General features: G+C 39.7%; 5 protein-coding genes and 1 long non-coding RNA gene across 15 annotated transcripts; 3 read left to right on the plus strand and 3 right to left on the minus strand.

Annotated features, from left to right (window-relative positions):
• Window positions 1-8,302: 8,302 nt before the first annotated feature.
• igsf5b (immunoglobulin superfamily, member 5b) lies at window positions 8,303-42,735 on the minus strand. Its single transcript, XM_026263396.1, has 9 exons — window positions 42,497-42,735; window positions 41,595-41,660; window positions 40,675-40,995; window positions 16,141-16,434; window positions 14,182-14,298; window positions 13,657-13,681; window positions 12,700-12,800; window positions 10,393-10,457; window positions 8,303-9,822 (listed from the first exon to the last, which is right to left on the minus strand). The coding sequence occupies exons 2-9, from the start codon at window positions 41,629-41,631 to the stop codon at window positions 9,718-9,720; spliced, it is 1,065 nt and encodes a 354-aa protein (XP_026119181.1). The 5' UTR covers window positions 41,632-41,660; window positions 42,497-42,735; the 3' UTR covers window positions 8,303-9,717.
• A 615-nt stretch (window positions 42,736-43,350) lies between these two features.
• LOC113098366 (SH3 domain-binding glutamic acid-rich protein-like) lies at window positions 43,351-59,772 on the minus strand. 9 transcript variants are annotated; one of them, XM_026263397.1, is made up of 12 exons: window positions 59,594-59,772; window positions 54,345-54,530; window positions 53,614-53,694; window positions 53,183-53,260; window positions 51,212-51,352; window positions 50,883-50,909; window positions 50,739-50,759; window positions 49,077-49,100; window positions 48,842-48,871; window positions 48,283-48,306; window positions 45,057-45,108; window positions 43,351-43,590 (listed from the first exon to the last, which is right to left on the minus strand). In XM_026263397.1, exons 1-11 carry the CDS (start codon window positions 59,636-59,638, stop codon window positions 45,100-45,102), a joined length of 666 nt encoding a protein of 221 aa, XP_026119182.1. In that variant the 5' UTR covers window positions 59,639-59,772; the 3' UTR covers window positions 43,351-43,590; window positions 45,057-45,099. The 9 variants fall into 9 exon arrangements, with proteins under 9 accessions (XP_026119182.1, XP_026119183.1, XP_026119184.1 ...); XM_026263398.1 differs by lacking the exon at window positions 49,077-49,100 and having other exon boundaries at window positions 59,594-59,771; XM_026263399.1 differs by lacking the exon at window positions 48,842-48,871 and having other exon boundaries at window positions 59,594-59,771.
• A 2,192-nt stretch (window positions 59,773-61,964) lies between these two features.
• LOC113098368 (tail-anchored protein insertion receptor WRB-like) lies at window positions 61,965-68,763 on the minus strand. The gene is made up of 5 exons (XM_026263406.1): window positions 68,421-68,763; window positions 67,617-67,782; window positions 62,872-62,939; window positions 62,637-62,751; window positions 61,965-62,477 (listed from the first exon to the last, which is right to left on the minus strand). The coding sequence occupies exons 1-5, from the start codon at window positions 68,508-68,510 to the stop codon at window positions 62,404-62,406; spliced, it is 513 nt and encodes a 170-aa protein (XP_026119191.1). The 5' UTR covers window positions 68,511-68,763; the 3' UTR covers window positions 61,965-62,403.
• LOC113098370 (uncharacterized) lies at window positions 62,947-66,014 on the plus strand. Its single transcript, XR_003288999.1, has 3 exons — window positions 62,947-63,937; window positions 64,617-64,671; window positions 64,796-66,014. It is a non-coding gene; the product is annotated as an uncharacterized LOC113098370 (long non-coding RNA).
• Window positions 68,764-68,919: 156 nt separating the features above from the next.
• Window positions 68,920-72,056, plus strand: LOC113098369 (non-histone chromosomal protein HMG-14A-like). The gene is made up of 6 exons (XM_026263407.1): window positions 68,920-69,137; window positions 70,315-70,341; window positions 70,444-70,473; window positions 70,567-70,608; window positions 70,696-70,812; window positions 71,003-72,056. The coding sequence occupies exons 1-6, from the start codon at window positions 69,120-69,122 to the stop codon at window positions 71,057-71,059; spliced, it is 291 nt and encodes a 96-aa protein (XP_026119192.1). The 5' UTR covers window positions 68,920-69,119; the 3' UTR covers window positions 71,060-72,056.
• Window positions 72,057-78,828: 6,772 nt separating this feature from the next.
• LOC113098362 (bromodomain and WD repeat-containing protein 3-like) lies at window positions 78,829-105,663 on the plus strand. Of its 2 annotated transcripts, none has more exons than XM_026263391.1 (42): window positions 78,829-79,258; window positions 79,359-79,417; window positions 79,511-79,540; window positions 79,754-79,813; window positions 80,521-80,671; window positions 81,295-81,390; window positions 81,750-81,910; window positions 82,003-82,224; window positions 84,625-84,725; window positions 84,822-84,892; window positions 84,992-85,092; window positions 85,185-85,225; window positions 86,633-86,734; window positions 86,825-86,978; window positions 87,299-87,433; window positions 87,537-87,665; window positions 87,802-88,027; window positions 91,243-91,404; window positions 91,489-91,672; window positions 92,863-92,953; window positions 93,028-93,168; window positions 93,248-93,321; window positions 93,827-94,049; window positions 94,273-94,389; window positions 94,480-94,587; window positions 94,985-95,109; window positions 95,208-95,290; window positions 95,383-95,494; window positions 95,575-95,636; window positions 95,793-95,948; window positions 96,987-97,107; window positions 97,781-97,906; window positions 97,994-98,063; window positions 98,140-98,193; window positions 98,406-98,531; window positions 98,697-98,849; window positions 98,929-99,098; window positions 99,208-99,350; window positions 99,648-99,785; window positions 100,342-100,656; window positions 100,771-100,917; window positions 103,150-105,663. In XM_026263391.1, the coding sequence occupies exons 1-42, from the start codon at window positions 79,210-79,212 to the stop codon at window positions 104,571-104,573; spliced, it is 6,513 nt and encodes a 2,170-aa protein (XP_026119176.1). In that variant the 5' UTR covers window positions 78,829-79,209; the 3' UTR covers window positions 104,574-105,663. The 2 variants fall into 2 exon arrangements, with proteins under 2 accessions (XP_026119176.1, XP_026119177.1); XM_026263392.1 differs by having other exon boundaries at window positions 78,831-79,258; window positions 100,771-100,908.
• Window positions 105,664-119,031: the final 13,368 nt, after the last annotated feature.

Genomic DNA, 119,031 nt, shown 5'->3' on the forward strand with positions numbered 1-119,031 from the left:
TCCTCCCCCGTGTGCCCCCTTGTCAAGCTGGGCGGGAAGCCCAGTATTGTTTGCAGTTTCATCTGTAAGGCCCACCAGCCGTCAGTCATCGACTAAACCCGTATCTGCTTGGAATACAGACCTCTGGATATCTTCAGTGGTGAGTAGCACATTAACAAGCCCAGCCCTGTGAATACCCACCTGTGTATTGAACACTGTACTTACTTGAGAGCTAGAACCCCTGCACGCTAACAGCTTAGCCCTGTGAATACTCACCTGTGTATTGAACTCTGTACTTACTTGAGAGCTAGAACCCCTGCACGCTAACAGCTCAGCCCTGTGAATACCCACCTGTGTATGGAACACTGTACTTACATTGAGAGCTAGAACCCCTGCACGCTAACAGCTCAGCCCTGTGAATACTTACCTGTGTATCGAACACTGTACTTACCTGAGAGCTAGAACCCCTGCACGCTAACAGCCCAGCCCTGTGAATACCCACCTGTGTATCGAACACTGTATTTACCTGAGAGCTAGAACCCCTGTACGCTAACAGCCCAGCCCTGTGAATACTTACCTGTGTATTGAACGCTGTACATACCTGAGAGCTAGAATCTCTGCACATTAACAGCCCAGCCCTGTGAATACTTACCTGTGTATTGAACGCTGTACTTACCTGAGAGCTAGAACCTCTGCACATTAACAGCCCAGCCCTGTGAATATCCACCTGTGTATCGAACACTGTACTTCCCTGAGAGCTAGAACCTCTGCACGCCAACAGCCCAGCCCTGTGAATACTTACCTGTGTATTGAACGCTGTACTTACCTAAGAGCAAGAACCTCTTCACATTAACAAGCCCAGCCCTGTGAATACCCACCTGTGTATTGAACACTGTACTTACTTGAGAGCTAGAACCCCTGCACGCTAACAGCTTAGCCCTGTGAATACTCACCTGTGTATTGAACTCTGTATTTACCTGAGAGTTAGAACCCCTGCACGGTAACTGCCTAGCTCTTGCTTTAAACTTACCTGGAGTGGAGTCGGCGGGAAATTAAGGGCTGAAGTGGAGTGTGGTCGAGGAAGGGCTGAAGAGGAGTGTTCTTGAGACTGGAATCCGTATTTGTGGATAAAGAATAGTTCGAGTCATCATTAGTTTTAAAGTTTCCTTACCCCTTTCCCCAAACTTTTAAACAAATAAAATTGTTACATTTTAATCTTGGTTGTCCGTCCATTCATTGGGGTGTTGTGGGACCTCCTCGAGGTGGAAGTTAGAGGGTGGAGTGAGACCCGTTGAATTGGTGGTCCGCTCCGGCCTGTGACACAAACATACAGCGACAGATGTGTGTGCCATCCTTTGAATGGTCTCTTAATAATCTTAATAATCCACATTGCTTATCATAGTTAGCCCAGCGATAGGTTACATTAGACAATAAGCCTTGACAAAATTTCCCAAATCACCGGAAAAGTAATTCATATGTTGTCTAGGAAATATCCAAAACCTGGTTAAAATATTTTCAATAAGAACAATTTACAAAAGTAGCTGTCACGGTCCCGCAGAGTCAGTGACTGTACAGTACATATTCGGACAGTTCCAAACCTTCTTCTGCATCCATGTATAATGAATCCCTCCTAAAACGTCCACTGTCCTCATTTGTAAGTAGCTTTGGATAAAAGCGACTGCTAAATGAATAAATGTAAATGTAAATTTAAAACGTGTTAGCTTGCGCTTGTCAACATTGCGTCCACGCCTCTTTTTGCCTCCAGCTAAGCCCTGCCCACCCGGAGACGTTTCAATGTTTACAAACTTTTAAGGGGTCTATAGTCATAGACAGTAAAAGAAATGGACACAGCGACCCCATTGGAACTCAACTGAGACAAATGAAGCCCGTTTTTAACTATTTTTAGCACTTCCGTTTCTGACGCGCAGACTCAAACGAAGCTTGACGACGTCAGCAACCTGTCTGACAGATGTAAATCTTCTAAGTGGCTGTGCGTGCAAACTGCCATCGTTAATCTTGCAGAGACGGCGAGCTTGAGCGGGGAGTTCTTTGTGGTGAGTTAGCAGGAGTAAGTATTCTGATTAATTATTTTGTATAGTATTTTAAAATGTAACGCCAGTACGCCATATTAAGTTAATTGCCTGCGAGCTTCTCCTCCTATCTATACGGTAATGCGACAGAGAGTCGTGTGGTTATGACGCAATCGTTAGCCTATTTTTACAAAAACTGTTTCTACGGGGCCATAATGTAACATGGAAGGTAATGGAGCATTTTATACATTGTCGTGTATCTTTAGAAATAAATGATGGACAACTGGAGTCTTTAAACGCCTCATATGTATAGTTATTCACTGTCAAAGTGACGCCAAAATGAATGGGAGGTCAATGGGATGCTAACGCAAGTGAAGTTCTGCTACAAGATGGCGGCACCCGGCCGACTTCAACTTCCGGTCGACTTCCTTGCCGCCTGTCTATAGTGTGAGCGTCAAATAGCAACTCGACGATTGGACCGTACAGTGAGCACATAAAAATCGTGAGCTTTGGCTTTACATCGCATGCAATGTACTCATACAGTGTGAGTTGGTACCTTGCCAAAATCGCACAGAAATTGCACAGTGTATGACCGGCTTTAGAGAGTAACAGCGATGGAGAGAGATTTAGAGAGAAGCTGTTGATTGCTTTGTGTTCTAGAATGAGAGAAGGATCTTCTTCACTCACATCAGATCTCCACGGTGAGGACAGGGAGACCTTTCCTGATATGATGCTGATGAGAAGAAAGCATAAGCACCAGCATGGGGGGAAAAAAAAAGAAGAAAAAAAATAATTCACTCATGAATGCATCCACTAACGCAAAGATTCACAACAGTTGTGTGCCCACATTAATTTGTTCTTAAACCTGTTTTATTTAAACCTTGTCCTTATGTTCTTGTTCAAGCCCGCCGCAGACGCCATATGCCCCAGGAGCCTCTGAAACAGTTTCAGTGGAACCGCTCTTTTGCCCTCGAATTGTCTCAGGCACTTCAGCAGTGACTGCGCGCGCTCGTTTGTAAGCTGCGCGAACATCGCGACCGAGTCTATTTCCATACCGAGAAAAGAGATCCTCTGCACAGGGGAGAGTTTGCTCTTTTCCCAGTTGACCTGAAGACCCAGTCGGGCGAGGTGTTTGAGCACCACATCCCTGTGCTCGCACAACCGCTCTCGAGAGTGAGCTAAGATCAGCCAGTCTTCGAGGTACTTCAGGATACGGACACCTTGTTCCCTTAGAGGAGCCAGGGCTCCCTCCACAACCTTCGTAAAGATGCGGGGAGACAGGGCCAACCCTAATGGGAGAACCTTGTACTGATATCCCTGCCCCTGCAAACCAATCCATCGCAGGTCCTGGATTGGCCGTAACCCACCTGTCTTCTTGGGTACTATGAAGTAAGGGCTGTAAAAGCCGGACTTCATGTCGGCTGGAGGGACCGGCTCTATCGCGCCCTTTGCCAGCAGGGTCGCGACCTCCGCGCGCATGACAGGGGCATCTTTGCCCACCATCGTCGTGTGGAAACCCCGAAACCTGGGGGGACGCCGGGCAAACTGAATTGCGTAGCCGAGCCTGAGCGTCCGGATGAGCCAGCGGGAAGGCCTGGGGAGCTCTAGCCAGGCTCCCAGGGACCAAACCAGCGGGGTCAAGGGGACTACAGGCATACCCACAGTGGAGCAGCGTGGTGGAGCAGACAGCCCCTGCATGGGAGGCATAGCGTCCCTTAGTGGGGCAGAGTGCAGGCACTTGTCTGACTCCAAGTGGCAAAGAGGGCATGAGAAGGCGAAGCGCTGGCACTCCCGAGGGAGGCAACGCAGCCGAACCCTCATCTGCCGAGGACTCAAGCCTGCCTTGTGATGCGGCGATCGACATACGGTCCTCTTCGCGAGCCCCGAATGAGATGTCAGGAGCCTGAGAGGGTCCAGCAAACTCATCCGGGAACTCAACCGGCTGCGGCGTATGTGAGGGGGGTGTGGCCCAAGGAGGTTCGCTTGTTGGGGAAGCCCACACGGGAACCCTCAGATCACCCTGGCCACCAGCCGAAGTAGCCCTCTTATGAGAAGAGCTAGAACGGGGTGTGGCAGAGGGGACTCTATACCTTTTAAGGTAATCGAGTCTCGATCTCAACACCAAGATGGTCATGTCCCCGCAATGAGAACATGAGCCATCCACGAACGCAGTCTCAGCGTGCTGGAAGCCCAGACACGTGACACAGCGATTGTGACCGTCACGAGGAGCGATATATCGACCGCACCCAGAAAAAACTAAAAAAGTACACACACGCGGAGCAGTGGGCATCATTTATGCTGCGGCGCCCGGGGAGCAGATGGGGGTTCAGTGCCTTACTCAGGGGCACCTCAGTTGTGGTATTGCTGGCCTGAGACTCAAACCCATAACCTTAGGGTTAGGAATCAAACTCTCCAACCATTAGGCCATAACTTCCCCAATTTGTATTGTTCAAAGAGTTGTTTGAATTATTAAAAAAAAAAAATAATTATAATCATTATCAAGACTGAATATGCATGATAGAATAGTTTTCCTTTCAGTCACACATTGGACATTTAATTGCTGACACATGCAATATGTAGTGAAATTATACTCCATTATACAGACCTAAAATTGTGTCAGAGATGCAATCTGACAAAATTCACCACAGGAGCTGTCGCAGCTCAATTTTATGTTGCTGCAACTTCTGCCTCTCTGCCTGCCAAAAGCTAACATACTCCCATTTATCAGGACAGGGGATTTCAGGGGACGTCTAAAAGAGTTGAGAGCCTTATTTGCTGAAGTGACAGCATGCATTTGGCCTGCCGTCTGCCTTTGTGTTTGCTGTCTGAGGCCAGCTCTGACAGATGGGGTGCAGCGGCACATATGGAAATGCCCCTGCTAAACTTCTCTCAGACAAGCAGGAGTCTGGCAAAGCTTTTGGCTAAATGATCATTCATCAAAACGGACTTTGAATTAAATTAAGTGGTGATCTATCAACAGTTTTGATGACCTCACATATTTCAGTGGCAATTAAAAGGTGTGGGATTCGTGGAGAGATAAAAAAAAAAAGTACTGTCCTGGATGGTAATACCACGGTACTGAATGATTACCATATTCACACATCATGGAATTTACAGAGTACTGTAAGGTATTCTATATAAGATAGCATCACCTTTAAAGTATGTCTAAAAACTGTGGTATTAACAAAAACAGAGCAAGAAAATAAGTTTTTTTCCCCTGAAAAGTTGTATCTCTTGTTTTCAGGATTAGTTTAGTTTGGGTTTATGTTTGTCAGTTTTGCTGTTATACTATTCCGCTTTATATTTCTGTGAATGCTGTAACTGCTGTAACATACATATATGAAATGGCATGAAATCATTGCTGAGCAATTAAATCATTAATTTATTTTGCTTATTGCCCAAACCAATTGTATTTTAGCCATTGTTCCATGACACCTTTCTTTTCCTGCATTTGTCTTGGGGACTTCTCACCAGTTTAATTGTGTTTCAAAGCATTTCAAAGCCAAAGGTGAGACATTTCACTTTAAAGTGGATTCCAGTGGTTTTCTTGTACCGCATGTTCCGGTTGACTGCTACATAATTGCGAGTTATTTTGCTGTTATGAAGGTATATATTCTAGGAACATCCCAGTGGCAACCAAGAAATTAGCTGTGAACATTGTGATGAAAGATATTATAGTATCACAGATGTAACATGAAATAACGATTTTCAATTAAGAGACATTTGCAGCAACATTTGCTCTGCAGGGAAACAAAGATACACTTATGTTAACACAACCACAAATTAATAAACTCTTATGTCATAACTGTTTTTGTGTAGTTGAACATGCTGTTTATTTTTTTGCTATATAACAATCAAAACTACGGAAGTTCTAAGCGGCCATGCATTGTAATATTTTTTCTTCTTGTTTTCTCGTTATAACGACTTCATTTTCTCGTTTTCTCGACATAACGAAGTTCGTTTTCTCGTTATAACGACTTAATTTTCTCATTTTGTCGACATAATGAAGTTCGTTTTCTCGACATAACGAAGTTCGTTTTCTCGTTATAACGACTTAATTTTCTCTAAGAAGTTACAAAACTGCGCCAGCAGGTAGCACTATATACCTGAAAATAACTGATGGGGCGTTGTACACTATCCACTTTACTGTACGCGGACCTTCCTTATGATCGCTATAATTTGTGCAGTCTTCATTACTGACATTGAATTAATTCATAAATGTTAAATGCTTGAATCAATATGAATATTTTGTGTATTAAGTTCCTGCTAGATGCATGAGTTTCACCAACGTGTTCTGTGTCATAAAATAACTGCTTATCAAAACCAAGGTTGACATCACTGTATTCTGTTTATCTACAGTAGGACTGGATTTAACGATGCAGGCTGATGTGCTTCTTTTCCTTATTACTAATCTTTATTGTTAACCATATTGATGAGAAATGTGATGTATATGTAAAATCCATAGGCTAATTTAATTCAGTTTTGTTCTGTAATGTTGTAATGGTTTTTTTCTACACACACACACATACACTATACATACACATGAACGCTCTTTTCAAACAGAAGCTTGTAACACACATGATATCTGCCACATCATATAATGACTACTACAAATTACAAATTATATATAATTTTATTTCAAATAAAGGGAAAATGAAAAGTGAGTTTAATCCAAGCAGCTCTAATTTCACGGTGTTGCCATTTAAACATGTTAATTACAAAAACAAAACGTTCGTTGTACTGTCTCTGGAAAAATCAACAGTGATTGATCAGCGTTTATTTATATACAGTATTGTAGACCTTATTACCTAAGCGAAGCTAAATTTGCTGAAATATAGGCTAAAGTAAGAGCGCCTGCATGGTTGTCCATCAGATGCCTGTCAAAGTTGAGTTCATTACTATAGCAACAGTAAAACTGTCATGTCATTATAACGAGAAAACAAACTTTCGTTATGTCGAGATAACGAGAAAAATAAGTCGTTATAACGAGAAAACGAAATTTGTTATGTCAAGATAACGAGAAAAATAAGTCGTTATAACGAGAAAATGACTTTCGTTATGTCGAGATAACGAGAAAATTAAGTCGTTATAACGAGAAAACAAAAAGGAAAAAAAATTATAATGCATGGCCGCTTAGAACTTCGGTACAAAACACTTTTTTTTACAATAACAGGTGAATTAAGAAATAAATATTTATTGATTTGTTCATTTATTTAAAGTATTGACATACTGTATATAATGTTACAAAAGATTTCTATTTAAATAAACATTGTTTCTTTTGAACTTTCTATTCATCAAAGCATCCTGAAAAGCATGTATCAAACTTTTTTGTTTTTTATTGATGCCATGTCCAAAGTTGAGGTTACAGCAATTCAGTTCAGTAAATTTGTTTGAAAACACTTTTTATTTCTATTTAGTGCCACTAGGGTGCAAAAATTATACATTTTTAAACCATTTATGTTACAATTACTGAAAGTGGTGAATACATTTACTCCTGAAGGGACACAATTCTGGATAGTTTATGCTAAATTCACACCTTTCCATAATTACGGGATTATGATCTGTTCACAGACTTCAAAAACATTAAAAGAAACACTAGATCTCAAATGTAAAGCTTTTCTGCATTACCCACTCACTTCATCAGTTTTTAAGAGGCATTAATCGGCTAATTACTTGGGTCTTAATTATGCTAACAGCACCATGTCATGGGCTCCTGTCTCCAATTTCCTTTAATAGCCAGTCACTTAATACAGTGCCTCATAGCTGACTTTGAAAGCACTTAAATGCCCCGTTGTAAGGATGCATTAGAGAGGATTACATTTCAATCACAGAGAAGACATGCTAAGTTATTCATCAGTGTTGCAGAGAATCGCACTGTGTAAAGTAGGCTGCAATTGTTTCAAAGTGCCGTGACTGATTCCAAAAAGGTTCATTCAGCTGAGGTCAATTACATAAAGACTGAATCATTGTTTGGAGGCAGACCTTTATATGGTGGCTGGGTTCTAATATGCATGAGTAAATATTTATGATGATGATTAGATGTTTTCATTTACATGATTGCAGCCAGTGCCTGCATCTCATATGGGGCAGATATAACACAAATGTGTTACTGAGTTACACTCAAAGATTAGTATTTAGATTAATTGTATGCAGCTGTGATATAGAATGTTTAGAACAAAAAAAAAAAAAAGATTAAATGTCTCCAAATATATATATATATATATATATATATATATATATATATATATATATATATATATATATATATATTTATTTATTTCATAAGCATGATTACTGTTATTAGCTAAAACTACACATTGTAACATTTCAGCAAAGTAAAAAATCTAATTAAATTAAATTAAAATGACATTGAAAATAGAAAAATAAAAGCTAATTCAAACTATCAACAAAACTAGATTTTTTTCCAGGTATTAAGCTGGGACACAGCAATTGTACGCTTCATTATTAATTGCAAAAATAATAATTACAGATAAAAAGACAAATGTATATAAGAACGCCAAATGTATTATCTAACAGGTCTCAAGTACTGTTCTGCAATATTTGTGCTGAACATCGAGACATCCTGTGAGACGCAGAAGTGTTTGAAAGGCAGGCAGTGGCCTCTGTAAATCACCCCAGAGAAACAGTCTGCTTGACCCTGACATCAATCCAGCACTTGTGAATGGCAAATGAAAACCTCAGTAACACAAGCAGGTCTAGGAAATACAACACTGGTCTGGAAACCCAAACAAAAACAAAAGGCTTATGTTATCACCCTCTCATATCATGACAACTTTGTGTGATCTACGGAGGGTAACCCTAATTTATTCAGCAGTTGCCATCCATGACTGACGAGCAGCAGAGAGGGAAAACATGAAGGCAAATTTCCCTAACTTGAACCCTCTGAGGAAAAGGTTGTTTTTGTTTATTATTAAAAGTGCCAAGCAATACTTGACAGTGCAGTTGTCTATGCATAAGATGCACTATAACACAAATAAAAAAATAAAAAAAAAATTGCACAGTTAAAAATGTGCTGTAGAATTGACATATTTTTGTAGGCCAAAACCCATAAATCAGCTTTGGTTTCCATCAACTTAAAGACAATGGGCTTTTAATAAGTGGCTAAATGGAACTACAGAGGTTGTCAGGGTCACTTAATTTCATCACATTGAAAAGAGTAAACTCAGCCATTCACTAGGTCGTTTTCAGAGGATATTGTGTGCGTTTGTTGTATAAATCGCTCTCTTTTTCAGTTGTGGTGTTGTTGGAGTCATGTGAACATGGTGTAGTTTGTTTCTTTCCTATGTTTAGCTGCTTCTGCCGACTGTATTTAGGCTCAAGTTGTATTCATTTGTGAATATTATTATGATGAACAAGACATCAAACTTTTGCTGGTCACAGAGTTTATTTACTGCATTAATCCAAAAGCCAATGTAAAAACCCTAGGGAACCAGGTGATGCTGACTTCCAGGTTGGCCTACAAAAATATGTCACCACTGCAGCTCTCTTTACCGATACAGATACGAATACTGTAAATAACTTACAAATACACCAGTACAAAATAATGCAAAATAATTACATAACATTTTTTGAAGTGACAAAAAAACAAAAAAAAACAGGCATTGCATCTATTGCATCTTCATTTTCAGCATATATGACCTTTGTTTCTTTCTTGCAGTGGGAGGTTTATGTGAGGTCGACCCTGAGGTCAAACAGTGGTGACTCGGCGGACTGTCTTTGCTCCCTTAGAGTAGAGGTTAGAAAAATCTTCCAATTTCTGATTTTGAGTGCTGAAAATGACAATATCAGGAACCTGTTGACAAACATAGAATATACTTTTACAATGTACTTTTAAATATTTGGTTTTTCACTGGAAAATCAGTTTGTGCATTGCCTTGTTTTTATTTATTTATTCTCTACCTAATGTATGCATCTATTGAAATTTGATCACCCTGGGATGGGGATTTCCCCAGTGTCAATGAGGGTTATGGCCCTAGACATGAGGTGAGAAAATATGATTTCTTGAAAGTTTAACAGTTTCAAATGAAATTCTTAAAATGAAAAGGTTGTTTCATGACGATGACCCAGCATACAATTAGCATTAATGCAAAAAAATGTGCATTGTGAATTATTTTAACACAATATTTGATTGTTTGTAATCACAGCATGATTACAGAAAGTAATTTTATTTTCAAAAATAAAAAGGATTAAATCTAAGTGTAATTTTGCATCATTTACATAAAGTTTAATTGTTTGACTTAATATTGTTTCACACATTAATCAAGAGATCAGCATTTTCCCCAGGTGTGAGGCAGAAGACTTTAGACCGAAGTGTCAGATATCCCATGAATAATGCAGAGGCTGTAATTCACTCTCCCCTTACCCGTGGAGAGCTGATGATGTTTACCGTGCTGTCAGCTCTATTCCTGAGGTCATGGTGTCCTGAACCTGTGGGGTAAAGATCAGTTGTGTGTGACTTCACGTTTCCTAAAATTCTGCAAATATAACTAACACTGCACAATGTGTTCTTCCAGCTGTACTTAGATACAAAAATCATATGTGTATGTTTGTCTAGTTTCCCAGTAGAAATAAAGCAACATAAATTTACTTAAGACAAGAATCCTTGTATCATATTTTATGATCTCTTATAAGAAATATTTTAAGAAAACCTATTTCTCACAGGAGACACAAAACAGAATCAAAGAGCAATAATAAACCAGATTACTGGAGAATGTTTTACTAGAAAATATGATTTTAGTCTTTCTACTTCAAAACTTCACATTTACCTCTAATTTAATAGCTATTTGTATAAGAAAAATGTTATACCCATTATTAAAAGCCAGCCTTGTGGCAAAATCTTTTTTTAAAAATACTTAACTTTTTTTGTTGGTAGTGTATTTGATTTCCCAAAAACCTGTTCCCTTTAGAACATTCTCTCACATTGTATATGGGGAGTCTCCTGTTTAAACTGCTACTGAAGACTGATTTGTTCACATTTGTGTAGCTCCACAAGAATGGGCGGAGCCAACCTCTAAATTAGTCAGCTCGGAGCACCATTTCATCAAAATATTCTCCTCCAATGACAAAGATCATCTCTTCACTAACGCTGGACTACGAAGCCGAAGAACAAGGAAGAAGCTCAGCCTACAGCTCACTGCCGTTGAAGAGCCCAGCAGAGGAAAAAAACATATACCTTCCTAAATGTCCTAGTGATGTTGTTTTAAATGTGCACCACTGAGGCTACACTCACTGAGACAGGCTGCTTTCACTATGAAATCATGAGTCTGTCCCCGCTTCACTCACGGATTGCTTTCCTCAATGAAGACGACCCCACCCCTCCTGTTTCTTCCCTCTTAGCTGCCTTGGAGAAAGAAACAGCGAACTCACGGGTTGAGCAATCAGGTTAAAGTGATTCACACCAGCACAAGTCCCACATGCTTCACTCTGTTTTACTGTTCTACAAGTAAAGATCAGCACCCCTTATCTGCTTAGAGTGGTTCGATCTTTTAAGATGGATCAAGACAGAATGCTTTCACCAATGATTCAATATCGTTGACAGCTTCAGTTTTTGAGTGTGCTGCTTGCCTGGGCCATGCCCATGCTGAGGCTGTGTTTACTGAGACAGCTCGCTTCCACGATGAGAGCGTGTTTCTTTCACATTTTGCCTTTTTCAATGAAGGTGCTCCGAGACTGGACCAAGACCTTTTAGGACACTTGTGGCCAATGTTGCTTAAGACTGCCATCCTTATGATATAAGCGTCACTCAAGTGAGTCTGTGATTTGCAGGGACTGTCAATCAGTGCTCCCTGTCTTAAATTTGGGCTTAATGACTGTAAGGTAATCCTCAAGCCAAGACAAGTTTATGTACCTAGAGTAAAGTGCTCTCAACTCCGATTAGAGCCCAGATTTTTACTCTTCTAGTACTCCCTGCTGTAGACGGTGAGCAGGATCCCAACTCACTTCACCCAGTTAGGTCTCTTAGAGTGTATGTTGAGCGCTCTGGTCTTTTCCGACAAAAAGAGCAGCTCTTTTTCTGCTTCGGAGGCCGCAGTAAAGGGCTGCTGGTTATGGAGCAGAGACTTTCCTGCTGGTTAGTAGATGCTATAGCCTTGGTTTATGCCTCAGAAGGCTTGCAATGCCTTTTCAGTGTGTGGGTCCACTCCACCAGAGGAATGGCCTCCTCCTGGGTGTGGTCCAGCTGAATTTCTATAAGTGAGATGTGTGCTACCACTGGCTGGTCATTGCCTTCCTCTTTGATCAATTCTATATTTAGACGTCCCTGCCCTGCAGGCAAGGATTTCTGTTTTGTCTACCTATTTCTATAAGGAAATGAGCTTTGTGTCACTTACCGTGCTATAAGCTGAACGGAAATCGATTTACTGTCCCTTTAGTCCAATGATTCTGACTTATATAGAGGTCAACTCAGTCCATTCTGTTTGGCTAAAATGCCATTGGTTTGTACAGCTACATAATGTGAACAAATCAGGCTTCAGTACCTGTATAAACAAAAGGTTCCCCATACACAACGCTTGTTCTCTTATCTCAGGGAACCAAGGTTACCTTATTAACTGGAGTGTTTTCATTTCTGTTAAAATATTTTACCTAAAATAGTCATAATCCTCAATTTATTTTTGTTCAGCATATCATTATACTGGGTGTTCTGTTCTGCATTGTATTTTGATATTATTACTTGTTACGTCTTCGCCGTGGTATCCTGGGTTAACTTTTCCTCTGGTTTCATCAGCAACAGACCTCCGACGACTGCTTAAATTGACAGTCCATAAAGAGGAGCTGGAAAGGCAAATGCAATACATTAAACTTTTTCTCAAGCCAAGTTAACAAAATAAAAATAGTGATGTTAAATAATATTTTTACTAATATTATTTTAATGTAAGAATCAGTGGCTATGTTTAAAATGGAACACCGTACAGCATACATCACAATGATTACAACACAAAATAGTATACAAAATAATATTCAATATGCAACAATAAACAATATGGTTATTTTGTATTGTGTATTATTATTTTATATATTTGTATTGTATTTATATATATATATATATTTAAAAAGATGATGGAAAAAATGTAATGTGTATCTGTAAATATAATGTTTTGTTGCATACTTCACATTTTGGCAAATTAAGATATGGATACCTTTTACATAAATTAACTAGAAATAGCAACTGGGCAAAATGTCATACAGCATGAAATTTTGTAGCAGTGTTTGAAATTTGTGGAAAATGCTGTATTTCTCTCTAATATTTTCATGATTTTTTTCAAGGCTGCTGTTTCACTTTCTTGAAAATGTACAAATGTTCTTTGGTACAGATAATGTTGTAGTCATTAAGGTCATTCACTCTGTGTGTGCAATTTCTGTCAAAAACAAGCATTCAAACACAAAGTTATCTGTTCATAGTACAACAGTATTGTGATATGATTAGTGTCTTTGTATGCATGCCAGTGTTAGTGGTTTAGAACTGGAAAAACAGAAAATGTGCAATGTTCAGAGAGATTAAGACTTCTAAGACTTCTGTAAGACCACTAATAGATCATTTTCCTTCTGGCTGCTGTATGTTTAACAGAGGTCCCGTTAGTGCATTCAGAAAAGTCTTAAAGCAGGTATGGTATAAACAAAAATGCCTTACCTGACTTTATTTTCAGAGCTTGATTCTGTAAATGAAAAGAGAAAAACTAAAATTTCTGGTTCTAGCCTCAGGCTGTGGTAGTCATATGACGGCAAGCTTAACTAACAATTATATCTTAGTAGCTGGTGCAACAAGAGGATGACAGAAACAAATTCAAGAGCTGCACTGTGTGTGTGTGTGTGTGTGTTGTAAGGTGTCCCTTAGTGGACATGGTGATGGGAAAAAATAAAAGATGGCAGGAAGAATCATATTTCATCGTTTTTGTGTTTGCTCGCAAACAAAGACATTGTTAACATGTTTTCTCTCTGAAACGGATTATCAATTGGCCTAAATGCTGTGCAAGCACTTGTGATGCAGTAAAACCTTTAAACTGCCTCATTGCTGACAGCTCTACCTACAACGTGTCCTTGCTGTTGGTCCAATTTATGGCAAGCACTGCTTTAACTTCCCCCTTCATTGGTTTAATAACTTGCAGGAGAGTTTTAAAGGAAACTTTGAAGAGAAATGTAAAATGGATTGGCTTACTTGTCAGTTTTTTTCTATAGTACAAGATCAGGATGAGCACTGCCAGCAGAATGATTGTACACACAGACACTATGACAGCGATCACAACTGTGTAGTCCTGTGGAGCTTTCGGTGCCACTGCAAAACACATTCGTACATTAATGGCCACATTTATATGCACACAATTGACCAAATGCATGTAATCAGTATTTTTGTAGCTATGAAGAGGATAAATAATTTACAGCCTACTCTCAATACTGACATTTATATCATATAAACTGTATATAATCTAACAGTATCTCTAAATTAAAATTTAATTGGATCAAGTAAAAAATAAATAAATCTTTTTAGCTTTTTGTGAAATTGATATTGATATTTTATGCATACTTTTAATGTTTTAGAATTGAATATTATGTGAAAGTAAATAGCAGTAATTTTTTTATAATAATTGCTAGTACACATTTCTCCATACTAGTCATGCAATTTTCCTTACGGAGTGGCACAGCAGTAATTTCACATTCAAGATTCACCAAAATGAATCAAATCAAGTTATTCTTCCATAGCACTAGCAAAGGTTTCACCCAACAAGCACACTTTGTCATTCATAAAACAATCACCCAAAAAACACTAACAACAGGTAAAATTATATGCATTTCCTTTGGTCAAATAACTTTACAAAACAAGCGCTCACAAAATTCACTGCCGTATATGTTTTAAAGTTTCTCCAAATTCAGTTCTCGGTCCTGCAGAGTTTAGCTCCAACTTGTCTCAACACATCTGCATGGACATTTCTAGCAATTTGTGTCTAAGAGAGAAAAGATTTAATGTTTTTGAAAGATGTAGTCATTGAAAGTAAATGGAACAGTATCTACAGTTTAGCCCACATACAGTAGGCCCAATCCCAATTCTACCCCTTAGCCCTTCCCCTTTCCCCTAACCCTCCATTTCGTGCGTTCACATGAAGGGGTAGGGGTGTCTCGATTCTCCTTTGGTTGGAGGGGAAGGGGTAAGGGGAAGGGCCAGATAGCCCTTCAAACGAAGATTTTTTTCGGGACCACACTTCAAACGAAGGGGTATGAATTATCTCGGCAACGTGACAGATACAGCGAACAAAAAGACACATAAATGTAAGCTTTTTTGGCATAAATAAAGATTTTAATGAAAAGTAATAATTTGTTTTATGTTACATTAAATTGTGAGTTAATATTAATGGTCATGTTACTCAAAGAAATGTGTTCAAAAAAATCGCTAATATTTGCTAACATCATATCATTACAGACTGCATGATAGTGCCACAGCTTATGTCTGATCAGGGCCATAACTGCCGTAGACACTGATGGGGGCTAATCCCCCCAATAATTAGAAATCGCTAGAGAGAGAGAGAGAGAGAAATGGAAGTTGCGTGTATTCGCGTCTGTGCATTTATCTTTTTAGAGTGAGTTTACTTAAAAACACTGATTGTATCCTCTCGTCGCTGGAAAATATAATGTAGCGATTCAGTATTTAAACTGTATTTAATAAAAGTCGTGGGGCAGCGTTGACAAGTTTATTTTCTCTTGGATGTGTGAGCTGCTCGATTTCAGATATGTGTGTGTGTGTGTGTGTCAGTAAGCAGCTCATTAACACAGAACGATAATTAAAGGCTCTAATGCACACCAGTATATGTGTGTATTGTAAGAGCTAGACAATGAATGATGGCGTGTGACGTCATGGCAGTGGTGTCCCAATCCTTAGGGGAATATTTTCTCCCCTACCCCTTGACACTCTGTTTCAAGGGACAAGGGGAAGGGGTAGGCGGAGGGGAAGGGGAAGGGGAAGGGGTATTAAATAGAATTGGGATTGGGATTGGGATTGGGCCATAGAGTGTGGTTGTGCTCACTGTATGAAGAATTCTGAAAAAAGTGAGTGATTTAAAAAAAATAATAATAATAAATAAAAATCTGTAATGCTTATTAGTTTATTTGCATGAGGAGCTCTTACCTACAGTCAGCTTGACACTGCTGTTTTGGTGGGCTACAGCGGCAGACACAGATGCCCAACACTCCACTGTGCTGCTTGTCTCTGCTTTTATCTGAAGCACACTGGTGGAGTTGAAAAGGCCATTGGGGTCCTGGAGACTGCTGGTGTTGTAGTCATCTCTGTCCACAGTGGTGCCATTGACCACCCAGGACACTGAAGGGTCCGGATACCAGCCACTCGCTTCGCAATGGAAGGTGACAAGCATCCCCTCTTGAACTGACAGATCACTCTCCAAAATCCTGACATTTCCTTTTTCTACATTTTACATACAAGACATGAAGACTTTGTGTTAGATTTTCTCCAAAAACTGGCATATTTCAAATATTATTATCTTATTATACATTTTTATCTAATCATAAATGTTTGCGTGAAGAAGAATTACATTTAAATGTTTCATAAAACATTTACGTTGTCTTGCAAACTATTGCACAAAAGCAGATTTGGTATTATAGTAATATATTACTTCAATCAAAAAATTTTAGCAAGAAACAAAGTTTGCAACAACATTTTCCACAGTGATGCACAACTTTTGTGAGAACTTGTATATATTAATATTATTGCATAAAATAAAACATCAACACACACACACACACACACATAAAAAAAACCACAGAGCACAATGTACTGTGTTGATATGAAAGAATTTTCAATATCGATTTTTCCCTCTCTTTTTTTTTTCTTGCATTGAGTTGTTTATTTTAAGGTTAAAGGAAATGTCAGTTAACTTAACGGATAATGCCCTGGCAGAAAATTAGCAGTACTTTTTTTTTTTTTTTTGTCAGGGTTTGACCAAATAGATGACGAAAAAAAAGGGTCCAAATAGTGTTCAAATAACAAAAATATATTTAAACAAAACTAACTTCCACAAATGATAAGAAGGCCATGCAACAGCTTGTACCACACAACCTACAAACAATACTACAACCAGAACTGAACAAACTGAGGGGTCTAAATACACAGGGATAGTGATCTCAAAGACAAACATGTGAAATAATTAATCACTAACTAAGATAACTAAGGACTGGGGGGAAACAGAACAAAGGAAAGAGAGGTAACTGAGAAAAACAAACCAAATGTCCATGAAAATGAAACAAAACACACAGAAAATAAGAACAAGATGTTGCTTAAAGGTACCACATAGCAACATTGTGTCGGCCCAGATCCAGCCCACATCTGGCACCCGTGGAAAGATGATCTGGCCCACATGCAGCGAGGAATGATGGCACTTGGGTGGACCACTTCTGTTTGCCAGATTTGAGCCACAAGCAGGCCATAGCAATGCCACATGTCAGCCAAGAGTAAAGAAATTAACCAGAAATGGACCTTATCTGAGCCACAAAATCTGTGTATATTAAATATGAAGTATTTTCAGCCTTAATAAGCCTGTTAACAAGCAGAACCACTGAAGGAAAGAAGAGAACAGAAAAAGAGATGAGCAGAAACACAACTACAATTGACTTCAGCCACAACCTTAGATGAAATCAATTGAAGATAAAATAAGACATTAAATCTCTGGAGATCTCACCAGAGGAGGATTAAACAGCTCCACAAACAGCTTTACCAGCTTCACTTATTACTAACCAGACTGACTTTATTTCTGTTACACGTCTACAAAAGTTTTTATTGATAATTAACAGAGGTTTAACTCTAATGTGTTTCACCATAACAGTGATTAGTGTTATCATTAGTTGCGCTCTTAACTCTTATTATATATCTTGTCTTTTTTTGGCGGCTGTGGTGGTGTGTTTGTTAAACACATTTGCAGCTTCAAAGAAAGCTAGATTGACATGATATTAAGTGACGGCTGTTATCTGTTAATGGTTTTATAATCATCATGAAGTACACTGGTTCGCTGATGTTTTTTTGTTTTTTTTTTAAATCTAACAATTATGTTGTTCCAATGACACATTCTTATTACAAACCCTGTGTTTCTGCCGTATGAGAGCCAGCAGTAGAGTTGTGACGTTCGCGAACGAACCGATTCTTTTGAACGGCTCATAAACATGAACGATGGGAGCCGAGTCGCGACTGGAGAGGAGCCGTTCTTTCTATCGTTCTTTTTTCCTATGCGTGTTCATACAAATGAGCTCCTCCAGGAGACAGAACAGTTATAGGGGGAGGGGCGCACCCAGCGCAGGCCAACCCTTTATAGCGTGATGATATTAGTTATTAGTTGTGCATGCATTTACATTGCATTTTGTGTTCATTTAAAACTTATTTTAAAATCATTAAAAATGTTCTTTTGTGATACTGTACTTGTATAGAAATTTTTCACTAAAAGCTGTTTTCCACAGACATTCATTGCAGCCCACTTTGTTATTGTTCATTGACTTGAAGGGGTTGATGTCCTATTTGCAAAGTTTACAGTAGTAATAGTATGTAGTATGTAGACATTTCCATTTTATTTATTCTAATTTTATCTACTTTAAAAAAAAAATAGTTTTCTATCAAAATGTTCTTGTGTGATAACAATGTTCTTGTGTGGAAGTGTTTGTAGTAAAAGCTGTTTTGCACAGAAATTCATTGCAGCCGGCTTCGTTTTTTATGTTTATTTGTGAGTAGGTATTGTATGAATAACATAAGTCAACGTAGTTTTACACACACACACACACACACACACACTTTGTACTAAAGGTAAATCAAAATAATGATGTCACTGTCTAAGCAGAGGGATTTGTGCAACCCTATGGAATATAGTCCACACATGAGAAATGAGGTAACAATCAATATTTCAGAATAATTCAAACTCAGATATTGGTGTGTGATATCTGAGCTTTAATTATTTGACTAACAAATCTCACCTCATAATACCTCCCAGTGATTATTTCCAGGATAAACTGAGATGCTCCCAAGCTGGCTTCTTAAAACTGACTAAATATTTAAAAAGAGCCAAAAGAGCCATTCTTTTGAACGGCTCTTTGAAAGGAACGGATCGCGAAGATCCGGATCCCCTCAAAGAGCCATAAATCCCATCACTAGCCAGCAGTATTATAACAATCAGTTAAGATATTTTAACAAACATGAGCTAAAAAAAAAAAACTTACACTATGTTGCCACACACAGATATAAACAATCAGCACATGAATCTCAATGATGGTGACAATCAAAAATATTTAGATAAACTGATCAATTCAGAACTTCACTGAAAAGCTACTAAGTCACAACAAAAACAACAGCAAAAAATATAAGAAAATATTAAGAATTAAACAAAATAATAGGACAATTCAGCTGCATAATTTATTCATGTTGAAATGCATGCTGGGAGTTTTGTACTATGCTAGTACCCAGCATGCATTGCAGCAAGGTATATTTGATTGTCACCATTGTTGAGATTCATGTGCCGACTGTTGATGTATGTGTGTGTCATCATAGATTGAGTTTTTCATGGTCGTTAAAATCTTCTGACTGATTGTTGTAATATTGCTGGTTCTCATTTTTTGATGTGAATATATTAATTAAACAATTGTTAGATAAAAAAAAATGTATATAGAAACATAGAATGTTTCATGATTATTATAAAACCATCAACAGATAACCGCCATCACCTGTCCTCAAGTCACTTTAGCTTTCTTTGATGCTGCAAATGTATTTAACAAACACACCACCACAGCCGCCAAAAAAAGACAAAACATAAAATAAGAGTTAAGAGCGCAACTAATGGAAACACTAATCACTGTTATGGTGACTCACATTAGAGTTAAACCTCTGTTAATTATCAATAAAAACTTTTGTAGACGTGTAACAGAAATAAAGTCAGTCTGGTTAGTAATAAGTGAAGCTGGTAATGCAGTTTGTGGAGCTGTTTAATCCTCCTCTGGTGAGATCTCCAGAGATTTAATGTCTTCTTTTATCTTCAGTTGATTTCATCTAAGCTTGTGGCTGAAGTCAATTGTAGTTGTGTTTCTGCTCATCTCTTTTTCTGTTCTCTTCTTTCCTTCAGTGATTCTGCTTGTTAACAGGCTTATTAAGGCTGAAAATACTTCATATTCAATATATACACAGATTTTGTGGCTCAGATAAGGTCCATTTCTGGTTAATTTCTTTACTCTTGGCTGACATGTGGCATTGCTATGGCCTGCTTGTGGCTCAAATCTGGCAAACAGAAGTGGTCCACACAAGTGCCATCATTCCTCGCTCCATGTGGACCAGATCATCTTTCCACGGGTGCCAGATGTGGGCCGGATCTGGGCCGACACAATGTTGCTATGTGGGTATACTCCACTCTCAATTTTTTTGTCATTAATCACTTAGCCCATGTCATTCCTAACCCGTAAAATCAAAGTGTAAATATACGTAAAAAATGTAACCTCATGGCGCCGCTGATACAGAAGAGCGTGTTGAACGCTGCCTGCGTTCAGCTCATAATCTTCAAAATGGTGCTACAATGATGTGGAGAGAAACAGAGGAGGCAAATTGTTGAATAAAGTTATTCTTTTTTGTTGTCTTCGTGTACAAAAAGTATTCTTGTCGCTTCATAACGTTACGGTTGAATCACTGATGGCAGACAGACTATTCTGATGACGTCTTTCATATTTTTCTGGATCTTGACAGTGTAACTTACTTGGCAGTCAATGGGACAGTCTCAAGCCTCCAGGTTTTCATCCAAAATATCTTCAATTGTGTTCTGAAGATGAGCAAAGCTTTAATGAGTTTGGAACGACACGGGGGTAAGTGATTAATGACAAAATTTTGGGGTGGAGCATCTCTTTAAATCAAGTAATGTTAATCTTACTCCTAACAATTTAAAAGTTTACTTTATAAAAATTTATAAAGATTTCATAGTAAAAAGACATGTACCAAAACCTGGAGAATGTTTTGCTTTTTGTGTTCATACATTTTAAGTGCAGCTTAGGTGTTTGAATACTTTTTTGGAGCCACTGTATGTGTGCGTTTCTTTCCACTAAAAGCAGACATGATTGTGCTCTTTTTAAATGATTGATGGTTCATAATTGATTGGTTGATGTGTGACTGCTAAATGTGAGACAGCTAAATTGTCTCTTTTAAAAGCCCACATTATGGGCTTTTTATTCCCCATGAAAAAAGGGAAACAAAAGGTAAAGCGGTGGACTGTTATAGACAGCTGCATAATTAGTCAAAATTTTCTCTTTCTCTTTTTGCATGGCCACAGCAATTCATTCGTAAAGGCTTTACTGTGGGTTACTGATTGTCTTATATTGTATAGGCTACCTCATAAGTCATGTCACAGACCTTAGGGTCTTAGTTTAATTCAGACAATGCACAATGGGATAATGGTTAAGAAAAGAAAGCCTGAGTCATTGCTATTATAATGAAGAAAACGTTTGAAATTGTATTTAAACACTAGATTTTTACATATTTGAGGATGCACATTTAAAACTCACACTTACAATATTATGGATGGTTTCTAAAGCATTGTCAAGGTTATGAAGGGCATTTACCTCATTAGTAGGGTGTTTTGGGTAGTTATTATGTGGTTCAAATAATTTTTTTAAAAGCCCACCCACATAGTTAAAATCTTTATTTAAAAAATATTTAAAATAAACGTTCAATTTTTTTCCTTTCATTTATTTATTTATTTTATCCACCATGTAATAATAATAAATATTTAAAAAGTATAAAAAGAATAATGATAATTTATACTAATAGCATCTAGTGGTGGGCAGAACAAGGCTTCATGAAACACTGAAACAGTCGAAGCAAATGTGCCGAGGCTTCAAAACAATTCGACAAGCGTCTCTACGGGTACTCCTCTGAAACAGCATTAATGAATCAGTTAAGTGAACAGGCAAATGAGGAATTATAACATTTATTGTGTTCATCATTCAACTGTGTGGGTTGGGGGAGTGGTGTGTCACCTTAGGTTCGAGTCCAGGGTGAAGCATGTATATAAATATAATAAATATTTGAAAGTTGTGTTTTTATTGTTCTGTTCTTGTAATATGTTGTAGCATCTCTCTGAAAACCGAAAGAACTCTTTATGTGTATGTTATTTTGGTCATGAAAAAATGTACATTAATAAAAGAAATCAAGACACAACGCCTGGGATTTTTTACATATAAAGATTGTTACTTAAATATATTAATGGTTCTGCTGCATTAACTCCACTTTTATACTTTGCTGGAATTAAGTTAAGACCAATGTGCGACTGTGTGGTTTGTTCCCAACCCTGTCGATCAAAAGCAGATTTGGGTCTCGAAATATTTGTGAAATGCCCCAATGCTTTGAATCAGTTTAGTCATGTGACGGACGTGGGTGTTTCGTATCACACTTCGGAGCCAGGCGGCAAGGGAAGTTGAAGTCGGCTGCGTGCCGCCATCTTGTAGCAGAACTTCACTTGCGTTAGCATTCCCATTGACTCCCATTCATTATATAACTTTACATCTGAGGCGTTTAAAGACTCCATTTGTCCATTATTTATTTCTAAAGATACACGACAATGTATAAAGGGCTCCATTACCTTCTATGTTACATTATGGCCCCGTAGAAACAGTTTTTGTAAAAATAGGCAAATGATTGCGTCATAACCACTAGACTCTCTGTCGCATTACCGTACAGACAGGAGGGATATCTCAGGATTCTAGTGGTAAATAGTACTTTTGTTTTAGATGTTGCAGTACATAATATATGTTTCAAAATCTACCCAAATTTTCATAAAAGTATGTTTTTGTACCTTATATGTAAATTCATATCAACAATGACGCCAGATTGATCAGTCCACCTCCACAGAACAAACAGTATGTGAGTTTTGTGTCAAAATGAGTTTGACAAAAAAAACATCCTCAAGTTAAAAAAATTATACAAATTGAGTATCTTAATACGGTATTTTTGGTGATAACAATAAGAGTTACATAAATATCATCTATGAAGCCTGTGTCGGTTCCTGACAGTGTAATTTAAAAGCAGGGCCACTCTTCCCTTGAAACTGCTGGAGGGCCAGACAGGGAAAATGACTGTGTATGAGACAGCGTTTAATCTGGAAGAAGTATGGCTGCCTGTGACCCTAATGAAAAGCTTTGTGAGCAATCCTGTATCCGAAAGGCTGACACACGTTTAGCCCTTCCTGATTTACATCCTAGTTCTGACTCTATTGCCAAGCTAATCTTTTGAGGAAAGCCATACAGGATGTTAATATGGATAAGAGACCAGCTACATCTTAGTTCACATACTATCCATCCTAAACAGTATTCACAATTACTATTCAATTGTATGTACTAGTACTTGCCTGGTGGATGATAAAAACACCTAAAAATATCAAAATGTAGTTTTGCAGCTATGAATTAGGCATGAGTAAACACATTTTACATTTTCTTCAAAGTAAAGCAAAAATCCAAGAAAAACATGCCTGAGGTGACATGTCCAGTGAGTGTAAGTAAAAGTTTAATGCTCTCAGTTTGAAAAACAAAATCACATACTGGTGGTGCTAACAAAAATAAATAAATAAATATGTATTGTAAATACAGGTTAGTTTTTGGATTCTTGCGATGTAGAGGCAAAACTGATCTTGTGTAAAAAGCTAACTATTTATGGCAATTTTGTATGAAATCACATGATGTGTATGGAGTCAATTCAGTGTCACATATACTAGCAAAATAATTGAAGTATTGCAAAAAAAAAAAAATGAAACTACTAAGAAAAATAAATGTGCTTTTTGCAAACAAAAATACAGAACAATTAATTTGCATGCCTCCCGACATAAATTAAGAAATTACTGTCACTGTAATTGATTGAAAAAATTAAGTTTGAGTATTAGACTTTTTTTAATGATGTATTAGTTACAGTTAATTACAAGTTAATAACAGTGTTTTTAGGGCTGGTAATTTAACGCCCCAGATCATCGGCCATTTCATACAGTCGATTGATGACTAATATGAGGCAGGGCAACAACTTACTGCTTGATGAAGCATATAAAAAGTCCCTAAAATTCAAGATATCAAGGCAAAATGCTAAATTTTGCCAACCAAAATACAAAAGAACTGTTCATCCCCGAGCCACCACAGTGGCATTTTATTTCTTAATGCACATTTTGAACGAATTGGGTGAACCATTTGGCACGTTGAACCATTGGCATATGCGTTGGATTTGTAGTGGCGCTGCACAGACCGGTCGGTGTTAAATTATCTCCAAATTACATTAATTAATCACCACATCATGTAATTATTTAGATAAAAAATACCAGATTTTAAGCAAACATCGTTAATACACATGTGACACATGTTTGCAAATTGAGTCTAAATGTGCACTGGCTTATTTTAAGCTACTCTCAAAAAAAGTGCAAAAATTTGATTTTAGTCATATTTGAGGTCTTCTCAAAAATTTGTTCATTAAGCCCTTGTCTAGCAGTCACAATGCTCCAAATAGTAATTAAACCTCTAAAATCATCTTTATTTGTATAAGTAATGCATTTTCGGAGAGGAGTAGGCTACCTACCCTTTCTCCTCTAGTTTCTTGTGCTGACTGTCATCCGTAGTGCACGCATAAAGGTGCTTCCGAATGCGCGATCCCGATACATATGCATAGAATTAAAGTATTTAAGCATTCACGTATAATTAATGTAGGTCTTATGTAGGTACTAATTAGAGATCGACCGATATGGGTTTTTCTATAGCCGATGCCGATGTTTAGAGGTCAGGGTCAGCCGATGGCCGATATGTGCTGCCGATTTTTAGGGCCGATATCTTGGAGTTTTCCTCTTGATTTGCATGCTAAAATGTCACACTAATAATAAGTGGATGCACAACCTTTCTAAACTTATCATCATTTATTGAGCACTGACTTGAACCATCTCTCGATTCTTAAGTTAGTGCACTGCACGGTATTAAAATAAAAAAATGTATCCAAATTTAACCAAACAAATCAATAAACTGACCAAGTATTAAATATATAAAACAGGTAATATAAAAAACAGGTAATATATATATAAGTCAATCATTTACATAAAAGTTTTAGAGCATTTACATTTATCAAGTAGAATTTTGATGGAACATAAATGTAAACTTAAATATACATTTAAATAAATACAATTTTAGAAATAAAAATCAATTAAACTGAAAAATATAAAAAAATAAATGTATAAAAAATAAATAGGCTAACAGTAGTGCTGCAAACACACTAGCAGCTAGCAACATTTGTGTTTGGTATAAATGACACAGAACATCTAAAGTTCATTCTAATTTCAAACTTACATCTCAGTCTGTTCATTATTAAAATAAAGTCCAGTCAACCAAACATTTAATATATATATATATATATATATATATATATATATATATATATATATATATATATATATATATATATATATATATATATATATATATATATATATATATATTATAGTTTAACATTCAGATACATTGTGAATATGGAAACATTTGGATATGTGCAGAACGAGACGTGAGCAATAACCTCCAAATACGTCTCGTCAAACCCGCACTCGCTCGTCCTCGTATGGATCGGATCATTTTTCGGATCAGCAAAAAAAAAAAAAAAAGGCCAAGACAAATAAACATACGTTTTGTCTTTTTTTTTATTAACATTAAATTATTAAATTAAAATATATGAAATCAACTTAGTGCACATGGCATAGTATCTTCTTTTTAATATAATAAAAAGTCTCTCAGTCTGCTGTGATGAAGTGAGCAGTTATTGTCACATAGCTCTCAATCCCCTGAGCGCAACAGGGGATGCTCGGGATAGTTCATCCACAACTTTTTTCTTCTCCTGTTCATAAAGATCTGGCACAATCTTTTTACTCTAACCTCTTTCCTTCATCATTATATCTGAAAGGGAAGCCAAAATTCGCGGGGCGTTCAAGCTCCTCCACTCCGCATTACCACTGAGTGTGGACTGAACATGCGCAACTTTTTTTCCATAATTCAATCCGCGGGTCACATGTGTGCCGAACCGAAGATATTGATCTGAACGGATCATGGATCAATGATGATCCGTTGCACCACTAATATAGTGTAATTTGTAAACACTGCATTTTAAAATACAACAACGGGCACCACGAAACAGTTTAAAGAGGCACATTCAGCGGTCTCCTTGACGGGAAACAGTCAACAAAGTAACATGATCTCCAACGTATGGCGCGCTCTCTTCATTTTATCAAATGATCATAATCACATTTATTCATTTTACAGTCCTGCTAGTAGCATTTTATTCACGCTTAAACCCCTTTAATTCGTGTGAGAAGGCTTTTTTTCCAAGTGGCTTTTGCACATAATAATAATAGAACCGCTGCAGACTCATTTTGCAGAATTAAGGTTATCACTTTATCGTTAATTTAAACGACGATCGATCATGGAAATTAATAAATGTTGACATCCCTAAATACAAATGAGTTGGATGGAAAACTGGTTTTTGTCTGCATCAAACCATGCTTCCGAACAAATGTTATTCACCGTTCTGGGCAGCTCCAGGACAGCTGTCTCTCCGAGCACGGTGCTGTCTGTGAGCGGGGCGGAGTAACGGAGCACTCAATCACGCTGCAGTGTTTGTGAGAGCTGCCAACTTCTCCACTCCATTTACAGAGTGAAATTCTCGGACTACCTTTATCTCCCAGGTCTGTTGTTGAATCTTCCAAAAGTTTTGGCTTGAGGTGCTTTACATGCAGTGGCAGCAGCAGCACTTTCCACAGCGCCAATAACACGGGGCTGCCCGCCGACGTGCCTGACTTTAAATCGGCGCTACTAAACACGAATATCGGCCGATGCCGATATATTAAAAAATGACAAATATCGGCCCGATATATCGGCCGAGCGATATATCGGTCGACCTCTAGTACTAATATACAGCATTACAGTAGGTCTTAATATATAGATCGTTTGTCTCATTAATGTTAAAAGGAAAGAGTGAATCACTCGCTGGCTGCTCTCGATTGAACTGCTTTTGTAATTTAAATAATCAAGTTATTTGTGATGAATACACTAAAGAGTTTTTTACATCATTTTTTTGTTGTTGTTTTTCTTGAATGCTTCTGTTTTAATGTAAAATGAAATAAGTAATGCATCCTTTTTTTCTTATATTTATATATATTTTTTGTTTTGTTTTGTTTTTTGCATCTGTTCTAATTTGTAATAAAGATAAAATAAATAGCTTTATTGTGACTATTAATATAGTAATTATAAAGAAAAGAAGTGGATGAAAAGATGCAGGTGATTTTATTTTGGAACCTTCAGAAAACTTCAAAATTGACTTTGTGTACTCTATCGAATTCAAACAGGTGTAGTAATTTTTTGTCCGATTCCAACAAAAAATTATTTTGATTCTATTACTTTTTTTCTGAACAGTTATTTTTTATTGAGTAGTCAGTTCAAAATAGAGAACATACAGCACATTAGATTGTAGCATTCCTCCCCACCAAACCCAACAACCAGGTAGAATTGCATTGTGCTGAAGAATTACAAGACATTGCAGTGGAACTTTGAAGGTCCTTTAAATGGAGAATGTGAAAATGAAAATACAATTTTTTTGAAAAATTGCTCATTGTGACTCATTTTGCCAGCACAGGTCACATACAGTTAACAAAAAAAGACACATTTTAATGGTATAAAAGTGTGCACATTGAGAGAAATTAACAGAGGATGTTCATGTTAGTGTCCCACTAAACTGCCAGAAAGAACACAGAGCCGAGGATAAATCGAAATAGTCATTATTAATCCAACACAGGAGTAAATCCAACAGGGAGAACAGGAAAAAAAAAAATACACTTATTGAACTGTTAGACCCGACTGAACTGAAAGGACTGACATTTCTCCCCCCTCCCAAAAGGTGCGTCCTTGCATGGTAGGCAACAACAGGAGGCGTGAGTGGGAACTTGGGAGGAGGCTCCAATGGAGGATGGACCACCAGGAAGGGGCCAGCAGACAGAGACCACGGACGGAGGACCCAGGGAGGAGCCGACGGAGGGAGGAGCCAGGGAGGAGACATGAGGAGCTTGGAGCAGGAGGAGCCCAGCAAGACCCAGGCCTCAGCCATAACAGTGGCCCAAGGTGGAGCCGACGGTGGGAAGATGACCAACACAGTGGAGCAGGTGGAGGATGAGACCGAGGCAGAGACAGAGGGTTGACGGTGGAGACGAGGGAGCTAGGAGCCGAGGTGGAGCCGCTGGGACTACAGGCCAAAGTGTATTCTGGGCCTCTGAGGCTGGAGGTGAGGGAGACTCTGACCATGGTGACGCTGGAGGATGGCAGTCCCGCGTGGCTCGCATTGCATTGATGGTGGGCTGAGGGTGAGCAGAGAGGCTAGCAGATGAAAGCGGTGGAAGAGGCAGGAGCGGGTGGGAGGGCGGAAATTTTGGAGCAGTGGCCACTGGAGGGCACATTCTAGGAGTGGGCACTGGAGAACTGGAAAACGGAGATCCATTTCTCGCCAGTGTCCACTCCACGAAGGTGGCAAAATGTGCTCCGGGACCATCCTCGGACGACGGCGATGTACATGGTGTTCAAACTGGCATCATAGAACGCACAGAGCCCATCGTCTGGGTCGTTGGTGAGGTGTGTCATGATCCAGAACAGTCTGGTGTGTGCCCCAAGCTAATTCCCACCCTGCTCCAGCAGGAGGAGGAGGTATTCAGGCGAAGGAGGGGATCCATACAACACAAAGGAAAGAAAAAGGACTGAGGTAAAAACTGAAAACAAACGGAGGGTAGACACACAATTTACACTGTTTTTCGGTCGGGTTTTCTGTCACGCTACACTGCCATAAGGAACATGGAGCTGAGGATAATCTAAATAATCTTTATTAATCCAACACAGGATTAAATGCAACAGGGAGAACAGGAGGAAGACACACATATGGAACTGGTAGACCCGACCAAACTGAAAGAACTAGGGTTATAAAGGCAGGATAATGAGGGAACTAAGGAGAGACACCTGTCAACAATCAAGGAGACAGAAGCTGACCACAGGGAAAAACACACACATACACACACAGACAAGTCCAATGTTCTGAAAGTTAGCAAGTAAGCGTTCCAACTCCTCCTGAAGAAAGGAAAGCACTGACCCAATCGGGCATTCCCAGGGGTCCTCACGCCGTGAAGAACACCAAGTGACGAAGAGGTTCCACTTCAAAGCATAGGCATGTCTGGTGGACATGGCTCTAGCTGAATTGATGGTAGCTACCACCTGTGGTGGCAAGGTACCTAAACCTTCTGTGACCCGTCCAGAACCCACACATGTAGGTTCCACAGATCGGGACGTGGGTGCCAGAGGGTGCCCCGTCTCTGAGAAGGAAGGTCCTTCCTCAGAGGAATTGGCCAGGGAGGGGCTGTCGCGAGGAGTACAAGTTCGGGGAACCAGGTCCGGCCGGGCCAAAAAGGCGCAACCATGAGGACCTGCTCCTCGTCCTCCCTGATCTTGCACAACGTCTGTGCAAGAAGGCTCACTGGGGGAAACGCATACTTGCGCAGGCCCAGCGGCCAGCTGTGTGCCAGGGCATCCGTGCCGAGGGTGCCCTCAGTCAGGCAGTAAAACAAATGGCAGTGCGAATTTTCTGGAGAGGCAAACAGGTCTACCTGAGCGTCTCCGAAGTGTTCCCAAATCAGCTGAACCGACTGGGGGTGGAGTGTCCATTCCCCGGGGCGAGACTGCTGTCGTGAGAGCCATCGGCTGCACGATTGAGCCTGCCTGGAATGTGAATGGCACGAAGCGACCTCAGATGCTTGTGACTCCACAGGAGGAGATGGGGAGCGAGTTGCGACATGCGGCGGGAGCGTAGACCACCCTGACGGTTGATGTACGCTACGGTCGCAGTGTTGTCATTACGGACCAGAACTTGCTTGTCCTTCAGCAGGGCCCTGAAGCGGTGCAGAGCAAGACGTACTGCTAGCAACTCGATGCAATTGACATGCCACTGAAGTCGGGGTCCTGTCCAGGAGCCTGACGCAGCATGCCCGTTGCACATGGCACCCCAGCACATGGCAGAGGCATGTGTTGACACAACAACATGTCTGGACACTGGTTCTAGGGGCACACCAGCCCGTAGAAACGAGGGGTCCAACCACGGGGTGAAGTATCGGCGGCAGGCCGGAGTGATGGTCACTCAGAGTGTGCCCTGTTGCCATGCCCATCTCGGGACTCGGTCCTGAAGCCAGTGCTGAAGCGGTCTCATATGGAGTAGCCCGGGCGGTATGACTGCCGCCGAGGACGCCATATGCCCCAGGAGCCTCTGAAACAGTTTCAGAGGAATCGCTCTCTTGCCCTCGAATTGTCTCAGGCAATTCAGCAGTGACTGCGCGCGCTCGTTTGTAAGCTGCACGAACATGGCGATCGAGTCTATTTCCATACCGAGAAAAGAGATCCTCTGCACAGGGGAGAGTTTGCTCTTTTCCCAGTTGACCTTAAGACCCAGTCGAGCGAGGTGTCCGAGCACCAGATCCCTGTGCTCGCACAACCGCTCTCGAGAGTGAGCTAGGATCAGCCAGTCGTCGAGGTAGTTGAGGATACAGACACCTTGTTCCCTGAGAGGAGCCAGGGCTCCCTCCGCGACCTTCGTAAAGACGCGGGGAGAGAGGGCCAACCCGAATGGTAGAACCTTGTACTGATATGTCTGTGTCAAGGAAGATTGGAGACATGAAAGTACGCGTCCCTCAGGTCGATCGCTGCAAACCAATCCATCGGACGAATGCATTCGAAAATGCGCTTGGGCGTTAGCATCTTGAACGGGAGTCTGTGCAGAGCTCGGTTCAAGGCACGCAGGTCCAGGATTGGCCGTAACCCACCTGTCTTCTTGGGTACTATGAAGTAAGGGCTGTAAAAGCCGGACTTCATGTCGGCTGGAGGGACTATCGCGCCCTTTGCCAGCAGGGTCGTGACCTCCGCGCGCATGACAGGGGCATCTTTGCCCACCATCGTCGCGTGGACATCCCGAAACCTGGGGGGACGCTGGGCGAACTGAATCTTGTAGCCGAGCCTGAGCGTCCGGATGAGCCAGCGGGAAGGCCTGGGGAGCTCTAGCCAGGCTCCCAGGAACAGAACCAGCGGGGTCAAGGGGACTACAGGCGTACCCACAGTGGGGCAGCATGGTGGAGCAGACAGCCCCTGCATGGGAGGCATAGCGTCCCTTAGCGGGGCAGAGTGCAGGCACTCGTCTAACTCCAAGTGGCAAAGAGGGAATGAGAAGGCTCCTTATATACCTGCTCTACGGGGCGGAGCTCGCGATGCAAATTCCGCAGACCAAGGTACTTTGTGTACCATTGGCTCGTTTTGTACCACTCGAAGGTGATTGGGCTCTCGGGCGAGATCCCATTCGTAACGTCGAACGTGACCGACTGAAAGGGAACTTCAGATTTTTTTTGGGGGGGGGGAATAAATAAGCATAAAAGTTCATCCCTAAACATAACTATAAGTGGGATGTAGGCAGATTGTAGATAAATGTGCAAATGAGATCATACAAAATCATACAAGCTAGTCACTGATTCACTAAAACACAAAAGAGTTACCAATTGCCATGAGATTGTGTTGGTAGAGGCACGTTTTAATTCACACAAAAGTCATGGTCTAGTGTCCTAGTCGTCACATGATGCTCCAGGGTACTTAAAATACACACACACACGTTTGTTTTTGTGAAAAGTGAGGACATCCCATAGGCGTAATGGTTTTTATACTGTACAAACTGTATATTCTATGGCCCTTCACCAACCCTACACCTAAACCTAACTTTGTGCATTTTTACTTTCTCAAAAAAACTCATTCTGTATGATTTATAAGCATTTTGAAAAATGGGGACATGGGTTATGTTGAGTTGTGTCCTGATATGTCACAAAAACATGAACACACATACACACACACACAAAGTAAAAAAAAATAAAAAATATATATAAACTTTTTCTTAGTGTCCCCATCAAACAAAGGCCAATAGAGTAATAGAAGGCAAAAACAATAATAATGTGAAAATCTCCATACATGCCCACTGACTTGTGGGCCGGTCTGTTTGTCTAGATGAGAAACAGCTATCATGTTTAGTCCTGCACATGCAAATGAATTGGAGTCTTTTGCAATGAGGGGATAGAGGAGGATTTGTATTTCCCTGAAGATTTGTGGGCACCCTACAACTGTATGTCTGAGTCAGTGCGCCACAAATCACTGCTAGAGATGCTGACTGAAAATGCCAATTCATTCCAAAGCTCTGTAAGTCACAGACTTGCCCCACATCTATAGGGAGCTCTATCAAACATGCACGACTGTTAACTGGGACATATAGTAAGTCAAATTTGTGATCTTGGTGAAGTAGTAGGCACCATTATATATGGAGTTTCAAGTAATTTCTTTAGTTTTTAGCTTTAGTTTAGTTGAGCTTTTAGATTTTAATTGTGTTTTAGTTGCACACATAGAATAGCTAAGTTAATGAGCAATTCAGTTTGGGTCATAAAAACTGATTATTTTGGTGATTTATCTTTAGATTTACATGTTTTCTTTATGGAATACTGAGAAAGATGCAACATTTAACCGTTTTAAAAAAGAAAAAATATGCCAGATTATTATATATCGACTTATGAAAATGTAATTCTGAAATTCTGCAAGATTTTAATTTTTCCTACTGGATGTTTGCACGAACAGTCATGTGAAAAAATTAGCACACCCCAATAAAGCTTGTGTTTTTTTACATAATTAAACATATGGAGATATTTGTTGGGAGAATCAAGTGAAGTGAGAGGTATCACCATGATGAAATCCAGAAAGCTCTCCAAGGCCTTCACAAAGAAGACACAAAGTGCTTATGAGTCTGGAAAGGGATATAAAAAAGATATCAAAATAATTTGTAATCAGCCATTCCACTATTCGGAAAATCATTTACAAGTGGAGAATATTTAAAACAACTGCCAAAATGGCCAGGTCAGACCGTCCAAGCAAATTCACCCCAAGAGCAGACCACAAGATGATAAAAGAAGTCTCCAAAAACCCTGAAATGTAATCACGGGACCTACAACAAGCTCTTGTGACAGGTGAGTCCAAATTTAATTATTCAGACAATGTTATAGAGGGCATGTTTGGCACAGACCAAGTAAAGGAATTCAGCAGAAAAATTTTTTTAAAAATAAAAACTTCCGAACTATGAAGATTGGAGTAGGGTGTGTTGTGGTTTGATGATGCTTTGCTGCAGCAGGACCTGGTAAGCGCACCATCATAGAATCCACTATGAACTGGATAATGACATCACTGAATCATCAATGAACTTTATAGACTTTAAGGGTAATTCTAAAGGTAATTTGGGGGTACTGGTACATGTAATGCTATGATGGCTGGATGATGACATCACTGTATCATCAATTAACTGTATGGACTGTAAAGGTATCTGTAAAAGTAATTTGGGGGTACTGGTACTTGTAATGCTAGCAAACTTAAACTGCAAAATGTTTAGACATTTACAGGTCCAAGCAGCCAGACACAAGTCAATGGAATTTTGGGGCATCGTCCAGAAATAATATTATTTAAGCAAGGTGGGGCCATGAACCATGGAAACGGAGCGAGACACCTGCATGTCAAACTAGTCTCAAGATCCATGGAGGAGCTCCAGAAAGAGTGATGAAAGTGAGAGAGAGAGGACCAGGCCTGGGACATTTTATGTTTTGTTTGTGTGAGGTGGCCGTGATGTGGCTGATGCTTCGGTTATTGTTTTGTTTTGGTTTCTTGTTTGTTTTTTAATAATTAAAAAAAAGTCTGTTTACTTTGAGCTGGTTCCCACCAATGAACATTGCTGCAACAATATAATATAATATAATATAATATAATATATGAACAAATATTGGCTTATTTTATTAAAGAATGTAAGAGCTGAGAGTAGAAGTCAGTTCCAATAACAGTAAAGCACAATATGACTGTCATTTTTCGTTTCCATAAAATTGGCAAGGTTGAGTGAGAAATGAGTGGACCAGATGGGCTCTGTTGGCCACTGAATCCAAGATTAGAGTCGAGCTGTGCTTTCTCTCCGTTTACCACCCAGTAGAGTGGCTCTGCAGTGATAATTTTAATGGCTGCCAATCGATTCCCATCCCAAGAGCCCTTGCTCTGACATCGACAATGTCATATGCTCCATCAAAACTGCCAGAGCAGCAGTCTTCACTCCGGCCAGCAGCAAATCAATTCCCCTGCATGAAAAACACCTTAGTCGATGCTTACCTCTTAATCAGCTATCTCATATAAAAACTGACAGCTCCTCTGCATGCAGAAAGATCAGGGGCCTCATGTACAAAGACTTGCGTTGAATTCATACTAAAACATTGCGTACGGACAAAGCTGTAAATGTGCGTACGCACAAAAAAAAACAGATGTATGAATCTCTGCGTACGAAGGATTCCACGCATATTCTCTTTGTACATCCCAATTAACGTAAAATTGAGCGCACATGCACGAGCACAACGCCCCACCCAGTCTCCTCCCCTAATTAAATCAATTTAAATATGGTAATGAGTCCACTTTGGCAAAAGATAGAAAATGGCTAAGGCAAGCGGCAAGAAACGAAACTTTACTGAAAGTGAATTGGAGGTGCTACTATCGGAGGTAGAGACTAGAAAACATATTTTATTTGGAACGTTGTCCTCTGGAATTAATAACAAAAGGAAAAAATATGAGTGGGAGAGTTTGGCTGAAGCCGTCAATGCAGTGGGATCTGAAAGTCGCACTGTAAATGAGCTTAAAAAGAAATGGTCTGATATAAAGGTGGACGTTAAACGGAGAACTGCTGCGCACCGACAAAGTGTGGGCAGGACAGGCAGTGGTAAAGGGGTCGATGAACTTACACCCTTTGAGCAGAGAGTTGCCTCAATTATGGGTGACACTTTACTCTCTGGAGTAGTATCTTCTGCTGTGGGAGACTCCGATTTACAGGATTGCGACGAAGGTAACCAATTTCTCGTTTGTTTTTACTTTGGTACATATAGCGTACCTATATTTCATTGTCAAATGCATTCTGTGCAGCGAACCAAAAGTATACACCAGAGATTTTACGGATCCATTTCATTTATTGCAAATGTGTGTGCCCCTTAAAAATGGAACGTACTTAAATTACAGTTAACATTTGCCTTTTTATTTAGACCCATATGGCGCAACAGCCGAAACATCCACTTCCCAGGAGGGGCACTCGGAGTCCGCCCCTCCTGAGCAGCCAGCGCCCACTGTGCCCAGCGTTTCCAGTGCTCTCCCCAGTGCTGACGCCCGTCCGTCTGGTCGCGTCTTGACACATGCTGTTTTGGAGTCACAACAGCAAATCATTATGGCCATCGGGGAAATTAACAGTCACCTGAAAAATATCACTGACGCACTCACAGACATAAGCCACTCATTAAAGGAATTGGTCAAAAAGTGAACTTTTGTCTCTGATTACCATTTATATTGTCGCAATCACATGTTGGCGGGCATGAACGGCTTGTTGGTTGGGCTGCACATAAATTGGTCCTGGGTCGGGGTCATCTGGCGGTGCTGCCACCTCACCAAGTGGTATGCCATGCCTATGCGCGACATTGTGCAGCACACCACAGGCCAGCACAATGCGGCACACCTTGTCAGGGCGGTATAACAACATCCCCCCAGTCCTGTCAAGGCAGCGCCACCGACATTTCAGCTGCCCAATCGCCCGCTCTACAACTGAACGAGTGCGAGAATGGGCATTATTGTATCTGCGCTCTCGGTCAGTTTGTGGGTTGGTGAGGGGGGTTAAAAGCCACGTCTTTAGTGGATAACCACGGTCTCCTGAAGGGTTAATTAATAATTATATGCAAAAAAAAAAAAAAAAAATTACAATTAGATAGGATCATAACTTTAAAGGCACTTACCAAGAAGCCACCCATCACGCACCCTGCCAGCTTGGAGCCTCATCCCAACCATGCTGTTTGTAAGGATGTATGAATCATGGGTTGACCCAGGCCACCTTGCCACAATATTTGTTAGGCGCATTTGTGCATCACATATTATCTGCACATTTATTGAATGGAAATGTTTCCGATTCACATATGCAAATTCTTCTGCAGATGGCGCCTTTATAGCAATGTGTGTGCAGTCGATCGCTCCGATAACATTAGGAAAACCGGCTATCGCTGCAAATTGCATTTTAATGTTTGGCTGGTCAAATGCATCATATGGGAACCTGATATACCTGGCAGACATGCGGATGATCCCGTCCCATACCACTGGCATTGCCCGGCTCAAAGACGACTGGCTTATTCCTGAGCGGTCTGCCAGTTCCCTTTGGAAAGAACCAGTTGCCAGGAAACCAAGTGTTGTCAGCACCTGCAAGGGAACGGGTATTGCGTGGCTCCTCATTGTCTCTCTCTCTAGATTCGGACCCAACTCAGCACAGAGCTCCAAGAGGACAGCCCTTGGAAATCTGAAACGGCTGATAAGCCAGTCATCATCCTGGGCCAGAAAATCATTGTGGTCCCTAAAAACTCGTTCTCTTCTGATTCTGCCATTAGCAATGTCCTCTAATAAGGCCAACGCTGCCATTGCCATAGACTAAGGGTTGTTTCAACCGTTATGCTTTTATATGTTCTTATTTAATTGCATAATTTATATAATTATAAAAAGGCTCGTGTGACAATATATGTCAATTATTTTATAAATTGCAAATTAATTGCAATGCTTCCCACAGGTGGTGGTGCGAGACTTGTAGAACAATTTGTTGTGTAATGTTTGCAACTTCACTTTATTGCCTGTAAGAGTCGCCAACGGACAAAAACAATGAGAAATGAACGTACGCCAGACATGAAATTGGCTTGGAGGAACGCACATTCTTGCGTTAATTTCACTGTTAGTACATCCGACCGTGAGCGTGAAAGCTGGCGTACGCAAAGTTTTTGTGCGTACGCAAGGTTGATACATGAGACCCCAGGCCTTTATATCAACACATAGCCAATGTGTGAACAGGATTATCTTCATTTCATTATTATTATGGAGCAAAACATTAATTGAATGGTTGGTGGACACTGGTTTTTGCTAATTTTTAGAGAAAAACATTTTATTTTTGTTGATACATCAGTCCTTCTCAGAGAATGGTGTTATTCTTCATGATTAATAAGAAATGTAACTTTTTTTTTTCATAAATTTAACTTTGCTTACTGCACTATGTACAAATAAAACAACAATTTTATGTGAGTTTTCATAAAAATGTCAGCCAACTTGCATAACGCCACAAAACATTCTTAATCTTAGGTTTAGTTATTTCCTTATTTCCTTAATTGAAATCAATGTGGTCCCAAATGTATAAGCTGCACTAATGAAAGTTTGCACTTCTTAGTCAAAATGTTATTACATTTCAAAGCAAAAATCGAATTGAGAACTAATAAAAAAAAAAAAAATTAATAAAAAAAGATTATACACTTTTGTATTATATTTATGATTTGGGGTAATATATACCGGTGACCCCCAGTGTCTAGGGCAGTTACAACACTGGTACTTTAGGCCTAAGGTTGGAAAAATGTAATGTTATATAAATACTTATTGAAGCAGGAAAAAATGTTTGCAAAATTACTAAATCTAGGAAACTGCATTTACAGTATAATGGGGTTCAACCAGGCCTGATTACTGCCAACCCCGTTCAATTAAATCAACACTTAAATAGAACTATCAACATAATGCAGTAACACACCATTTAAGAAACTCAAGAAATTGAGGAAGAAGGTGACAGAAATACATCAGACTGGAAAGGGTTACAAAGCTATTTCAAAGCCTCTTGGAGTCCAAAGAAACACAGAGACATTATCTCCTAATGGAGCAACAGTAGCAAACCTTTGCTGACCTTTCAAAATTGGCCAACATTTTCTAAATTTTTTAAAGAGAAAATCGACACCTCATCCAGGAAGTCACAAACGACCCCAGGACAGCATGGAAGGACCGGCAGGCCTCTTGCAGGACACTGTTTATGACTCCCCTGTCTTAAGACACGGATGTAACAGTTCACCCCATGCCAGTTGAAGATCAATGAAAATGTGACAGTTCTAGTCAGTTGAGAGTTTAAAAGGGGTGTTTAATGCTATTTCATGCATTCAGAATTATTTAAACTGTTAAAGAGTTGGATTCTCCTGCTAAAGATTTTGATGTATGATGTAGTATTTCTGTACCAAATACACTCCTTCCCGGTTCAAACAAGTTTTGGAAAAACCTTGACGTCACAAAGAGCGGAATTCCTTGTATGGGCACTTCTCCCGGCAGAGCGTGTCCACACAGTAAATAGAGCAAGAGCGAAAGCGCACGCCCATCAACGTGCTTCATTCGAGTTACGCAAGTCATCAGCAGCGCTGCACACGACTCGCTCAAGAAGAATATCACCAAAGAAGTTTGTTTTTGGATGTGAGGGAAAGAGAACTTCCCAAAGAACCCAGCGTTACGTGAACAATGGATGCAGTTTGTTTTTCCGGAAAAGCATGAGTTTTGCATGTGTGTGTTTGTTCCCATCATTTCCGTGATGAATGTTTTATAAACAAGGCCCAGCTCAATGCTGGATTTGCATATTGTTTGATATATAGTCACAGCAATAAAATATCCAATTCATGAGCTGGAATCACGGGTGCTGAGTAAAACTGCATTAGATTTTCTGTGTTTTGTTGAAAATTGGCGCATAAGTGCTCGGGACTCTTTAGCTCCACCCATGGCACGTCTCCAGGAGCTTAGCTGTTTTCAGAGAAAATCGTAAAGCTGTATCTTTCGTTTATAAATATGATAAAACTAAACACTCTTATGAGATCTAAAGGATGCAGTACTGCTGTATAGGTACTTGAGCTTATCATGAGATTTGTGAAAATGTTTGTGTTATGTCCCCTTTCAACAAAATCGCTATACACCTGTGGGTGTAGGTTTATACAAATGGGGAAACTGACTGTCTTCAGAAAAGTGTACATGGTGTAATGACTCAATTAATTAAAGACAATGTGGAAGGACCTTTCAATTTGTAGTCCATGCTCAAACCCTCCATTATCACCGAGTTAAGCAGTTCTGCAAATAGTAGAATTTGTATGCAGTTATTGCTACTGAATGTCAAGTAGCGTGTTTAGGCACCACTCAATTGCTTGCTTAGGGCCCCCAAAAATCTAAACATGCCCCAGCTAAAGGTGGCACAACCTGATTTTCAATTTAAGGGGTAAATTAGGGTCATAGGTGACGGATGAGATTGGTGAAAATTTTATTTGAAAAACAAAACAAAACTACCCCGAGGGGGAAAACAGGCAGGCAGGACAGGGCATAGCACAGCACGGAATGAAATGACACATCATGGCGAGGCAGAACAAAACAGAAAACAACCAGGGTACATGTGAAGAACATACATACACTGAACAAAATTATAAATGCAGCACTTTTGTTTTTGCCCCCATTTTTCATGAGCTAAACTCAAAGATCTAAGACTTTTTATAAGTACACAAGAGGCCCATTTCTCTCAAATATTGTTCACAACTCTGTCTAAATCTGTGTTAGTGAGCACTTCTCCTTTGTCGAGATAATCCATCCTCCTCACAGGTGTGGCATATTAAGATGCTGATTAGACGGCATGATTATTGCACAGGTGTGCCTTAGGCTGGCCACAATAAAAGGCCACTCTAAAATGTGCAGTTTTACTGTATTGGGGGGTCCGTGGGGGGCCGAAAACCGGTCAGTATCTGGTGTGACCACCATTTGCCTCTTTGCATAGAGTTGATCAGGTTGTTGATTGTGGCCTGTGGAGTGTTGGTCCACTCCTCTTCAATGGCTGTGCGAAGTTGCTGGAGACTGGCAGGAACTGGAACACGCTATCGTATACGCCAATCCAGAGCATCCCAAACTTGCTCAATGGGTGAAATGGTGAGTATGCTGGCCATGCAAGAACTGGGAATGTTTTCAAGTTCCAGGATTTCTGTACAGATCCTTGCAACATGGGCCCATGCATTATCATGCTGCAACAAGTGGTGATGGTCATGGATGAATGGCACAACAATGGGCCTCAAGTTCTCTTTACCTCAAAACTTGCAACATCTGTGGTATTGTGCTGTGTGATAAAACTGCACATTTTATTGTGGCCAGCCTAAGGTACACCTGCGCAATAATCATGCGGTCTAATCAGCATCTTAATATGCCACACCTGTGAGGTGAATGGATTATCTTGAAGAAGGAGAAGTGCTCACTAACACAGATTTAGGCAGATTTGTGAACAATAATTTGAGAGAAACAGGCCTTTTGTGTACATAGGAAAAGTTCAGCTCATGAAAAATGGGGGCAAAAACAAAAGTGTTGCGTTTATAATTTTGTTCAGTGTACAAACCACGAACCAGCACAAGGAGAATAAATAAGGAGCAAAAAAGGAGGTTAACAAAGGAGACACAGGTGAAGCAAATTAACTAATAAACAGAGAACAAGAAGGGCTGGGTCAAGACAATAGACAGAAGTGCCTTAAACAAACACACGACAAGCCATGTGCTCAGACAAGGACATAGGAATGCTAAGCAGTTAAGTAATAATTAGAATAACAGATAAAAAGAAATACAAATATGACAGTTTCTTGCATGAGGAAATTTTGCAAATATGTAAGTAAATGTGCTCTACAAAGCTCACATACCTTGTACAAACAGGGCTGATGATGATCTGTCAAGTCTTGTAGGCAGCAGTTCACATATGACTTCCTGTACAATGGGTCTGAAGGAAACGTTCATCAAAACCAACTCCCACATGGAAAGAGATGAGCTGGAGTGATTAACTGTGGACACATGCTCATCTCCACCCAGAGGACCATGTTCCACTGAGATGGTGAGGACAGTTCTTCCACCCAACAGCCACGTCATGACACCCCAGGATTCATCAGTGCTGCAGTTAAAGCGAACCTCACTGCCTCTTAACACAGTAACATTCTTGGGTTCTAGATGGATAAAAGAGGCTACAGCTGGGAAGAAGAGAGACATTTCTGAATAAACTGTAGACAATGACACATTCTTTATGTTCAGAGGTATTACCCTGAAAAATCATTTCATAGCGAGAAATAATCTGAATATCCAAATATCCCTCTTCTTTGATAAACTTTTTTTTTTTCAATTTCTGATTTATTAATTGATCTTTCTGATTAAAACAATTAATTTATACAATTAAATGAAAAGATTCTCTTAGTTGCTTATCAGTATGCCTATTATTAACATATTGGCTGTTTATTAGTACTCATAAAGTGCATATAGTGCATGACCATATTATGCATCCCTAATCCTTCCCAACATCACAAAATTAATCACTAAAAATTAGGAGTTTATTAGAGCAAAAGTTGGAGTACCTTAAAATAAAGTAAAAAAAAAAAAATTGTCATAAGTACAGTCATAAAAAAGAGCTGATCTTTATATATAAAAACATAAAACACTGAATTTTCAGCAAGTAAGCCAGTGATATTTTGCATTAATGTACATTTCACTTTAATTCTACAGCAATTGTTCTTGGACACAAATTCATGTAGTTGGATAAACACACAAGCCTTTACTTAGCAGATGACACACTCACCTTGGATTACACACAGCTGAAGGATGTGGCCATTCATATTGCCAGAGAAACAGTCAGGCCATTGTTCTGCACAGCAAGGACACAGCAGAGAAAACATTTGCAATTGACACAAAATATAAAATATAAAAAAAATAACATTTAGAATAATTTAAGCATGCATTTCTTATTATGTCTAGGTAAAAAAAAAAAGCAAAGGCGATATGTGTTACGCATACCGTAATTCACATTACATTTTCATTCCTGTACTACACGAATGTAAATTATCCTGTCCTGACATGAAAAATTAAAGCCAGAATAACAATACTCCCTGATGTACTGTATAAGTGACATAAGACATGAAATACTTCTGAAAAGTATTCATGATGACTGATGTTACTTCCAAAACTTTCAAATTATTATTATTTTATGAATGTAAACGTTTATGAGCTAAACTGATAAACTGTAAGAAACTATGTGAAATATCCGTATTTAAATATAAACATCACGCTGCTGTACCTTAAAATGTATAACCTAAATATTGACATTAATAATGCAAGCATAATAAAAAATTATAATAATTTCACAGTTTGAAATGTGGGGGAAATGTGCTTATTTATTTAATAAAATAAAATAAGTTTCTTAATTTTCTTTGTGCAAAATATCATTCCCCGTTTGTCTCTTTTGACTTAAGGGTGAAAACAAAACCCGACTACACATGGGAGTTTTCCCACATTGTAGTGCATGTGTCTATTGCGAACAACACATTACCATTATAAACTCTAACTCATGACAACATTTGAACAAGATACTGTTTGACCTTAACATACTGAAATGGATCTCTATTTATGTCCCACTTATTAAAGAATTTATCGTACATCACAAAAGTGTCACTTGAACTACAGATCTTTCGGCCCTGTTCTTACCTTGAATAGTCCAGGATGAGTTATGCAGTATTCAGAGAGGCTGTACAGAAATCATGTTTCCACAGTCAGTACAGTAGCAGTTTCTTGGTTACTGTGGGGTGTAGCCCAAACTATCCAGTTAAATATTACTGAAAGCAAAACAGCCTTTTTAGCCTTGAACTGACCACTGCAAATATCCAACAGTGACTCACGGGCTGAATATTTTAGTGGCGGCCTAAAATAATGTCTGAAATCTGCTGCTATTGTTAAGTCACATGCGAGGCCCACTCCTTATCTTCCATTCACTATCTCTAGGGGATCTCTTTAAGGTCACTTCCTGTTTATTGAATTTGCACCACCCTGGTTAAACATTTCTTCTATTTAAATACACACAATGTGTCAAGAATAGAACATAATGAAGCAGACAGCGCATGTAAAACTCACTCTTTATTGGTAAATAAGGGTATTTCCAACCATTCATTTCTGTCTACATACAAAGTGCATTAGAACAGCCAACTGACTACAGAGAACGGCTTCCAGCAGGTACTGACGTCACACATTCAGACCGAAATCAGACACAATGGACTGAAAAAGGAGGGAATTGTGACCAATGTCCTTTCACAGTGTTAATTTTAACTTCTACTTCACCGTGGTTGTCACCACCATTCGACATTTTAGAATCATATGATGTAGTCTGAAGTATGTACTATTTTTAGCATTTAGCATTGTAGCAAAGCATGTCCAAAATATGACTGGTAGTGTACTTCACAATACACAATAGAAGACACACAGAGAGGTATTTGTAAGTATAAGTTTGGAACATTTGGGTGGTTTGTCACAACTGTTTGGGATTCCACAGAACAAAGTGACAAAACGTTAGTTTAAAAGTAGTAGAATAAGCTATTTGCTATATGTACAGTAAGGAAAAAAACGACTCTCCACTTAAGCTGAAGCAACTCTTCGTAAAAAGGCACATTTATCAGGGGCAGGGTGGCTTGAAGCTGGAGTCCTGAGTGTATATTGTCCAGTGTGTCACATTTGGCTTTGGCTAAGCTGCAATGAAGGTATTTGTGGGTGATTTGATGACTCCAATGCAAGTGGGGTGTCACTTCAAGCTGAAATGAAAAGCACATTGTTAGTGTGAGCATTTATAAATGCGATGCATCAAAGTTGTTCAATAACATCAGGATATTCAGCCAATTTTGTCCTCAGCACTTTATGAATAGCTTGAGGCAGGGTGTATCTAATACATAGAAGTCATCTCCAATTGTAGAGAAGATTTTCATTTCATTTTTATGTTTTGCTGAGTGAATGTTACACTTCAAGTGACAGCCGCGATCCGTTTCTATGAAATCACAAAACAAACTCCAAACGAGTGTCACCGGCTTGACATTCACTGACATAAACCTTTGGTTTATTAAAAAAAAAGTTATTTTATACCGGGTCAGAACCCAGAACCCTCAATGCAAAAAAAAAATGTCATGCTTGACATTCACATGCGGATCCATGCATTCATTCACTGACCTATAAAATAAAATGACCTATAAACCCCGAGACGGACTGCGGCAGAAATATGGATCAAATGGATTATTTCACAAGCTCATTTGAGTATTTAAATGGGTCAACAAGAATCATTTCCTGCTCAAATCAAAGTGTAACAAGAAATTATACAAAATTAACATCCCCTTGTACTGTTTCCATGCTTTTTGAACTTTTCTAATCATCATTATGTTATTCATTTCATCAATCACATGGACTTTTCATCAAAACAGTAAAAGCACATTGTAAATTATTAGTGTGAAATTAATATTATCATTTTTGACATAACAACCAGCATGTCTGAGCATTTATTTGTGCTACAGCCCACTTGCCTGCTAGGTATTCATTGTAAGGGTATTACAGTAAATATATTTTTAGCCATTTATATCTATTAAATATCTATTTTTACAAATTTACCTAATAATACATCATTTTGTTGTTATTTATTAAATATAATTTTAATCTATCATTAAAAAAATCATAGATAATACTTATAATGACAAAAACCTAATGATAAAAACATATTTGAACATTTTTCATTTCTTCTGTAAATGTGTTTGACCATTTGCATGTGCTACTCTAATGTAACATAACATATCTATCTCTCGTTTCATACTGGAAGACACAACTGGTGCCAACCTGCGACTCAAGAATGCAAGACATTTACCTGTTTATTTATTTGTTAAGTAGTAATAAGTGCGATAGTGTACAGCCAGCTGGTCATTATCACAAAATAAACCCCTTTGATTTGCTGATCACTCTGTGGTGGTTTATTATGAGACAATGATCAGCTGGAGGTAAAGGATATCTTAATGCTACAAACACAAGCAGTCAATTTACATTTATGCGTTTAGTATGTGTTACCTGGGAATTGAACCCACAACCTTTTGCACTAGTAACAATGCTCTACCACTGAGCCACACAGGAATTTAAGCCAATGTGATTAAGTCCTAAGTCCTACCTACACGCTTGTGTTTATACTCTAGCAAATGATATCCTACTACGCCACCAAGTGGCAGAGAAGACAAAAGACACTTATTACCTGTGTGTGTAAATCCAGGTCCAAAATCCTCTGCTTCAGAACACTAGTCTTCCTGTGAATGACAGCAATCACACAGTTAACTGTTGTACACGTCCATAAATGTGCCTTAAATACTTCCTGTATGTGTTTGGCTATAATTCCAATTCATTATTCATTGTTTTGGTGTAACATCTAACATCTCTAAACATCTTAAACTGACTCTCACTCGCTGAAAATACACTCTGATCCAATGCTAAGATAACTGAAAAATACATTACAGCATTTTCTTCTTTTCACTTCATATCAAAACACCATTCATTGCATTGCTTTCCCATCTGGATGTCACCCATGCCATCCTGAAAGAGCAGAGTCCATGTCCTGCTTATCTCAGTTTGACATTCTTGAACCCTCATCGTGTAATGCATGCTGATGGTCTTGCTCTACATCTGACAGATGCTCTTAATGCAAGAACATTACACTGGTTCAGCAAACTCAGCACACTTAACAATGCATTTTCTCCATCCTGGGCCTCAAACAGAACAGTCCTGCGTGTATTCCATAAAAAAGATAGAAGATCATAAAAAATAATAAAACTGAAGCCCTAATAGTATTTGGGGCCATACAGATGTAATGATGACGCTGCAATGTTAACTTATAAGCTGATCTTCATTGTTCTTGAATATGTTATATATTACATTAATATTGGGTGACAGATAATCCTGCAAATGTTGAAAAAATAAAATAAAAAACATACTGGCCAGCAAAAAAATAAATTCAGCAAATAAATAAATAAAATCTATTAATTCGATAAAGTACAATGACAAAAAGTGACAAGCCAAGGTTCATACACACTGTAAAAAAATTCTTGTTGTTTTTACAAAAACTTTTTGGCAGCTGTGGTTGCCAGAATAATTTTGTAAAAATACAGAAAACTGTAAACACATTTACGTCAAAAACTGTTAATTTTACAATATAAAGCTGTAATTTACAAACAAGAAAATGTGAATATAAACCAGTAAATTCAACAACACACAAAATTAAATCTGTTTTGTACCTTGAAAATACTGACAACCACCATAATAATAAAGATGGTACTGTATAAGAGAAAGCCACATGAAGTATCAAAGCTCATCACAAGTAGCTTCACCACAAGCAGAAGTATATATTAACATATAGAAGGTGCACATTTATGGAAACACAAAACACCATCATGGTAACACACGTGATACTTAAATAATGCAAAAAACTTTCATTAAGCAACAGAAGATGTAACATAAAGCTCAAATGTACATAACTGATAACAAGAACTATTTAAAAACATGATTATTTAAACAAAATACTTTCAAACGTGGAGTGTCACGCAGGGAATTCTGGGAATATCAGTTTACAGTTTTAGACTGTAAATTATACATTGATTTGTTCTTTTTTTACTTCTAAAAGCTGTATAATTAACAGAATTTTACTGTAAATTTACATTAAATGCTTTGTTAGATCTTTTACAGTTTTTCCCTGTATATAGTACGAGAACTTACTGTTAACCTATTATCAGTTTTTTTCCGTAGCGTTTTTACAAAATTTTACAGTTAAAATTACACTTATTTTTTACAGTGCACTTCTTAGGTTTTGTCTACTAATAATCAAATCTGACTAAACAAAACAGCTAGAAAATGAACTTAAATGTCTTAAATGAACACACTGACCCAGAAGCTACCATAGCAAACATTTTAAACTATTAAAGTGTTTAATAAAAATATTTTTAAAGTATCTTATTTTTGTGGTATTGTTTGATCTAGTAAAAGCTGTGATGTTAGCCATCCTGCTGCTTTCTGCCAGTGGTAAGTGAATTCGATAACCATAATCTCTTAAACAGCATATTCTGTTTCCAAAGCCAACCCCCTAAATACTTGTCTGCAAATTTAGGGCCCTATCATACACCCGGTGACCCGGCGCAATGCATGGCACAAGTGTTTCTGACGCAGGTCTCCTGCGCTGTATTGTTTAAATAGCAAATGCATTTGCCCCCGTTTGTGCGCTCAGTGACATATAACAGGGACTCTTGCAGCAGCTTTAAACACTGTAACAAAAAGTTGAAATTGCTTGATTTTTTTCCCCCAAGCAATTCAGTGACACAGATATGAAGGCAACACTTATTCAGATGAAGGAGTCTAGTCCAGTGGTTCTCAACCTCCATGACTTACAGAAGATATTAGACAATATAGACAATATCTCCTGGGTTTCTGAACAGTTTCAACTTTTACAAATATAAATTCAAGACCATGTAAAGAAAATTGAAGGAATAAGTTGAAGGGAACACAATATGTCAATATGTTCTCTAAATGTAAACGGAGCAGAAAATGAGTTTTGAAAATGGTTGAAAATGATCAACAATTCAAACTGATTATTTTTCCATTATTTAAATAATCTTACAAAACAAAATGCTTAAGGCTTGAATACCTGTGCTCCCAACCACCTGAGTATGAAAAGACTTTTACTGTACTTTCTGATCACACCGCAAAAAAAAAAAAAGTGACATTCTTCCTCAGTATTTTTTGTGTTGTTTTCCAGTGCAACTATTTAAAGATACGTAAATCAAAATACATTTATTTGAGACACACACACACACAAATGACAGAAGATAAGCAGTTTTGTAATTGATCAAAATTAAGTTTAGAGTTTAGAGTCACTTTTCACTTTCACTTTCATAATTAAAACAAAAACAAACATCTGCCAATCGGCTTATTTCAACTCATCAGCAGATATTCTTCTTGTTTTAAGCATAAGCTCTCTTAATTTTGCTCAAATTTTCAAGACTTCATTTTACATTTTCATCTCAAGTTAATGTATCTTGATTTAAAGAGGTTTCGATATTTGTATTGAAAAAAAAAACTACTGAGGGAGACATGAAAGATTTTTTTTCTTTTCTTTTGCATTGAGACATTCTCTCCAATTTAAGACTTTTTAATGGAAGGGCAGATTAAGACTTTTTTAAACCCTGATATTAAATTAAGAAATTTGATTTCAGCTTACATCTTGATTTCGAGCAATTTTAGCATATTTTAGAACCTTGTTTTGTTTAACTTTAAATCATTTTAAGCCATATTGCGTTCGCCCTGGAAGTGTGCCCTGGTTGAAACCCACTCATACAGTCGATCTGAATGTTTTGGAACACAGCTGATGTCATGCACCCGTGCCCCCTGACCTCCACCCACCACAACATGCTGAAACAAGATAAGATGTGCTAGAGTACCTCTGAGGCTTGCTCCTCTTCCTCCTGCAGTGAAGAAACCCAGTATTAAAACAGAAGATGTACATCAATGTCTGAGTGACACAAACAGCTACAGAGGAAGGAGAAGGATACGCTACACCCAGATCCAAGTTCTCTGAGCTAAAGCTACACGAGGACGGAGGAACGTGTGTGTATGTTTTCACAATAAAGAAAGATCTTAAAAGTGACAGCCATGATTTCTGCTCCTGTAACATAAGTGAGAGGTGGAATGACTGGATGGAGGGAAAGAAAGAAAGAAAGAAAGAAAGAAAGAAAGAAAGAAAGAAAGAAAGAAAGAAAGAAAGAAAGAAAGAAAGAAAGAAAGAAAGAAAGAAAGAAAGAAAGAAAGAATTGAGAGCGAGGTGGAGAGCTAAGGTTAGATGCATGTAATTATGCTTCATTTAGTTTTTAGACCTGTTTCCTAACTGTCATGTTATATAGGCCTATAATGTTCACTGATGGGTTTGAGTGAATCACTTATGTCTCTGAAAACAGACACAAAATCTTAAAGAAAAGGGGGAAAAAACATATATCAATCTACCTCAAGCTCCCTGAGTTCTTCTTCCTCGTCCTAGAGGAGAGAACAGACTGAATCAGAGGAGAGGAATGTGAGAGCTGAAGCTGAAGAGAGCAAACATGAGAGACACATGCAGCTGGAGAAAAAGATGGAGAGAGAAGAAAGAGACTGGCAGGAGGCAGCTAGAGGAGAGAAGTCAAACAGACGAATGAAGGAGGACAATCAGTGAGAGAGACACTTCTCATCAAGCCCAAGTTACCTCAGACACCAGCTCATCTTCTGCCTAGAACAAAGAGGTGAGGAGAGAGAAGAGGGGATAGAAAGAAGCTTTTAACCAGCTGGATTTGGACAAAAGAAATAGAAGTGATAAACTGAATTCAGTACTTTCCAGTTTTGTGTTCAAAACACGTCAGACTGTCATTGAACAGCAGGTGTGCTACGTGGTTTCATTCAATGCTCTCTCTATATATACATACATACATACATAAGTTCAATTAAAAATCATATGCATACAGTACACTCACATTAAGTCATATATCATGTTATATCATCGAAAAATGTTAATTATATCCTACAGTACATCCTACTGTATCCGCATTCATACACGCATTTTATGCTTATTAAATTTGTACACTCAGTAACAATAACAAAATAGTGCAGGATTTATGTCTTTGGTTGGATTATGACAGGTGGTCATTAAATATCAGAATGAAGTCTGATATTTAATATTAAGATAAAGCTAAAAGAATGGCATAAGTAGTAAACTGATTCAGTATTTCACACTGACATGATGATTCGAGTGACCACTTAGTTACTGCTCTGTTGCAGGACAGCAGATGGGATTTTGCAGGGATAATGTTCATTACCTCTTATTAAGGCCCGTTCACACCAAGCACGATAATTATAAAGATAACAATAACGATATAGTTCTAAAAATCCTTCTCAATATTAAGCTTAATCAATGGTGACCAGCTCTGTGACTGGTATGTCATTTGCAAATGTTTGAATGATAGAATGCATTTTACTCCACAGGGCCTTTACAGTCTGCTAAAAAACAACAGGTTATTAGGTAGAATCAGGTTTTATACTAAAATACATTTCCTTAACTAGTGAGCTAATGATGATTCAGAACTTCCATGCATGTTGTTTTAGTACCTACAAGGCTTAAAGAACAACTTTTGCTACTGTGATGAAAAGATTTTCAAGTAAAAGGCTTTTAAAAACAGAAGATGCATCCATGACACCTGTAAGGTAAAGGCAGGAGGGAAATGAAACACAGGAAAAACCCAATGCAAACGTGCCACCTTTCAAAAGAAAATGCTTTCTGAGTTAATGACCGACTGTAAGAAGCAGATGGGAGACATTTAAAAAACACACACACACACACACATGGATGCAAGATAAATAATTATAATAGTGGAAATGTTGTCAGCGAGATGAGAAGGAATGGATGGGAGAGAATAGTAGAGTTACAAACACACTCCAGATCTACAATCTGCTCATTAATAAGAATCACCTCTGAATCACCAACCGATTCGCTTTTTCTTTAATAATCTTTCTGAATGAAGGGTTTTATGTATTTTTAGCTGTGAATAAAAAACCTGTCAGTTTTTGATCAGAAATAATCAACAAATTAAAAATACATAAATTAATTATATAAAAAAATATTTGTAAATATTAATAAGTACACAAATGTCTTCAATAGGACACACTGTATACCATAATTGTTCTCTGATATTTCCATAATTTCGGATTAATGAGATCCACTGATTGGCAGAGAAAAGCCAGTACTCTAAAACAACACGTGTTTCTCTATATTTCCCCTCTTTGGGCAACAGTAACATTTTGATTTTGACTGCCACAGGAAACATGCTGCAGTCCAATAAACCAGAAGCAGACAGACTAACGTCAATCTGCTTACCCTGTCCTCTTCTCCTTCCTCCTGTGAGTCATAGAAGAAAAGAAAGGCTCCAGTTAGAATAGAAATGTACAGAATTATAAAATAAGTGGGTTTAAAAAAAGTTATGTAGTGATCATGAATAATTGTTTAAGCACTTTTTCTTACCTGCTCTTCCTCCTCAGCTGGTTTTCTCTAACAAACAGAAAGTTCAAATTAAAATGAGCAAATTACATTAAACAATAAAAAACATTTACTGAATAAACACCATAACACAAAGTCAGACTGTCAACAGGAAACACTAGCAGGAATCAAACTACACGAGAGGAGATGGAAAAGCAGGACGCTAGATGTTAATTTGAGGTGAGATTACAGGTGAACCTTCAAAAAAAAGTGAGTAGATGAAGCAAAGGATGAGATTATATGGAAGAAGAATGAGCTGCTATGGGAAAACAGATGGTGTTTGAGGAGGAATGAGGGTGAAGATGGTCAGTTACACTCTCTTCGTCTTCTTCTGCTGGTTCCTCCTCTCCTGCGATATGTTCTTGAGCGTCTGTCTCTGCCTTGATTGAATCATCTTCTTCCAGCTCTGCTATGTGTGCATCTCCATTCTGCTCAGTCTCTGCGATTTCTTTTTTCTAGAAGAACAAGCAGCGCATAGCAGGGAAAGAGAAATTAAAACTGTTTCACTGCTAAGGCACTGGCATAAGGCACCAGGAGTTCCTAGGAAAGTTTTAAAACAGGATGAAAACAGACGTGAGTTAATGAACTGGAGGAACGTTCACCAGAGGAACAGAACTAAGAAAGAAAAAGGGGTTGTTATATCAAACGATGGGAATGTTGACATGGAAAATGGACATTATCAATCAGTTTGCAACGTTGAAAAATCCACTAAAGCATATTTCGATCTTTCAAGAAAAACGTATCCCTCAGACAAGCATTAGGGTTGTAATAGGGTTGTAATTATATAGCTGTAAATGCAAAATAAATTTGTAAGTACATGTAATTACAGAGTGACTGCAAAGTCATTTTGATATGACTTTGAAACTATTGCAAATATAAACATTAGTCAGGACAAAATTACATTTCTACATTTTAAGTCATTAGAAACTTTAAATCTTTTCAACCTAAGTATCTGTGAGAAAGCATGCCTGATTAAATGTGATTAATAACACTACACAGATGCAGTGGATGGTGTATATGTGGCTATGTTTGGAATGGAATATCAGCAATAAACATTATACTGCCTACTATTTCAACAATAAGGTTTCTTTTATCATAATAGAGATAGTTCACACAAAATTTAAATCCTATCAACATTTACTCACATTGTTCCAAACCTGTATGAGTTTCCATCTTCTGTTGACCACAAAAGAAGATATTTTGAAGAATGCTGGACACTAAATTGTTATACAATGGAAGTCAATGGCTTCCAGCAACTGTTGGTTTACCATCGTTCCTCAAAATTTCTTCTTTTGTGAACAACATGAGGGTGAGTAAATGATGACAAAATATCATTTTAATATTAGGTAAAGGGATACTCCAACCCAAAATGAAGATTTTGTCATTAATCACTTACCCCCATGTTGTTCCAAACCCGTAAAAGCTTGAAAACCAGTAGGCTTGAGACTGTCCCATAGACTGGCAAATTAATTACACTGTCAAGGTCAAGAAAAGTATGAAAAGCATCGTCAGAATAGTCCATCTGCCATTCAACCGTAAGGTTATGAAGCAACAAGAATACAAAACTAATTACTTTATTCAACAATACGTCTCCTCTGTGTCTCTCCACATCAATGTAGTGCCATTTTTGAGAATATGAGCAGGCATCATACACTCCTCTGTGTCAGCTGCACCACAAGTATACACTTTCTTAGTATTTACACTTTGATCTGAAAGAAAACAGTGCATCAGTGTGGCTCGGCTGACACAGAAGAGAGTACACTGCCTGCTTGACTATGGGACAGTCACAAACATCCAAATTATCTTCAATTGTGTTCCAAAGACGAACAAAGCTTTTATGGGTTTGGAACGACATGGAGGTAAGTGATTAACAACTACATTTTCGTTTTGGGGCGGAGCATCTCTTTAACTACTTAGCATTCACTAATGAACAGCAATAATAGAGCATTTATTTATCTTAGTTAATATTAAATTCTACATTTACTAAAACTTTTTTTTTAATCAAAATATAAGTTAACACTGGTTAATCTAATGTGAACTAATATGGACAAATGATAAACAACTGTATTTTTATTCATTAACACTGACAAAGGCTAAATGCTGTGCATCCTAATCCAAACACAGCCTAAGTGTTAAGTAAGGTGTGATTCGCAGGCGAACAAAAACCTAGCTGAATCAAAAAGCAGACATGGGGCATACAGTGAAGTGCAGTAAGGACGTGTCTGGAAATACACTGAAAGTGAATAGCAAAAAAGGAGAGTAAAAAAAGATCAATCAAATATTACTGTTGTGTCATCATCAAGATGTTCCTCTGTGCCAGATCCATTATGAAGCTTTTGTGCGTTTTCAGCTTGTTGTGCCTCCTGCACCAAGAGAGTTTTTAATTAATAAAGTGACGATCAATTTTACTGCTTTCAACAAGGGAAAGTTTCACCAAAAGTGCTAAAAAGAAGACAGGAAGAAAACAGTTGTAAAGGATTCTACATTTCCTTCTCAAATCTGAATTCTGAAGGCCTAAAGTGGAACCAAAGCCATATTTTGGTGGATTACTGAACATGAAAAAACACACACCCAAGGCAGTATTTGTCTCAGTTGTTATTTAGCCCAGTGGTTATGCCATTGGTATCACATTAAGATACTGCAGACTAACATTTTGTCTAACTTTCATGTCAAACAAGAAAAGGAAACACGCAAAACGAAAAATAAAAAATACAACCTTAGATCCTGGTGGAGGTGTCAGTCCCAAAAATTCAAAGACTGTGTTGTCCTCTTTGGCTTCAAAGAATGTCTCGTAGTCCTGCAATTTAGGATTTCAAACAATTGTATATGTGGAAAAGATCTACATCCTTATTTTTTATGTTCAACAGAAAGAAAGAAAAAAAATTACAGGTTTTCAGCAAAATTAGGGGGGAAGGGGTGTAAATGATTTTATTTTATTATAGAATTAATTCTCCCTTTTAGACCCAAATGATGCAACTAAACGCAATTTGAAAAACTAAATTGCAAACATTTTATTTAGTTATGATGTGAATTTGTAGGCCAGCTTGGTAGACTGATGAAAAATGTTCTTCTGGAAATTCCTACTGGGATTTTAAGAATAGTGGGTTTTGCTTTGTAAATTAGGTAAATTAAATAGGAAGTCAAGATCTTTGTAAACATAAACTGCAATCAATTACACATCCAAAAAAAAAAACTATAATTTGTACAACAAAATATGTAAGTCTCTTGAAGTAATGTTAACTGCCAGATGAAATTTTAGTCATAAAACTAAAAACCTCAGGGAACCTGGCTTGAAAATAATAATTCTCTTCAGCTCTTTTGAATATGATTTCGTGTTATACTGCTGACAGTCTTGTATATATAAACACCTTTTACTCATTCAGTCCTGACTCACATTAGATTTTATTTCACGTCTAGATGTGAACCTCAGTTGTAGCAGGTTCTTACCCCACAATACATCTCCTCATTGAAAATCTGTGGAGGAAGAGGAATGCCATTGGTGGGCTTCTTTTCTCCGGGGACGTTTTCCCTCATCCACATCCGGTTGTCCTCGTTTGAAGCAATGTCAAGCTGTGCGTAATCGATTTTAAGTGCCTCAAGAAAGCCCACAACATCTTGCTGTTTCTTTTTTATCTGTGGAAATAACAGATTACTGACATGAATCCTCAAAATTTCTCATTGCAAATCTGTAAAAAAAAATGTTTAGTAGGAAGATTCAGTTTATTATTTTGTGTAAACTGAACAAGAATACTCTATGAAATGTGAAGGTGAAATAATACGGTTAGTTCTTTAAACTATCCTTAGTTGCCATGACAGGAATTGTGGTCACACTTTATTTTAAGGTCCAGTTCTTGCCTCAATAAACTAGTAATTTGCTGCTTATTGATATAATTAGTAAGGTATTTGTTAAGTTTATGTATTGGGTAGGATTAGGGAAGTAGAATATGGTCATGCAGTATATGTGCTTTAAAGTATTAATAAATAACCAATATGTTAATAAAAGGCATGCTAATAAGAAACTAGTAAATAGTGAGAATAGGTCCCTAAAGTGTTACCAGAATTGAAAAATTCAGTAGACTTCCTCTTACTCATTAGATGAACTATAATATTTTTATCAAATGAGTTAATTTACCAAATTATAGCAAATTGGTTGCCTTGTTTATTTATTTGGGTGCATTCTTTGAAGTGTATCCACTGTAAGGGAATGGGTGTCACACATGATTTAACAAATGTAACTCAGTCTTGTTGTTTTTTAGTTTTTTAGTTTTATTCTTTTGCACTATTTTTTAACCACTTATCCCTATCCTGTAATATAACAAATGCATTAATAATTAATGAAAAATCTGAATTAAACATGACATTTATCATGTCTGTACAGAGTTAAGGACACCTCATCTGGTCTATATGTGCAAACATGTCAATATCCAGTCAATATTTGTGCAAAAAGCAAAACTTTACAAAACCGTAGTTGGTATACCCCAATTATGTTAAATGATGACCACAATACATTGAAAATCCATAAATTAACCTGATGTGTTGCAACCCTGTATTAGGGCAGGTTTAAAAAAAACTCATTCATTGGACTTAAAGGGATAGTTCACCCAAAAATTAAAATTATGTCATTAATAACTCACCCTTATGCTGTTCCAAACCCGTGAGACCTCCGTTTATCTTCGGGACACAGTTTAAGATATTTTAGATTTAGTCCGAGAGCTCTCAGTCCCTCCATTGAAGCTGTGTGTACGGTCTACTGTCCATGTCCAGAAAGGTAAGAAAAACATCATCAAAGTAGTCCATGTGACATCAGAGGGTCAGGCCATCCTTAAAAATATTTTGGTTTGCAGTAACAGTATAACATTTTTTTTTTTAAATTTTTCCAAGGTTCAATGTAAAAAATAGTGACGTCACTGGCTGGGTCTTCAACCCGTGCACTCATGCGCATCATTAGCCGCATTTCCACTGTCGGGCCAGTGCGAGCCAGGGCTTAAAATGAATCACACATGCATTTTTATAAAAGCTCCCGAACAAAAATCATTATTGTATTTTGATGATATGCAACGTGGAGCTAAACTCTTGAAATGACACGACAGATAAAATGTTACTTAATAAATACACAATCGTGATAGAGAATAAGAGGCTGACGTCTGATTTATCCAAGCGGTAATATTTACCATGTTTACTATGGTAACGTTACTGTTTAGCGTGCATAGTCTTTTACATCACTTATAAATATTTCTGCCTTGTTTAGTGATTATAATCCACATCCGATCAAGTTGTTTCAAAGACTTGCTGCTAACTAAGAGTCTAAAAGTCTTTAATACCGGTGTTAAAGCTTTTATCTCTCTGAAATGATCCGCAGCGCAGACTCTAGATGCGGAGAAACTCTACCCCTCCTCTAGCCCAGCTGGCCCGCTTTGGCCCAAGGTTTTCCTCGGGCCAAAAAACCCTGGCCGTTGGCCCAGAGGAAGCCCCGGCGAGGCACGATCAAGCCCCAGAAGTGACAGTGGAAACGCGACTGGCCCTGGCACACACTAGCACACCCGGTTAAAGCTCGCCAGTGGAAACACGACTATTGCAAACCTCATTTAGATGCAGGCTATAGACCACAAACAAATTGAAATCTTTGTCAAAAACATGTTTATTGCATGAATTTCAGGTGAGAAGTAAAAAAAATGAGGAACTGTTATACTGTTTTACTTGCATCCACTGATAGGTGTCATGCAACCTACAAATTAGATACCATTTACTTTGCTTGCTTGGGTTGTCACTTTTGTGTAAAAAAAACGTATTTTATTTGAGTGACAAGTGTTCATTGAATCGACTGTAAAATCGATTTTGCATGTATAGATGCATTATATACAGCAAATAACACCAAATATAGGTAAATCCACGGACAACAGGTAGGACGAATGTAAAGATTCAATATATTGGTAAAGACCAATATTTCCGATGATTTATTATTGTGAAGTTACGTGCACAATGACAAACAGGAGTGCAACATTCTCGAAAAACAATAAGCAGAGTGGACTGCCATAATGCAAAACATTTAGTGCAGGCTTCGACATGGCTTTGTTTACGATTAGAAACGTCAACAACAACAAATCGCATAGGCGATTCTAGCCCGAATCTGTATCTGTATGCATGGGACTGTCTGAATACCGGCAGAATTCACATTTCTGTTGTAAAAAGAGAAACAATGTGCAGAAGTATTATTTGCTGTTATGCGTGTGTGTCCGAAGCTGCAGTTGCTGTGTGGCGTGTGTTCAAAAAAAAATAAAAAATGGATGCGCTCCAAGACAGGGTCATTAAAAAAAAATTCTTGTTTTTGTTTTAGAAACTTGTGTTGGTTGATTCGTGCAGTAGTTTTTCGAATATAAAGTGACAGTCAACACCGTCACGGTTTAAGACTAGACGGGAGAAGGGATGGGAAAAGATCTGGGCACAGTTTCCAGAACTTCGTGCTGAGTTAAAGCGTCGTAGAGCTTTTTTAAATGAATGTTTTAGATGTATTATGGTGCCCGCACCCGTATGACTTTGAACAGAGACCGCGAACATTTTGTTTACTGCAGCCGCAGCCATTATTACCAAGCACGAACCGTTGACTCTGACAGTGAATGAGACGAAGACGAAGCGAACGCACAGGCCATAGTGTGACATCCATGTAAACACAGATGACGTCACGTGGTTTTTAAATAAAGAACGTAGCCTTTGTTCGTATGTAGGCCTAGGCAATTTATATATTTACAATACTTACTAAAATATAATTAATATTATTTTATTGCTTTTGTATTGGTTGTTTGAAAAGTAGAAAAAAAAATTGGTCGGTCTTAACGTAAATGTACAGCCGGCAAGTCGGTCGGACTCAAAGCAAAAAAAAAAAAACAATTTCGGTCGGTCGGTTTACAGCAAACAAGAATATTTTTAAGGATGGCCTCAGTTAGAATTTTTTGATGCATCGAAAATACATTTTGGTCCAAAAATAGCAAAAACTACGACTTTATTCAGCATTGTCTTCTCTTCCGTGTCTGTTGTGAGAGAGAGTTCAAAACAAAGCAGCCTGGATATCCGGTTTGCGAACGAATCATTCGCTGTAACTGGGTCTTTTTGAACCAGTTCATCAAATCGAACTGAATCGTTGTAAACGGTTCTCGTCCCCAATACGCATTAATACACAAATGACTTAAGCTGTTAACTTTTTTTATTGTGGCTGACACTTTTTCTGAGTTCAAACAAACCGATATCCCAGAGTAATTCATTTACTCAAACAGTACACTAACTGAACTGATGTGAAGAGAGAACTGAAGATGAACACCGAGTCGAGCCAGATAACGAACAAAAGATTGACTCGTTCTTGAGTCAATAACCGTTTCTGTCGGACGCGTCCGATTCGAGAACAGAGGAGCTGATGATACTGCACATGTGTGATTCAGCGTGAAGCAAACTGACTTGATTCTGAGCTAATGTTATGAGAGAGGGTAAACCGAAGGCTTGAATCAAGGGCAATCATCACAAATGACGCCATTACGTCGAGCGCAAAAGAACCGGTGAACCGTTTTCTTCAACTGGTTTATTGAATCAAACTGTCCTAAAGAACTACTGGTGATCCGAAAACCAATGCAACCGGTTCTTGACTCGAGAACGAGTCAATGTTTCGTTCATTACCTGGCTCGACTCAGTGTTCATCTTCAGTTCTCTCTTCACAGCAGTTCAGTCAGTGTACTGTTTGAGTGCATGAATTACTCCGGGATATTGGTTTGTTTGAACTCAGATGGAGTGTCTGCCACATTAAATAAGTTAACAGCTTAAGTCATTTGTGTATTAATGCGTATTGGAGACGAGAACCATTTAAAACGATTCAGATCGATTTAGTGAACTGGTTCAAGAAGATCCGGTTACATCGAGTGATTCGTTCGGGAACCGGATATCACAAACTGCTTTTGTTCTCTCACAACAGACACGGAAGAGAAGACAATGCTGAATAAAGTCTCGATGCTTCAAAATATTCTAACTAAACTACTTTGATGATGTTTTTCTTACCTTTCTGGACATGGACAGTAGACCGTACACACAGCTTCAATGGAGGGACTGAGAGCTCTGGGACTACATCTAAAATATCCTAATCTGTGTTCCGAAGATAAACGGAGGTCTTACGGGTTTGGATCAACATGAGGGTGAGTCATTAATGACATAATTTTGATTTTTGAGTGAACTATCCCTTTAAATTGTAATACTCTCTGGAATCTTAAAACCTGTTGTCTTCATTTTTAAGACTGTTAAACATGATCAAAATATTAAAGCAGCCAACATTGTTGTTCACAATAAAGTTAAAAGATTAGATGATGAGCACTGTTATCTCTAGAAACACATAAATCATTACATAAACAAGCTTCATTCGTCCTGACAAGCAACTGAGACCAATTCTGTCAGTTTCTTGTTTAAAGGAATAGCTGGAATGTGAGCTCAGAGATATTTAAGGAAACTGGCAGAGCTGCAACTGTTATTAGGTCACTCAGGATTATTAAAACTGACTTGAGGTAGAACAGTTTTTAAAAGTTTTAAATACATCCATTGCTTGTTACTGCTAATATGCGTGGATTGACGGATTCGTTCCGCAATCTGTATAAAACGATCAAAATCAAGCAAAGCGACCTGTTTAATAACTGTAACAATCTCACACTTGTTCTCCGGTTTCTTACCGCCGTCGATCCCGATGAGGATGCCAGGAATACTTTAATGACCATTTTGTGGAAGTGCAAAATAAATAAACTGACCAGGAAAATGTGTTTAAAGACACAGTGATCCACCCCCCTTTGGCTGGAAAGCACACAGCCTCAACTCGAGCCTCTCGGTGTCTATTTCTGTCCCCAGCTCTTCATCATGTGGCGGGATTGGTGCGTCTGTCCCACTGCTGTCTGAGTGATTGGCAATTTCAGCTGTCCGTCCACATCGGGAGCAGCTAAAGTTAGTGGAGCGATATGCATATATGGACAGAGATGCTGTTTTTTAAGAAAGGTGTAATTTGTTATTGTGTAGAGGGAAAAAAAACTTGGAAAGTTCCCACACTGTCATATACAGGGACAGAGTTGTTGTCGTTGAAAACAACTGAGTATTCTTCCGAAATATGACCTATCTGGCCTGGGAAGAGGGGGCCATCCATTAGAGGAGTGCAACTGCAGCCACACTGGGCCCCGCGCTTGAGAGTTTGCTCTCACATGCATACACAAGATTATTCTGGACACATAGAGGTTTCAGTAATTTGCCGAGTAATTCAGTAATTTTGCATCTGCAGAGCGTGTGTCATTAAATTATTATACTGCAAAGGTTAAAATGTTCCCATTTTGAGGGATTCTGTAATAAAGGGCATTTCATTGCATGCTGCAAATTATTTTTACTGATTGATCTTGTAAAATATTTTACTATAAATAAAATTCTGCAGTGAATTCATTTAGACACTGAGCGTTTGTTTTTAACACAAACAAAGTTACGGACCGCAGCTCTGATTGGTTATTTTTTACCGGGAGCGCATGACTTTCTGCAAATGGCAATAGGACACTGGGAGGAGCCAGAGGAGCTTGATTTTTTTCACAGATTATCTGTCTCATATTCTACTGTCAGGACATAATGACAGGTTTAATAAATATGTAAAAAATATTTTTTTTTACAAAAGTTCCCTACAGCACCTTTAATTAAGTTTACTCTGCAATACTCAAGTTCATGGTAACAATCCGTGGATAGTGTTTGAGTTTGAATGGGTCTTTTGACTAGGAAATGGACTCCAGATTAAAAACAACAGCAACAAGATATTAAACCAACAAAAGCAACCATAAAACAGTGTAAAACACAAAAACAGAAGAAAAAAAACTTATTCATTTTGAGACCCCAGTGCATGATGGGAACAACAGGATCATAACTTTGATATTTACTTAAAGAAAAATTAAACAAACAAATAATTCCAAGTTAACCATACTAATAAAAGTTGAAACTTTAATTTCTACAAGTTTAAATTGAATACTAACATAGATTTTTTTTTTATTCCCTGCCTGCAAATTATTCAATTTAGAAACTACATATAGTATAGTGGTGAATATAGTATAATTGTTTCCAAATTTCCAAGTGTAACCCATGTTTCGTTTTGTTTAAGGCTTAAGGGGTTTAGCAACCATTACAACAATTAATTTAACACATTGCGTTGTACAAATAAATACAGTGGAAAGAGTATGCTTATGAACCCTTTGAAAATATCTAGATTTCTGTTAAAATTACACGTACATTGTGGCAGTTTAACTTTCTCAAAATGTTAATTAGGATATTGAGTGATCATTGACAGGACAAGCTGGACAAAGTAAATTACGATGTTACGATGTCTCTAAAGGCAAGCCGGAGTCAATCGAGGAAATAAGATTTGAAATGTGGGTTTGAACGTGTGACCTGCCCTTTAAATGAAGGCACACAAAGCCTGGTTACTGATGGAGCTATTCTTCTCAAAAAGATGGATGCAAACCATGCCTTGATCAAAATCTCTTAAAGACATCACAGCAATGCACCAAGCCGAAAAACACTGCAAAACAAACCATTGCTAAAGATCTGGTGTTCACAAATCAACAGTCAGACAACCGGTCTACAAATGTAGAAAAAGTGTGGACTGTTGCTATACTGTTCTTAGGAACGAGAATCCAGCAACGATAACCGTCAGAACACTACGGCCAATCCTGAAAGAGGTGAAAAAGAACCCAAGTACTGTGGCAAAAGACCTTCAGAAAACACTGAACACGGTTCATGAACTCATGTCTCATCTTTGTCCAAGACCATGTTCCACAGCACTTCTGGGAAAATATTCTGGGGGCAACTGAGAAAAGTTGAAGCTTTTAGCAAAAACGCAAAAAGGGGCACTACAAAGCAACACTAAAACCTCTTCGCAACTGTGAAGAATGGTCGAAGGACCATCATGGTTTAAACTGCTTGGTTAAATCAGACCAGACGGAAAAATCAACTCAAACATTCAGATATTTTAAGGGTTCACAAACTTATTCTTACTACTTTAATTACAAATAAAACACTATACACACCTTTTCGTTTGCATGTTCATATTTATTTCACCGAAAAACTAAAATCAATAAATACATTTATAACACTGACAAAAACAATATACAATTTAGGTACAAGCAATAAATAGACAAAATATTTTGCTTTGCTTGAGATTACAACATAACCCATAAAATAAAAAAAGAGTTTTGCAATTTGTTTAGGAATGTTATGTCAGCATCTACGAAATAAATGAAAATAAAAACCGTTAAAATGTAATTCAGAGAATTTGTAAACAATGAAGGCTAAAACCAATTTATTACACACTTAAACCACTTGACGAAACGGTGGATGGCATTAAAAAACAAACAGAACAATCAGTTTGGACCATTCATCACAAAATGCACAATTTAGACTGCTTTTTTTGCAAGAGGATTGAAACAAACCTCTACAGAAACATTCAGTGACTGTGTAATCATGTTGATTAACTGACAGCATGTAGAATGATGGCCACAACCTTGTTGCAGACAACTAGCCAGCATGTGATTCCAACACCACCTGAGGTAAAGCAGCAAAAAGCACTTCAGAAGACTTTAAACTCCATGTAATTGTATTTATTTCATCCAGACAAGATGCCAAGTTATTCACATTTTAAATCAATTTATCCTACTATCCTTCCAAAATGGTAATTAAAAACCACTGGTGACTTGGACATACCTGCAATTCCAGAAGGAAAGGCTACTAGTCTCTCCAGTGGAGCAATCCATTTACTAGGCACCACAGTGACCGGGTCGGCATAATACTTCAATATGAGCGAGATCATGAGGGCCGCCTAACAGACAGCACAAAACAGAATAAAATACCATCGTGAGAGAAAATGAACAACTGATGCATACGTGAATCATACATCAATAATATCAAAGCACCGATTAAAAGATTAATCATCACCCACCTGAAGAATGTAAAACACAATATTTACTATCCACTTCATTTTTGCCTGCTGTGAAGTTCTTGATTTGACTGTAAAAAAAAAAAGTAAGAAAGATGATGAATGTAACCTGAACTTTGCAGAAAGGTAGCTCTCCAGAAACCAAGACTGGACACTCCTAATGTGCATGAATGAGATCAGAGATAAAGTCAATGGGATGATTTTCAGATTCTCATTATTTCATGTAAATTACTTCGCACACAAGAAAAGTGTAAACTACATTTCAGGTACATTTTCATCCATGTTTAGATTCAACTGATTGATCAGAATCATTCTAGACTATGGATGGCATATCTAATATAAAACTCTTAAGAGGCTTAGATCACGTCTCTTCAGAAGAAGATCATAATTGAACATCTATTTTGCTTGAATTCTTATGAACTGCAGCCATCTAATTATTCTCTATTTGCTTTTGTGTTTCTACCTCAGGATGCCCATCCTATCATAACTAGAGATTATGCCAGATTCAGTCTGGATCCAGCCTCTTACAAAGATTTTAGATGACCCCAACACCTGTTAAGAGATGACACCGACCCCCACGAGGACCTCAGATGACGACAACTCTGAATCATCATAAAAACTGCCAAATTTTACGTGAAGCTGCACTGTAAAAAGTGCTACACCCACACAGTAGGTTTTATATATTTTAAATAGTTGTAATCTAGTTTATTTTATTTGTTTTATACTAAAAAGTATAAATATACTTCCTCTTTACTTAAAATATATCACTTTTTACATAACAATATATTTTAAGTAAAACAATAGCAATTTATTTGGGTAGCTTTTTGTATGAGTTTGTTGTGTACAAGAAATGTTATAAAAGTGAGTTGACATACACAATTTATTTGAGCAGCTGTCGATGTGGCATGTGTGTTCATCAAACTTAAATATTTGAAATAAAAAACACATAAAAATTAAGTTGGATTTATCCCTTTTTCACTGTCGGGGACTTTCCAAGGCAGATGCTTCCTCGGCACTTCAACTGTTTGAAAGCTGCAGCGGATCTAAATTTCACAGACTGATTAACACGGTAAGATGTGCAAGTTTTGGCAATTTATTGGTGATGTAAAGTCATGCAAAATCGTTCACTCAACTAGGAAGCTAAAGTGAGGTTTGCAAATTGTACTGTATAGCTAGCTATCCTGCACACATGGCAAGCTAAGTTGGCTACACAGTGCTAAGCAGTGAAGTCTTGTATGCAACGATAAGAAGATAACAGCAGTTAAGACCGTGTTGTTAATATGAAATTAAACAAGTGCTTTAGTAATGCCTATTATGTTTTAAGACTACTTTGGCTTTAATTTGACCAATAATATCACTTTTAATCGTTAGTTAGCGTTAACTGACCCTGTTAACTGCCATTCACATTTTTGAACATAGACTTGAAAGTGCATGATCCAAACCTATAATTCACAACTGAAAACATTTTGTAACATGATTTTGATGTACAATTTTCATGGTAGATGAATTTAAAATGGCTTTCAAAGGATGAATTTTGAGATTTTATGTTTTCAAGTGATATATAATGTTTTCTAAAGTGTGATGGAGAAAAAGGCAACAAAGAAGACTTTTATATATATATATATATATATATATATATATATATATATATATATATATATATATATATATATATATATATATTTCAAAGTGCTGTGTACTGTAAATAAAGGTGACTTGACTTATTTAATTTCATCTTAATAACACAGTCTCCGGTGGGGCATGCAGCTGTCGTGGGGTCCTCGTGTTATCAGCAGCAGAGTTGTAAGTGCATTTGATAGCACTGGCTCAAAACCATAAAACTATTTTTAACCTGTTACTTAAATATTTTACATTTACCACTGGTTTTTAAACTTATTCTAACATGCATATTTTTTCTGGTCTTTAGGTAACCAAGCGTTTTTGTTACCTGGGGTCTTCAGATACAGGTAAGAAAAACTTCAGAATAGATACAGTTAAAGCTATAATTATTCCCAGGTAAGTAAAACATAGGTAAAATTGCAAACAATAGTGTTGGCTCCATACAATTACATTTCTGAATTAGGTTGTATGTACCAACCACCAATAGAAGGCAGATATGATCACCTTTCTGCCTCCTTCTACTACTGCACTAATAGAAGCTTGATTCATACTGATAAATACAGCCTACATGGTCAGTTAAATCTCAATTTTGTGAGATGCTGGTGATAGTGTGAGATCTTGTACAGTACAGTGGTAGTGGTGTATGTATAGTACAACCTTTTACATCAATTGCATGGTTGAAATACAGAGGTTCCGTCTGGCTATGTGGAGAAAAGGAGAGAAGTGGTACTGAGATGCCTGATTGAGAACATATGGGAGGGAAAGGAAAACCTCATCAGTGTCCACCATGTATGTACTGGGCTTAAAGCTACTTATCTAATTTCTGTCTGTATGTTATTACTATTGTGATGATATGGGGTAATTACTTTGTTCTTGAAATATATTTAATACAGTAATGTGATGACCAATAAGGTACAGGCAAGGAAAATTGCATTGTTTTATTGTAATGTATCCTTTGAACCAGAAAAGACAACACTCATGCTACAGTAGATCATGATAGTATAGTACCAACACTCTATGACATTGTCATGGTAGACTTCACTCTGGTCACATGCTCTAGTCAAAGTATCCATCTAGTATCCATCACCTTAAGCAACTAAAAAGTACAATTTTGACTTTGTGTCGTATCTGTCTTCTACCAGTCTGCTATATTCATCTCAATACCTGTTTGTCTGACCAAACTCTTGATTCTTTTTTGTCTTCCCAATAGAGTCATGATGAAACAGAGGTGTACGCTGAGCTTGGCAGTTCCCCACTGAAAATATACATGCGCCATCAGCCAAATACGATTGGGATTATCACAGTAGAAGGACAGCCCATGGTCAGAGGTGTGCCAAACCTGTAGAAAACCTCCTGTGTGGACTTGTCTATGCCCACAACCTCTAATATCACTCAAATCTGGTGTATACTTCTGAGATATATCACAGGCTCTTTGTGGGATTGGACCCTATGCATACTTTTGTATGTTTTGTAGGCACTGTTAAAAGTGACACTAGTTGACATTGAATAAATGTTATTGTCTTTAATCTGTCTTCCCATCTTTTTCTTCTTCAATTAAATTTGTAATTGTTATTGACAAAGTCTGTTTATGTAAAGTGATTTACTGTACTGCTTAGAATATAGACATTTAGATGTATTTTCTGAGGTAATAGCCAGGACTTAATTAAAATGTTTATTCTCATTTGATTAGGTTAAATTTACTATGAACATAAAGTTCATAAAACCTAACTAAAATGAGTACAGGTTACTTGTAGCAACACATAAATACGTTACATATACCAAGAAAATTAGGTTTATCTAACTGACTAATATAGCACTTATTAGTTAACTCAACTTGATTTTGTTGTGTTTGAATTAAGTAATTTTACAGAGTTTATTATACTTGAAAAAGGCTGCAAGTTGACTCAACTTAAAACATCCAATGCAGCCACTTGCCTCACTTTTTATAAGTTTGATCTAGGTATTACTTTTTACAGTGTGCCTTGAAACCATATGTATTGTGAAAAGAGATTTGAAATGGATTGAACTGAAACTGGATTATCGATATGGAATATTTTTACAGTTTTAATGGATGGACAGAAATCTCTCAGGTTTAAAGTATCTTCTTTAAGTGTTTCAAAGATGAACCAGACTAAGAGTGTGTTTGGAAAGATATGAGATTGAGTAAAGGATGACAGAACTTTCATTTTTGGGTGAACTATGGATTTTACAAGTTATATCTACACTATTCTCCATTAACTTGAAGGACAGCAACAGTCAGCAGCCAAGCCATTTGTCTTCCTTCATGAATGCTGAAGCCGTTATCTGAAACCCACCTGCCATTTTCCACACTTGGCCTGAGACTTTGAATTCTCCACTGCAAAGTGAAGAAACTTTTGGTTTCTCAGTTCTTCTCGCCCCACTATAAAGTGGAGAAAAGCAGTTTATATGCTTCCAGTGAGGTGTGCTGGTGACTGTAAATATCTTAACACTTGCCCACTGCTTCTTGTTTTCAACAGAGCAATACTACACACGTCGTTTGCTATGCAATTTGCCTGTTTTGTGGGCTTCCTTCGATGTTGTGCTGGTTAGAAAGCAATCATTAGCTGAGTTTTCATCCAAAGTTGTACATTTAACATGTGCAAAATTGGAAAATCACAAAGCATTTGGGAATAAGCACTATTTCCATTCACTGAGTCAAAGAGAACAAAATCGCCACTTCCTGATAAACTTGCACTAAATATCACTAGGAAAAGTTAATGCCACTGAATACAACAAATTTTATATGTATTAAATGATTTGTGCCTCAGACGAAACACATTAAGTATTGTCATTGCTTTAGGTTATGCCTTTCCATAGCGCAAAGTCACATTAAATTTTGATGCACATGTAGGAATTTATTCGCAAAATCCTTTTCCATCTCCAATTATTACCATTAATACTTTTTCGCACAAATCAAAAACCACCTCAAGCTAGTGTAGCACTTTTTTGCGAATTAAGAATTATTTTTGTCTTCCTCTAAATTTGGTAAAAACGTACTCATTTCTGATGCATTGTCTGATTGTCCTGATTATCACTTCATCAACAATTTTGCTGCACATGCTTGCAATGCACATACCCCTTTAAGAAAAGCACAAAATTATTTTTACCAAGAGTCTTCAGTTGATCGGTCATCTTGTTTATCTTGCGTTCCAGTCTAGCATATCTGGCAAACTCGTCCATCATATTGACGGTGGACATCTCCATCTTCATGTTTTGGATCTCCGTCCGCATCTCCATCTCTTGATCAGCATCTTTCTGGAAGATCTTTGACAGCTATGAGAACAAACACACAAGATCTTAATGTACATCTTCTCATTCGTTTTAAATTGCAATCTAATTTACTCAAAGCTTTTACATTGACTATGACAAATAACCAGAATCAAAAGGGTGATTTATTGACAAAGACTTGGAAAGCAAAACATTACATTTGTTTAATAAACTCTGGGTTACAATTGCTCACATTTTCATAGTAAGAATACTCTGAATGTATTATTTACAATTTACAATAATAACTATAATCTAGATAGACAACTAACCAGACATTAGAAAGCTTTTGGTACTATGGTCAAACTATGTCAGAATTTTTTTTTTTTTTTTGGCGTATAACATCGTACAGGTATGTGATATGGTGTATCATATGAATAAATAATCATTCAGTGCCATTACATCGCAGTACCATGGAACTGTCATCTGATACCATGAAAGATGTCCAGTGTGTTTTATTGGTTTGTAAAATATTATAAGCCCACATCAAACGTTTGTTTGGAACTATCAACTGTCCTCTAGTTGGTGTTTATGAATGAGTCAAGAATTGCTGTGACTGTATAGACCATTTATGGCGTCACAATACGACTAATGTACGTTTAATATATGCTCACGCGTCCCTAAAACTCTTTTAAATCAGTACTTACAAATGAAGAAATGGACGGCAGCAATGTTTTGATGAGGTTGACCAGAAACACCGAGCTCAGTACAAGGAACCAGTTAAACCCGTCAGCCATTTTCTTTTAGCCAGCCTGATCCTCCCCCAATAATACACACACTTGCGCTGTTTTAAATGGTTCATTTTATTAAATGTTACAATATGCTTATGTTATCTAAAAATGTGCAACAACAGATATCAAGTATCCGAAAAGGTAATGTTTATAAGACACCACATTTTCTTTTCTTTCTTAAGCGGCGTGTTTCTTTGAATGCATTCAAATTATCTGAATATATAACCGATGCAATCAATACTGAATATATATTTACACCCTTACAGAAACAAAAAAGGCATAAAGTGGCGCCTAAAGTATATCCAAGCACATCTGGGATTGACTTCTCAAGCTATCCAAACAGGTACGTTGCTTTGGTTTGAAATGTGGTTGGCAAGACGTTTCAGCCAATCACCGATGAGAAGGGGCGGAGCGCAGCTCGCATCATGTTAGTGCTATAATCAAAAGCATATAGAAAGGGGAGATCCAATCCGGTTTCAGCTAGTTTCTGTTCCGATAGAACGTTAATGCTTGCTTTAGTGTTTCCTAGTCCTTGTTTTTACACTTTACTTAGCGCATAAGCTGTTTTAATCGAATTCCTTTTTTGTTCTGAAAGCATACCAGCTTTACGCAACCATGCCTAAAAGGAGCAAAGTAAGTTCCGAAAATATTATTATTATTATTATTTCTATAGTATGGTTTTAATAGCATGCGATAATTAATATGCACATCTCTAGGAAGCTTTATGTGAGTGTTGACCGCATTGCTGGATGTGTTCGTGTAATCTAGGACATGTGAGTCGGTGGCGTGAATCTGGCGCCTTTTTACTTGGAGCTGTGCTGTATTCCGTCGGCTGCGAGCGGATATTTATAGAGTAGAATAGAGCATTCTCGACTTTACTTTTACATTAGAATCGTGTACAGAATGCGCGAAGTAATGCTCAGACAAAGGGGTGTAACCTCGTAACGTTTGGTTACGTTATCCTTCATGGAAAAGAGCTTGTCCTGCAAATGTTTTGCTTTTAACCGCGGTCTTAATACCTTTATACAAAGTATTTGAAGTTGTACATTTCATGACATTGTGGGGTTTTCCATTAAACCCTTGTGTAAATGTAAATACATGTGTAAGTTAGTTTTATGTTGTGTACGACTCCATATGGTTCTCGAACAGGACACACACACCGTGTCTTGAGTGTCATGGTTGCCTTTACACTAAACACATTTGAAACCTTAACTTATATTCGAATTAGTTTATAATCATTTCGTAATTCGGCTTTTACTTTCGTATCCCGCCTGAATTTCTCACTTGACCTTTGAAACGTAACGTTACTTTTTAAAGTGGCTAAAGGAAGTTATCACCGACGTTATTTGTGTACTAAAGATATTGACTTCCTGTTTTCACGTTTCTGGTGTATGTGAACAATCTGGGGTGTCGATATTTACTGTTTGCTCGTCGAAAGTGAATGGATTCTGTCTGTAGAGGCGGAGCTAGCGTTACTGTTCCCCTCCTCCAGCGTAACCGCTTCAGTAACACCGTTACCAGCGACAATAAGCTAGTTTCGCTCGACAAAGATAAAGCAAATAAATACACGATCTGTTGTTGTTGTTGTTTTATTTATTTTTTCGCTATAAAATTAACTTGAATAATAAATGAGTGATTGTATAAGGAATGTATAACTTCGTACAGGACCCATTGTTTACCCCCTCCCCCACGTTCACTTTTTTTTACGTCAATGACGTAATTACCCATCACTTGTGGGGGATGTAGGGGTACAATAACACACACACGATCTGAGTACAGGTACTAACTGTTTCTGTTTCCTGTTGTACAGGCTAACAATGACACCGAAGCAGCTGGGGTAAGTTTGTGTCTGTTGCACATACTGACAAATAACACATTTCTGCATATAACTGTGATACTTATTGCCTTCTCGTTTTGCCCTCATCAAATGAACAAATAGCCCAAGAGACGGTCCGAGAGACTTCAAGGTGTAAGTTGGTTTTGCCAGTCCCCCTGAAGACATCTTTTACACAATTACCTTTTTACATGAGGCATATTGCTTACACTGAACTCTGTTTTGCAGAAACCCCAAACACCAAAGTCTGAGCCCAAGCCAAAAGTGAAGGTAAATCAGTTATTAAAATAAGATTTATTGCTATTAATAAATATTAGCGGATGTGGCTCACTCGTGTATTTTTCGGAAACGTAACAGAAGGCACCTGCAAAGGGCAAGAAGGCCAAGGAGGTAGAAAAGGCCAAACCTGAGGAGAAGAAAGTGGACAAAGAGACTGAGGAGAAATCTGCGGAGAACGGAGAGACCAAAGATGAGGTAGTGAGTCGTTTTATAATTAAGTTTGAATAATTAACCTAACTTGGTCTGATATTGTATTGCTACGTATTTGGCCTTTTATCTTTTAGTAGTTCAGTGTGGTAGATGTAGATAAATGTCAGTTGGGCTGTGTCTGTTGAAAACATTTATTGGTTTTATTGATTTATTGGTTTTGCTTTGTTATATATAGGTGGACAATGATGAAGCAGGAGGCGAGGAGGAAGAGAAAGACGGAGCTGCTAAATAACATTAATAACATTTCAGCAGAGCTCCCATACCTCTTTTCTTGTACAATACAGAGGAATATTTTTATTGACTATTTTCTAAAAATAAGTTTTTTTTTTTATTTGTTTGTTTTTTAGTAGTTCAATATTCGAAGCTCATTTTATAGACCACGTTCAAGAAAAAAACCCTTAGAAGGGGGATTCCCTCTTTTCCCACCCCCCAGTTTTTCCTGAAGGAGAACTGCAGTCATGAAACGACTTCCTCTTGTTATTACCATTATTTTTAACTCTTTCAATGTTTTTACAAAAAGGGAGGGGAGTGTAACGGGTTGAGATGGATAATGTGATTGTGCCATTTATAAAGATTAAAAAAAATGAAATGTCTTAAGTCTTTCCATTGAAACTGGAAGAATTTGCCTGAGACACTAACATTCCCCGGGCAATATGAGGGACACCTTTATATAGCCTGTGTTGTATGGGAAGGGGGTTCTGTTAGAAAATGCTTTGTTTTAATGTTTCTGGGGGGTTGGGATTGATTATAAGCTGTATTCTATGAATTGAAACCTCTTTATTTGAACTGTTTTCTGAATCAACAGCTTAGATTAATGATCCTGCTCACTAGTACTGGAACACTCATCGGATGTGTGATTTACATTGACTTTTGTCTTTGTGTGGTGAAAGCATTGCAATAATGTTGTATAGCTGCTGTGAAAAGTTTTTCATAATTTCTATATGCAGTATGTGATGGTACTTTAAGAGGATGAAAAACGGAAGTGTGTGTGTGTGTGTTAGCAAAGCTAATAACAGCTGTGTTACAGTGTTAAACATGCAGGTTATACAGAAAATTACTGTAATTTCATTCATGTGAACATGCCAGAAGTAGCTATATCACTCAAGGTTTTAGGTTAAAAGTACACGTGTACAGTTTCTTTTTTTTTTTTTATTAACTTTTTTTGTATGTAGCTGTATCTGTAATGATTGGAATGACATACAAATAAAATGGTTGTAATTTCACCTTGATATTTTGCCCTTTTGTTTTCCTTTCTGTGATTAAAAAGAACACTAGATAAGATATAAAGCAGATCAAAATTTCATGTGGAGGAGGGAGCTAGAAAATTAATGGTTCGTTGACAATGTTAATATGTGAAATACATTAAATAAAATCAATGTGCTTGACAATGTCATTACTGATATTGTAATATCTTGCCATATTCATTTAGTCTTGGTGTATACCATTGGTTAAAACGTTTACATTTACTGCTGTTAAAAAGTTTGGAAAAGTAAGATAAATAAAAAATATAATCTATGTGATGCATACTATACTTTAGTCTTAAGTGTCATGTCCACTGTCTGATCACCCCGTTCTTGTGTGTGTGTGTGTGTGTTTCTGTATATGTCTGCATTTCGTGCGCACATGGTGTTTTGTTTTGGTTTTGATCGCTCGTCTTGCACCTATCTTTGGCGTTCCTCCCTCCCCCTCATTATCACAGTTTCCGTTTCTAATGGTTTGACCTCGCTCACCTGAATTCAATGTCTGTTCATCTCTTGCTCTATTTATTCCCGTCTGTCGCGCCTATCGGTGCCAGATCGTTGTTCGGCAACAATCCCCGTGTATCCACTTTGTCTGATCCTGTCAAGCCGTGTTCTGTCGTGCCTCTGTTTGCTGCTATTGGTTTGTTTTGTTTTTCTTTTTCCCCCCTCCCTCATTTCCTAGACCGGGCACCGGCATTTCCCAGAAGAGTTTTTGCACGGTCGCTGGCTCGCTCGTGGCTTCCTCCCCTCTCCGCTATCATCGCGGCCGCGCCGTTGAGCGCCCCCTGCCGGGTGTTTTTGCAAGGACATTTGAAGTCTCTTTTTCTGTTGGACATTTTTCCTAATTTCCCGGCCTGTTTTTGTTCATTGGAGGAAGTTTTTTCTTTTGAGGTTTTTGAATAAATTGGTCCTGCACCGTAACCTGCATCTGTGTCCAGTTGTGTTCCTGACAGAACGATCTGGCCAAGATGGACACAGCAGGTACAGACTCTGTCAGAACCGCAGTCACCCAGCAGGGTGTTCTTTTGGGCCAACACGAAGCCAGACTCACGAATACCACAAGGGAGATGGAGTTCTTAGCCAACCAAGTGGCTGAGTTGACCAACCGGATCCAAGAGCTGCAACGAGAGACTCCTCAGGGTGGTGCAGTTCACCATCTTTCTCACCATGAGCCTGAGCCCCGATGCAATAACCCACCACCCTATGATGGGGACCCCAATTCCTGCCGGGCCTTCTTGTCCCAGTGTTCTGTGGTGTTTGCCTTGCAGCCACGCACATACGCACTTGAGATGTCCAAAGTGGCTTTTGTTTTGACTCTTCTGACCGGCAAGGCCAGAGACTGGGGAACCTCCGTCTGGGAGACCAAAGCTCCCTGTTGTGCTTCTTTTAAAGATTTCCGCCAGGAGATGGAGAGACTGTTCGACCGCTCTGCAAGAGGTCAGGAAGCGGCTGACCAGCTAGCACGGCTCCGTCAGGCGGGTCGCTCAGTGACGGACTATGCCATTCATTTTAAGACTCTTGCAGCGACCTGCGACTGGAATGAGGGGGCCTGTCGAGCTATGTTCCGTGCTGGGCTAGAGGATGACATCCAGGATGAGCTGGCCACTCAGGACCTGCCACGTGACTTTGACGATCTGGTTAACATGGCGTTGCGCATCGAGGGTCGCCTTCACCGCCGTCGTCAGCGCCTGGCAGTTCGTGCACCCTGGAGGACTGAGGAGTCGTCATCTGTCTCCCCCACAGAAACCACTGAGCCTGAGCCTATGCAGGTGGGGCGCCTTCGGCTCACTCCTCAACAAAAGCAGCAACGCCTCGCCCTAGGACTATGTCTGTATTGCGGCAAATCAGGTCACTTCGCAGTGGGCTGTCCACTAAAAGTCAAGGCTCACCAGTAAAGAGGGGGATCCTGGTGAGCGCTACCCCTTTATTACATCCCCCCTCCTCTCGCACTCTCCTTCCTGTCTCTATTCAGTTTGGTGGTGTCCTTAACTCCTGTACAGCACTGGTTGACTCGGGAGCTGAGGGCAACTTTATGGACCTCTCTCTAGCCACCGGTTGGGGAATTCCTTCCATTCCTCTTCCCAAACCTATTCCTGCCCGTTCATTGAATGGCACTTTAATAACCACTGTCTCATATGCCACTCCCCCTGTTAATCTTATAGTCTCGGGCAATCACCGGGAGGTGACCACGCTGTACCTTCTTGAATCCCCGAGTGCTCCCATAGTTCTGGGGCACCCGTGGTTGGTGCAACATGGCCCTCACGTGGATTGGTCCAACAACTCTGTCCTGTCTTGGAGTAAGTTTTGTCTTGCGTCTTGTCTGGGTGCTGCCTCTTTTCCTGTGTCTGTGTGTCCTGTCTTGCAGGTGGAGGCTGCTGATTTGAAGGGGGTCCCGGTGGAGTACCACGACCTGTGCCAGGTGTTTAGTAAGTCCCGGGCCACCTCCTTACCTCCACATCGCCCTTATGACTGTGCCATCGAGCTCCTCCCAGGCACTTCTCCGCCCAAGGGTCACTTGTTTTCCCTTTCAGGCCCTGAAAGAGAGGCCATGGACAAATATATTAATGAATCCCTCAAAGCCGGCCTCATCCGACCCTCTTCATCTCCTGCAGGTGCTGGGTTCTTCTTTGTCAAGAAGAAGGACGGCTCCTTGCGTCCTTGTATAGATTATCGAGGCCTGAATGACATCACTATTAAAAACAGGTACCCCTTGCCTCTAATGTCATCTGCCTTTGAGTTATTGCAGGGAGCCAAGGTCTTCACCAAGCTAGACCTTCGGAATGCCTATCACCTTATTCGCATACGTGAGGGGGATGAGTGGAAGACAGCTTTCAACACACCTACGGGACACTTTGAGTACCGGGTCCTACCATTCGGTCTGACCAATGCCCCAGCTGTCTTCCAGGCCCTGGTTAATGACGTGTTGAGAGACATGGTGAATCGCTTTGTCTTCGTGTATCTTGATGATATCTTGATATTCTCCCCATCTCTGCAGGTACACACTCAGCATGTTCGCCAGGTGTTACAACGGCTGCTGGAGAACCAGCTCTATGTTAAGGCGGAGAAGTGCGTCTTCCATGCCCAGTCGGTTCCGTTCCTGGGGTTCGTTGTTTCTGCGGGGGAGATCAAAGCCGACCCCTGTAAGGTAAGGGCCGTTGCCGAGTGGCCAGCTCCTGACTCTCGTAAAGCTCTGCAGCGGTTCCTGGGGTTTGCCAACTTCTATCGGCGGTTCATCCGGAACTTTGGTCAGATTGCTGCACCTTTAACGGCACTCACCTCTCCCAAGGTACCGTTCAAGTGGAATACTGGGGCACAGGAGGCCTTTGATAGATTAAAGTCCCGTTTTATCTCTGCTCCTGTCTTGTCTATTCCAGACCCTGAACGGCAATTCATTGTTGAGGTGGATGCCTCCGATGTCGGAGTGGGCGCGGTCCTATCTCAGCGGTCGCACGAGGATGGAAAGGTGCATCCCTGCGCCTTCTTCTCCCACCGCCTGAGTCCCCCAGAACGGAATTACGACATAGGTAATCGGGAGTTGTTGGCGGTCAGGCTGGCTTTGGGGGAGTGGCGTCACTGGTTGGAGGGCGCGGCTCAGCCCTTCCTGGTCTGGACGGATCACAAGAACCTCGAGTATGTCCGTTCGGCCAGGAGGCTGACCTCTCGACAGGCTCGCTGGGCCCTCTTCTTTGGCCGGTTCAATTTCTCACTGTCTTACAGGCCCGGGTCAAAGAATGTTAAGCCCGATGCTCTTTCTCGTCTCTTCGAGGCTCCTGGGGGAGGGGAGTCAGCAGACACTATCTTGCCCAAAGGGGTGGTGGTGGCATCCCTCTCTTGGGACATCGAGAGACGAGTAGAGGAGGCCCTACTTAATGGGCCTGTGCCGAAGGGGTGCCCAGCGGGTAATCTGTTTGTTCCCACCAAGTTGCGCTCTGAAGTCATCCAGTGGGGTCACTCATCCAGGCTAGTCTGTCATCCAGGAGTCCGGAGGTCGCTGGCTGCCATCCGTCAGCGATTCTGGTGGCCATCCATGGCCAAGGATGTCAGGCGGTTCGTGGCTGCCTGCTCGGTGTGCGCTCAGAACAAGACTTCCAACGCGCCTCCCGTTGGTCTGCTCCACCCATTGCCCATCCCTTCCCGCCCCTGGTCACATTTGGCCCTTGATTTTGTCACTGGCCTTCCGGAATCCAAGGGTAACACCGTCATTCTTACGGTGGTGGACCGTTTCTCTAAGGCGGCCCATTTCATTCCCCTTCCCAAGCTCCCCTCAGCCAAAGAGACTGCTCAGGTGATGGTTGATCATGTATTCCGGATTCATGGTCTTCCGGTCAACGTGGTCTCTGATAGGGGTCCCCAGTTTGTCTCTCGGTTTTGGAGGGAATTCTGTCGGCAGATCGGGGCCTCTACGAGTCTGTCTTCAGGATTCCATCCCCAGACCAACGGGCAGTCCGAGCGGGCAAACCAGGATTTGGAACGTTCTCTTCGCTGCCTGGCATCCCACAATCCCGGCTCCTGGTGTCAACAGCTGTCCTGGGTAGAATACGCCCATAACTCCCTTCCTGTTTCTGCCACAGGTATGTCCCCATTCCAGTGTTCTGTCGGTTATCAACCTCCCTTGTTTCCCACACAGGAACCCGAGGCTGCGGTCCCGTCTGCTTTGGCCTTTGTCCGACGGTGTCGCCGCACCTGGAAGAGGGCCAAGGCGGCCTTGGCCCAGGCTAATAGGCGGACTAAAGCAGCGGCCGACCGTCACCGAACTCCTGCTCCCCGCTATGTGTGTGGTCAAAGGGTATGGCTCTCTACCAAGGACCTGCCTCTCAGGGTAGCCTCACGCAAGTTGGCACCCAGGTTCATTGGCCCATACCGGATCACGAAGGTCCTGAGTCCGGCGGCGGTGCAGCTCAAGCTCCCTACCACGCTTGGTCGGGTGCACCCTGTTTTCAATGTTTCCAGGGTTAAACCTGTGTTCTATTCCCCTCTTGTTCCATCTGCCCCAACCCCCCCTCCCCCCCGTCTAGTGGATGGCTCCCCGGTCTATACGGTGCGGAGGTTGCTAGATGTCCGACGTAGGGGTCGGGGCTTTCAATATCTTGTGGACTGGGAGGGCTATGGCCCAGAGGAGAGGAGCTGGGTTCCGGCCCGGGACATCTTGGATCGGACACTGGTCGAGGACTTCTACCGGCGACGAGGTGAGCCCCTTCCTGCGGCGCCTGGTGGCGTCCGTCGGAGGGGGGGTACTGTCATGTCCACTGTCTGATCACCCCGTTCTTGTGTGTGTGTGTGTGTGTTTCTGTATATGTCTGCATTTCGTGCGCACATGGTGTTTTGTTTTGGTTTTGATCGCTCGTCTTGCACCTATCTTTGGCGTTCCTCCCTCCCCCTCATTATCACAGTTTCCGTTTCTAATGGTTTGACCTCGCTCACCTGAATTCAATGTCTGTTCATCTCTTGCTCTATTTATTCCCGTCTGTCGCGCCTATCGGTGCCAGATCGTTGTTCGGCAACAATCCCCGTGTATCCACTTTGTCTGATCCTGTCAAGCCGTGTTCTGTCGTGCCTCTGTTTGCTGCTATTGGTTTGTTTTGTTTTTCTTTTTCCCCCCTCCCTCATTTCCTAGACCGGGCACCGGCATTTCCCAGAAGAGTTTTTGCACGGTCGCTGGCTCGCTCGTGGCTTCCTCCCCTCTCCGCTATCATCGCGGCCGCGCCGTTGAGCGCCCCCTGCCGGGTGTTTTTGCAAGGACATTTGAAGTCTCTTTTTCTGTTGGACATTTTTCCTAATTTCCCGGCCTGTTTTTGTTCATTGGAGGAAGTTTTTTCTTTTGAGGTTTTTGAATAAATTGGTCCTGCACCGTAACCTGCATCTGTGTCCAGTTGTGTTCCTGACACTTAAGGGTCACATGATCCTTCAGAAATTTGTATATGCTGATTTATTATCAATGTTGGATATACACTACTGTTCGAAAGTTAGAGATGAATTTTTTTTTTTAAATAATACTTTGAGCAAGGATGTGTGGGAAGTGCTAAAAAGCGATAATAAATCCTTTTTATAACAATTTATATTTTAAATACATCAAAAGGATCTGGAATCAATTTGTATTTTTTGTGAACTATCAAAGATATATATATAAGGAGATTATACAATTATGAATTTTAATGTGGTTTTAGGGTCTACATTTTTAGAAGCTTTTATCTTCTCGCAGTTTACACATACTTTATGTTTGCCGGTAAAGTCGGACATACTTTTATACCCAACTTCATGAAAAAGTTGTGTTATAATATAGTTATAAATAATAGGAAATGTATATGTTTTATAATATGGACCCTACTAACCTTACTTTGTAACATGTTTTAAAAGAAATGTATTCTTGCTGGTGCTAACTCTTTAAAAGCACTTATTATTTAAATGCAAAGTTATACGTTTTAAGCGTTTTTATACTTTTTGGGGCCACTGTAACTGCTTTAGTATTTAAAGAGGAGAAAATAAGATAAAAACAAGAATACTTTAATTTACAAGTAAATTTACTGATTTTGATCCCACAGATTTGCGCTTTCTCTGTCAGGACATAATTGTGTAAATACAGTTAATTTAGCTCATTTTGCATAATATGCATAACGTAATACGACATCCATGTGAAAATGTAGCGATGGGCTTATACTAGTTGTGTGCATATATTTAAATATTTAAACCGTCACGTTCTCACAGACTGTTTTAGACAAAAGAAGAACGGTTCTACTGTCGCCATGCGACATGTGACGTCATGAACCAGCCGTTCGAAAAGGAACGCGAGTTTTCATTGTTTATTCGAAGATTGTTTCGCTCGGTACGAAACAGAAAGACACATTTCGATTTAAATCGACGACTTGCACAGGACGCACACTGAATTTCCAGACTTTTAAATATCCGCGTGGCTTCTGTTTTGCTGAAGAAGACGAGGAGTTCTACCCCCTCCCCCTGTTTCCGGCGTTCTGGCGGAAGTAGGCTATGAGCTCAGGCCCCATACTTCCAATGGCGACCGAAAACTGGCCGAACAGAAAGCGGGAGCAATCGTGGAGGGCTACGAAGCGCACAGTCGACATTAAATAAATATATAATTCACCAACTACACATAAAGTTCGTCTCCAAACACCATATTCTTTGAGCTATGGCCGATACTGCAGCCAGAAATGGGGATATTTCACCCCTTGAATCGGGTAAGGCTAAAAAAGTAACATTTAGGAATATTATCAAGAGGTACTTTTCTAGTTTCTTCTTAAATCGTATAATAATCGGTCTCGCGGTGTCCTTTCGCAGAGTTATATTACCTGATCTCGCGCTATTTGAGCACGGGGCCGTGTCGGAAAGCGGCCGAGGTGAGTTGACTTCAGTCCTCGAGACTTTAATACGAGTATTGTGTTTATAATGATGCTCGAGCACTGAACGGAGCTCTTTCTCATCTGTTGCAGGCTCTTGTGTGTGAGCTGGAGGAGAACCAGGTGTGTTGCTCGGTTACTAAGTCTTTATGTTCGTCCGTAGTGTGTATGATTCCCAGTTGTATTAAAACATGGATCGGGCAGTAGACTACTTTTTATTATCGCTTGCCTTGAACTTGTTTACATTTTCCTCTAGTGTTTTTATTAAGATAACTTGGCATACGTCGAATTCCTTTCGACATTATTGACCCGGCTTATTTATTTATTTATTGATAGCTCCTTCCACGTCGGTTGGATTGGGAAGGAAATGAACACCCTCGATCTTATGAAGATTTGGTAAGTGTTTTGATTTTGTTTCTGGAGCATGTGTTTAATTCTCTCACGTGTTCTGATTTGAGATCGGCTTTAAATTATAAACATCTCTTTTTTTCCCCCCTTGTATTTGTGATACAGGTGTGTCATATATGACAGCTTGGTTTATTTACATTGTAAAGCATTATTATTAGCAGTTCTTTGGGGGCTCTTCTGTGTTTTGACTGCTTCCCTATTATTTAGTGCTGTATTGCAGTTAGGGTGGGGCCTCGTCGGGTTGCAGCTACGTCATGCTGTTAAACGTCCAATCAGACTTCGGGACTCGCCGTCGGCTTTTTATTTTGCATGTGACCAGCGGTCTGATTGGCTGATAAAGGGACCCAATTTACATAAACTCATTGCACTCTGCCACATGAGACAGGCTTTTATTTATGTTTTCCTGAAGGGTCCAGACCATTGTCAGTTGTCTTTTGGGTGTTTTAAGTGCTTAATTGTAACAGATTTAATTATACAACTACTTAAAGCCTGCATATAGACAAATCTAGAGATCTGATACATCCACTTGGACCAACAGCAAAATGGTATTACTTTAGTTTGCAGTAAAAACATTATCACTTAATAGCAGTAAGGTATTGCTTATACATATGTAATTATTCTTATTTATAAAATTTTCAGTAATGCATGACATTTGCATGCATGACGGAATTAAAGCATCCCTTATTCTTTGTTAGGTTGCTGCTAACAGACACATTGCACCAGATCACCTGTTGCAGATATGCAAGCAGATCGGTCCGGTTCTGGACCGCGAGGTCCCGTCTGGTGTGCCAGGAGTCCACTCTCTACTCGGGGCCGGGAAACACTCTCTACTGCGAACGGCGAAAGGTGAGCTTTCGACCCCTGCTGCCTTGGTGTGTTTGTAAAGCCCTTCACACTGCGTTTCCAGAAAATACATGGGTAATGTGTCTCAGCAATTGTTCCAAGGTCACTAGATTTTGCACTTTCACATTGCCAGTGAATTCACAGAATATGTGAGGTCCCGTAAAGACATGTGACATCAGGATGTGACGTGTAATGTACGAGTCGAAAACGTTAGGCGCGTTAACTTTCACTCAAGCTGGCGAACGATCTCAGCGTCAGCGCAGATCATGAGGAACTAACTGATCTCTGCTTCATTACAGTTTGCACATATTTTTTAGTCGTGAATGTTGATCTGCCGCCTTAACACAACTAAAAAAAAGTTGTGCGATAACGTGCGTCATCAGTACGACACAGTCTTTACAACATTAGTTCTGGCTTTCGTTCACACAGAGTTCGTTCAGGGACTGAACCCAGCAATGTTACTAGGTCCCCGACCCGGGATCAGTCCCGGAATCAATCCCGGGATGTGTTTGCGTTCACACAGAAGGTGACCCGGCAATTTTCCGGGTCCAACGTGCAGTGTGAAAGGGGCTAATGTTCTTCAGGTCTAAATGTCACCACTGTCTTCCTGCTCTCAACTTCTCTAGACTGTGGCAGTAGCAGAAGGAAAGCCTCCACGTTCGCGGCCCTTCATAGAGGGAGACCACCAGAGAGGCCTTTCAGCTGCGGTGATGCCAGTATTGGTAAGCACCTTCAATGGTGAGGGTTTTCAGTTCAATGTAATTTTCTTTTCTAGGCTATTTTTACAGGCTCAAAGTAAAAAATACCAATGTTGCTGTTAATTTTTTTAAATTATTATTATTATTATTATTTTTTTTTTTTAAATGGTGCATTTATTGTGTCTGTTGAAATGCTCCATGTTGCACCCCATGAATGTTGATGGAAGATGATTCAGCTTGACACAGCACAACTGAATTAATGGCATAAATGTAGCATAGGCCCATGGACTGTTTCCTCTCACACCCCTGGTCCCTGTTGAATGTATTTGACTTGTGTCTGAAATGTGGAGCGCTCTGAGTGAATTTCCTGTCTGTGGTTGTAGTGGAGGTGTGCCGAGGCAGAGAGCTCACTGGAGCTCAGCGCTTCAGCTCCATCAACCCCGTCAGCAATTATCAGCACATGAAGATGCACAGGAGGATCCTGGGGCATCTGTCTGCCGTGTACTGTATCGCCTTTGATCGAACAGGATCCAGGATTTTTACGGTGAGCATTAGAATTGTTTTGGAGCTCCCTCAGGCTCCTCTCTTGGTCTTTGCGGTCTGACACTTGGACTCTGTTCATTTCCTGACCCGCAGGGTTCTGACGATGCCTTGGTGAAGATCTGGTCCTCTTTTGACGGGAGGCTTCACTCCACTCTCAGAGGACATTGTGCTGAGATATCAGACCTTGCCGTTAACTTTGAGAATACCCTTATAGCGGCCGGGAGCTGCGACAAGACCATTAGAGTCTGGTGCCTTCGTACTTGTGCCCCAGTGGCGGTTCTGCAGGGCCACAGCGGATCTATTACCTCTTTACAGGTGAGAGTGCTCCATGACTTTAGCCTCCTCTTCCTGTTTTGTTTTTTTATTGCTAAATCAGTGTAGGAGTTTGGCAAGTGAATTTATCGGCAATATGTCTGACCAAGGCTGCATGGTCCTTCAGATCGATATAGATAGAGACTCATTGAGAAATATGTAATGTTGCAATATTTCTACTGGGATAAATATCACTGTTTCCACAAAAATATGATCAAGCTGTAAAAACAGTTTTCAACGGTTACAAATGATAAATAAATATATCTCAGCTTGCACTGTTAGGCCAAAAATGCCACGTCAGAATTAAACTGTGCTGCACTGAATGGTGTTCATGATGCAGAATCTTGGTTGTTGTTTGCTTCCTTTAGATGTTGCTTTTTGCCGTTAAAATATATGTGAAGGCTCAATGCATGAAATACATGCAATTGTGTATATCTAATATACTCTTCAAAAAATGCTTTGCATGATGATGCTCTTTATGCTGCTCTTCTGGATCTGTAATGGTTTGGAAGTTTGAACCAATACAATAATATAATATTTTTGCAATATTTAAATTAAAATGTTGTTTCTAAATCAAAACAAACTAAAAAAAAAACAAAAAAACTCCTGTATACTGCAGAAAACTGTTTGTTTCTTCTCCACATATGCATCAGGAAATCCTTAAAGGGATCAAATGTTGTTTATACGGTTTCATGTTTACAAAACGCATTATTTTCCACATACTGTACATTATTGTTTCTCCTCTATGCCCCACATGGAACCAATTAAATAAGAAACAAATGTTAAAATAAACTTCCAGAATCACCTTAGATAAACAGCAAAAGTCAGCAGGCTTTGCCAAACACACCCTTTTTGCATTTTGTCCCGAAACGAATCGTCGTCTTGTCTGTCTCACCTCACTGTTGTCAGTCAGCTGGAGTCAGAATGAAACCTGATCGGTGAAGCGACTGTCGTTCGGCACGCTGCATTGGGCAGCTGCATTCAGTTTTTAATTGTGGCGTCTGCTCTTTTACTCCACTATAATGATTTTTATTACTACAATAAATCCAGAGGACGGTGGGGGTCGGTGCCGCGGTGAGTATTGCAGCCTAACACCGGTAACACGGTCAACACCGTCTATCGCGGCAAGCCTAGTTAAAACGAGCCGTTTTAGGGGGTGTGGCAGAGTCTTAACTTTGATAAAGAATATCTCTTCAGATCTTCTTTATGCACCTAGAGCTTGTAACACTCCAGAAAGAAAGGAGAAACTGACATGGCATCCTATGAGTCCTTTAACCGTCCGTGGGTTGTGTACTGCAAACACACACGAGCTTCATCACTGTGTCTGTCACGCCTCTCTGTTCCTCTTTCGAGCTTGAACTGATGGTAAAACTAAGGACATTATTAACTCTTTATATTTATTTTGAAAGATGAAGCTCGTGATTATGGAAAGGGGTGTTATATTCGACCCACAATGCACTGGGTCAGTTGGCCAATCAGAGCAGACTGTGCTTGTCAGAAGGAGGAAGTTTGTAGAAAACGACGCGTTTGAGAGAGGCGGGGCATAGAGGACCTACAATAATCTACAGTATTTGAAAAATAATGTGTTTTTTGAAAGTTAAAGCATGTCAACAACGTACTCTATTACACCAAATACACAAAATAAAGATCTTTTAATATGATGAAAATTACAAGAACTCTGATAAATCATATATTGTCGTTGAATCAATGAAAGCATTTACATTTTCAGTTTATTCAGCTGCCTTCAGATGGAGATTTACTACTGATCACAGAACTGTTATTCACTGAAGGATTATGCGTGACAGTCGCAGCTTCTGCCTAATCCTAAAAATGTAGTTTTGATTAATTCTGCAGCCTTCGTTCCCAGCACGTATAAGTGCAATAAATTCCTACTCTGTGTCATTGTTACATTCAATTTTGTAAAGTAATCTAACTCATCTGCCGAAGTTTTTGGGATTATACAAATGTCAAAATGAAGTGGGTTGCTTTGTGTTGTTCCACCTCTAGTAATTTAACAATGTGACTGTAAAAACCAAAGGTGAAGTGAAAGCAAATGTTACATCCAGACCAGAGCATGTGAAGGGTGTAACTGCTGGTTTTATTTATTTGCTGATGGATTTGTTGGGGGCAAAACATGGACAATGTTTCTGTTTGCTGTGAGCTACTTGCACGCTTCGGCACACAGGCTTTCATCAAGGCTAAACATTTTTTTTTACTTTAACTTCATCTTGTCATTGTTCTGACCCTGTGACATCACAAGTATTGCTGGTACTGTCCACAAAACCATTTTCCCACTCACCTTTATCGTGTAAGGTCACACCAGAACAGCTTTTCATGTTTCTGTGCTGCTTATACAGTCATGTTGTTCTAACAGGTCTTTCTACTTCCTCTTTCTCTGTGTAGTTCTCTCCATTTGTTAAGGGCTCCAAAAGGTACATGGTGTCCACAGGAACTGATGCAACAGTGTGTTTCTGGCAGTGGGATGTGAATAATAATGGTTTCAGGTGAGGGCTCTACAACCCGTTAGAATGAAAAGAGGAAGAAGGAGTGTAGTGTGTCAGAGATTGAGGTTCATTCTTTGTTTTGTTTTTTGTCATCAGTGATCGTCCACACAAATTCACAGAGAAGCCAAGGCCTGGCGTTCAGACTGTCTGCTCTTCCTTCAGCCCTGGTGAGATGGACTGAATGTGTGAACTACAGCTCAAGGGTTTTCCCCCCTTTTGGCATGTGTATGTTTATGTAAGGTGCACATTTCTTTCTCTTTTTACAGGTGGGATGTTCCTTGCAACAGGAAGCACAGATGATGTCATCAGGATATACTACCTGGGTTTTGGCGGTCCAGAAAAACTAGCTGAGCTTGACTCTCACACAGTAAGAGCGCTCCGTTTTTAGGAATAGTTGAATAATCAACAGAATATCTCACATGGTTTGCCAGGAGTTCAAATGTTTGGTTTGATTTGTAGGACAAGGTGGACAGCATCCAGTTCTGTCATTCAGGAGAGAGGTAATATTGCTGGTTTACCACGAAACAATCTTTTTTCTTTTTTTTTTGGTGATGCACCAAGACTTTGGCATCCAAATATATTTGACTTAATATAAATATTTGTTTTTAAACAAGATTTTAGTCCATGTTGTTTTCAGTTTGTTCAATCAGTGTTTCAACTGCCGAGTTTAATGATGTTAAAAGCTTGGGAACAATGTAATTTAATGTAACAGAAATGATCATTGAAAATCATTAATGTAATTTAATAAATAAATAATTGGTTAATTATTAAATAGGGGTGTCCCCGACTAAGGACTTTCATAGTCGAATCCTAATTTTCGAATCTTGCCGATATTGGACTGACAGTCGAATAATATGTTTGGGGGCGGGGCGAAATACATTAACAGGAGTCAAGTCAGACATTCGACTAACATAATTACTGATGTTAACACACAGGGAAAATGTGTAATGAACACCTTGCAGATATAAACGGGGGAAATAATGTTTTATGTTTTGATGAACAGATAGCTAACACTTAACGTTGGCGAAACCATAACAATTTTATTTTACATTTTTTTAACAATGGTGCTCTCATTATAACGTTAGCAGTTAATGTTCTGCATTTCCGTTTTGAGCTGTGCGCGCTGAAGATGACCAGTAGAGTGAGCATTTGATAAAGTTTTTAATCAATGGGATTCAACTCATAATTTCATATAGAATACACTTCGTTATTTATACAACATAATGTTAATATTAAGATTTATAGGCTATCTGCAAAAAGGACCTGAATGCACATGAACATATCTGCGCGGCTCTGAATAAACTCCTTTTGTGGACGCGTTCTTCACGAAACAACGTGCAATGTGCATAGCATTTTAGTATACTAGTCTTCTCATTATAATAGTATGTATATAACAGTCCCAGTCATAGTTATTAATATTCTGCATTGTAGTTTGATCTGCTCACACTGTGCACTGAAGATATCCCTGCCGCCAAGATGCTCCTCTGTCGGTCTCAGATTATGGAAAGTGAAAAATAAAATAATGTATATTAACTTATAGGGAGAAAACCAGTTCTACGTGAAATCAGACATTTGAGCTCCCCCATATAGTCAAACTGGCATAATCAATAACACCCCGCGAATATTCGACTGTTAGACTGGTAGTCAAATCAGGCTCCTCGAATCAAAGCATCGATTCGTCGACTATTCGGGGTCACCCCAATTATTAAATAAACTTTATTTTCAGTTTTCAGCTAAGTAACAAGCTTGAATTTGGTTTGGATGAGTTCAGTTTGGTGCATCATTATTAGTTTTCTTGTTCTGTGTGTGTGTGTGTGTGTGTGTGTGTGTGTGTGTGTGTGTGTGTGTGTGTGTGTGTGTATATAAAATAATTTCCCTAAATGATTCTTTGAATGTTTGTGATGTAGATTTGTGAGTGGCAGTCGAGATGGCACTGCTCGTATATGGCAGCTGCATCAGAGACATCAGTGGAAGAGTATTTTATTGAACATGTCTGCCACTCTTCCAGGGTAAGGAAAGCCTCTGGAAAACTCAAGCAGATGCTTTATTAACTGAAAACTGATCTCCTCATGAAGTTACTCCTGCTTGGTTTACCGTAGGTCTGCACCTTTAACAGAGGATGAAAACTTCTTCAAACCCAAAGTCACTATGGTGTCCTGGGATCGCCACGACAACACGGTCATCACCGCGGTCAACAATCATCTGCTGAAAGTGTGGAACTCCTTTACTGGACAGTTACTGCACATCCTTAAAGTAAGATTCGGGTCAAGGAATATTTCACACAATAATGAACTTTCTTCAGGTAAAGTTCAGAATATTTCACCTGACCAATCCAAACAAAACCCGTTTAACAAAATCCTTAAAATTAAGTCTCTTAACATTAGCAACGAACAAAGCAATGCAACATCAGCAATAATAACAAATTAAATGAACATAAGAAAGCCAAACACATTATATTGGGTTTTGTTCGGTGAGTGGTCTGATACTACACTGTCATGTGCTCAGACCAGAGGTTAATGCATAGAAAATTTTTATGCTATATGGAGATGAATGCATTTCTCTTGACCTCACAGGGTCATGAGGCCGAGGTGTTTGTTTTGGAGCCGCATCCCTATGACCCTCGCATCATGCTGTCTGCAGGCCATGATGGGAACGTCTTCATCTGGGACCTCATCAGAGGCACCAAAACCATGCATTACTTTAATATGGTATGTTGTCCAGATCATATTTCAGTTCTGTTTACAGATCTTGAACATACACTACTTTGTTACAGTATCATTCGTTAGACATGTCACTGTTTTTGTGTTAAAGATCGAAGGTCAAGGACATGGTGCGGTGTTTGACTGTAAGTTCACCAGTGATGGGCATCGCTTTGCAATGACAGACTCTCATGGACATCTGGTTATTTTTGGCTTTGGTAGCTCTAAGCCTTATGAGAAGGTTTGTATGATTCTCTAATTGAGAAATCTGAAGTTGGTGATTTGACATCATTTCATATATCTGCATTGATCTCCACAAGTTTCTATGATCTATAATTTCTTCATGCCTTCCTTTATTTCTCCAAATGAATCGATAGCTTCCAGACCAGGTGTTTTTCCACACTGACTATCGGCCGCTGATCCGGGACTCAAATGGGTTTGTTCTGGATGAGCAGACCCAGCAGGCCCCACACCTGATGCCTCCTCCCTTCCTGGTGGATGTGGATGGTAACCCTCACCCCCCCAGATTCCAAAGACTGGTCCCAGGAAGAGAAAACATTGCAGATGAGCATCTAGTCCCTCAACTGGGCTATGTGGCTACAAGTAAGTTCTCTTCTGTTGTCAGAACATTTTTGTAGTGAGTCCCTAGTTCAGTGTCGTGTTAAAGAGGCAATCGGAAATTCACTTTTGTTGTTGTTTGAACATAAATGTGTGTTGGAAGTGTGTGTACACATCCACCCTATACTGATAAAAATGCCTATAGCGGTAGCTGGATAAACAGAAGGTTTAACTGCTTTCATTGAGTCAACATGACTACAAAAAACATGATTATGACAATATATAATTTATCTTTAGTTATTATGCAATGCCTTTATGACAGGAATACTATGATTTCTTCGATTTCATAATAATAATAAAACCGAGATTATATATATGCGCTTGAGAACCGGCTTTTACTGACAAAATTCGCATGAAAATCGCATTAGATTAATTGTGCAGACCTACTAAGACGAGACGATGAGGAGATGTGACGATAGCGACATGCAGTATTGTTGACGAAAACCAAAAGTTACCAAAGTCTCTTTTAATTTTCATAGAAGAATGGTGCCGAAATATTGCAGACTGCTGTACACGCCTCTACTACCCAAGCCTTCATTTTTGCGGTTGCCAGATATCACGAGTTCAAATCCACAAGTCAGAGCTTCTGTTAAAAGAACATTTTCTGCAATCTGTGTTCTGTCATGAGATCTCAGATATATTGTTAGCGTTTGTGGTCGTTGACTAAAAGCACATGTATAGTGAGAGAATGCATATCTAAGTATTTGATATTAATTTATATATTGCATAGCCTATGATAAATCAGTACACTAAAATAAAACGTGTTTGAGTCAACATTGTAATAATTAATGCTTATTGGTGAAAGTGCAGTTCCTGGAACGTAAAAATAGATTTCTCAAAGGACAGCAAAATCTTTTCAATTATAATTTCGAGCGTGTTTTTATATATATATATATATATATATATATATATATATATATATATATATATATATATTTATATATATATATATTAGGGGTGTAACGGTTCACAAAATTCACGGTTCGGTTCGATACGATACACTGATGTCACGGTTCGGTTCGGTTCGGTTCGATACGTTTTAGATACAGCAAAATGTAAAAACATCTCAACTTTTCAGAATGCCGCAAGCGCACCGCGGGTCATGTGACAAGAACCAACCAATCAGCTTCATCCTTTCCCGTAACAACGTTGAGAGCTCAGCCAAGATGAAGGAACAGCTGATCATAGTTGTATATGGATTGCAATTTTGAAATAAATTCAGTAGCAGAGCTACTGCAAGCGATTTTTAGAGCTGCAAATCCATTTATCCTTCGCTGAAATTTCCGCGTCTCATGGAGAGAGCACGTCATTGTTGCTTAGCAAAGACAGACGCCTCATGAGCGCTTCTGCCCAAGCGCTTTGGAAAGGAGGAGAAAGACGCGCTTAGCGTTTTCCATGCGTTTTTAGGAGCGATATGTGAACGGCCCCTAAGGCGCTCGCTCACTCAGCACGCGCTGAAGGCTCGTTGCAAAATGTCTAATGCATTTAACAGACCAGAAATATAAGATCCTAAAATAACCAACAGGTCTGGTGTTTGGGTTGGATTCCCTGTAAGCTAGTGTCTAAATGCTGCAGGGATAGTTTGCTGCGTGCATGTTTCTCCTTTTTTTCGTCTTTTCCCAGATAGTACTGACGCATATATCCCAGATATTCCCGCTGTTTTTTTTTTTTTTTGTTTTTTTTTTTGTAATCCCGCTGGTGTACCCTGTCATGTTGCAGATGCGACATACCGTAGTTTTTTTATCCACCACTCTCTTGCCATCACCATTATAGCTTAAAGGGAATCCAAAGTGCACCCAAACACCAGACCTGTTGGTTATTGGAGGATCTTCTCATTTCTAGTCTGTTAAACGCATTGGCTATTTTGCAACGAGCCTTCAGCGTGTACTGAGTGAGCGAGCGCCTGCTGAGTAGCCTAACATAAACATATCAGTTGGTGTTTTTTTCTTCTTCGGGAGTGTCAGGGGCGTTGCCTGTTACGTTGTTTGGGTTATTGGGCTACCTTGTTGAACGCATATCATTATATTTCTATCTCTCTCTTTTTTTTTTTTTTTTCAAATATAATTAATTACTCCAACGAACCGTTCGGTATACATAATGCGTACCGCGTACCGAACCGAAAGCGTCGTACCGAACGGTTCAATACGAATACGCGTATCGTTACACCCCTAATATATATATATATATATATATATATATATATATATATATATATATATATATATATATATATATATATATATATATTATATATATATATATTATATATTATATATATATATATATATATATATATATATATATATATAATATATATATATATATATATATATATATATAATATATATAATATATATATATATATATATAATATATATTTTGTCTTTTATATTTATATCATCCGACAGCACATGAAGTGATGTTTTTCTCCTAATATCTGCAGGATTGCAAATATTGATTTGATTACCAGTTCAATAAACAAAAAGTTAATATTAAGTGACACAACAGGTGTTGTTTTTGCTGGTTTTCGAGAACTCTTTGCTCAGAACTGTTTGAACGAATCGGTTGATTGAATGACTCAATGACTCGCATGCAGTGTTTTGTTGCCACCTCCTTTTTATAATTATTATTACATCAAAACATTATTTATGCATTTGTAACTGCAGGTTAACACTAGTCATGTCCTCATTAAACAGTTTGTGTAAATGCGTCTAAATGCTACTTCAGATGCAGATTCTGTGCCACCTCTGCGTTACAAACACACATTTGGTTCCATTTTATTAGTAACAGTTCAGTAGTGTTTTACTATTCGGGTTTATTGATTCAATTTAAGAATTTGACACAAGATGCACACATTTAATCAGATTAGAAAAAATTTGCCTTATAAAGGTAAAAATACCCATAAAATTAAAAATCAATTTTATCTGTTAATTTCTGTAAACTAATCAACGTACAGAAGATGAAGAATATCAAAAGTTTTGGGAGTCTACTGTTCACAGCAGTCCTAAACCTGTCAAAGCACTGGCATAAAAACACGCTCCGTAAAATATCGTCTTATTATTAACTATTTCAGAAAATTAGATTTTTTGTCATTGGCGCACACCCCTTTGTTTCCAGTTGCCAGAATTTGGTGCATCACTGAGAGAAAAAAAACCGATAAGAGACCACGGTTTCTGATTGCCCCTTTACAAATGTTTCAGGTGACGGTGAGGTTGTGGAGCAGGTGATCAGTCAGCAGTCTGCAGAGGGCGAGGAGGTTCGTCACAGCGCTTTGGATTTTGCCATCCGCCAACTCCAGCAGCACCAGGAAAGACCGGTCCCTGCTCCTGCCCGTGTGCCAGAGCCCGGGACGCCCCGCAGAGGTGCCCATACATTCAATTCCTTTAGCGAGATCCATTCCTGTACAGTTGAAGCTCCGTCTAACATAGCTGTGTTTGACTGCACAGTGTCGCTGAACGAGCGCATGGAGGTTCAGTCTCCACCTAATGTGGGTTTGCGGCGCAGTGGACAGGTAGAAGGAGTCCGGCAGATGCACCAGAATGCTCCACGCAGTCAGATGGCCACAGAGAGGGACCTTCAGGCCTGGAGACGCAGGGTGGTGGTGCCTGAGCTTACAACAAGTGGATACAGGTGAGTGTTATTATTTAATGCTTTAATTCAATTATTTTGTTTGTTTAAACATGGCACATGCTGATCTTCAGAAATGATATACTAAGGTAATGAACATTAACAGTAGGGATGCACCGGTTGACCGGCCATAAATCGGAACAGGCCGATTTTTGCTTAAAATACGCGATCGCGATCGGTTTTTGGTCTTTTTTCGGATTCTTTTTTTTCGGAAGTGCACCCGTGTGCACAGACTACATTGTAATCATTTGCACTGCACTGGAAGTCCAGTTTGCTTGTAAAAAATATCGGTATCGGAATCGGCCAGTTTGCTTGTAAAAAATATCGGTATCGGAATCGGCCAGTTTGCTTGTAAAAAAAAAATTGGAATCGTCCAGTTTGCTTGTAAAAAAAACGGAATCGGCCAGTTTGCTTGTAAAAAAAATTGGAATCGGCCAGTTTGCTTGTAAAAAAAATTGGAATCGTCCAGTTTGCTTGTAAAAAAAAATGGAATCGTCCAGTTTGCTTGTAAAAAAAAAATTGGAATCGTCCAGTTTGCTTGTAAAAAAAAATTGGAATCGTCCAGTTTGCTTGTAAAAAAAACGGAATCGGCCAGTTTGCTTGTAAAAAAAACGGAATCGTCCAGTTTGCTTGTAAAAATATCGGTATCGGAATCGGCCATGAAAAATCATCTCTAATTAACAGTGTTATCACGGCACAAAATACCATCAATAATTCTAGATACCAGAATACAAATGTAGATAAGTATAATTCAATGATTTTTTTCCATTAACATTTTCAAGTTAACAGCACTATGTATGCTGTGTGAAAGAGGCACGTACTCTGATGTAAATGACCCCAACATGAAAATGCTAATTTAATTTGACAATAGGTGGTGCTTGGATAAATAAAACAGCCTTCATAACTTTGTTTCTGACCCACATGTCAAGGAAAAGGAAGTTAAGCAGTATTTACATGGGCGACACTGAAGTTTGAGTCATTTAATTCAGGATTGTGATAATATGATAATGTGCTGTGATAAAAGCTTTACCAATTTTTGTGATGGAAAAAACAAATTAGAATCAAAAAGCTTGAACACTGATCTAAAAAGGTTATGGTTTGGTCTTTAGACGTTATAGACGAGGTTCCTAGAGTATATAAAACACTCTGGATCAGAGGAACAGGTGTATTTACTGGATGACTTGTTCGTTTAGGGCGCAGGAGTCTTTCAGGTTATCTAAGGGTGAGGAGGAGGTCACCCTTTACAACACCAAGAGAAGAAGAGTGACCCACGCCAGCTTCAGGGTACGGTTCGACCCACCTATGACCTACACTAGAGGTACTGATGCCAGCTCTGAGTAAATCTGTTCTGCTCATAGGACGAGTCTGATGACGAAGAGCTGGGCCTCAAACGTGCACAGTCACGCAGACGGCAGAAGAACCAGGAGCGCAGAGACGGTCTCGCCCAAGAGTACCTCGAGGTCTCATGTGAGGAGGGCGAGGAAACAGCGTCCTCTGAGGTTCAGTCTGGGTGTTTATCTGCTCTTTAAAATGCTGTTTTCAAATCATACATGTTAATGTGTGTGTGTGTGTGTGTAGGGCAGTGAAGCTGAGGGCAGTGATGTTGATTCGTCTGTTGAGGATGAAGAGGAATGGAGGAGTGATAGCTCAAGGTACTTGTTCTGCCACCATCATCATTTTAAAAAAGAAGTGTGTAATATACCGAGTTGAATTGCAGTTTGTTTTCAACAATACTGCACAGTAAATCGAATTAAAATGTACTACTAATAAAATATTTTTACACATACTCGAAAATCTTTGCAAACAGGCAACCGGTTGGAGTCTAACTGAAGTGTTTCTTAATCATATTAATGTCCTGTTGACTTTAATAATCTGATATCTTTCAGTGTCTTTATTTTTGGTGTTCTGTTTGGTCGTCTGGTAATGCTCAAATCATAAGATGCACTTTAAACTGTGAATTCTTCTTTATAGGTACCGTATTTTCCGGACTATAAGTCACACTTTTTTTTCATTGTTTGGCTGGTCCTGCGACTTATAGTCAGGTGCAACTTATTTATCAAAAAGTGTGACTTATAGTCCGAAAAATACGGTATTTGATTCTGTTCTTTTCTGTTCCATACTCATGAGACTTACATGTATCTTTGTTCATGTGTGAAGCCACTCGTCCAGTGATTACTCTGACTGGATGGCAGATGCCGGGATAAGTTTGAGACCCCCTGCCTCTCCGTCTTCTCGACGACGCACAAGCCGCAGGATCAGCAGCTCTGAGGAAGAGGATGAGGAGGACGAAGACATAGCGGATGAGGAGCAGACCATAGATGAAGAAGAGCAGATGTCTTCTCCCCGAAAGCACAAAAAGGCCAAGAGCAAAACACCAAAGGTGACGTGACATTCAGCCAAGTGTGGTGACCCATACTCAGAATTCATGCCTTGCATTTAACCCATCCGAAGTGCACACACACCCGGGACAGTTGGACTCGAACCCACAACCCTAGGATTAGGGGTCAAACTCTCTGACCACTAGGCCACAACTTCCCCTAAAACAGTGTACAGCACAGACATTATTTTAATATCCCTCTCTTTTTTCAATTGGTTGTCCTTAGCCACCAAAACCCCGACCGCCCATTAATCGCGAGATCTCGATTGAGTTTCGTCCCTCGGCATGGATTACTGACGTCATTCCCCGGAAGTCCCCCTTCGTCCCTCAAATGGGAGACGAGGTACAGAATCAGTACAGTTTTCTCTCATCTAATTTGTATCAATTTAGCCATGTCTAAATCTAGTAACATTTTAATTTACTCTGTGCACAGGTCATCTATTTTCGTCAGGGTCATGAGGCATATGTGGAAGCAGTTTGTAGGACTAACCTGTATCCCATTAACCTGGACAGACAGCCGTGGAAGAAGATGGAGTTAAGAGTAAGATCAAAACAATCCTGGGGTTTTACAGACACTCAGATCTGTTCTTATCAGATGCATCCCTTCATAACTGCTTTGTAAAACTTAGCGTTGAATCTTAAGTGTGCATACGTACAAATGTCACATGTCAGTAGCTATGTTTTGATCTAAATCTTTCTTGAATTTTGTTATATTGCAAAATAATTTGATTTAAACAAAACATTGCTATCTAAACTAATCGCAGTAATGATCTGAAATGCCTGAGCCAAAGTTTATCATCAAAAAGAGCTCCCACACGATTGAGTTCCCAAACACTTGTATTCGTTGTATTAAACCATGAACAATGCATGCAACTGGCCTAACCTTTAATGTTTTATGCATGTTTGGCCTTAAATCATAAGTCATGTGTTTCTACCAGGACCAAGAGTTTGTTAAAATAACAGGGATCAAGTATGAAGTGTCTCCTCCAACCCTGTGCTGTCTGAAACTGACCCAGATTGACCCTGGAACAGGCAAGATCACAGACCGATCCTTTTCAATAAAGTGAGTGGGCCAGATAGGACTTGAAATTGAAATAAATGTAAGCTTGGCGAAGATGCTGATTTCTAAACAAATGTGTAAATGTTGGTGTTTTTTTTTAGGTATCATGATATGCCGGATGTAATCGATTTTCTCGTGCTGCGTCAAAGCTACGACGAGGCACGGAACAGAGCGTGGAGATCGAGTACGTTCAGAGGCATAACCTGAGATCAGAGTCGGGAGAGTTTCAGCTCTCCACAGAAATAAAACATGGTGTTTGTGCTTTGTTTTCTGTAGATGATCGGTTTCGCTCCGTGATCGATGACGCCTGGTGGTTTGGGACCGTAGTTTGTCAGGAACCATATCAGTCCGAATATCCCGACAGCCTTTTTCAGTGCTTCAAAGTCAAGTAAGCACCAACTGAATTATTGGATGGTCTGCTCCATTTCGTTTGGCATGGACAATGTTTTTAACTTCATGGTTTTGAAGGTGGGACAATGGTGAGACCGAAAAGCTGAGTCCGTGGGATGTGGAGGCTATTCCTGAAAACGGTACTGCTGTTGTCTTAAACCTGATACACAATGCTTGAACCTAGCAGTGTTTTATTAGTATTTTTTCCCCCAGTTGATATGACATTAGTGGTCTAATCAGTGGTCAGTTGCTCTGAAGCGAGTGGTCTGTTTATTGGGTGTTTTGTGTTTGTGCAGCTGAGCAGCCGGAGTCGGAGAGCGCAGGAGTGCCAGTGAGCGACGAGGAGATGCTGGATATCCTGTATAAATCTCAGGAGGGTGAATGGGGGAAAAAGGGTCGAGACCAAGAGAGTGCACGTATCATTACAGGCATAGAACAGCTTGTGACTGTGGGTATGTTATCCTATTTTATCCCCCACCCCTCACTTTTGTTTTTTGGCCACTTGGACTTAAATAACAATATTTTTTCTTGCCCTAATGCCATTCCAGTCCCGTGAGTTTATACATCTTAAGAACTTTGTCTCTCAGAGACTTAAAATGTTGTTAAAGTAATCCGTGTTTATTTAGGATTATGTAGACTTTCAATGTATGGAAAAAATTGAAAATACTAATCTTCCATGGAGCATATGCACGAAGCGTGCTTTAGATCTTGAGCATAGAGAGAAGCCAGCTCGTAAACTTACTGTGAAACGTCGTTTGACGGTGTACTGTATACAGCTAGAGACTACTGAGACCCTCACAGACACCCCTCCTGACGCCTCCGTTTCAGAAATGAGAAACAAAATAATTGCAACGTCGCAAATAATGAAAATAGCATTTTCCGTGATATTTAACGTATGATTTTATATGCTGACACTGGAAATCCCAGGAGAAATCCTAGACACATAATTTTACATTTTAAATGCTTACAACTAAACATCGTCATAACTTGCATCATAATGGAATTGGTAAAATATGTCTCCTGGTGGAAAACAAAGACTTTTAAGATGAAAATGACATGAAATTAGCACTATAACCAGAAGATGGCAGCAGAGGATGACTCGTTAGCTCAACTGACATTTCAGCTCCAAAGTTTTTCCATGTTCTGCTTTTGGATTTATTATAAAATGGCTCTTGTAACACATTTTAGGACTTTTAGTGTACTGAACGAAAAAATAATTAAGCCCATTACCACCAACAGCCTAGAAGGGTTAATTATTTAAATACTTATAACTAGTTAATTACAATTGAAATAAGTTTGTTTTTAATGGTTTCAAAATGTAATAATCAAATTGTGCTATTTAATAACAAGCACTCACAGAACAATTAAGTGTCTTTCATTTACACCCTTGTTTGTCATTAACGAAACTGTGTACAGTATGGTCTTCTTAGACAAACAAAAAATATCCCTTTTCTGTGAGCTAACCTGTTAAATGTGACCCTTTTGTGCAGATATCGCGGCACCTTTCTCTGGTCCGGTCGACCTCATTCAGTATCCTACATATTGTGCTGTCATTGCATATCCCACCGACCTCAACACCATCAAACTGCGGCTCAAGCACAACTTCTACAGGTTTGTGGCGTAATAGGTGTAGTCCACCTAAAAAATCAAAATGATCACCATTCACTCATAGCACTTCTGAGCCTGTATGAAAGTCTTTGATTCATGGCACACAAAAGTAGACATTTTGAAGAACGTTCATGCTGCTCTTTTCCACAAAACCCATAAGACATTCATTCATCATTGAGTTTTTTTTTTATTAATTTTTTTATGAAACCTGAGTGATTTCTGTCTCTAAATTTAATATCTTTACCACCGAGATTTTGACTCAAAAAGTTCAGTTGTCATCAGTCTAAATGAATTGAGTGGTTTAATTCAGGTCTGCTAAAGATACACTTTAGATGAACAGATTTAATTTAGGCTTTTACGCATATAAACATTGATCAGTCATCAAATATTGTCACTGGCAGCTCAACTGAGCTTGCTTGACATGCATGCATCTTCAAGCTTCTGCAAAAACCAACAAAGTGTCTTTTTGCATGTTAACCCCATTAGACTAATTACTGTTAGGATCGTTCTTGGTACGGAAAAGAACAGTTTGACCATTCTTCAAAATAGCTTATGTTCCACAGAAAGAAAACAAATGGAATGAGTGAATGAGAGTTTGAATGTGTTATTATTATTTTTTATTTTTAAGTTTATATGTCTATTTTATGGTGTGTTTTAACATGTCCTGGGTTTTTAGGAGATTGTCTGCACTTATCTGGGATGTAAAACACATTGAACAAAATGCCAAGACTTTCAACGAGCCGCGCAGCAAGATTGCAGAGTCTGCAAAAATCATAACAAATGTCCTTCTGAAGTTCATAAGGTTGGTCTTTAGTGACGATCCCTCACTGATATTTATGTTTTGCTCTGTAATTGAAGGATTTTTTTCCTTTCCTCTCCCCGGCCACAGTAAACCTCACTGTACTGATATTATGGAGATCTACAATGCGGTTGAAAACATGGAGTACTCTGAGGATGAGGTGAGTGAATGTGTTCCACCTCTATTTTATTTGCTTTTTCTGTGAAACCTGAGATTGATTCAGCTGTGTCTTTCAGGACATGGATGACATTGACGCACCTGGGACCTCCGCGGTACAAAGACTTCGCCAGGTAGTGTAAAATATATACATATAACCATACTCTAATGGCGATTTCTGGAAGGAATGATGGCATATATTTCACACTGGTAGACAAGTCAGTCGAGATCATGTTACATTGTTGATTATTCTAGTGTATCTGCACTTTTGTTATGAAATATTCCAAGCCCAGCAGTAAACACACAGTTTCAGATGAAAGAAATGAATGTGTTTTGATTTCATCAGCCGTCCCAGGAGCTTGTGCTGGACAGGGACGCGTGGAAGGAGCACTGCAAACGTTTGCTGGACTACATGTTTGAGTGTGAGGATTCAGAGCCTTTCCGCAATCCCGTGGATCAGAGAGAATACCCAGTGAGTATCCGAGAAACAGTCAATGGAGTAATGTTAGGGACGTGGATATCTGTCTTAATCTGGAGGTGTGGGGCAGATTCAGAAGTAGCGGGGCGTGTCTATGTTTTGTTCACCAGTAGTTAACAAGGGTTTGGTGTTGGTAATGTGTCATCTTTGTGTCTCCAGGATTACTGTAATATTATCGACACCCCTATGGACCTTGGCACGGCGCGGCAGACTCTTGAAGAAGACCGCTATGAAAACCCCATAGATCTCTGCAAGGACACCAGGCTTATTTTTGCCAACGCTAAAGCCTACACGCCAAACAAACGGTCAAAGGTAATGCATTCATCATAATCTTGTCTCCGTCTGCCTTCTTTCTTCTCCGTTAATGTTCTCGTGCGGTTTGTTTTGACAGATTTACAGCATGACTTTGCGACTGTCAGCGTTTTTCGAGGAGAGCATAAGCAAAATAATTTCTGACTATAAGAGCGCTGTCAAAAGTAGCTTGAAGCTGCGACGCAGTCAGAGATTCAGGAAGAAGCTGCAGCATCAGGAGTCGGCTCCTTCAAGACAAGGATCCACACGGTATCACCTCTGTTCTAGCTGTTCTCTCTAATGCTGTTGATTTAGTTTCTCTGTAATAGTGTGCATTCAGAAAACTAATCTCTCTCTCTTTTATTCCTCCTGACCGTAGTCAAAAGAGGGCTACTATTAAAACTCAGGAAAACACAGAACAGTCTACAGCCAAATCTACCTCAGTCAAAGTGTCTGGACCAGAGCGCCGCAGGGTCACTGAAGCCAAGGAGATCTTCAGACGGAGCGGCTCATCTTCATCCGGTAAGACAGACACTGAGCAGACTTGAGAAAAACCAGATCAGTCTAAATTATGATTGAATCATTCAGCTTGGTTTGAAGAACTGGAGAAAGTACTTCAACGGTGGTCGTTTCTGTTGAATGCAATGTACTATTCTTTAGACACCCACCAGGTGGAGCCGTTCATCATTCGACCAGATATTAAGACAACAATTACATTGGTCCGTCTCTGATTACAGTTTAACTATTCCTTTTATTACACGGGAAGCTGCAGTGACTGCTAGGTGCTAAAGAGCGTTTGTGCTGTTTGTGCTGTTATAGGGTCTGATCGTGACAGCAAGCAATCTCCGAGTCAGTCGGAGGAGGACGAGGAACCTTCATCCTCGTCTCGTGTCTTCAGACGAGAGACTAGAGCCACAAGAAGAGCTGCACAGAAGAATGGAGCAAAAGGGAGACATGGTGGGACCCTTTAGACAAAAAGTTAAATTCTTCTGTGTATGATTGATAGTGGTTCGAAGACATTTCAAGCACTTTCAGTCAGTGGAAAATGACATCACAACTTTTGAACCAGTACATAAATGTGTCCCTGGACCACAAAAACAGTCATACGGGTCTTTTATTAGAGATTTTTACATCTGAATAAATGAGCTATCCATAGATGTATGGTATATTAGAATAGGACAATATTTAGCTGAGATACAACTATTTGAAAATCTGGAATCTGAGGGTGCAAAAAAAATAGAAATTAAGAAAATCGCCTTTAAAGTGCCTAAATTAAGTCCTTAGCAATGCATATTACTAATTATAATACATATTCTTGGTAGGATCTTCTTGGAACCTGATCCTTACTTAATATCCAATGGATTTTTGGCATAAAAGAAAAATTGATAATTTTGACCCATATAATGTGTTTGTTTTTTACTATTGTGCTACTTATGACTGGATTTATGCCCGAGGGTCACAAATAACCTTTTTCCCGATGTGTCCTTGACTTCTGGATTTTTCTGTATCTTAGAAGGCCATGCCAAGATAAATGGGCACAGCAGGTCACACGAGCGCCAGAGACCCCGGCCCGGCACCGATTCAGACCAAGAGCTATCACAAGGCTCTGACGCCTCAGAAAGTGAGTCCTCGTCCTCTGTCAGTCGCCGGCCGAGGACCCGCAGGACCGCCATGGCAGCAGTCAGTAAGATGAAACTCATGGACATCCTGGAAGACGACGAAGGCTCTGATGAGGAGGGTCCCGGCGGCAGCACCCGACCTGCGACCCGTGCGAGCAAACGCTCTGCTGTCATTCAGAGCACTTCTGATTCAGAAGAAGAGGAAGAAGGTAAAAACATCCACACAGCTTACATTCAAATTGTGTAAAAAGGAGAAGAAAAAAAGCATCTAATGTAACTTAAATGTGCATTCCCTTCTTTTATTGTTATTGTTCTTCTCACAGTGTCAAATGAAAGTGATGTTTCAGCCAGTGAAGAAGAGAAAAGTGATGCCAGCGCTGACAGTGATGCATCTTCTCAAAGCAAAGTGGAGAATAGAGCTGCTGGGCGCAGACCATGTCGACGATCAGCAGAGAAAAAGGGTGCGTTTGGTACGATCCCAACCATCGTTGACCCGTCCATTCCTGGGATCATTAAGCAGTGTTACCCACTAGATTTTGTAAGCCTGTGGTTGGTGGACCTCTGTTCCTCTCTGGGGATCCAGGGGTATGCCTCTCTAGGAGAACGTTTTGTACATGTTCAGAATGAATAGCTCCAACACATTTTCAGCGTGCAAACTTGACGAAGAGAAAAGTCAGTGAATTGACTTCGTGAAGGGGACTCAACCCTCTTTTTAACTGTGATTTATATTTTCTCAGTCTAAATTACACCCACACTGGAATAAGAAGCCAAACAAGTTAGAATCTAATAATAATCATTTTCATTTTAGAGTGATAGCTATATTTTATAAAACAATTGCACTGCAAAATAAATTAAAACAAAAATGTTATTGGTATATTATTTTACTTTATATAATTTATAATACTTTTGTTCTAATTTCTACATTTACAAGCAGGGCCTTAAACTAACTGTCTGGCCATAAATATTCTTTACAGGCCATAAACCAGGCTGTTGCTTCTACATCTAAGAACAACGTCTAAACCTATTTAATAAACCAAAAATACCTTTTGGCATTTGATATTAGAGGCAACCACTGCATTTTAATCATGACAAAGATAATACGCATGTAGAATGAGCGGTTTTGATTTCAATTTCATTGTATAATTTTCAGTATTTAAAGCCCTGACTTTCTTTGTGAAGTTACACAAAACCTGCTCTTAAAAAAAATAAAATAATAAAAAACCAAAGAATGCAAAGTTACCGCTGTAATCAAATCAGTGCTACAAATAGAAACCCTGCTCAAACGTGCATTATACCGAGGCAAAATAAGAAAATACCATCTAAAATTTTCTGAAGACTGTAAGCTCCCTCCAGAGATACATTCGCATAAACCCCCTCCTCAAATATTTATATTCGATTAATTTGGGATTTTTTTAAACCGGCTCCCGTTGCGTTCTCTAAATTTATATGCTGGAGTATGCTGCATTTATTCACTGTGAACTGAGCCTTTCTGAAATGCAGAAAACACTGGTTCATGATCTGATCGCGTGAACAAAGTGTGCACTTCACTGTGAAACATAGAGCAAACACACTTTTTCTGGGGATAAAGCCATATTGTGCTTTGGGTTTTGATTCTTTTTACATACTTTGCCAAAGCAATGCTGCAAGACAAAATTTTAAAGAACTTTTATCTTATAATGATGAGTTAAAATAGATTTTTGGTAAATGAATATTAAACACTGATTAACCGTATTTCCTGCACTATAAGGCGCACCAGATTATAATGCGCATAGAAGATACTGCAGTCAAACGTTTGACTGGGTTTGCGTTATGCATCCACTAGATAGAGCTGTGCTAAAGGGAATGTCAACAAAATCTTGATCCATATATAAGGTGCTCCAGATTATAAGGCGTTATAAGGTCAGGTTTTTTTTTAGAAAATTAAAGGCTTTTAAGTGTGCCTTATAGTGCGAAAAATACGGTACTCCAAAAAAGAAAGTTAAGTCTGTCATCTTAAAGGGTTAATTCAACCAAAAATGAAAATTAAGCTGTATTTCACTGACCCCAGGGGCATCCTAGGTGTATATGACTTTCTTCTTTCAGATGAATCCAGTAGGAGTTATATTAAAAATTGTCTTTGATCTTTCAAGCTCTATCATTGCAGTCAGCGGGTGTTGTATTGCGTCAGTCGAAAAGACCGCCATCCACAAAAGTGTCTCACACTGCTCTGGGGGGTGAACAAAGGCCTCCTGTTGCAAATCAATGTTTTTTGTAAGAAAAAGATCCAAATTCAAAATTAAATAATCACTTGAATCTAGCTTGCGCTCACTGTTGTAAATGATGCAGTTCCGGGGAAATAACTTGTATCAAAGACCATTTTTAAAATAACGCCAACTGGATTTATCTGAAAGATTAAAGTCATATACACCTAGAATTCCTCGGGGGTGAGTAAAACAAATTAAATTTTTGGGTAAACTAAACCATTAATGATAATAACCCATTAAAAATGTACTCCACTTGTACAGGCTCAAATGAAAGTGGCCTGATTACGAAGATAAAAGCATAACCACCTTTGCACAATCCAGTCATTCCTCTATAAAATGAAGTATAGGCCATTAACGTTTAGCATAATTGGGTCACTGACACTAAAGAAAGGTGGATTTCAATATTGTAAAGAGGAAGATGTAGAGTGTACTTTCTTATTTCTGTATTTCCACTTTTAGAAACGTCTCCTATTATTAATGGACACAGCACCAAACGACAACGAGTGGAAAGTGAGGACAACACCGATGATGGGGAGAGTCCGAATGAAACCGTGAATGGGGAGTCGGACGAGGATCTCATTGTCAGGCGGAAGTCCACCAGGAAGACCGCAAAAGCTGCTGTCAGTAAAATAAAAAAATTGAACGACACTGATGCTGAAGAAGAAAATTGCCCCAGAGACCGACGGCAGAAAAACTGGCCAAGCAAGCAGGAGTCTGAAAAGAGTTCGGATGAGGATGTTGAGGAGCCCAGGACTCAAAAGCACCCTTATCAAAATGGAATGAAGATGGATGCTAAAGAGCTGAAGAGGAATAAAGCACTATCAGAAAGCCAAGAACACACTCAGCAAGTTACCCCCAAAAAAACCTCAGTCACAGATGCATTAACGTCAACCACCCAGGACTCAGAGGAGCCCAGTGATGTTTCAGAAAAATCTGTTGCTCACAGGAAGAGGATCAAATCAGAAGACAAAGAGAATCAAAGTGAGGGCGAAGAGAGAAGGTCACTCAGAAACAGAAAGTGTGTGTCCAGCGCTCGCAAAAAGAAGCTTGATGTAAGGTCGGATGCCTCCAGTTCGGAAAGTGAAGAGAAGGTAGACCGAAGACGGAGGAAAAAGGAAGATACTTCCTCTGATGAATGGCAAAAGAGCGACGCATCAGAAGAAGACAATAAGGCGCATCTGAGGAGGAAGCCTTGCCTTACAGTTGCATCCAAAGGAATCTCTCTTAGAGTTCTTCCCAAGAAGAGCTACATTCTGGAGGACTCGGATGAAGAATTCAGTCCGAAGATGGAGATTCAATCGAAGAATGGAAAGAGCAAGGAGAGGGCCAACACCCGGGCAAGAAAACCATCAGGTGGTAACTCCAAAAGAAAACGTGGTGGCTCCTCGGAGTCTGAAGACACAGACAACAAAAGTAGTAGGACCAGTGATGGAAATGAGTGCAGGACGCCTCAAAGAAAGCATGTAAAACTCTACAAGCCCTCGAAGGGCTCAACAGACTCTGAGAGTGACTCTGAAACTAGGTGCAAAACGGTGAATGGTCGGGAGCAATGGTCTCAGGAGAAGCTTCCCAAAGCGACCCGGCAACGACGGAAGCAAAGTGAAAGTGAGGAAGGAAGCAATGACGGTGCCAGCGGTGATGACGGAAGCCACTCTGAGAGTGAAGAGTCTGGGGAGTCTGCATCAGACACCAGCTCAGGTTCACAGAACAGTCCAAAGAGAAGGCTAAGAAATCATGACAGAGGAACGGCACGCTCCAGGAAACTTCAGAGGGGTGTTTCCGATGAGGATAGCGACGTGTCATATGGGAAACCTCGAAGAGCCACGCGCATCCAGACCAGAAACCGAGGAAAGCGGACTGTGAATTACCAAGACAGCGAGTGAAGGACTCGGACCGTTGAGCCATGCAAGAGACACTAACTGGAGATCTTGAAGACACACTTGATTGTCCCAACATAAAAACGATGGTAGTAGCACTGGAGTCCTCAATATACTGTGAATCAGTTTCATTCAGGGATATTTATATTTTCTATAAAAAAAAGAAAAACGGAAATGAATTCTAAATGAGATGTATTTGGTCTTCTGGTTTGGCTGTTCAAACCAGCCCCACTCTGTGATTCGGCCAACATGAAAGACCGCATAGAGAAGCATTGTTTGCTTGGGTGCTATCTTAATATACCTCCTGTTTAATTGAGCATATTTGCTGGCTTGCACTAAAAGGCACACTGTAATGAGGTATTTTATACACTAGTTCTGCATTAGAAACTCAGGGGTCAACTACGTTTACCATATTCTGAGACTTGCATTTATGTTTTGTTTCAAATTTTAGCTTAAGGATTCTAGTGTCATATTTTTGACATGAGCATTTAAGTCCAAACACACTTTACAAAAATGAACAAGTCATCTTTGACTCTGACACACAAATTCTGTATTGTCACTGTTAAAGGGATCATTGAGCCAAAATGTACAAAAGTTTTTCTTCCCGTCACCTTTTGGTTCCACATTGTTTGGTTTTCTTTGACCATATTTCCAGGTTTTTGAGAATCAGTTTGTAGCAAAGCGTTGTATATTTAAATTTCTCTGTCAAGCATTACTTTTTTTTTGTCTTCGAATGAAATGCATTGCCATGCCATGAACTATGAATTGGTACCTATTTGCTAAGTACAGTAAATCATATCAGTACTTCCAGCAAAGTACTGTGATTTCTCATATTGGGAAGATGTTTTAGTGATTTGTGTTGCATAATTTCAGTATTAATTCCTTTTCAGACTTAATTTATGAACCGCAATTAACTTTTGTACACAGTCTTTGAATTGTGTATCGCAGTTTATGTAAGTTGGCATTTTGCTTAATGTCTTTTTCGCAAGAGCTTCTTTAATACAAGATTCACTGAGGATGTTAAGTCTGTTGGCCGCTCAAGTGAGAGAGGGATGACTTCCTATGAATAAAGTACTGTTTCAGGTTGTATTTGGAATTGTATTTCTTTATTGGAATTTTTTTTTTTTTTTCATTGTGAATCACAATGTGGAAAGTATTCTGGTCGCTTCATAACGTTACGGTTGAATCACTGATGGCAGATGGACTATTCTGATGATGCTTTTCATACTTTTCTGGACCATGATGGTGTAATTTACTTGGGAGTAACAAGCCTCCCGATTTTCATCCAAAATATTTTACATTTTGTTTCCGAAGACAAATTAAGCTTTTATGGGTTTGGAACGACATGGGGGTAAGTGATTAATTACAAAATGTTAATTTTGGGGTGGAGTATCCCTTTAAATCTCAAAAACCTTTGGAAAATAGTTAACATTGAATCCTGCATTTTGCACATCATGCAATTGCAATTTTTGAGCTTCGGGTAACAATGTAGTTAGTGTACGAGGGATGAACTGAGAGTGCAAATCACTGACATTGAAATCACTGACATGGCGGAATACCATGTCAAGTGCTTGTAAGCACTTCGTCTTGGCGCAGTAATATCTTCACTCATGAAAAATCCTCTCACCGGGCCCCGCTCCCTCTAGTGAAGATATTACTGCGCCAAGACGAAGTGCTTACAAGCACTTGCCATGGTATTCCGCCATACAATATAGTTATCCATTTTACACGCTTAGAAAAGCGCAACGTTTTGTTTTGTGTTACCGTCCTAGGTCGAGTTAAACTACGCGAGTAACTGTATTTAAATAGGGAAAACGTGGAGGTGTTTGGTAGCTTCTCTGCTTGGCCCATATTGAATGAATGGGCTAAGCTAAGTGCTTTCAAAGTGTCACCGCGCGCCAAAGTGAGACGAGAGAGGTATGTATCAACTCGTCTTAGGTAAGGGAAAAACATTGTTTAAAATGAAAACATGGTGAAGTGTCATCTCCCAGTTGCTGGAGAGTAGAGGTCCTGTCCTGTACCTGCTCTTATAGTGACTGGAAGGGAGCAGTGGGCACCCTTCATAAATCTACCAATAAGGGGTTTTTGCCCCACCATAGTGGCGTCAACATGATATGCAGCCATACCATTAAATTGGCCTTAATATTGGCAAAAAAAAATGCCACAATGGTTAAGGTCTTGTAAAAAACAAAATGTATATATACATCAGCCACTGGCATGATATCAGCTTGTGCCCCTCGCAACACTCCTCAAATACATCTCTTCCAATCATAAAAGGAGTGTGTAGAAGAAGCTCTAGCATTCTGAACCGAAGCAACAACACGTGAGGGGAGTCCCAAGGTGTTGAAGTTTGCCCTCTCACTGGCTAGGCCCAGGGCAACTGTACCCAGTTAAGGATGATACATTTCCCCTTTTGCTTGGGACAGGAGGTCTATGCATAGTGGGAGGGGTCATGACTGGGCATACAAAGCATATCTGTCAGCTATGGGGATTCAGGCCATCTGGTGCTATTAAAATCAGGATCAGGCTTTGTTCTTTCACCCTGACCAGAGAAGCAGTTATCAGGCGGAGCGGAGGAAATGTAGAGAGCAGCACATTGGGCCGGGGGGATCAGTGCATCCATTCTGAGGGGGCATCCTCGTCCCATAGTTAGAAGAACATAGGACAATGGACGTTTTTGGGCCAGGTGAAGATATGAACAGCCGCCTGACTGAACCTCTTCCTCCAGCAGACCCACTATCTGGGAATGAAGGCGCCATTCACCGAAAAGTGGGTTCCCCCTTGACAAAAGGTCTGCATCCCTGTTCAAAATGGCTGGTACATGAGTCGCCTGTAATTGACAGAAAGTGTGTCATATCTGCTATATACTATAACAGCTTGTAAACTAGAGCATGAATCTTTGTGAAATGCATCCCCTCTTGACGGTTGATATGTGCCATGGCTGTTTCTTCCGTTGAGCCTTCCAAACAATAAAGGGCTCCAAATAATGTATGTGGGCTGAATGGGGGGAGTCATGGCCTTGTTGTTAGAGAGTTTGACTTCTTAACCCTAGGGTTGTGGGTTCGAATTTCAGGCCGGCAATACCGCAACATAGGTGCCCTTGAGCAAGGCATCAAACCCCCAACCGCAGCATAAATGGCTGCCCACTGCTCTGTGTGTGTGTGTGTGTTCGTTCCCATTGCTCTGTGTTACGGAAACAGGTCAATTTAGCTCAAAGGGAATCATTTAAGATTTTAAAGGGAATTTGAACAGAATCACTGTTTCACGGCTGGTCACTGAGACGCCCTGCGATTCAGTAAACGAGCCGTTTAACATCAAATCTGCGCTGGATATTATTATCCAAACTATAGTGAAACACTATCAATTAGCACAGTAACAAGATCGGCAGTTTAAGACATTAACTCGTAAGCACAAAACACAAGATACTTCTCTTATCAATATGAATAAGGCTTTATTAGATAAATCTAAGACATATAAGATAATCTAACACATAAACGCACTTACTCACACATTCAGACAAGTTGCAGGAAGATCGAAAGTTAGGGAAAGATGAGTTTAAGAGAATGGAAATATGGAATCCCAAGTTTACAGCAATACGTTAAATTGCATAGACATGAACAACCATCAATCACGTAATTAGCCCTCGCATTGAGTTCCTCAGTGAGGTTAAAATTATATTAGATACACCAGTAAAGGTCACAGTCTTGAGGTAAAGTTACTTGCGTCTCCTGTGAAAGGGCTATCCCGAGGTTGTTGATTGGCTGGAAGTTCAGTCACTGAAGTGACGTCTTGGGAAGCCCATGGTGGGGCGTTTGCTAAAGCTGGAGTTGTGTGGCTGGTTGGAGTTGAAACATGCAGACGAGGTCAACGTTACAAAACTTAACTCAGAACACGAAACTCTCAAACGGAAAAGAAAAGAAATAAAGTTTGACGAGACAAGGTTGTGTTCCTTCTCATCGTGGCTAAGTAGCAGCAGGCTTGCAGGCTGAAGCATGCTGGAACCGCGCTCAAAGAACAGTGATGACTAAACAGCATGGCTAGAAGCTACAAGCTAGCAGAAGCATAGCTAGAGACTAGAAACTGGCATGACTGATAGCAGCAGCAAAGCCAGAGACTAAAAGCAAAGATTTCATGGTGTCCTCAGTTTTTAAACGGGCCTGTTGGCCACACCTCAAATGATGTCTTGACCAATCAGATATTGTCTTGGCTCGGGGTATCATAAATGAATATGGAGTGAAGCGATGGACTGATTCATTTATAAGTCTTTTTGAGTTCATTCTGGTCCATATATATGTACAAAAGCAGTTTCTTTGCCATTCTCTTGACAAATACTTCTGTTGAGACAAAAGCCCTTCCCCCTTAGGAATTTCAGTCTGGTTCTGCTAGGTGGGGGGAAGTCAATGGAAGTGTTTAACTTGATCTCATGGGTTTCCATGTGAAGTCCAGCGTTGCATTTCAATTATGAACAACAAATTTGACAATCTCTTCTGCGAATTAAAATTGTCAATAATTGTTCTAGTGGTGTTAATGTTGAAAGCTGTTGTGTGAACAAGTTGGTTGGTTGGTTATCTTCCTTGGGACTTGTGGCACAGAATGTTTTATGACTTCCTGAGGAATTCAGCTCGTGTTCCAAACACACAGCTTTGATAGACTCTTTAATTTGTCTGGTTCGACTCATTTCTGTTACATCTGTGTGTTTGCACTTTGGATGGGTTAAATGCAGAGCACGAATTCTGACTATGGGTTCTTTTTCTAACTTCGCTCGGTGTTTCACTATGGGAATCGCTTTGGGCGTGACCAACTACGGAAGCTCCTATGCCACCACGTCTGTATTTGACAGACAGGTCGACTTGAGATCAGGCTCCGCCCCCACCTATATTACTCAGGTCGACCCCTATGAAGTCATTCTCGCTTTCTTCCCGTGAGGGACTACAAGCTCTCTCAGCACGTCCGACCTTTTCGCTGATTTCGCTTAACTGTTCAACTGGCGGGCCGTCATCGGAGTACGCTACCGAACGCGACATCAGTGGATTGGATTGGTACTGTGTTGAGTGTCACACCGAATAGTGTCCGCGTCAAGGCGAGCTATTCTGTTCAGAATATCGCGTGTTATCACGACGATAGGATTTTCAGTGGTGTCAAGCCACCGTAGGCTTTATGCGTCAGGGCGAGCCGCGAAAAGGGCTAACTACCCTGTGAACCATTAATCGGACTAACGTGTTGTGACGAGTCTTCGAATCACTCTTTCTCTCTCCAGCCGTCATGTCGACAGTCATTACCCCCGCCAAAGGGTCGATCATCAAATGAGTCGAAGAAGGAACCCACACCCCGCCCGTGTCCATCATCATGTGGAGCAACCGTCTCGGACAGGGATCCCCATCCCATGTGCATCGTGTGCATGGGCGCTAAGCACGCTCAAACGTCGCTTGCGGACCCACAAATGTGCGTTCACTGTGCGTCATTGCCGGTTAAAATTTTGGAGAGAAGGCTGAGAGTTGCGGTGGCTAGTCAGCAGGACCCATGTCTGGCTGGAGCCATCACGAAAACTAAGGCTAACGATCATCAGCGAGCTACTACGACGAGCTGGGCTGAGATAATGGAAGCCGAATCCCCGGATATGCCTCCTCTGTTCGATGGCCTTCTCGCACACGAGGATGAGGAGCCGGGAGACGAGGACGCAGAGGGCGATGCTAACTCTGACCTTCTCGACTTGGACATGGACGAAGAGGAGGAGGAAGACAACTCTCTCTTCCCTGTCCAGCAGTCTAGACCTCCTAGCGCGACTGACTCTAGCTCTCAGGCAGACAGTAACCTGCACGAGGTATGCAAGCGAGCCGCGGCAAAACTGGGCCTAGCGTGGCCCGCGGCCCAGGATTCAGAAGGAGCAGAGAGGGACCTTTATGACGGGAAAAGGCTACCGCCTGCTCAAACCACAACGAGACAACTCCTACCCGCCGTGCCGGCGTGCATGAAGGAGATGTCCCGCCATTGGGGTAGCCCCTTTAAGAGCAAGCTCCCGACAAAGGGATGCTCTAAACTTGAGATCCAAGGAATGGGAGAGCTGGGGCTGGCCGGACCCCCAGCGATAGAGTCTTCAGAGGCCTATCACCTCCATCCATATCGTCGATCTATTTCTGCCTCTTCCCAAATTTCGCTGCCGAACAAGATGGAGCGCCTGACCGCGTCTATCTATCAGAGGATGTACAAGTATGCGGTGCAGTCAGTGTGCTCGCTGAACGCTGTGACTTTACTGTCAGCGTACCAGGCGGAGATTTTGGAGGAGATGGGGTGACAATTAGATACAGGAGTGCCGAACCCAGCTCTCTGGGACGAGATATGTGTGGTAAACGACCTAATTCTCCACTCTTCTCGTGGCGCGGTTCAGGGCTGTGGCCACTTTTGTGTGATTTTATAGACTGAACGTGTCTGAGCCATCCTTAGCTCATGCAGTGTTAGGAGTCAGCATGTCAAGTCCCATATGATTGGTATAGCGTACGTTGCAATCCGGGAGTGGTCTATATCTCCCATAGTGAAACACAGAGCGAAGTTAGAAAAAGAACAATGGGTTACTTAACGTAATCCCGGGTTCTTTGATAACAGAGTGAGGTGTTTCACCAACACTTCCCTCCTTGCATAGGAACGGGAAGAAATATCGACCTGAGTAATATAGGTGGGGGCGGATCCTGATCTCAGGTCGACCTGTCTGTCAAAGACAGACGTGGTGGCATAGGAGCTTCCGTAGTTGGTCACACCCAAAGCGATTCCCATAGTGAAACATCTCACTCTGTTACCAAAGAACCCGGGATTACGTTAAGTAACCCATTGTTACCATGCTTGGCTGAATGTCTTTTTTTTTTTTTATGGAGTGTGTATGGCCATGCACCGTTCACTGTTCTGCCCTCCTGGGTGGCTCGCCATCCTGTTAGGTACACATCTGTCATTACCATTTCTGCCACCTGATGGCCCTGAGAGGGGTCCCCTGAGTGTAAAACACTGCATTTCTCCAGTAGCGCAGTCCTGCTTTGCATAAGTGTGTTACTGTGACAGAGTGGCAGATATTGCATAAGGAGCTGAGATGAATAGATTAAAACCACCCAATGAAGAAGGCCCAGAGGCGGGACATCAACAGTCAAAGTCATAAGACCCTGCAGTCTGAGACGCGCGAAATTATACCCTCGCTCTTTCCCTGAACTGTGTGAGGCAGTTCATGAAGGAGAGAATGCGCTCTTGCAACAGGCACACGTGTATTGTGATGTAATTTAGCTCCAGACCCAGAAATATCTAATTCTGGGCAGGAGTGAAATTGCTCTTGCTCATATTCACTATGAAAATAAGCAGCATTGACATGAGCGAGCACGCAGGGATTGTTTTGCATCACTTTCTCTCTTGAATCTGCTATAATCAGCCAATGTTGTCAAACGTCTATGTCAGGGATCCTCAAATCTGGACCTCGAGATCCACTTTCCTGCAGAGTTTAGCTCCAACCCTAATCAAACACACCTGAGCATGCTAATCAATGCCAATTAATGTCTTTGGGATCATTAGAGAATCCCAGACAGGTGAGGTTGATCAGGGTTGGAGCTAAACACTGCAGTGCATTGGACCTCCAGGGCAAGATTTGAGGAAGGGGGGTCTATGTTATATTTTGCTGAATTTGGCCAAGCAGTGGTTTGGGTGGCTCACCAAAGTATTAGATTCACTTATACATCAAATAAGTTAGCTTGAGTTCTTGTTGGGAGAACAATTTCTTGAAGGTACTAGTGTAGCATAATTCTTTAGCAGCTATGTTAGTATGTCTGCCATCAAGAATCTTAACCCTTGTAAGAGTCTCAGCTGAGAGCGATCACAAAGGGGAGAACTATGAATTCGTAGCACTCGCCTTGGTAGGCAAAAAAATTACTGTATGAAGAATAAATGCTTACATGGAAAAAGGCATCTCAGATTTATTGATGTGAACCAATAATTCTGATTTACTGAACGTAAGAGAGAACTGTGTTTACATTCTGTGTTTACAAAATCTTATTTTTTCAAATGTTTGTTCAACACTCAAGAGAACTGTCCTTCTTTGGAACTAGAAAATAACAGGCGTAAAACGTCTTTTTTTTTTTCTTGGGTAACACAGCAGCTGAAGCCTTTATTATTTGGGTAAGAGGTGCGTGAGCACTTTTCATCACAACAGACCCACTGAATGTTTGGGGAAACACACAATGTCCACTGAACACATAGGCTGGGCAGCCTCGGGAGGGGGGCTGACCCCTACATAAGTGACTCTCTGTATTTTGAACAGGGAATCTGGGACAGGAAGAAATTCTGATTAGTATTTGGCCTGTGATTGCAGACTCTGTGCCTGCTGAACATCACTGCTTGAGTTTTGAGTCAGTGGAGGTAAAATGTGACAGGAGTCATTTTCCCACAGGGCTTTGGTGGGCTACTCTGCCGTGGAGGGGTCTATCCTTGCCCTGTTGAAATCGTCGTCCCATAATAGGGGGTTAGCCAAGGTTAGGCACTTGGCGTGGAGCTTCCTTCATGGGAAGGCATTGCTTGAAAGTTTCATTCTCTTCCTTGTCATTGGATCATTGCTGCATCAAATGTGATGATGGGGCCAAAGAGAGCCTCTATCAGGTGCCTGTGATGCGCCTCTTCTCACTTTCAGTGGGACCCTACAGGTCAAGCCTAAGCACACAACCACCACAGAAAACCATGAATGTCTTCATTTTTGAATTGTTCTGATGCCATCTTCAACTGGTCACTCTTCAATCAATCAATCAATCAATCAATCAATCACCTTTATTTATATAGTGCTTTAAACAAAATACATTGCGCCAAAGCACTGAACAACATTCATTTGGAAAACAGTGTCTCAATAATGCAAAATGATAGTTAAAGGCAGTTCATCATTGAATTCATTGATGTCATCTCTGTTCAGTTGAAATAGTGTCTGTTTTAATTTGCAATCAAGTCAACGATATCGCTGTAGATGAAGTGACCCCAACTAAGCAAGCCAGAGGCGACAGCGGCAAGGAACCGAAACTCCATCGGTGACAGAATGGAGAAAAAAACCTTGGGAGAAACCAGGCTCAGTTGGGGGGCCAGTTCTCCTCTGACCAGACGAAACCAGTAGTTCAATTCCAGGCTGCAGCAAAGTCAGATTGTGCAGAAGAATCATCTGTTTCCTGTGGTCTTGTCCTGGTGCTCCTCTGAGACAAGGTCTTTACAGGGGATCTGTATCTGGGGCTCTAGTTGTCCTGGTCTCCGCTGTCTTTCAGGTCAGTAGAGGTCCTTTCTAGGTGCTGATCCACCATCTGGTCTGGATACGTACTGGATCCGGGTGACTGCAGTGACCCTCTGATCTGGACACAGACTGGATCTGGTGGCCACGGTGACCTCGGAACAAGAGAGAAACAGACAAATATTAGCGTAGATGCCATTCTTCTAATGATGTAGAAAGTACGGTGTTATGTGAAGTGTTCCGGTTCCAGTTTACCTAATTAATGCAGCCTAAAAATCCTTTAACGGATTTGGATATTAAAAGCATATTAGTATGTTATGTGTATGCCAGGTTAAAGAGATGGGTCTTTAATCTAGATTTAAACTGCAAGAGTGTGTCTGCCTCCCGAACAATGTTAGGTAGGTTATTCCAGAGTTTAGGCGCCAAATAGGAAAAGGATCTGCCGCCCGCAGTTGATTTTGATATTCTAGGTATTATCAAATTGCCTGAGTTTTGAGAACGTAGCGGATGTAGAGGAGTATAATGTAAAAGGAGCTCATTCAAATACTGAGGTGCTAAACCATTCAGGGCTTTATAAGTAATAAGCAATATTTTAAAATCTATACGATGTTTGATAGGGAGCCAGTGCAGTGTGGACAGGACCAGGCTAATATGGTCATACTTCCTGGTTCTAGTAAGAACTCTTGCTGCTGCATTTTGGACTAGCTGTAGTTTGTTTACCAAGCGTGCAGAACAACCACCCAATAAAGCATTACAGTAGTCTAACCTTGAAGTCATAAATGCATGGATTAACATTTCTGCATTTGACATTGAGAGCATAGGCCGTAATTTAGATATATTTTTGAGATGGAAAAATGCAGTTTTACAAATGCTAGAAACGTGGCTTTCTAAGGAAAGATTGCGATCAAGTAGCACACCTAGGTTCCTAACTGATGACGAAGAATTGACAGAGCAACCATCAAGTCTTAGACAGTGTTCTAGGTTATTACAAGTAGAGTTTTTAGACCCTATGATTAACACCTCTGTTTTTTCTGAATTTAGCAGTAAGAAATTACTCGTCATCCAATTTTTTATATCGACTATGCATTCCATTAGTTTTTCAAATTGGTGTGTTTCACCGGGCTGCGAGGAAATATAGAGCTGCGTATCATCAGCATAACAGTGAAAGCTAACACCATGTTTCCTGATGATATCTCCCAAGGGTAACATATAAAGCGTGAAGAGTAGCGGCCCTAGAACTGAGCCTTGAGGTACTCCATACTGCACTTGTGATCGATATGATACATCTTCATTCACTACTACGAACTGATGGCGGTCATATAAGTACGATTTAAACCATGCTAATGCACTTCCACTGATGCCAACAAAGTGTTCAAGTCTATGCAAAAGAATGTTGTGGTCAATTGTGTCAAACGCAGCACTAAGATCCAATAAAACTAATAGAGAGATACACCCACGATCAGATGATAAGAGCAGATAATTTGTAACTCTAAGGAGAGCAGTTTCAGTACTATGATACGGTCTAAATCCTGACTGGAAATCCTCACATATACCATTTTTCTCTAAGAAGGAATATAATTGTGAGGATACCACCTTTTCTAGTATCTTGGACAGAAAAGGGAGATTCGAGATTGGTCTATAATTAACTAGTTCTCTGGGGTCAAGTTGTGGCTTTTTTATGAGAGGCTTAATAACAGCCAGTTTGAAGGTTTTGGGCACATGTCCTAATAACAATGAGGAATTAATAATAGTCAGAAGAGGACCTATGACTTCTGGAAGCACCTCTTTTAAGAGCTTAGATGGTATAGGGTCTAACATACATGTTGTAAGTTTAGATGATTTAACAAGTTTATACAATTCTTCCTCTCCTATAGTAGAGAATGAGTGGAACTGTTCCTCAGGGGGTCTATAGTGCACTGTCTGATGCGAAACTGTAGCTAACGGCTGAATGGTTGCAATTTTATCTCTAATAGTATCGATTTTAGAAGTAAAGTAGTTCATAAAGTCATTACTGCTGTGGTGTTGGGAAATGTCAACACTTGTTGAGGCTTTATTTTTCGTTAATTTAGCCACTGTATTGAATAAATACCTGGGGTTATGTTTGTTTTCTTCTAAAAGAGAAGAAAAGTAATCAGATCTAGCAGTTTTTAATGCTTTTCGGTAGGATATGCTACTTTCCCGCCAAGCAATACGAAATACCTCTAGTTTTGTTTTCCTCCAGCTGCGCTCCATTTTTCGGGCTGCTCTCTTTAGGGTGCGAGTATGCTCATTATACCATGGTGTCAAACTGTTTTCCTTAACCTTTCTTAAGCGTAAAGGAGCAACTGTATTTAAAGTGCTAGAAAAGAGAGAGTCCATAGTTTCTGTTACATCATCAAGTTGTTCTGAGGTTTTGGATATGCTAAGGAATTCGGATACATCAGGAAGATAACTTAAAAAGCTGTCTTTTGTGGTAGAAGTGATGGTTCTTCGATACTTGTAACAAGAAGTAGAATTTACAATTTTGGCTATATGAAGTTTACACAGAACTAAATAATGATCTGAGATATCATCACTTGGCTGAATAATTTCAACACTATCAACATCAATTCCATGTGACAGTATTAAATCTAGAGTATGATTTCGACAATGAGTAGGTCCTGAAACGTGTTGTCTAACACCAATAGAGTTCAGAATGTCTATAAATGCTGATCCCAATACATCTTTTTCATTATCGACATGGATATTAAAATCACCAACTATTAAGACTTTATCTGCAGCCAGAACTAACTCGGATGTAAAATCACCAAACTCTTTAATAAAGTCTGTATGGTGCCCTGGTGGCCTGTATACAGTAGCCAGTACAAACATAACAGGGGATTTATCATTAACATTGGTTTCTCTGGATAATGTTATATGAAGCACCATTACTTCAAACGAGTTATACTTGAAGCCTGCCCTCTGAGAAATCCTGAAAACGTTATTATAAATTGAAGCAACACCTCCCCCTTTGCCTTTTAGACGCGGCTCGTGTTTATAACAATAATCTTGGGGGGTGGACTCATTTAAAATAATGTAATCATCAGGTTTTAGCCAGGTTTCTGTCAAGCAGAGCACATCTATATTATGATCAGTTATCATATTATTTACAAAAAGTGTTTTCGTAGAAATGGATCTGATATTCAATAAGCCAATCTTTATCATTTGTTTATCCATATTGCATTTGTTTTTTATTTGTTGAACCTCAATTAAATTGTTAACCTTAACTTGGTTTGGACGTTTTTTGTATTTTCTAGTTCGTGGAACAGACACAGTCTCTATAGTGTGATATCTAGGTGAAAGAGTCTCTATGTGCTGAGAATTAACTGATATCTGTGACGGGAGGCAGCTAGCAGATGGTCGGTTTAGCCAGTCTGTCTGCTTCCTGACCTGGGCCCCAGTTAGTCAAGTATAAACACTAAGACTATTTGCCATATTTCTAGACAGAAGAGTGGCGCCACCCCAGGAGGGATGAAGACCATCTCTTTTAAACAGGTCAGGTCTGCCCCAAAAGCTCGTCCAATTGTCTATATAACCTATGTTATTCTGTTATTCTTCATTGATACTGCAGGGTTGATCTCTTTTTCCCTAAATTGACATTTGGAGCACAAATACTAAATATTAGGATTTGTTAGTTTGTAAGATGTGATAGTCTCAAACAAAATGTACCTGGAACCAATATTTTTTTTAATTTTTTAATACTATTCCCTTCTCGTGCAGCAAGTGGGGCAGAGCTGGTGGATCTCTCCACTCTATGTTTCAGAGAAACAGGGTTATGACAGTAGCCTATTTTTCTCTTTCATCATTGAGGATCTCCTATAGGAGAGACATCGACAGCTCCCAGATTCCCCAATAAACTAACAGTGAGGTTCTGTAAGCCAGAGAAGGACAGTCACTCCAAGGCGGCGGTGCCTGAAACGTCCCATAATCATACACCTGGCAGCCCTGACAAACACCCAATTGCTGTACGCAAGCAGGATAAGAAACATGTATGAGGCACGCACATAAAAATAAACCAGCGAGAGATATATATCCAATGTGCATATTGGAAAGGAAATTAGAAGGTAACAAGGAGAGGCTATGAAGACCCTACCACTAAAACAGTATGTGTTACCAAGGTTTTGGATGGGGGCAAGAGCTTATTATGTATTAAAGAAGATATCAAATGTTGCTAGTAATTTTGTCCATATTCATGACTTTGAGCTGGTTATGTGGTCTTAATGGGCATTGTTTCAGTCTCTTTCATATTCATACTGTTGTCTTACAACAGAAACAGAAAAATTTACCAGTGAAAACAGTTTTATTGAGAATTTGGCTGCTTTAAAATACAGTTTGTGAGCACCTATCAAATTTATTATTTTGCAAGTACAATGCATTGTAAATGGTTATTCACTGTTTATCACAAGTGCGGTATGGAGTACCTCAAGGCTCAGTACTAGGTTCCACTACTCTTCAAGCTTTATATGTTACCCTTGGGAGACATCATCAGGAAACATGGTGTTAGCTTTCATTGTTATGCTAATGATACTCAGCTCTATATTTCTTCACGGGCCGATGAAACAAACCAATTTGGAAAACTTATGGAATGCATAGTCAATATAAAAAACTGGATGACGAGTAATTTCTTACTGCTAAATTCTGAAAAAATAGAGGTGTTAATCTCAAAAATATATCTAAATTACGGCCTATGCTCTCAATGTCAAATGCAGAAATGTTAATCCATGCATTTATGACCTCAAGGTTAGATTATTGTAATGCTTTATTGGGTGGTTGTTCTGCACCCTTAGTAAACAAACTACAGCTAGTCCAAATGCAGCAGCAAGAGTTCTTACTAGAACCAGGAAGTATGACCATATTAGCCCGGTCCTGTCCACACTGCACTGGCTCCCTATCAAACATCGTATAGATTTTAAAATATTGCTAATTACTTATAAAGCCCTGAATGGTTTAGCACCTCAGTATTTGAATGAGCTCCTTTTACATTATACTCCTCTACGTCCGCTACGTTCTCAAAACTCAGGCAATTTGATAATACCTAGAATATCAAAATCAACTGCAGGCGGCAGATCCTTTTCCTATTCCTATGCAGTTTAAATCTAGATTAAAGACCCATCTCTTTAACTTGGCTTACACATTACATACTAATATGCTTTTAATATCCAGATCCGTTAAAGGATTTTTAGGCTGCATTAATTAGGTAAACAGGAACCAGGAACA

The sequence above is a fragment of the Carassius auratus genome, unplaced genomic scaffold (assembly GCF_003368295.1).
Source record: "Carassius auratus strain Wakin unplaced genomic scaffold, ASM336829v1 scaf_tig00216545, whole genome shotgun sequence".
Taxonomy (NCBI): Eukaryota; Metazoa; Chordata; class Actinopteri; order Cypriniformes; family Cyprinidae; genus Carassius; species Carassius auratus.

Excerpts from the sequence above, each read along its gene's own strand:
- LOC113098368 (XM_026263406.1), bottom strand. The coding sequence starts at position 68,510 with ATGGCTGACGGGTTTAACTGGTTCCTTGTACTGAGCTCGGTGTTTCTG. Across the intron at positions 67,783-68,420 it reads TGCCGTCCATTTCTTCATTT|CTGTCAAAGATCTTCCAGAA; the intron begins GTAAGTACTGAT and ends TTGTTCTCATAG. Across the intron at positions 62,752-62,871 it reads TTGTGTTTTACATTCTTCAG|GCGGCCCTCATGATCTCGCT; the intron begins GTGGGTGATGAT and ends GCTGTCTGTTAG.
- LOC113098369 (XM_026263407.1), top strand. Across the intron at positions 70,342-70,443 it reads ATGACACCGAAGCAGCTGGG|CCCAAGAGACGGTCCGAGAG; the intron begins GTAAGTTTGTGT and ends ATGAACAAATAG. Across the intron at positions 70,609-70,695 it reads AGCCCAAGCCAAAAGTGAAG|AAGGCACCTGCAAAGGGCAA; the intron begins GTAAATCAGTTA and ends GAAACGTAACAG.
- LOC113098366 (XM_026263397.1), bottom strand. The coding sequence starts at position 59,638 with ATGGTCATTAAAGTATTCCTGGCATCCTCATCGGGATCGACGGCG. Across the intron at positions 54,531-59,593 it reads CCTCATCGGGATCGACGGCG|ATAAAAAAGAAACAGCAAGA; the intron begins GTAAGAAACCGG and ends TTATTTCCACAG. Across the intron at positions 48,872-49,076 it reads AAGATGAGCTGGTGTCTGAG|GACGAGGAAGAAGAACTCAG; the intron begins GTAACTTGGGCT and ends TCTCTCCTCTAG.
- LOC113098362 (XM_026263391.1), top strand. The coding sequence starts at position 79,210 with ATGGCCGATACTGCAGCCAGAAATGGGGATATTTCACCCCTTGAATCG. Across the intron at positions 95,110-95,207 it reads GACCGATCCTTTTCAATAAA|GTATCATGATATGCCGGATG; the intron begins GTGAGTGGGCCA and ends GTTTTTTTTTAG. Across the intron at positions 98,532-98,696 it reads TGGATCAGAGAGAATACCCA|GATTACTGTAATATTATCGA; the intron begins GTGAGTATCCGA and ends TTGTGTCTCCAG.
- igsf5b (XM_026263396.1), bottom strand. The coding sequence starts at position 41,631 with ATGAATGGCCACATCCTTCAGCTGTGTGTAATCCAAG. Across the intron at positions 10,458-12,699 it reads CCACGGCGAAGACGTAACAA|GTTCAGGACACCATGACCTC; the intron begins GTAATAATATCA and ends TTTACCCCACAG. Across the intron at positions 9,823-10,392 it reads ACATCATCAGCTCTCCACGG|GTTCCTGATATTGTCATTTT; the intron begins GTAAGGGGAGAG and ends GTTTGTCAACAG.